The sequence below is a fragment of the Equus przewalskii genome, chromosome X (genome assembly GCF_037783145.1).
Source record: "Equus przewalskii isolate Varuska chromosome X, EquPr2, whole genome shotgun sequence".
Lineage (NCBI taxonomy): Eukaryota > Metazoa > Chordata > Mammalia > Perissodactyla > Equidae > Equus > Equus przewalskii.
The window spans coordinates 112,570,281-112,714,459 of record NC_091863.1 but is presented as its reverse complement, the minus strand read 5'-3'; positions in this window follow the sequence as shown (position 1 = coordinate 112,714,459).

Below are 144,179 nucleotides of genomic sequence, written 5' to 3'. Positions count from 1 at the left end.
AACACCACCTCAGCCAGAGGATCAAGGGCAACATCAACAGTGATGTCATGGTGGTAGCAGGCACCCTTGATATCATGTGATGAAAATGGCGCTTTTCCGCTGTGGTCTTCCCCCGAAAAACCCATAATCAGTCTAAATCATGAGAAAAACGTCAGAGAAATCCTAATTGAGGTACATTCTACCAAATCTCTGGCCAGCAATCCTCAAAACTGTCAAGGTCATCAAAAACAAGGAAAGTCTGAGAAATTGTCACAGCCAAGAGTAGCCTGAGGAGATGTGACTACTAAATGTAATGTACGTGTAATGTGGTACCCTGGATAGGATCCTGGAATAGTCAAAGGACGTCAGGGAAAACTAAGGAAGTCTGAATAAAGTATGGAGTTTATTTAGTACTAATATATCAATATTGGTTCATTCATGTAACAAATGTAGCATACTTACGTAAGATGTTAATAATAAGGGAAAACTGGATGTGGCAGTATATGGGAACTCTCTGTACTACCTTCCCAACTTTTCTGTAAATCGAAAACTGTTCTAAAAAGTAAAGTTTATTTAAAAAAAAAGAAAGGAAGTACTGATACATACTACAACATGGATGAACCTTGAAAACATTATGCTGAGTGAAAAAAGCCAGTCACAAAAGACTACATATTGTATGATTCCATTTATGTGAATGTCCAGAATAGAGAGAGAAGGTAGTTTAGTGGTTGCCTAGGGCTGCAGGAGTTGAGAGGAAGTGGGCAGTGACTGCTAATGGGCACAGGGTTTCTTTTTGGGGTGATGAAAGTGTTCTAAAATCAATTGTGATAATGGTTGTACAATTCTTTGAATATACTAAAAACTATTGAAATGTACATTTTCATGGATGAATTTTCTGATATCGAATTATATCTCAATAAAGCAGCTATTTAAAAAAACAAAAGCAAAACACCCTGGTGGATGGTGGTAGGAAAGGTGTTTGGGAGGCAACTCGTCCAGTACTAGGGGCGGCTGTGCACACCAGGCGCTTCCTCAAACCCGAATGCATTCTCCTAACCTAGACTGTTAGAGCAGGGAGAGTCCCCACAAATCAGCCAGTCTAGCACCCTCCTCTTACATAGAGGGAAACTGAGGCCCAGAGGAACATGAACATGCCAAGGTCGCACAGCTTGTTAACGCCAGAATCAATGAATTAGAACTTGAATATCCTGGCTCTGTTTAATGATTTTTGAGACTATCTCCCAAGCTGCCTTTAATAAGTTTTATTATGTTTCTGTCAATCTCCACCATGAACCTCTTCTCAGTTGGAGGGTAGATAGAAAAGGGCAAACCATTACCAAAAGGATAACAAAATAATCTTTTCATTTACTATAAACCTAGATTAAATCTCCAACAGGGTTCTTGTGGTAGCAACTCTGCTTGAAACACCTTTTAAAAGTGAGTACTTTGTATGTTAAAGGAAATCTTCACTGAGAAAAAAAGTTTCTGTTAAAAAAAGTAATTAAGATCTCATTTATTTTTAAAATGTTATTCTCTATGGAAATATCAATAAAATTTAATGGAAGTTTCAATTACCATTTACATTTTACTCTTAGATTTTATTAATATGCTTTTATATATGGATCTTGGAAATCCTTGATGAGCAAAAATAAAACATGTATAATACTTACTATACATTATTCAAAACATTTACCGAACTTTAATTTTTACTTAACTATGAAACCATAAAGGACTTTTGAAATATATTTGAAATGTTTTGCCAAAGCCCATGATTTATTTATTCCATAAATGTTTCTTAAGGCATTTTATGTGTCAGGAAGTGTGCAAGGATCTGGGGACAACAGGAAGTTGTGGGGCTCACAACGTAGGGTTGGAGAGAGAAGGTCAATGGGGACTCTGTCTTGAGACAGAATGAAATGGAAGGCATTCCTCTGTAGATCCAGGGTCTGTGAGAGGGCTGAAGAAGGGGCTTCCTGGAGAAGAGACCATTTAAGCTGAACCTTAGATAGTATGTAGCACTTTTATAGGAAGAGATGGAGTGGTGGACATTTCAGGCTGATAGAATAGCATGAAAAAGATGCAGTCATATATCTTGGAGTCAGGGAACTTCACGTGGTTAAATAACGTGGCTGTAAAGAAAGGGGGCACAGAGATGTGGTGGGAAATGAGGCCAGAGACGTAGAAAAGGTCCTGCTCGTGGGCCTCGAGTGCCATGCTAAGGTGTTGCACCTTTACTCAGCGGGAACTAAGAAAGGATTTTGGTCAGCGCTTTATAAAGATCAACCTGACTGCAGTGTGAAGGACAAATTAGAGAGAAGAGACTGGAGGCAGGGAGATTGGCCAAGACGCTGTTTCTTTTGATTCAGGCAAGACAGAAGGATCTGATGGGGTGTAGAGGCAGTGAGAATGAGAAATGGTAGCATCAAGAGATAGGAATCTCTGTTCCACCTTGGGTGGGGGTGACTAGAGAGAGAGGTGGCGTTAACACAGGTAGTGCAAGAAAAGGAGTCTAAGTTGTTAAACTTTTAAAGTGAAGGGAATGAATTTTTATATGTGACTTTAGCTTGGTACTATACAATTCTGTACAGTTCCCAAGCATTCATATACACATCACTTTTGTTCAAATGAACTATTGCTCCATCAAATTTAATGTGGTTTTTATGGTAATAAACGCCAATTCCATCTACTGATATTGCTCAATTGAAAATAATTCTATTTGTTGCTTTATTAACTGCTCAACTGAAATACCATTGATTATTTGCAAGCACATAGTTTGAAACATTCAAAATTAGCCTGTGCACTCTATTCTAAAAAGACCGCTAAGGTACTTTCTAACTTTAAGATTCTTCTACGAGTCTCTATGTGCAGAAATAGGATATCTGTGATGTCAAAAGCCCCAAGCAGTTCAGCGAAATTGGAATGGTAACAAGCTTCTGTGCTCACACCCTGGGTAGGATAGTGGTGTCAACACCTCCAGCAGAACTGATAGAGCTGTCTTTCAGTCTGTCTGCGGGCTCTGTTTACATTCTGCAGGTTAGCTAGAAACGCCCTCACCACCACCAAACCCTGAAAAAGATCTCTGAGTCAACCTGACATCTTCTAGACTCTCCATGTACCGTATTTCTTCCTGTAACAAGCTCTCCTGCCATGTTACTTTACATGATTTCTTTGCAAAGAATAAATCAGGCTGGGTGTGTAAACAACATATAAACTCTAGAAATGTTGCCAATAATTACAAGCAGTGGAAAACAAAGCAAATTTGCTTAGCATTCTTTCAACTGGAACTTATTCCATTTGGCGAGGGCTCAGGTAAACCTGAAAGGCGGAGAAATTCGCTAACGTTTGGAATCTTTAATAAGGTAAAACTGGGACCCCAATATGGCTGCAAAGTAAAGGAAAAGTATTTTAGAATGCTAGGTAACTGCTTGGGAGAAGATATACATAGATAAAACACACATTCACACACACACACACACACACACACACAAAGACCAACACTTTGATGATAAAGAACAGTCTCTTAACTGTTGAATATCTCCAGAGTTCTGGAACCTCGGTCTCTGTACTTCCTGAGCCACCTCGACGTCGATATTCCCAAAAGTCAGTCCATATGGTTTTGCTGAGCCTCAGACCTTTGGATCCAACTGCCTCTTGAATATATTTACTGGTGTGTCCCATGGGCCCTCAAACTTCGACTGGATCAAACCAATTCATCATTTTCCTTCCCTAAGCAACAGCTTCTACTCTACTTTCCATCTCAATTAAACAGCATCCATGTCTGCCTAGACATTTCTTTCCCTCTCACACTCCAACCCAACTGTCTACCATTTCCAGAATCCATCTGCTCTTCATTTCCATTGCCTTAGTTGGGGCTTGTATTACTTATCCATTGCTGTGTAGTCACCCCAAATGTTAGCAGTGTAAAACAACAGATACTTATTACCTCACCATTTCTGTGGGTTAGGGATCCAGGCATAGCTTAGCTGGCTCAAGGTCTCTCATAAGGCTGCGGCCAAGGTGTCGGCTGGAAGTTCAGTTCTCTGAAGGCTCCATGGGGATAGGATCTACTTCCAAGGTCACTGATGTGGCGGTTGGCCTACCTCAGAAGATCCACTTCCCAGCTCACTCAAGTGGCTGTGGACAGGCCTCTGGTTCCAGCTGGCTTTTGACCAGAGACATCAGTTATTTGCCATCTGGGCCTCTCCACAGGGCAACTCACGACATGGCAGCTGGCTTTGAAAGTCAGTCTTTCTGTAACCTAATATCGGAAGTGAAATCCCATCACCTTTGCCGTAGTCTGTTCTTAGAAGTGAGACAGTAGGTCCAGCCTGCACTCAAGGGGCGGGGATTACACAAAGGCATGAATATAAGGAGGTGAAGATCCTTGTCCACCAGAGGGCCCTTGTTCTTTTTCTGGAATACAATCCATGCACTAGCATCCTAACTGGCCTCTAAGTCTCCAGAGTCTCCCTACTCCAGATCACCGTCCACACTGAGACCTGAGTGATAGTCCTGCAAAAACAATCTGATCATGCAATTCCACTTCTAAAACATCCCTGTTGGCAACCTGTGCTGCCCACAAGACCAAGTCTAAATTCCTTAACAAGCCATTCAAGGCCCTCCACGATTCGTTCTTGGCTTCTTAGCTCTCCAGCCTCATTTCCTACTGCCACATGCCTCCCTACAGCAATACCAAACTTCTCATGGTTCCCAGGTTCCTGGAAACAAGCTGGGTTCTTTTTAGCCCTTCTACGGTTTCAGGTGATTCAGAGGAGTGTGTGCTCCTCTCACTGTCTGGTCTTGTTTTCTGCCCACCATCCTGCAGGGCACAGCTTCAGAGGCTCCTCCTCGGAGGTGCCTGCCCCGATTCTCCCTGCCCTTCTGGTCCCTGAGCTCTTTGCATGTAGTTCTATTTAAGGAACTTGCACAGCGCCAGGCACATACTATGAGACACCTGATGAAGGTTTCTCATTTTCTTAAATAAAAACAAATAATGCTAAAGATATTCGAAATTTTTAAAAGAGAAAAGAAGAAAGGACATAGATCACTGAAGTTCAAATAAGGAAGGGCCTGAGACAAAAAACGATAGGGCTTGTCCAAGGTCATACTGCTATTCCATGGCAGAGATGGAACGACTAACTAACTAATACCAACTCAAGGGCTCTTCCTACTACTAGCAAAGTACCTGCAATGCTTCCAGGTTTCCTGTTGCCCCCTAAAACCTATGATTCTCTGGAGGTGGGAGAAACAGAAGTCTAAAAATAACTCTGCAGGTGGTGCTTCTCCCTCCCTCTTGGGTCCACGTACGTCCTAGTGCTGTCTCCAGCTTGTGTGAACATGAACTTCCTTTGTGGTAAGGTCATGAGAATCACACTAATCTTGGGTCAAGAAATCTGAAGAAATTGCATCCACGCTTTGGTTTCTGTCGTAGGGCTAAATTTGTTTGCAGGAGTGTACAGTTCCCTACGGACCACTTCCCGTGGCCCCCCCCCCCCCCCCCCCGCCCCGGTAGCTGCCTCCCTCACTTTCTGTCGGTCCACCAAGCACTTTTCTTTCTGGGTATGTGGATTTCCATTTCCAGGGCTACAAACTCCAGGACATTCATGAGGAGAAAAGTATGGGCAGCAGAAGGTTCTCTTTTCCTTCTTCTTCCTTTTCTACTGAATAAATCCTTAACATACCAAAAAGAGCTGTCCAGAGATAACAAGAACTTGCAGCATGTGCTGCCTGAGGAGCTACAGCAGCAATGGCCATTCCAGTGACAGTCCAGTCCCTGAAATCAGCAAGAACGAGGAATCTGACAGGAGGTGCTGAGGAGGAATATGCTGCAACAGCTCAAGAGGTGCTGATGGGGGGAGGGCTGTGGCAGGGCGGCTGGTTGTGCTTTAAAATCCTAAAGATACGGCCAGGACCTTGCTAGATATTGTGTACTTCCAGGAGGCAGAGAAGAGGATTAGGGCTCAAAGTATAAAGCCAGCGAGTAAGTCTCTGAAAAGAGCTTGGGCATTGTAATCAGACACACTTCAAATCTCAGCTCCTCCCAAGGTCTATACAGTAGTTGGCTTTCCTTGAACATGTTTTGTTAACCTCTCTGAGACTCAAGTAGCTCTTCTGTAAAATGGGGATAAAAGTAGTATTTACGTTATAGCATTGCTCTATGTTTAAATAGGATGATGCGTGTAAAGGGCTTAGTGCTCAATACATGGAAAATATTACCTTTATTATTACAGACCTGGGAGAATCCAAAATGCCCACATTCCAGATGAACATAAGACCATGACTTCTAACACATCAATCCACAGAGCTTTCCAAGGCAGCTACTCAGTTTACTAGCTGTGTGACTTTGGGCAGGTTTCCTAGCCTCCCTGAGCTGCCAATTTTGTTATCTGCAAAGTGGGGATAATAATGGTATTGACTTTATAGAATTGTAATAAAGATTAAAGCAAAAGCTTAACACAGTGTCTGGTATATATTATTATTATTATTATTATTATTATTATTATTATTATTCTCTACACAGCCTTGCTACAGCTTCATGCAACCCTGTTTACTTTCCTGCTGCAGTGGAAAGAGCACAGGCTTTGCAATCAGACAGATCTCAGTCTGAGATGTTTAGAGTGTAGATTCCAGAGTCCCAGTGCTCGGGTTTCAACCCCAGCTCCATCACTTACTACCACGTGACCTTGGGTAAGAACTTTAGCTAGAAGTCAAAGATTTATCTTAGATCCTTTGCTTACATTTCAACAGCACACACTAGCCATAGAATATTCTTAGGTCTGAATTGAAATCTTAGCAGCATATTTATTTTCAGAAGTGATTTCTGTAATTTTACAACCCTCTTCGCAGCCCCTGTGCATTACTGTCACCTCTCTAGTCCTCAGTTTCCTCATCAGTAAAATGCTGACTATAACAGCACATACCTCAGAGTTGTGTGGTGGCCATCCATCCAAAGTTTGGCTCCAATGTTAAGACTGATGATGCCAAGTACATACCAAGAGGGTATGAAAAGGTTTATTGATTACATAATGGGGTTTTTATGGGGCAAGCAGGGCAGGCTTTCCAAGCTGGTCCAAAAATGGCTTGAGAGAACAACGCAAGGAGACTGGCCAGGGGTTTTTATTGTGGTTAGCGGGTGGGCAGAGGTGAAGGCTCCCACATGTGGGCAGGGGCTTGTGTGGTCTCAATTTCCTGCTGGCACTAAAGGAGGGGGCACCCAAGCTTTCTTATCAGCTTGCCAAGATGTGGGGAACGATGGGAAGGGAAAGGTGAGGCTTCAAAGCTGTCAGTAGTCAAACATCAAAAAATGGAGTCAGACCTTCCGTTATTATTCAGACCACAAATCTGGATAGAGTCATTGGCTTTCTCTGTTGCAAATCTATGATTTCCTTATATTGGGGGTTTCCCGGTGTAATGGAAAGCGTACTTAATGGGGCGTTGGGGAAGCTGAGGTCTGCCCCTCATTAGCCCTTGTGAACTTAGCTTAATCACTTCGGGGCCTCTGGTGTAAAATGAGGGGGTGGGACTGGACGTTCTCTAAGGCTCCCTGTGGGTGTAACAGTGTCTGAGAGGCATGGTGGTTCGCTCACTCTTTAAGTAGTACTGCCACAGAATGAAGAACCACTTGTTTTCTTTTTCAGCCCACTTTCTACCATGTTCCAGATGTTGTTACACCCCTTGCTATTCATGTCTTTAAGATAGATTTAAACCGGCAGAGTAAAAAAGTAAACCAAAATTAGAGACTAAAAAGACTAACTCCAGCTTAAGTATCAATAGATCAACTATTGTTCCACAATTTTCCTGCAGTCTGAAAAAATGCTACATATCACCCGTGTCTGAAAGAATCCTAATTTCACCATTCTTGCAAAGCACTATTTTTGTCTTTATCGTAAAGACGTGTCCACTGAAAAATATTCATTTGGGATGAAAAAGGATGAGAGAGATGGGGAAGAAAAGTCCTAGAGATATAGAACATGTTTAAAAGTCTTCCCCCAAAATTAGAAGATCATACGTCACCTGCATAAATGACTGTTTCCATCCAAAGACGGTTTCCACTGGTGAGCAAGCTAGTACCACCGTGTCTGGAGGGCACTCGGGTTTGCAGGACAAGACACAGAGCTACAGCGAGTCTTTGATGGACATTTCTCAGGGACAAATGAGATTGAAAGACGATTTCCCAGGGGATTGGAACTTGTTTACTCAGAACAATTCCTGATGTCTAAACTCTCAGATGTCCCTCAACTCAGCCACGCATAAGAACATTCTTGTTGACAGTGAGTTTCAATTTACTTTTGATCACTTTCTTCAAGCTTGTCAGCACTTCAATTGCAGTTCATTTGGGGAGGATGGAAGGGCCTAGACTATGAAAGAGCACAGTGGACTGGGAGGTAAGCCACCCCAAGAGGGCATTGCACAGGATTGTGCCTGCTAAAAAAATGATGACCATGTCTACCTTAGTCAGGACCACTCTACCTTCTTTGGATCTGGGAATGTCACAGGATGTCTCTGTGCCCTTTCTGGTAGAATACGGCACCACACAAGTTTTCCATCTTTTATACTGAATCTCACGTTTGAGATATATGCCTACACATCTATGTATCTATAGAACTATGTATGAATGCCCTAGAGGAGGTACTCTACTATTTCCACATGGTGAGGAGTGTCATTCACGTGCCGTGGATCTCAGGGTCACATCCATGTAACATTTGAGTCTCCTCTTCAGCGTCCCAGCCAAGTGGATGGCCAGCTTGAGTACCCCCAGGGACAAACAAATCACTACCATGTGGGGCAACTTGTTCCCTATTCAGAAAGCTCTTACTATTCTGCATTGCACCTCCCACCCACTCCTCCTAATTGGGACTCACAGAGTTGCCACCACATTTGTTCTGGGGAAGCCCTGTGCTCTATGCTTGTTAATCTCCAGGCCATCACTCTCACTTCTCTCAACTTTTTCTCATTTGAATGGTTCTAGATGCCCTTTAGCATATGTCTCTCTTCAGAAAAATTTGCAATGTACGCCTCCGTATATCAGCCCGTGTAGCATCCAGAACTGGAGACTCTTGTACCTCTCCAGGGGTGGGGTTGACTATTGCAGAGCAGTGCAAAACTCACTTCCCCACTCTACAGAGCAAGTTTCAACAACCCAGAAGTCCATGGACAGGCACACTGCACTGCTGACTCACCTTAAATTTCATATTATTGAATTTAGCTACTCAGTCCAGCTTTCATTGTTAGGTCCTGATTCTGTCATCCAACATAGCTTTCCCAGATGTTATTCTGTGGAGGTAGCTTGGCCCAACTTTTTAAATATATATATTTATAGATACACACACACACTATATATGGGATATATGTTTGTCATATATATGGGATGGATATGTGTGTGTGTGTGTGTATCACACTGAGATTGCCACTTAGAATTAAAGAATTAAAGAAAGCTAAGTCTGGTCACTGGGGAGGTACCTACTTATAATTTTATTTCCCACATTTGGACAATGGGAGTAAAGGAGACGCTGATTTCTAGTCAGGTTCACCTTCTTTTTTTTTTTTTTTAAAGATTTAATTTTTTTTTCCTTTTTCTCCCCAAAGCCCCCTGGTACATAGTTGTATATTCTTCGTTGTGGGTCCTTCTAGTTGTGGCATGTGGGACGCTGCCTCAGCGTGGTTTGATGAGCAGTGCCATGTCCGCGCCCAGGACTCGAACCAACGAAACACTGGACCGCCTGCAGTGGAGCGCGCGAACTTAACCACTTGGCCAGGGGGCCAGCCCCTCAGGTTCACCTTCTAATCCTGTGCATTTATATTTCTGTAAACTACCTCTGGCCTTATACTCATGTGATTCCTGGCATGTCATCAGGCCCCTAGTCTCATATCCACATGAAACGTTCCACCTACACTGAAGTCACCACCACACTGGACTCTTAGGCCCCTTGCCCCAGGACCCAGGGTTTCACTTGAATGCTAACCCAAAGGAATCATATCAGATGTAAAGAGAAGTAACTTGGACAGTAAGGGCCGCACGCTACTGGGGTAGGCTCCTGAGAGAGGCTGGGGTCTCTCTCCAAGAGGGTCTCTGGGGACACTCCTGGAAGGTTTTGTCAGGGAAGGAATCCAAAATGAAAGAGTCAAAAATCTTACATAGTTGGACCTAGATCCTAGAGAGCTGCTACAAAATATCCAGCAACAATAAGAACTCCATCAGTGGCATTGCCTCCAAGCCACAACCCCCACAGCCACTAGTTCAGAGTCACTTGCCATTCTAATAACTCAGGGCCAGACTGAAATCAAGACAGGCGTGGTTGCATGTCATAGATGACGATTTTAAAATGTAGAAAGCCCCAGAAATCTCAGAATCTGACCTCCATAGGGGCTGTTAAATTGAACAATCTACAATATTTTTGGTCCCAAATATTAGCAACACCCTCCAAGTGTCAGCAAATATGGAAACTACTTGCTAAAACTGTTGCTTCTAAACAGCGACATCCTTTGAATCTACCACTGGCTGCCGAATTCCAAGAGACTCTCCTCTTGTGATTCACTGACCATGTAATTGACCATGGAATTTATTCAGTCTTTTCTTTTACTTGTATCTAAACATATAGCAAAGAGAGTTTCTTGTTTCTTTAGTTGTGGAGAGATTAAATGTAACAGCTTGCGTTATACGCTCTGAGTGATAAAGCATTTTTATTTCCTGAAGCAGATAAATAAAAAGACACATGCACGCACGCACACACCCACACACATACATGCACACACATTCATAGAATTCTATAGAGGGGCCAAAGACGTCGTATTCCAAACCCCTCCTCTTACAGATGGGAAATTTAGGCCTAGCTAAGGAAAGGGATTTCATCAAGGTCACACCAGGAGTTGCTGCTGGAAGCTGGACTAGGACTTAGGGCTTTTGACTGCCAGCTCAGAGTCCTTGCCTCCGTACAGTGCTAAAAATCGATTTAAAAAATAATGCCAAAATGAATATATCACATATCCTCTTTGATGACTGAAGGGACCTCTGCTAGGGAATACTGATATTTCATCTAGCGTGAGAAGCACCACTTTCTTTTTCCTTCCTTTCCTTTGGAAAAAACTAAACATTCTTCAGAATTCGTTTGGCGATATATTCATTCACTCATGAAAATGAATATCTAGAACAATTTAAAAATGTATTTAAAAACTCAAATATGTATGCATCGTTGGCGCTCAAGAAACACTACTCTGCACACATGTAGAAATATAATATCATACGTGACTCCGGTCCTGAGTTCAAAGGCTCACTATGCTCATAAGTACATCTGCATTTGGCAGACGATGAATTCTAATCTTTGCTTCAAAACTATGATCACCAGTTACCTAACTTTATATTGCGATTAATGTAATCCATATAACAATAAATAACATGACAGTGTTACCCAGTGTAAATTAAAAGAATTGAAACACTGCCCAGATTTTAGTCTAAGCAGAACTGAGAGCAGGTGTTAAATTCTCCAGTTTTCTTTTCAACTGCTTTCTCAGCATGTTTTTTCTCAGTTAGGGATGTTTACTGACCCCAAGATACCCCTGGACATCTCATCCATATGTTGGCAGAAAGAAATGCAAGTGACCAGGGAAAGCTTAGCAGACGGCCCGATGTCCTTCTCATCAGAGACCTTAGGAAACGTTTGGCTAAGAGAGTACTTTCCCTCACAGGGCTTAGTTTCACACCAGCAGCTGCTGAGAATACTTTAACCGACTCTATAACTACCCATTTCCTAAGGGGATTTTTGTTGTATTATTACTGTTATTCTTTTACTGTTGAGTTTTGAGAGTTCTTTATATATTCTAGATAGTAGTCCTTTGTCACATATGTGGTTTGTAAATATTTTCTCCCAGTCTGTAGCTTGTTTTTTCATCTTTTTAACAGGGTCTTTCCCAGAGCAGAACCTTTTAGTTTTGATGAGGACCAATTTATCAGTTTTTCCTTTTACAGATTGTGCTTTGACTATCAAGTCTAAAACCTCTTCATCAAGCCCTAGACAAAGATTTTCTACCGTGCTCCTTTTCTAAAAGTTTTGTAGTTTTACATTTTACAACCAAGTTCATGATTCATTTGAGTTAATGTCTACATAAGTTGTGAGGTTTGGGTAGATGATATTTTTTGTCTATGGATGTCCAATTACTCCACCATCACTTGTTGAAAATGATACTGAACTGCTTTTTTTTACCTTTGTCAAAAATCACTTGGGCATCGGGGCCAGCCTGGTGGCGTAGGGGTTAAGTTTGTGCGCTCCTCTTCAGCGACCCAGTGTTCGTGGGTTCGGATCCCAGGTGCAGACCTACCACCACTCATTAACCCATGCTGTGGCAGTGTGCCACATACAAAATAGAGGAAGACTGGAATGCATGTCAGCTCAGTGACAATCCTCCTCAAGCAAAAAGAGGAAGATTGGCAACAGATGTTAGCTCAGGGTCAATCTTCCAGACCAAAAAAGAAAAAGATCACTTGGGCTTACTTGTATGAGTCCATCTCTGAATGCCTTATTCTGCTCCATTGATCAATGTGTCTATCTGCCAATACCCCACTGTTGTGATCACTGTGACTTTATAGTGAACCTTAGTATCAGGTACTGTGACTCTTCCTCTGTTATTCCTCCTTTTCCAGGACGTTTTAGCTATTCTAGGGCCTGTGCCTTTCCAGCTAAATTTGAGAATGTTTATCCATGTTTACAAATGAAAACAAGACCGGCTTTCACTCAGTTTCATTCTGGTATTAAAATTCTCTGTACATAAGTTTCCCTATTATTGTCCACACTTGGGGCGGACCGCTCTCACTGCCTTGCCCTTGGTAGGCCACTGCTCCACTCAAGATTAAAAAGAAAGTGCCCTTATTAGTGTTGGGTTTGTGACCTCGAAATACCATTATTTTAGTGTGTGGGGGTGCTGTCGGTGACTTTCTGTAGGGTGAGATTTTGGTCCTTCTGAAGGCCTTCAGTTGCTTACAGCATGGGGTGGGGTATAACATATACCACCATGACATAGGTGAGCTGGAGGTGATGTTATTGTCTGTCTTTTTGGGAGGCATGTCATTGTCACATTGCCAGCTCATACACATCACATCTCAACCTAGCTGCGTTCTCCCCACAACACACGCAGAAATACCACGTCCTTTTTCCCGTTTGTCCATGGGATGAAGTGTGGAGGAAATTTGGGTTCCACGCCCAGTCCTCACCTTGTCCTCATCTTCTGGCTAACATCTGGCTAACTGTGGACCTGCTGATCTGGACCCCTGCCCTGCAGGACCCCATATCCTTCCTTTCTCAAACACTGCCTCTTCCCATTCTTCCCTGCCTCCCCACATCAGAGAACTCACAGAGAGACACATACACATCTCTTTTTCACAACTTGTTGATTTTATTTTAATCATCACTATTGGTGTACCCTGTAGGGGTAAGATCTGTTCTCTACAAGGCTGACTATTTCTCCACAGCTCTTCTGGAGACTGGAGTAATAGATAGTTCTAGGTCTCTGGGCCTCACTATGCACAGGGAATTACTTGGATCAGTAGAGTTCTCCAGGATCTCTTGCTTCTGATTCTGTTTCTTATTCAACATGTGGCAACAGACAAATCTTGTTGGCCTTGTCTCTCTCTTACGCTTTCTTGAATGGGTGATAGGTTTTTCCGAGGATGTTTCAGCTACGCATGCTTGCAGCGGCATCTCTACTTGCTTGGCTGTCTTCTGCACCTGCAAGAGCAATATGGTGAGCACAGAAGGGCATTAATTTGTGGGAAGAGGATAGAGACTGGATGGGAATGGGGCTTCATAAGAAGCCGTGCAGGCTGAGGAGGGGGTTTGTGCCAGGCAAGGACAGGGTATGGGTCTTAGGTGGGGCATCGATGGGGAAGAAGAGGAGTATGGGTAGGATCATCTAACTTTGGCACTGTCTCTGCACTTGTATGAACAGGGGGTCATCCTCTCCTTCCTTTCCTGAGCACTCTGGATGGTTGGTCCATTTCTGTGCTGTTGAAGCCTCCCAGCAGTCTACTGCAGGCCTCCTACCCTCCCTATATATACCCTCTTGAGGGCAATAAGGAGCCACAATTTTCAGCTTTGTTTGGTCATCAAGGCACTGCTCTAGCCAATGGTAGCCTGGGGTAGCTTAGACACCACAAAGCCCCACTCTTGACACCTCTAGTAGAGTGGAGGGGTGGGGAGAGGAAGAGGAGGATTCTGGAGAGGCCAAGATGCTGTGGTTGGAGAAAGGAGATTTCTTTAACAACTCATAAAGAGCCTTCCCAGACTGACCTGCCACCCTCCTCCTCTTCCCGTGTTCCATTCTGTTGATGCACATGGCCGAAAGAACATGTTTCCTTCAGGTCGTTCCCTATGGTCACCCTATCAGTGGTTCCTTCTGTTCTCTCTCACCCTTCTCATCACCTAGTATTTTGGATGTCTTATGTAAAATTCTTCCAAGATCATGTGGCTATATTTACATCTCTGTGGAGATGTGAATCATCCCATTTGCCTTCAACAAATTTCTCTTATATGCTTATTTTTATATCGTCTTCAACCTATCCATGGTTTTTACATTTTTAAACGGTCGAAAAAACAAAAAGAAAAATATTTCATGACACAAGAAACTTATATGAAATTCAGATTTCAGTGTCCATAAATGCAGGCTGTGGTTTTTCTGTTTGTTTGTTTTGCTGAGGAAGATTCACCCTGAGCTAACGTCCATTGCCAATCTTCCTCTATTTTGTGGGTGAGCTGCCACCACAGCATGGCCACTGATAGAAGAATGGCATAGGTCCGTGCCTAGGAACCAAACCCAGGCCACCGAAACAGAGCATGCCAAACTTAACCACTGGGCCCCTGGCGCTGGTCCCATAAATAAAGTTTTATTGGAACATATACACACTTCATTCTTTTAAATATTGTCTATGGCTGCTTTTTCACTAAAACAACAGAGTTGAGTAGTTGGAATAGAATCTGTAAACCCTAAAATATTTACTATCTGGTCCTTTAAGAGGAAGCTTGCCAACTCCTTCTCTATCCTGTTCTATTGACATATTTGGCTATTCTGCTCAGTTTAAGCTTATTCTTTTTTTCCTAGCTTCTCAAGGTAGAAATTGAAGCCATTGATTTGAGATCTTTCTTCTTTTCTGATATAGGCATTAGTACTATAAATCCCCCATTCCCCATAACTACTTCTTTAGCATCTTCCCAGGAATTTTGATATGTTGTGTTTTCATTTGCATTCAATTAAAATTACTTTCTGATTTTACATTTGAGTCTTCTTTAACTCATGGTTCATTTGAAAATACGTTAGTGTCTAAATATTTAGGTATTTTCAGGATATCTTTCCATCATTGATTTTCAATTTAATTCCCTGTAGTCAGAGAACAGATTTTGTATGACTTGAATCCTTCTAAACATATTGAAACTTATTTTATGGTCCAGAGTATGGTCTATCCTGGTTTATGTTTCATGTGTACATGAAAAAATGTGTATTCTATTGTTTTTGGGAGGAGTGCGCTGAAAAGATCAATAAGTCAAGCTCACTAATAGAAATGTTCAAATGAAGTTTTTCTGTCTACTTATTCTATCGATTGAAATTCTACCAATTCTGAAATACGAGGCAAAAAGATCATACATTTGAGAACTGTCAAAACTAAAGTTCAAATCATGGTTCTACCACTCACTGTTTGTGTGCCCTTATATTAGTCACTTCACCTGTCTGGGCTTCAGTTTCCTCATCTACAAAATGGGCATACTCATCGTACTTACCCCACAAGTTCACTGCGGGAGGTGTGAAAATATATCAGACAGCTAGAGACTTCTCATGTGGAGTTTCAGGGAATAAGAATTACTCCGCACAAATTTTCTTATTATTTGAAAAGTTAGTAGGGTTGTAAAGGCCCCTTTCAGTTTTCAATTTACTCTGTCCATCTTTATTTAAGATTGTTATTTATCTGGCCATGTAGTCACCAGCAATTTAACCAAAAGGGGTGTAGATTGGGTGTTAAATGTCTGTAGAGCAATAGTTGAATATAATATAAATAGATTTCAAATAAAGAATAGTTGCTTGTTAATAGCCCTCCCCTTGTGTAGCCCCACCCAAAGGAAGATTCAGAAATAATGGGTTTAATAAAAAGAAATGCAGGCATCACAAAGAACTAGATGAATGTGGTATTTTGCTATTGTTTACTTTTCAGTCTGGCTATTACAGAGATATCCTGGCAACAAGTTATCCACTGCAACTTAGGTCAGAGTGCATTTGAATGAAAAAAACCAACAAACAATCAGAGATGTTCAAGTGGGCTTTCAAAAGCCAGACTAATGAGAAATTGCAGATAAAAGATAGTCACACTCTCTCTCTGCTGAAAAATAGCCTCTCAAATAGATCATCATTTTCTGGCACCCATGGAAGGTCTGTTCCTGGCAGCATAGTGGGAGTGCCTTGAGCATGAACTTTAAAATCAGAAAAAAATGGGGCTGAGTTTTCATACTTTGCAGTTCACCATCCATGTGACCTGACTTAGGCAGATCTCATATGCAAGAAATGGGGCTGGTGATACCCAGCTCCCTGTGTTCTGGTGGCGAGTGCACGAGATGATATTGTTTAGAGCCCAGCACTCTGCCTGACCTAGAGGGAGCCAATGCTGGTCTCATCTTTAGAAAGGAGTTCCTTTATCTTTCTAACCCTTCTCTTTATTAAAGTCTGTGACTAATGTGAAGGTCTCGCTTTGGTTTTTAGGTCTTGTGGTCCTATGCAATATACATCCTTTCAACTTTTTTGTTGTTTGTATAATTAGTCTCTTCCAGAGAAAAAAACTATGTGGACTCACGGATTGCAAAATCATTTGGGCACACAATCCTAGTCTGAAACTCTCTTATCTTTGGTCAACTCCCTATTCCATCCAACTGTTCAAAACCTCACCACTCAAATGCAAGCCCCTGAATTAACTGCCGTGTCCCACACTCTCAAGAGATGACCTTGCCTCCTCTCTTACAGGGAAAATCCCTTGGATTCCTCAGCAGCCCTTTGCTCACTTGTTTCCACACTCATCTTTTTCTTATCATTTTCCTCTCAGAAGAACTGGCTCTCCTTTCTCTAACCTGGGCTTTGGATCTCAAATGTCCTGACTCCTTAGGGGCTTCTTTCCGTCAGTTCCCTTCATCCCTTCTGTATTTTAATCTCATGTTCTCTATTGGAGCTTTCCAATAATCTTGGAATCATGATCAAATTTCTCTTATCACCATGTCACCAAAACCAGCTCCTTCTCTTATAGCTACTTCCCTAGCTGCCTCTCCTTTTACAGATGTCCTTCTTGAAAGAGACGTCTACACTTACTGTCTCTGCTTCCTCACTTCTTCCCCGTTCCTCAATCCACTATCATATAAGTTATTCTCTCACCAGTCCACTGAATCTGTTCTCATTCAAGAAACTAATGAGTTTGTTATTGCACACAGTATCAGTTAGGATGTAAATCCGTTTCTATAACAGAAATCTAAGATAAAAGTAGCTAAACAAGATGGAAGTTGATTTCTCTTTCATGTAACCGTCTGGAGGTAGGTAGCCCAGGGCTGGTATAGCAACAGTGCTCAATGAATTATCCAGGAACCTAGGTTCTTTCTACCATGATACTCTGCCATCCCTAGGATATTGCCCTACCTGTACCGTCAAAGATGCCTCACCATGATGTCTGGCCAGTGGGGAGGTGAAAAAAGGAAGGGTAAGGAATGGCTTTTCCATTTAAGGCAAGAACCCAGATACTACACATCACTTCTGCTCACATTCCAATGGCCAAACTTCAGTCTTATGGCCAAAACTGACTCTGCAATAGATGCTTGAAATACAGTCTTCATGCTGAGTGGCCATGTGCCTGGCTTAATATTCTGTTATTATGAATTAATTATATGAAGAAATATTGGGTAAAAACTAGCAGTCTCTGCCATACTAACCAGATCATCTTAAAAATCATGCTAGCACATGCGAAGTCAGAGGCTGGTTTCTAGAAGTGCCGTTCTGGTCTACTCACCCTCGAATCCACTGTACCAGGTATCAGAGCTGACTTACACTCCAAGACTTCTGCTATGGATGCTGGGTTCTTTCTTACGCTTGCATAGGGATACAGCAACACAGGGTAGGTAGCAGAGAACAGGGAAAGCTCCACAAAAACAGGGTTCTTGCCTAGCTTGCTCATTGCTATATCTCTAGAACCTAGTAAAATGTCTAACACATAGTAAATGCTCCATAAATATTTGGCAACGAATGGATGTGTACATATGCATTTAGTCAGGGGAAGATGGCAACAGGTTTTACCATCTTGAAGACCTTGAGAAGACCCAGGAAGAAGCTTGAGTTTGTAGCAGTAGAAGTGAGAGTGGTTTGATGAATCTGATGATGTCACTCCCCTCCTTAGGATCTGTTAGTTTCTCCATTACTCTGCAGCAGAACTCAATCTTATCCTAGCCTACTCTATAAAACATAGTTTTGCCTAGATGATCAGCTGGATAAATGGGTGAGTTGGTAGATAGGTGGGTGCAGGACTGAGGTGGTCTCATGCCTGTATGTTTCCCTGGTGAATGGACCCTTCTAGAAGAAACTTTCCTTGTATTACATAACGTGTTTCCAGTTTTCTTGAATGATCTCTAGGTCAGCAGTTTCCAAGTCTGACAACACATGAGAATAACCAGAGACACTTCTTTAAATTACAGATTCTTAGGCTCTTACCAGGAGAGTCTGTTGCTTGGGACCCCCTGCTCTAATAGTGACTGGGAGCCTACAGGCAGTCGTGAGATTGGATAATTCATGTAAAGAAGGAGTAACACTGGTTGATGTAAATAGGACTGGTCACTTAGGAAGTCCAAACTGATAGTTCCACCTGGATGGAGGTGGGTGTCTGGATGGGCTTGTCCTTTACAGAACTCCATAGGTTTTTAGGTAGTTAATTTCTCAGGGCAAAAACGGCCTCAACCAACTCCCTGTACTCTGAATTTTGATACAAGGGCAGCCTGAAGAATCTCTATATGTCCTTAACATGAAGGGGTGGGAGTTGGCGATTAAAGGAGTCTAGGACTTCAGATAGCTTGTCTGAGTCATCCACATTCTGGTTCGCCTGGCACTGGGTTTGCTCTTGGGAGCCCAGGCCAAGAATAAGTGGGTATATTTTATTAAGTTATTCAGAGAGGTCAAAAAACATTGTCAATTTCAGGCTGCAACCACATCTGAACAGTCATTGTTCAGGTTATCCCCTCATGGACCCAGCCAAGGATCTTTGCTCTGGAGAGATCCAGATTCATGAATACCTGGTCCCCTCTGAATTGACAAAAGAGGTAAAGGAAGGGTGGGGAGAAGTAGCTGTCTCCTACCATCTTGGTGCTGAGTGCCGAGACCAAGGGAATCTTGGCAGAGCCTGAACCCTCAGCTCTTCTTCCTTTTTTAAATAGATTTTGGATCCCATTTGTTTTCATATTTGTAATTCAGAAGAGTAGCACTTGCAGGTTGAATAAGGAATCCACTCTTCTTCCTGGGGTCTGGATGGAGACTGCGAGCCCAGTAGATCCTCCTTTGTTCATGGATAGTGGCATTTCCTGGCAGTAGGTTCTGTGTCTCCCACACAGGGCGTACATACAAGTGCCAAGTGAGACTGGCGAAAAGTCGAAGTGGAGCAGCAGGTGCAGTTCTATGAGTTCAACCAGTTCAAATCTGATCCTTCCTGAGTGGACTTCTTAGAACTGTGTCCTTACAGCAGGGGCTTTCTAACACCGCCCTAGGCCAACAGCTACAATTTGGAGGCTGATGGACAGATCTTTCTTTGGGTGAAAGCGGCAATATCCTGCTTTGACAAGGGTGTTACACATTCCATGCAACCAGGAATCCTGAATTATTCTTTTAGCAAACATTGTCAGGCCTGCCTGAAAAATTTACCAATGTTTCAGAGTTGCCAAAAAAAATCTCTTGGAAAGAATTATAGTCGTACCACAGGGGCAGAGGTGCCTGAAAGGTTAGTTCATGCCAATCCTCTGAGAAAAATCCTACTGTAAGCAGATCATTTTGGCTGGATACCAAAACACTCATTCCTAGTCATTGTGTGCGCTCATTATAGAAGCTAGAAAAACTAAATACTAATTCTTCCAGGCTTCCTTGAAGTTAGGGTGGCCATATAACAGAATTCTAGACAATAAGTTATAAGCTTCAATCTGCTGGGGGCTCCTGGGGAAATTTTTTGTTTTCCTGAGAACAGGCAATCTCTTTTCCCCTTTTAACTTTCTTGAACATGGATATGATGCCTGGAGCCATGCTGGCCATCTCGTGACTATGAGGCAATAAGCTTGAGGATGAAAGACAACACAGTCAGGATGATGATGAATATAAACATAGAGTCTGGGCTCCAAAAGTATTGTTGAGTTTCTAAACCAAAGCCAGCAACTGCCTGCCTTTAGATTTCTCATTATATTTAAGGAAAAATATCGTACTAGTGGATTTTCCGCTACTTACAGCCAATTTATTCTTATCCAATAATCCTCACATGGTGCCCTGTGCCCTCAGAATAAGGTCCACACTCCTTAACATGATAAATAAGACCTCACATGATCTAGCCCCTGCCCATGTCCCACACCTTATCTCTTCCACATTTGCCCTTGCATCAGAGGATCTGGTAATTCAGAGCTACCACTGGTGCCCTAAGTATGCCATGCTGCCTCATGCTCCTAGCTTTGTCTATGTTGACAGGATACAGGCAAGAACTGTCTTCCTTATCTGTGGATCCCTAAAATGCAGCATAGTGACATATGATAAAGAACAGCACCAAATGCTATTACCTGACTCTCTTCTGATAACAAAATAATTACTTAATGGCACTTGTACATTTTATGCATCATTTATTTAATATTTCAACGTCTCTTCACGTATGTAGGGAGTGTGCTAGGCTGATGTACTGACATCGAAGGATCTCTATGGCATAACGTCAAGTTAATAAAATGAACCTCAGAAAAATGCACCTAGTATGATACATCAATGTAAAAAGCAAAACCCAATAAAACCATGTTCATCCGTGTGTGTATTATATATACATATATAATATATATGTAATAGATACATACATTACAGATATATAGAGATAGTACAAGCAGAGAATGTGCCTTGGAAATATAGATACCAAAATGTTAACAGTGTTACTTCTCAGGAGGGGCAAGGTCAGGGGAATTATGTCTTCTACTCCATAAAAATCTTTATGGTTTGAATTTTTACAGCATGAATGCATTCACATGTAAGTTGTGAAGTTAAAAACACAAAACTTAAAAGGCAGGACGAGGCGGAAGAAAGGATACAGGAGATGGAATCTAATAGATTTAGACTCAAGTCCTTGCTCTGCCACCAACTAGCTGTGTGGCCTTGAGTCGTACACTTTACCTCTCCAAGCCTCAGTTTCTCATCTGTGAGATGGTGATTCATTCATTTGTTCTTTCATTCGCTCATCAAACATTTGCTGAGGATCTATTTAAGTGTCAAGCCTGTTCTAGGCACTAGGGATCCAAGAACGAGCATAAACTCCTGTTACAGTTGTTATGGTTTAGTGGGGCAGGTAGATAGCAATCAAATAGTCAGACAAATTGGAGTAAAATTACACGTATGAAAGTTCTAGAAAGGGGAAATCTGTGGGGTCATGAGAGCCTGTAACAGGAGAATTTGACCTAATCAAGGTCAGAGGAGACCGGGCTCTGAATGAGACAGACTGGCTTGAGACAGGTGAAGGACATTCCAGGAAGGGGAACAGCATGTACAAAGGCTTTATCGTGGCAAGAACATGATTTGTTTAGATTCTAAAATAAAGCTAGTGTGGCTGGTGTGTGTGTGTGTGTGTGTGTGTGCGCACGTGTTTGGCAGGGAGGCGACACTGATTTAAAATGGAGCTGGAGAAGGAGGTTGATGTCAGACTACATATAGGTCATGAGTTTCATCTTTACCCTACCAGTAAGAGCTGTGTGATGCCATGGTAAGCTTTAAGCAAGGTGACAGCATCATCAGATTCGAGTTTGGAAAAGGTAACTCTGGCTGTTGTGAGGAGAACAAATTAAATGGGGACCGGAGCGGATGCAGGGAAACCAGTTAGACGGCCATTGCACTGGTCCAGGTGAGAGATGGAGAGGGCTTGGATCACAGTGGTGATGATGGAGATGGGGAAAGCACATAGCCTCAAGAGAAGTAGTTAGGAGGTAGAATTGACAGAATTTGGTATCGGATTGGATACGGTGACAAGAGCATGGGGAAGGGAGAAAGAGTGTGGAGTCAGAGATGACGCCTATGTTTCTGGCTTGACTAACTCAATAGACAGATGGTGGGGTCATTTCTTGAGATTGAGATCACTGGTAAATATTGGGTTTTGAGGGGAAAATCATGGGTTGGGTTTAGATCTGCCAATTTGGAGGTGTTTCAGAGGCCTCCCTCACCTTCCTCACCTCCCTTATTCAAAGACTGCATCCTTGGTGAGGCCTTCTCTCTGCACCTTACCTAAAATTCAACACTCGTCCAACATTTCATATGCTCTTCTCTGATTTATTTTTTACCTTAGCTCTTCTTACTATGCAGATATTTTCCTATTTTTTCCTGCTTATTGCGTTTACTGCAGAATACAAACTCCATGGTAAGGGGATTTTTGTCTATTTTATGCATTGTTATAATCCTCAGCATCTACAACTGTGCGTGGTATATAGTATGTGCTCAATAAATATTTGCAAAATGAATGCACGAATAAATTCAGGTAAGAAGTCAAGTAGGCAATTGAAACACTGGTCTTGCATGCTCACAAAAGCCTGGGCTATGTCAAGATATTTGTCATCCATCGGAAGATAGGTGCTAAGAGTAGCTGTGGGTGTGGACGAGATCCTGTCAAGAGAGGGAATGAAGTGAGAAAAGGGAGCAAAACAGTACCTGCCTCAGAGGATTCTTGTGAGGATTAAATGAAATAACAGAAGTCAAGGATTTAGCGTAGTGCCTGGCACCCAGTAGGTGCTTAAGGCGTGTTTGCTCTTATTAGTGTTGTTATTACAGCCCCATGGGACCTGCAGAACGGCAGACTGAGTGTATGGCAGGCTGTGGCCTCTAAGACTCTCAGCAGAGAGCTCTCCACCATTATTAGGTGAGAGTCAAAGGAGCACTGACTGGACAGAATCCACCTTCTGCTACTCGCTCTGCTGTGTGACTCCATCAAGTTACCAAAGCTTCGTGAGCCTCAGATTCCACATGTGTAGATCAGGGTTGGCAACACTTTCCTCACAGGACTGAGAGAATGTGCTTGGCACCAAGCCAACTAGCAGTCCCCAGGGCCTGTCCCAGTGTCACTGGCACACAGTAAGGACTCAACAGTTCCTTCATTGATGGAGAGTGCACTGGGCTTGGAGTCAGAGATACGTACAAGCTCTTTGATTTTTCCTTAACCACATATTCTCCAAAGATCATCACATCTAAGTCACAGGATTGTTTTGAGCATCAAATGAGATTGTGTATTTTTTTTTTTTTGAGGAAGCTTAGCCCTGAGCTAACATCTGCTGCCAATCCTCCTCTTTTTCCTGAGGAAGACTGGCCCTGAGCTAGCATCCGTGCCCATCTTCCTCTACTTTATATGTGGGCCGCCTGCCACAGTATGGCTTGCCAAGTGGTACCATGTCCGCACTCGGGATCTGAACCAGCGAACCCCGGGCCACCAAAGGAGAATGTGTGCACTTAACTGCTGTGCCACTGGGCCGGCCCCGAGATTGTGTATTTTTTAAAAGATCGTTTATTGCAAAGCAAACACTGCTTATACCTTGCATCATTCCAAAAAAGATTTGTGGTGGCTCACAGAGATATATCAACTTCAACAGGAGAAAAAAATACTTGAGAAAGCCAAGGCAGAGATAAAACAAGGGTGAGGAAGTAAGAAGGAATCAGGGCTAAGAACAATATGTAGGGGCCGGGCCTATGGCCGAGTGGTTAAGTTTGTGCACTCTGCTTTGGCGGCCTGGAGTTCACCAGTTCAGATCCTGGGTGCAGACCTAGATACTGCTCATCAAGCCATGCTGTGGCGGCATCCCACGTAGAAGGACTAGAATGACTTACAACTAGGATATACAAATATGTACTGGGGCTTTCGTGAAAAAAAAAAAGAGGAAGATTGGCAACAGATGTTAGCTCAGGGCCAATCTTCCTCACCAAACACACAACAAAAAGAACAGTACGTAAAGGCTATTCCAGGGGAGTCCCAAGCCTAATACAATCATATGACTAGCCATGACGCATGGGAGTGGCTGTCCCTCTCCTGTTTGCCTGCCCCCACTCAATATAGGCCCACCAAGAGACTCAGGTGGTGCTGAATATAACCCCAGCACCAGCCCCCACCCCCTTCCTCGCCCAGATCCCCCAGGGTTCTCAGCAGAATGGTGGGGTTGCCTCTCCACGTCTGCCCTCTCCCTAGTGGTTCTTTGGGTTGTTCCCAGAAGATCTCAGTGGCTCATTTCCTTTCTCATCTCTTCTAGATGTCTGGAGTGTTCCTTTAACCTGCTCGTAGGCACCTCTCATGACTGATCTCAGGAATGACGGGGTTATGATGATCTCATACCCCAAGTATTCCACTAGTTCAACTAGTTTAAGACTAGTTTAATTCCAAGTATTCCACTAGTGGCCTGAAAAAAAACCCTTTTGAACATACACTCACCCCAGCTCAACCCTCAAGGGGAGCCCTCAACTCAGGGCGTTGTTTGGTAAGAGTAGGCATTGTGTATGGGTCTTACGCTTTTAGGGTTATGCTACATCTTATATCAGCAACTTGTACTTTGGAACACCCAGAACTGCGCCAGGATCTTCAGGGCAATGATTCAACGAGGTCTGATCAAACATTATTGAGAACCTACCGTGTGCTAGTCACTAAACCAAACAGGGGCAATGCAAAGATTAACAACAGTTCCTGTCCTCTAGGATCCCAATTCAGGGTGGGGATTACGGGACCACAGCACAAAAATAGCTATAATTTATTGAGTGCTTACTATGTGTCAGGCACTATGCTTTACATATATTATCTCATATCACCCTAAAAATTAGTAAGTACTTGTATAATTTGTAGTATACAGACGATGAAACTCAGGGTTCAAAGTGTTAGTAGACTTACCTAAGGTCACACAGGTGGTAAGTGTGTCTAAATCTGGTCTCCTGACTCTCAAGCTTGGGTTCTTAACCATTTGGCTACACAAGGAAGGTTGTGTCAAGTTGTTAACAGAGGTACTAAGTGTCCTGGGTGTAAAGGGGAAAGAGAGACGGATTCTAACCGGTGACATGGAGGTAGAGATGGTGGAAATGCCCCAGGGATCAGGTTTATTGGAAGAGGGATTTGACCTTAACTGGTTGATTGGACTATGCGAAAGGCAGCTGTGGGGAAGAGCACTCCGGGTGACAGCGTTACACCTGGAAAGGCACAGAGGCAGGAAAATACTGGGCATGTTTAGCGATGTGGGTAAAGAGTAGGACGGGGGCTAGAGGAGGGGCCAAATAACAGCAACGAGGTTGGAAAGAGAGACTGGGGCCAGATGTGGGGAGAGGGTGTCAGCAGGGCCTTGAATGCCCAAGTTGAGAAGATTAACCCTAACTGCCCCAGGCCTCAAAGGGGACACTCATTTGGCTCACTGCCTTGCATCTACTATACTCCTCCAGGCTTCTGGACATGCTCAGGGTGCCACAGCCCAGTTGTTTCAAGGCCACTTATTTCAAGGCCTTTGCCCTGGGCAAACTTCTTGGCCTCCTTCAGGGACCAGCTTGTGCCTCCAGTGGGAAGCAGAGCTACTCACACCCTGATAGGCACCGTCACTGCTCCTTTTGAGGTACCCCCTGACCACAGGGCACTCGAACTGCCTGGCACATGCCTGGTTTCACCACTTGACTGTTCCTCCTGGGCAGGGCATGGGGTGTGTCCATCTCTGCATCCCCAGAGCCCAGCACACTGCGGGGCTCAACATTCTGTTATGGAAGGAGGGAAAGGGGTGCAAGATTCTAACTCATCCTGATAACCTCTCTATCACGACTCAAAACAGTTAATACCACAAAAGGGGAAGATAGCAATCCTCCCGCCTCTGCACTCTCTATGTTGTGTGGTTAACAACATCCACAACAATAACGTCCACTTCAAACTAATGAGCAGTTCCAGGCTTCTACGGGGCTGGAGAGATGAAATTTGAGAGGACACAGCACTCATCCCAGTAGGCTCTGGGGGCCAGATACACACAGGGCTGTGCAAAATATTAGGACTCTTCATGGCTGTTCTCTGCCACCGCTGCCCAGCTGGCTCATGTTGGACATCTCGGCCTTGCCGTCTTCTTTATTCTCCACTCTCCTCCCGGCAGCCAAGTGCTTCTTGTTGCACAGTGGCTGTTCAAGTGGCAGTGGGCAGGCGGGGACGTGGCTTCCCTCCCACACTTGTTCCAGCAACACAAAGAGAATCAGTGATGACTCACTCCCTACCTTCCTTGACCCCCTTCCTCACTTTCCACTGCTTAGAAACAAGGCCCAGGAAAATGTGGCTGGAGTTAGAAGAGCCGCTATTCCCTCCTCCTCCTTTACTCTACATCCTGAGGGGTGGGGGGCAGGGGTTGTCCCACAAAGTAGGACGCAAGGTGAACGAGAACAACCCAGTCCTCCCTGGATATCAGCAGGCCATTGGCTCCTTGAGTCCTCACAGTGCATTTGCCAGGTCTAAAGTATTCTCCTACTTTAGAGGTGAGGAAACAGAGGTTCCCAAAGTGTAAGGCCTTGAGCTAGTAAGGAGGGAGTCGGGATCTGTGCTCAAGTTCCCAGGCTCCAGAACTGGGCTCCTAACCACTGTATACTCTATTTGCCATAGGCACACGCTCTCTTTCGATCCTCTCCACACCACTCTGAGGTACAGGACTGATCCTGACGAGGAAACTGAGGCTCAGTGCCCCTCACACCAACCTGTTCTAAGCAAGAAGAACGGGTTACAGAAGATAATGAATTTAGATCTGCTCCAATTCTGTTCTCACAGTTATTGCTTACCCTCTTTTCCTGCCCACCCTCCCCTGCCAGCCTACTCTTGGAGAGCCTATCCCCACCTGAGTAACAAAGGAGATGGGCAGCATGGTGTGGGGGAGGGGCGTGGTCTTATTTTCATTTTATTTTTTCTCAAAATTAAAATGGCTTTTTCCCTCTGATGATTCAAACAATGCACATTGTTGTAAAAACAAACAAAAAACTACAGAAGTATAAAGAAGAAAAACAACCATGCCTAAGCCCACCTCCCATGACCCCTGTCAACATTTTGGGCTACGCTTTTGCAAATATATCTCTAAACACAAACACATTTGCAAAAATGGGGTTATGCCATTCATAATATGTTGTAGCCTGACTTTAAAAAAAATTCACAATACGTGTATTATCTCGGTTATTCCTTACAACAACCCTGTGTTGTGGATCTAATTATCCTCTTATTAACTCTAAGGAAATTAAGGCCTAGAGAGATCGTGCAACTGCTGCCTGGTAGAGCTAGAATTTCAACTAAGATCTGTCTGCTCCTAAAACCCATTCTTTCCCTATCACATTTTCTCATCCAATAAAGAGTGCTGTAGCACCCACTATGACACTGAAATGATTAAAATATTTTGTGCCAGAATCAACAGACACACAGCCTTCTTCCACTCGTTTGTATTCTGTGGATGGTTATTGGGCACCTGCTGGATGCCAGGCCCTACTCCAAACACTGGAGATAGAGCAGTAAACAAGACAGTGCGCCTACTCCCATAGAGCCTGGAGCCGGGTGAGGAAGGCAGGTCATAAACACACCAGAAGAAATGCTATATCATATCAGGAAGTGCTGAGTGCTGTAAAGCAGTATAAACTTAAGGGGACAGAAGGCGAGAAAGGGGGCTATTTCATTCCTTCAAAGAAAGAAGGCCTCTTTGAGGAGGGACATCAGCATGCTGACCTGCATGATCTAAGGGAGCAAGCTATGCAGGTAACTCAGAGAAGCGTATTCCAGGGAGGTGGAACAGCCAACACAAAGACCCTGAGGCAGGATCATGGGCGGCTTGTTTGAGGAACAGCGAGGAGACCAGTTCTCTGGAGTGCAGCTTGCAAGGAGAGGAGCAGTAAGAAATAGATGATGGTGGAGATGCAGGCAGGGAATTAGGTCATGCAGGGCCCTGCAGGCTATGGTCAGCCTTTTGATTTTATTCCAAGTCTAAGCCAGTGCAGGGTTTTGAGCAGAGGAATGGCATGACCTGAATTACCCTATGGGAAGTCCACTCTAGCTGCAGACTGGAAGGGGTATGAGTAGAAACAGGGAGGTAAGTGATGGGGTAAGTGCAGTGTGGGGACGACGTGCTAACCAATTAGGGAAAATATGAGCCTAGATCTAACGAAAGACTGGATCTTATAAGGCTGGGTTATGGAGACAAATGCAATACTGCTGCTGCCCCTGCAGCGTTCACAGTGGAGTAGACGGGACTGAGAATTCCACGGAAGACAGCTGGGACAGATTTCTGTACCATGAGTTTTGGAAACTTGAGGAGAGAATGCTTCCTTTTGCCTGATGTCTGAGGTGAGGGAAGCTTCACAAATGAGGCCTGATCAGGGTCGAATCCTCAAGGCTCAACAGGAGGTGGGCGGAAAAGAAGAGAGAAGGTGGAATGGGAGTGGCTATCCCAGGCAGAGGGACTGCGTGTCAGCAAAGGCTCAGAGGGACACACTCTCAGGCTGCTTTCGAGAAACGCCCTTTCATTAGTTTATGCTAGAGTTGCTCAGAATTGACTATAAGTAAACAAATCAAGGCAGCAAATATAGCTGGCTTTATTTTAGATTCCTGCCCAGGAACTTTAAACATGTTAGAACATTTTAAATTGCAAACAACCATCTAGCGCAAGAGTTGGCAAACTTTTCTTGTAAAGGGCTAGATAATAAATATTTTAGGCTTTGTGGGCCATATGGTCTCTTTTGCAGCTACTCAACTCTGCCATTGTAGTGTGAAAGCAGTCATGGGAAATACGTAATGAATGGGCATGGCTGTGTTCCAAGAAAACTTCAATTACAAAACCAGGCAGTGGGCCAGATTTGGCCCGTGGGCTGTAGTTTGGCACCCCCTGAGCTAGTGCCTCAGCCCCCCAGTGCTGTGCTCAATGCTCCCAACCCTTACCCCACAGGTGCCTGTTGAAGGGGCTGGTGGCCTGACCTACAGTCATTCATTTTGGGTGGCAGACAGTTACCAATCCATTCTGGAGACTACTGGTGCCACTAAATCAGCTTTAAAGTAAAAGCTTAAAATGTGGGTATTTTTAACAGCAAAGAGGATGTTACTGCTTGTAAGAGGAGACCAGGCTGAAGTGCTGGTCCTAAGAAGCATGTCTGAAATAGAATAACGATTATTATCAGGTAGATAAATTAGAAGATAAAAGGCATATACTTCTGCTTTTATGTTTAATCTGGAATCCACACACAGCCCTGACAATGTCTTTCTGTCTCTCTGTCCCTATTTTAAAGTTTCAGTGTCATTTCAAATGAATTTCTTACACTGCGCCATTGAAATAGGATCACGCCAATAACAACTGTCTACCTATCTAACTATCTATCATTTATTTTCCAACTACTAAGGAACACAAAAGAAAGAAATATTCATAGTGCAATGGCAATGATTTCAGGGCACTAATCTCTGTAGTTCTCAATATGATTATAACAAAACCCAACTCTGACCACAAAAAGGCGGGCTCTGCAAAAGCCAGAGCCTGCTCTTGAAATGGACCGTTAGCTCCCATACTGGGCTATGTATTGATTAGTTGCCACAGTTTATTTGTCATTTTCCTTTTAATTTCATCCTAGAGCATCACCCTTGGCTAAATGTCTTGAATGGCATCACTTGATCAGACATGCTGTCAGTTCCAACATTTCCAGGGACTTGATGCCCAGACCAACGGATCTGCCTTTTCTCACATTGGGCATCTTGATGACCAATGGTTTTGCATTGGAGACATTTTCTCCACAGTCTTTCCACAATGCCTCTTTGAGGAAAGGAAGGCTATTTTTTAGGAAATCTGAAAGAATTCATTTGGAGCAGGGTGAGAACTTTCAACAAGGACAAATCTCCAAACTGACTTCATCATCTTCATCGTCACTCACACAGGGTGCTTACTCTGTGCCAGGCACTGCCCTATGCATCTTTACATCTTTTCATTCATTAAAGCCTCATAACAGCCCATAAGGCATTATTCTCATTTTGCCAAGGCACGAAGAGGTTATGTGATTTGCCCAAGCTCTCACAGCTAGAAAGTGGCCGATCCAGGATTTGAACCCAAGCAGTCAGATGTGAGTCCATGCACTTTGCTGCTAAACTTTGCCTTTTGGTTGAGTTTAGAGAGGATACAGTTTAGTTTTGAATTATTAGCTAAACTTCCATTAAAAGTAATATTATTAAATGTCTTGTTATGTCTTGAAGTTTTACATACAAAACTCAGTTTGTTAGGCAAAAAATAGCTTTCCTTTTGTCCCTGAGGATGAAGTATACCATCTCCATAAAATAAGCCCATTTCAAGACAAAGGAAACTTCCCCTAGCTTTCTAGGTCTCATTTCTTATAAAATACTACTAAGCATTTTCATGTAAGTTCTTTCAATTGATGTGGACAACATATAGATGAAGTAACTGAGGACAGAGTCATTAAATAACTTGACCACAATCAGAATTCAGTAAGTAACAAGTCCACACTTTCCCTTCTACCTGACTGTCTCCTTCCTGGGGCACAAGTTGATTTAGAATGGACCAGAAGCATCCTGTTCAAGTGATTGAACTTGATTGATTTTACATTTGTGAAAATTATGTTGCTAGTATCTCTGGAAAGGATTATAGTTTTAAAGGTGGAAAATTATTCCAAATTACTTTGGAATCCAATTATTATTCATGCTTTGGTGCACAAAGAGGATCATGCAGGTTGGAACTTGGTCACCTGTGAGACCCATTTTGCGTTTTCCAGTAACCATGAAAAGCCATGTAGCCCATGTGTTTTCTCCATTATTCTCTCTTTTAAATTTTTATTTATTTTTACTTTTAAGTTTTTAAAATTAAGATAATTGACATATAAGATTATATTAGTTTCAGTTGTGCAACATAATGATTCAATATTTGCATATATTGTGAAATGATCACTACAATAAGTCTAGTTAACATCTTTCACCACACACAGTTACAAATTTTTTTTTCTTGTGATAAGAACTTTTAAGATCTACTCTCAGAAACTTTCAAATATACAAGACAGCATTTTTAACTATAGTCACCATGCTGTACTTAACATCCCCAGGATTTATTTATTTTATAACTGGAAGTTTGTACCCTTTGACTACCTTCACCCATTTCGCCCACCCTCCATTCCCTGCCTCTGGCAACCACCAATCTGTTCTCTGTATCTATGAGTTTGTTCTTTTTTTTTTTAGATTCCTCATATAGGTGAGATCACAAGGTATTTGTCTTTCTATGTCTGACTTGTTACACTTAGCATAACGCTCTCAGGGTCCCTCCATGTTATCGTAAATGGCAAGATTTCCTTCATTTTTATGGCTGATATTATTCCATTATGTATACATATTTATACATGTATATATACATATATATACATATATATAATAATATTCCAAGATGTATATATGTATCTCTATATATCTATATATATAGATATCTTCTTTATCCATTCATCCATTGATAGACACTTAGGTTGTTTCCTTGTCTTGGCTATTATAAATAATGCTGCAATGAACATAGAGGTACATATATCATTTTGAGTTAGTGTTTTCATTTCTTTTCAATAAATACCCAGAAGTGGAAATGCTGGATGATATGGTAGTTCTATTTTTAATTTTTCAAAGAACCTCCATGCTGTTTTCCACAGTGGCTGCACCGATTTACATCCTCACCAACAGTGCACAAGGGTTCCCTTTTCTCCATATCCTCACCAATACACTTGTGATTTCTTGTCTTTTTGATAATAGCCATTATACCAGATGTGAGGTGATAGCTCATTGTGGCTTAGATTTGCATCTTCCTGAAGGTTAGTAATGTTGAGCATCTTTTCATGTACCTGTTGGCCATCTGTGTGTCTCCTTTGGGAAAACATCTATTCATACCCTCTGCCCATTTTTAAATCAGATTTTTTCTTGGCTATTGAATTCTATGAGTTCTTTATATATTCTGGAGAGAATACTATGGCCATGATCACCCTCACCCTCTATTAGCTTGTAGGGTAGAGGTTCCACACTGGGAGAGGTAAACTGAGGAAACCAGAGGCTCCCATCCCCATCCAATACTCAAAGCAATGGCTCAGGAGAAGAGTCAGTCCAAAAGAACAGAAAGCTCTGAAGAGCCCCCCAAGAAACTGACTTTATTTGAAAACGTATGTGGAAATTCAAGCCTAAGAGGGCTCTAGAAAACAATGGAGATTTTGATGGTAAGCAGGTAAGACAAGGCTGGTAGCTCTAAGAGAGCAACAATCTAAGCCATAGGCTATATTGTTTATCAGAGATAACCCAGCTAAGAAGAGCCCTCCTGGAGTTAAAGCCAACTTCAAAGACTTGCATCCTGAAGCTAACTCTGCCTGAATTGAATTGAATCAAACTATACGGCAATTTCTACCTCAAGAATTGTTGAAAACAATAGAGAAATCAGCGAGAAATTAGTGCGGTCTGACAGAAGGAAGCGGGCAGCTTAACAGAGATATGAGGGAAAGAGTCAAAGAAAGCCATGCTAAAACCACTGTTACCCAGGGTGACTGTGCTCCCGCCCAAAGCTGCGCCATCCTAGGAGTGACATCAGAGGATTTGGTTGTAGAGTATGTGATTTATATCTCAATAAAGCTATTATTAAAAAAGTGACACAAATAAGAGCAAAATCAACAGTTTTATTTTCCTCCCCTCAAGTCATTTTAGAAGAACATGGGCCTGCAATTCTTCTTCTGTGTTTGTGCTTATTCTTTTTATGTTTACCACAGAAGCCACAATATGTGTCAAAAGAAATGTAGATTTCTGTGACAATTTTGCCAATTTAATCTCCCTCCCAGTGTATTTTGTGGCACAGTTACTTAGTCACTTTCAGCACTGGAATAGCTGGAACCTCCAATAGGGAGACATGGGCCAGGTTGAGAGGGTCTGAGGAGGTTCATTTTTTCACTCTATACCTGGTAGAGTTCTAGATGCTTGCTTCCAGGCCTGTTTTGATGTCTCTTCTATGTCTATTTAAGACTACCACATTAGACACACCCCAAATTTAGATCAGAAAAGGAAAGCAAGTAGCAAGCATCATCTATTTTGTGAAATCTCTTCTTTGGAAGTCACCATTATGCCTGGAAGGTACAGAGAGACCTCAAATTTGATGTGCTTAAAATTGAGCTCATCATTCCCCTCCCACTTGCACCACCCTTGCTCCTCTTATATCCCCAACACTGGCAGGACACAAACCAGAAAACTGAGAATCATCATAGTGTCCTCCCTCTCTCTCAGCCACACATCCAATCAGACACTCATCTGTCTACCTCCCAAACAACTCCACATCTCTCTGCTCTCTTTTACTTCTCTTACTGGCCTAGCTTAGGCCCCCATCAACTCTGTCTTGGACCTTCACAGACCAGCACCCTCCTAGCTTGTACCCCTGCCTTTAGTCTTGTCCCCATCTGATTTGTTTTTACACAGAACCAAGTCCAAGTTTCCCAGTTCCTTGCATGGCACACAAGGGCCTTCATTATCTGACTCCTATTTATCATCCAAGCTTCAACCCTCAGCACTCCATGCTCAGGCCCATCTCCATACTCTTGATCATGCTGTTTTCTCTGTCTGGGCTGATCTTGCCCATATTTTTCAATCAGTTAAATCCTATTCATCCCTTCAGAATCAGCTCAGGCATTATCTCCTCTGGTAGCCTTCCTTGGCCTCCAGACTGTATTAATCACTCCTCCTCTGTTTTCCTACAGCTCTTTGGGCATGATCTCATCTCTGTATTGTACTGAAAGACTTAGTTTTCTTGGAGGTTTTCCCCATTAGACTGTGAGCTCCTTAAGGACATGGACTGTTTTTCTTATTTTTCCTTATATTTCCAGCTCCTAGCACAGGGCTTGACCCAGAGGGGATGCTTAATATACATGCTGCAAGAGCGACCCCCAAGTTGATGCTCAGTAAACGTTTGCTGAATTTAAACTTCCTGACTCTCGACACTTGGCGAGGCAATTGATAGCTGGTTAGATGTACCTCTTCTATGCTCCAAGAGCATTTCCCTATCATTGGGATTATCACTCTCTATTTTTATGGCATTTTCTTATATATTTGCTTGTCTGACTCCTCGCTAAATGGCATCAGCTCCTGGAGAGAAGGGCCCAGGTCTTGCTCACTGCTGAATCTTTGGTGCAGAGCTTACCCAGTATGCATGGCAGAAAGTACCCTCTGGGCAGGTAAGCAGATGTGAAAGGAAAGACTGCACTGAGCATGCCTGATTCTTTTGCCCCATTGCACCAACCAGATGGAGTGTGGAGAGACCCGTGGTGTCACCGTAGCAGAAGTCCCCTCAGTACAAACAGAAGCCCAGGGAAATGGAGGAACCCACCAACAATGATTGCCAGCTAAGCTAGATTAAAATTGTGGTACTCAACTTTTAGTATGGTCCAGTTGTTGCCACAGAAAGCTTTTGGAAAGGATTTTCTTCATTGGCAACTGTAGAAGAAACAGGAATAAAGACAGTATCTAAAAAGTGAAAGTAAACCTGTTGCAGAGGGGCTGGGCCTAGAATTCACTAGTCATTGCACAACGGGCATCAATGGTAACCAGCTTACCCTCAAACATAAAATCTTAAAGGAGTGTGTCTGTGATCAAGTAGAGATTAAACCACAGAGTTTGACAGACTGCCCGAATTTAGGTATTGGTAAAGTTTAAAATGCCTCCTTCCCCATGCTCTCTTTCATGCACCCCTCTCTCCTTCTCTGTTAAGCCCACAGCTTTCAGTACACGAGCACCAGCAGAATTACAACTGTCCCTCTAAAATCCAAGAAAAAAAGTTGACCACTTTTCAGTTCTGCTAGTGTGAAAACACAAAGACATACTGAATATTCGTCAATGCTGGTCTTATGTGGGTCAGCCCACACAAAAGCAAGCAAACTTTGTCATTCCTCCCATATGAGCTAGTGGCAAAGGGAAATGTTATTTTTTTTGAGCAGGACCATGTCACTGTCACTTTGAACGAATGCCTCAACATAGACAATTACCGAAGAAAGCTTTGCCAGAGAAGAAACTCCTCAGACTCTGGGATGTCTGAGTCTGTCATGCACCCACCCTATCTCATCCACCTCCTAGACATTCTAACTAAAATGTTAATTTCTAAAATAAGGGATGAATAAACCTATTTTTGTTTGGTAAATTTCTTGAGATTACCTATGATGATCACTGTATAATGGGGTTGAACCCCCAATCTTAGCTTTGCTCCCCTAGAAGAAGGGATAGTACGCTAACATTTGTTGAGTGTCCACTGTGAATCAGGAGCTAGGTGCTTTTTATGTGCTCTTTCCTTTAACCCTTGAAATAACCCAATGACGTTGGCATTCACATCCGCATTTTCCAAATAAGGGATCAAGGTTCAAGAAGAGTAAAAACTTACCAAAGGTCACAAGACCATCAATTGACAGAACTAGTTTGCAAACCCAGCTCTGGCTCACTCCAAAGTGCATGTCACTGGTCTCTTAGTTACTAGATGCTTGAGAGAACCACATCTGGCCAAATGTGATCTCCACCTTCTAGAAATCAATATTCTGGAAGATTACCAATTCAGGCAGCAATTGTTTTAGGATGGCTTTCACATTTGCAATGCATTTGCAACTGTGGATTTCCCACTAACCAGAAAAGAGTGGCATGTTGTACTACTTTAGTCATCACAATGCTTGAAATAAATACTACATAATTTCAACACCTTCCCTCGTATCTCAAAACAGAGAGACAGTGATGCACTAATGGAGTATATTACACTGAAGGCCCATTTAGGCTTTTATCAAATTTGTTGAATTATAAGTCAAACACTGAATGGAGGGACTTCATAGGTAAACACGGTTAAAATGCACAGCTTCCCTGAAAGGCTGCTGATGGTGGATGTTCATAAATACACGTGCAGGTGCTATTAATTTTTAATTCTCCATCTGTGGAGTTTGTACCTCCAAATAACATTTTGGGGGTCTCTAATTGGGAAGTGTTCCAGGATGGATATGGGGGGCAGGAGGAATATTCCAAACCCATACCTGTTCAGACAAATGGAGATATCATTAGCAAGAAGAAGTAAGTGATCATGGCTTCTCCCGTTTTTCATAAATTACACTAAATAACCATAATGCTGCAATTTAGTGGTCCAAAGTTCATTCTATTCAGCAAGCCATCCATAGTCAACAGTTTAAAGAAAAGGGACCTGCTGAGAAAATAGTGGTCTAATCAGATGCCATAAAATCGAGCTGATGAGATGAGTCCCATTTCTTTTTTTGTAAGGGGATTCTAATGAAGCAATGCTCGGAGGGGATTCATAACTTTGGGCCCCCTATTTCATTATTCAGGTCAGCTGCACCAAGTTCCAAAGGAAGCTAGGGAACCTAATCCCACAGGCTATTTGTAGACAAGCCGGGTTGTGCAGGCGACTTACTAAATCCCAAATTCCTAGCTGCCAAATTGTACACATTGTCTTGGTTCCTATAAGGATTATAAGAAAGCTTTGGGAAAAAAGGCAAACCAAAGGGAACAGTAATCAAATTAGAAGTACTGAAGAATGGTGCCTCAAAAACTAATTCATCAGGCGCCGAAAGTGGGAGACAAGAGGGCTCCGTTTGTGTACAGCACCATATCAGCTCTCACAACGAGGTAAACACCTCCGAGGCTCAGGTGGGCAAACACAGGCAGGTTCAAGAGAGAAGTTTCCACGACATATCTAGCACAGCTTCCTCTCCGGAAAGAGCCTGTGGAGGGAGGGCAAGGCAGAGTGACCATCTACCTAGCATCTGCCAGTCAGGCCCGTGGGCCTCAAGAAATCATCCACCTGTCAATATATCAGTATCTCCTCCCAGGGAGGCGAAAACAACTCAACTGGTAGTTCCTAAATTTATTCCATTAACACTTTCCCATCGGAATATAATTTCTCATGAAAATTATATGTAAAGTAATTCCAATATGGTAAGTCGAAAATGGATATATTTCTTTTTGGCAGCATTGAATCAATTGGGGATGTATTTTTAATGCTCTACCTTCCTCACTGAAAGCCAGACAACGGAATCAGTCAGTAGCTCCTGGGGAGCAGGGAGCCTTCCTGCTGCCACTCTTGGCTGCTGCCTCCTCAGATCCCCGCCCCCATAATAGGGTTGTGTCTCACTTTCTTGTAGGAGAAACTGAGGCCCTAGAGAGAAAGGAGTTCAAGCCATTGCTAAGATTAAATGAGGCAATGCATGCAAAGCTCTTACCAAGGCGCTTGGTATGTAGTAAGCACTCAATAAATGATAGCTGATGTTGTTATTACTACTGGTATTACTATTACTATCACCATCATTATCATAGGAGGAGGTATACCACTTTTTAATGTTCTTTTTAATATTAATTTATTGTGCAATGAATATTTAACATGAGATCTGCCTTTTAACAAATTTTAAGTGTGGAATACACTACTGTTGACTATAGGTACCATGTCATACAGCAGATCTCTAGAATTTGTTGAACTTAACTTGCCTGAAACTTTATGCCAGTTGACTAGCACTTCCCCTCTCCTCAACCCCTGGGAAACACCATTTCACTCTTTCATGCTATGAATTTGACTATTTTAGATACCTCGTATAAGTGCAATCATGCAGTATTTGTCTTTCTGTGACTGGCTCATTTCACTTAGTATAACGTCCTCAAGGTTCATTCATGTTGTCAAATAGTGCAGAATTTCTTTCTTTTTTTAAAGCTGAATAGTATTCCATTATATGTATGTACCACAGTCTCTTTAGCCATTCATCTGTCAATGGACATTTTGGTTGTTTCCACACCTTGGTTATTGTGAATAATGCTGCAATGAACATAGGAGTGCTTATATCTCTTCGAGCTACTGATTTCAATTCTTTTTTTTTCCTGCTTTTTTCCCCCCAAATCCCCCCAGTACATAGTTGTATATTCTAGCTGTAGGTCCTTCTGGTTCTGCTATGTGGGATGCCACCTCAGCATGGCCTGACGAGCGATGCTACCTCCGCGCCCAGGATCCCACCCGGCGAAACCCTGGCCTGCTGAAGCGGAGCACGCGAACTTAACCACTGGCCACGGGGTCGGCCCCTCTTTTTTTTTTTCTTTTTTAAAGATTGGCACCTGAGCTAACATCTGTTGCCAATCTTTGTTTTTTTCTTCTTCTTTGCCCCCAAACCTCCCACTACATAGTTGTATATTCCGGTTGTGAGTGCCTCTGGTTGTGCTACATGGGGTGCTGCCCCAGCATGGCCTGATGAGCAGTGCCATGTCTGCACCTGGGATCCGAACTGACCAAACCCCGGGCTGCTGAAGCAGAGTGCACAAACTTAACCACCCAGCCTGCCCCTGATTTCAATTCTTTTGGCTAAATACCCAGAAGCAGAATTGCTAGATCATATGGTAGTTCTAATTTTGATTTTTTGAGAAACCTCCATACTGTAGTGGCTACATCATTTTTGCATTCCTACCAACAGTGTACAATGGTTCCTATTTCTCCACATTCTTGCCAACACTTGTCATCTTTTATTTTTTTGTTAAGAGCCATCCTGACAGGTATGAAGTGATAATCTCATTATGGTTTTGATTTGTATGTTAGTGATGTTCAGCATTTTTTATATACCCATTGGCCATTTGTATGGTCTTCTTTAAAGAAATGTCTATTCAAGTCCTTAGCCCATTTTCTAATTGTTATTATTTTTTTGGTTTTTCTGTTTTTGTTTTTACTATCTATTTGTAGGGATTCCTTGTATATTTTGGAGATTAACCCTGTATCAAATATATGGTTCGGAAATATTTTTTCCCATTCCATAGGTTGCCTTTTCACTCTGATTATTGTTTCCCTTGCTGTGCAGAAGCTTTTTAGTTTCATGGAATCCCACTTGCTTATTTTTGATTTTGTTGCCTGTACTTTTGGTGTCATATTCATGAAATCATTGGCAGGACCAATGTAATGAAGCTTTCCCCCTCTGTTTTCTTCAAGGAGTTTTACAGTTTTGTGTCTTACATTCAAGTCTTTAATCCATTTTGAGCTGATTTTTGTATATGGTGTAAGATAAGGTCCAATTTAAATTCTTCTGAGCGTGGATATCTAGTTTCCCCAACACCATTTGTTGAAGAGACTATCCTTTCCCCATTGTGTATTGATAGCACATTTGCCAAAGATCAGTTGACCATATATGCATGGAATTATTTCTGGGCTTTCTATTCTTTTCCATTGGTTTATATGTCTGTCTTTATGCCAGTACCACACTATTTTGTTTACCGGGGCTTTGTAAGATATTTTGAAATCAGCAAGTGTGATACCTCCAGCTTTGTTCTTCTTTCTCAAGATTGATAGGCTATTCATGGTCTTTTCCAGTTCCATATGAATTTTAGATTTAGTTTTTCTATTCCTGTCAAAAGTGCTTTTGGGATTTTGATAGAGATTGCATTGAAAGGGTAGATCTCTTTGCATGGTATGGACATTTTAACAATATTAAATCTTCCAATAAATGAACACAGGATGTCTTTCCATTTGCTTGTGTCAATTTCTTTTATCAATGTTTTGTAGTTTTCACTATACAAGTCTTTCACCTCCTCGGTTAAGCTTATTCCTAAGTATTTTATTCTTTTTGGTGCTATTGTAAATGGAATTATTTTCCTAATTTCCTTTTCAGATAGTTCATTATTAGTGTATAGCAATGCAACCAATTTTTGTATGTTGATTTTGTATCCTGCAGATTTACAGAACTTTTTCACTTGTTCTAACAGCTTTTTTTAAAGAGTCTTTAGGGTTTTCTATATATGAGATCATGTCATCTGCAAACACAGACAATTTAACTTCTTTGTTTCATATTTGTATGCCCTTTATTTCTTTTTCTTGCCTAATTTCTCTGGCTAGTACTTCCAGTTCTATGCTGAATAGGAACGGCAAGAGTGGGCATCCTTGCCTTGTTCCTGACTTTCGAGGAAAAGCTTTCAATTTTTCACCACTGAGTATGATGTTAGCTGTGAGCTTGTCATATACAGTCTTTATTATGTTGAGATACATTCCTCCTATACCTAGTTTATCGAGAGTTTTTATCACAAAAAGGCATTGAATTTTGTCAAATGCTTTTCCTGCATCTATTGAGATGGTCATGTGATTTTTATCCATAATTCTGTTAATGTGGTGAATCACATTAAAATGAATTGATTTTCATGTATTAAACCATCCTTGCATCCCATGAGTAAACCTCACTTGGTCTTGGTGTATGATCCTTTTAATATGCTGTTTGATTTGGCTTGCTAGTATATGTTGAAGATTTTTGCATCTATATTTATCAGGGATATTGGTCTGTAGTTTTCTTTTTATTGTCACGTCATCACCTGGCTTTGATATCAGGGTAATGCTGGCCTCATAAACTGAGTTTGAAAGTGTCCCCTACTCTTTAATTTTTTGGAAGAGTTTGAGAAGGATTGGCATTAATTCTTCTTTAAATGTTTGGTACAATTCACCTGTGAAGCTATCTGGGTTTGTTTGTTGGGAGGTTTTTGATTATTGATTCAGTTTCCAAACTAGTTATAGGTTTGTTCAGACATTCTATTTCTTCATGATTTAATCTTGGAAGATTGTATGTATCTAGAAATTTACCCATTTCTCCTAGGTTGTTCAATTTGTTGGCATATAACTGTTCATAGTAGTCTCTTATGATCCTCTTTATTTCTGTGACATCAGTTGTAATGTCCCTTCTTTCATTTCTGATTTCATTTATTTGTATCCTTCTCTCTTTTTCTCTTAGCCAGTCTAACTAAGGGCTTATTAGTCTTTCAAAAAGCCGATTCTTGGTTTACTTATTTTTAAAATTATTTTTCTATTCTCTATTTCATTTATTTCTGCTCCAATCTTTTCTATTTCCTTACTTCTGATAATTTTGTGCTTTCTTCTTTTTCTAGGTCTTTGAGGTATAAAGTAAGGTTGTTTATTTGATATATTTCTTCTTTTTTAATATAGGTGTTTACCACTATGAATCTCCCTCTTAGTACTGTTTTTTCCACATCCCATAAGTTTTGGTATGTTGTGTTTTCATTTTCATTTGTCTTCAGGTATTGTCTAATTTCCTTTTTGATTTGTTCTTTGACCCAATGGTTGTTCAAGAGGTATCTCACTTTTAATGTGTTGAAAGTTACATGGAATTTTTGTTTTCTAAGGTCAAAGTGACACTTTATGTGGCCAGTATGGGCTCACCAAAGTGAGATCAACTTGTCTTGCTAGGTTAAATTCTTTCAGTACAGCTTGATTCACCTTGACTAAAGGCAAGTGACCAGTGACCCATAGTTCAAATAAAGCAGATTTATCTTCTGGGTATTATATGGCTTAGAAACCAGGAATGAGGGCTAGCCCATCTCAGGCCTCATTCATTAATTTGACAAACATTGGTTGTACACTCACAAGGTGCCAGGCCCACTAGTGGATGCTGGGAATAAAGTGATGAACAAAACAGACACAATCCCCACCTTCATATAGTTTACAGTCTGGTGGATAGGGAGGGGAGCTGAGGGGAGGGAAGAGGGCAGACACTGAACTTAACCCACTGGAAGGTTGTGTGCTTGAAACAATGTGCATGACCCCCAAATAATTATATCAAAATGAAATTTCCCAGAAGAAATAATAGGAAAGGTTTTCAATCTGTCATTTCCAGAGCATTGGAGCCTGAAGTCAATTATTTGCTTACCAGATATAGTCAAAAGAAATCACTGAAGCTGCCTCTGGGCCTGACTTCTTCACCAAGAGGAGGAGGTAAAAACACGGAAAGAAGCTCTATGACACCACTCCACCCTTACACTGCTCTATCTGAGTGTGAAGTTGAGCACAGGTTACATGTGACCCCAAGGATTATGGGAGTGAAAAAGAGGTATTCTATACTGCCTCCACTGGTCACTTGCTATGACCATTCAGCACATATTTATTGAGCCCCTACTATACTCCAGGGGATACACAGTGGTCCCTGCTCTCACAGAGCTTACATGCTAGTGATTGGCCCTACATCATTAGCCAATGATAGTGGTCTCATGCTTTGTGGACATGCTGTGCACAGTGGTGTATCTATGCTCTTAAAGGTAAGAGATAGCTGAATAAAGATGAGCCTAGACTGGAAATGTATGCCAGGCAGAGAGAACAGCAAATGCAAAGGCTTGAAGACAAGAATAAGCTTGGAGTGTGTGAGTGACAGAGGAAAGGCCAGTGGGATAGGAACCTAGTAAGCGAGGGTGGCCAAGAAGGCTGGAAAGAATACACAGTGGTGCGATTCGCTGGAAGAGAGACTATGGGAGGAGGAGGTCATTATAAACTGCCACAGCTCCCTCCTCACTGAACGATTTTGCCAGATGACCATCCTAGGCTTGAGGTCACTAAGTCCATTCCCAGCTTACTAATAGGTAAGCTTTCAAAGTCTATTTGTGAAACAACTTTTTAAGACTGAGAGTTTGTTGTCCCATAAAGTAATGTTATATGTAGCCAGCAGATGGGCTGTTGTATTGCAAATTTTATTTTCTTGGACCCAAGTGTGTAGCTGGAGCAAATCCAGACAAAGTGCCATCCGTGGAGGGGGGCTCAGTCAATGTCAAGGTCCTGGAGCAGCCACTGGCATCATCTGAATGTTGCCTGTAGCTCAATCATGGCTCACCAAATATTGATGTGCTCCCCACATTCCCAGCCCCCTTCTAGTTGGGCAGGGCTGTGTGATTAGTTTAGGCCAATGGACCACGAGCAGAAGTGATATGAGTCAATTCTAGGCCAGAATATTTAATGGCTGGCAAGCAACTCTCTTTCTAGATAGCAACCAAAGAGGCCACATGTTCCAGGTAGTGCAGCCACAAGATGGAAGAGGTTCTGTCAGTCTATGTCTCCGAGTAACTATGTGGTGCAAAGCTACACATGACCCATGCTACTCCCATGTAGCATGTGAGTAAAGCAGAAACAAGTGTTACATTAAGCCACTGAAATGGTGGGTAGTTACCACAATGTACGTTAGCCTACCTTGCCTGATACAGTGGTTGTCTGCCCCTTGGCCCTCTAAAAATGTTAGGTCCTCCCATGCACCATGCACCATGTCCCATTTGGAGGAGGGGTCAAATTGGCCATGAATAATACACCTGTTTCAGATATCTAGCTAGGCTTGTCCTCCTACTCACTTTCTCAACATGCTAATGTTTATTCTCATTTTCTCCAATCCCTGGCTGCACAGCCTGGCTTTCAATAACTGCTCTCCGCTGCCTACTCAGCTTCATGACATATTTGCATGCCCTTCTCTGGCTTATTGACTTTGAGTTCCCACTTGCTTCTCCTCTCTGCACACTCTTCTGATTTGCGCATCTTTGCAGCTATATCCAGGATACTCTCAAGAACAACCTTAGCACTGTGGAAGCCTCACTGAGCCCCATGCCCACAGGGTAAGGGAATTTAGACAATAGTAAGGCAACCAATGGTTTTTGCTGGAAATGCAATACTGAACATGAGGTATGTAGGGTAAACGTGAGTCTGGCAATGAGAAATGAGGCCAATAGCCAGGAGGACTGGGACCTAGTATAGAGTGTGAAATGGCTCAGGACCAAAGCACTGGATGGTGCCAGGTTGACTGAGAGGAACTGCCCAACCCACTCCTTACATGGTGCCAGCTGTGTGGTTCAGGGGCAGGCCCCATAGCTTAAAAAAAAACAGAAAAGGTAGACTCTGACCTCTGTAAAACTCAAGACTCTAAATAACACGATTTCTATGAGAAAATTTTCTCAGAGTTGTAGCTTAGCTTGACAAGAGTCCAGCTCTGCCCTGCTGCCCTGGCAGATGCGGTAGGGACATTCCCACCCCAGCAAGCAGAGGAAGCAGGAACCACTGGTGAGGACTTCTACGACTGGAGGCAGTTTCCAGTGCTGGGACCTAGATTGAAGCCTTGGCAGTTTTTTCCCACGAAGGGGATCTGTTTAAAGTCATATACTGGGAGCTGCCTATAGTCTGCTGTGTTTGTGTCTAAGCCAGTTTGGGGGCCGATCATACACACCAATGATATGGGCCCTTTCATGTACAATGTCTTGGTGACTTTTGCCTAAGGAGCTTTTTTTTGCCCCAGTTGAAGGCAGATACTAAGCAAGATACAATAAAAGGAAATGGATGGCCTTGGGGCCAGAAACAAAGGACACCAAGAGATACTAGCTCCAGATACCTTACTTCCACAGCTGACTGGAATGTTTAACATCTCTAGTTCTAAGCTGTCATCTCTCATTCCATAATACAACCACTTTCTCTGTCATAGATATATGACCTAACCATCTGCAGAAGTAGCAAAAGCCACTTTCTATTTTTGTTTCTTTCGCTCTATCTCACCATGGCACCTTGCACTTAGTAATTGCTCAATAATGTTTGTCGCCCTGAGATATTTCTCTCTGAAGAGCAACAATCCCAGTACCTTTCCTTTTACATTGTAATGAACTCAAAACCACCCCACTTTGTTTTACTTTCTTTCCGTCAACCCTAGAAACACCAGAACACCGTCTGTACAATAGAAGTACTACCAGTTCAGAATGAATATGTGCTTCTTCTCTTCTTCCTTGGAGACTCATCAGGATCATGGGGGAGAGTCAATCAACTGACAAGTATCTACTGAACACCTACAGTGTGTCAAGCAGGCAACAGCTGCAGGGTAGTTATAGCTCCTTGGAGAAAGCTCCAGACATGAGGTGATATTGTCATTAACAGTTTCCATGTCATTTGCTTCCCCCATGTATTAAAGTGTTGCTGGTTCTAATTACTCAGTATGTCATCCTTGTTTTTGGCTTTATGTTTCTCTGTGTCTTCATAGACAAGGCAGGTCAGGACATTATAGGAGGTAACAGGTCGAGAAAATTCAATTTATTTTGATTAGCTATCATTTGTTGAACAATTTCTGGTTTTTATAAAGTGTATTCACAGCATTTTCCAGTAGGGTCCTGTGCCAAGTACTTGACAAGGCATGATAAGGTGAAGTGTTTTAAGTTGGATTTGACATTCCTCAAGGAACAATTTTTCAGTGCAGGGTCCAGCAAACTATGGCCCGTGGGCCAAATCCCGCCCACTGGCCACCTGCTCTTGTAAATGAAGTTTTATTAGAATACAGCAACATTTATTTTTTTTACATATTGTCTATGGCTACTTTCATGCAATAACAGCTGTGGATGGGTGAAAACAACTAAAATAGTTTCCCTGTACCAAGTGCCTAACGTTTGCCATGGCTGTCACATTCATTATTTCACACAATCCACATGACCTCTCTAAGGTAATAATAGCTGCCATTTATGAGAGTTTTTTTTTTATTGAGTTAATGATAGGTTACAATCTTGTGAAATTTCAGTTGTACATTAATGTTTGTCAGTCATGTTGTAGGTGCACCACTTCACCCTTTGTGCCCACCCCCCACCCCACCTTTCCCCTGGTATCCACTAAACTGTTCTTAGTCCATAATTTTAAATTCCTCATATGAGTGGAGTCATACACAGATTATCCTTCTCTCGCTGGCTTATTTCACTTAACATAATTCCCTCAAGGTCCATCCATGTTATTGCAAATGGAATGATTTTGTTCTGTTTTACAGCTGAGTAGTATTCCATTGTATATATGTACCACATCTTCTTTATCCATTCGTCTGTTGCTGGGTACTTAGGTTGCTTCCATGTCTTGGCTATTGTAAATAATGCTGCAATGAACATTGGGGTGCATAGGACTTTTGGGATTGCTGACTTCAAGCTCTTTGGATAAATACCCAGTAGTGGGATGGCTGGATCGTATGGTAGTTCTATTTTTAACTTTTTGAGGAATCTCCATACTGTTTTCCATAGTGGCTGCACCAGTTTGCATTCCCACCAGCAGTGTATGAGGGTTCCTTTTTCTCCGCAACCTCTCCAACATTTGTTACTATTAGTTTTAGATATTTTTGTCATTCTAACGGGTGTAAGGTGATATCTTAGTGTAGTTTTGATTTGCATTTCCCTGATGATCAGCGATGATGAGCATCTTTTCATGTGCCTATTGGCCATCAGAATATCTTCTTTGGAGAAATGTCTGTTCATGTCTCCTGCCCATTTTTTGATTGGGTTGTTTGATGTTTTGTTGTTGAGTTGCGAGAGTTCTTTATATATTATGGATATTAAGCCTTTGTCAGATATATGACTTGCAATTATTTTTTCCCAGTTAGTGGGTTGTTTTTTTGTTTCAATCCTGTTTTCATTTGCCTTGAAGAAGCTCTTTAGTCTGATGAAGTCCCATGTGTTTATTCTTTCTATTGTTTCCCTTCTCTGAGAAGGCATGGTGTCCGAAAAGATCCTTTTAATACTGATGTCAAAGAGTGTACTGCCTACGTTTTCTTCCAGAAGCCTTATGGTTTCAGGTCTCACCTTTAGGTCTTTGATCCATTTTGAGTTTATTTTGGTGAATGGTGAAAAAGAATGGTCAGTTTTCATTCTTTTACATGTGGCTTTCCAGTTTTCCCAGCACCATTTGTTGAAAAGACTTTCTTTTCTCCATTGTATGCCCTCAGCTCCTTTGTCAAAGATAAGCTGTCCATAGATGTGTGGTTTTATTTCTGGGCTTTCAATTCTGTTCCGTTGATCTGTGCCCCTGTTTTTGTACCAGTACCATGCTGTTTTGATTACTGTAGCTTTGTAGTATGTTTTGAAGTCAGGGATTGTGATGCCTCCTGTTTTGTTCTTTTTTCCATTTATGAGAGTTTTGTTCTCAATGCGGTGTCCATAAATTTGGATGGGAAAAGATTACACCTTAATTTCCATTAACCTCTAACTGAAAGCAAGCTTCCCTTCAATTATGAATATAGGAAACAATCAGTCATATTAGCAACACCTGTGACTTTATTGCCACTAGAAAGATCACAGATGTGTTTACAGTACATTGGAGTCATCACAGTGCTCTCACAATGCCACTTAAGTTCCTTATTACTCTGAAATAGTGGTAGATGTTAGACAGACTGCTAAATCTTGTTATTTCTTTAATTCCCTGTTAAGGAAGCACACATACCACAAACTTGTTTTTAAAAATACTCTGATAACTTTATGTCATTATAATGAGTTTCCCCTTGGTAATCTGAAGTATTGGATTTACGCATTTAAAAGTATTATCCTGAGAAGGGGTCCAGAGGCTTTAGCAGACTGCCAAAGGAAGCCATGCACAAAAAGGTTCAGAAGCTCTATGCCGAATGCATGAATTCACTAAGGACTTACAACCACCCTGGGTGAGGGGTACGACAACCAGTCCCTGACCACCCCCTCTTTACACACGAGTACAACAGGGAGAAAAGAGATTGACTAAATTGCTCAAGGTCACACTGCTAGCAGTGGGGCTGAGATTTGAACCCAGATAGTCTGAGTCCAGAGCCCATGCACTTCCTAGTCAATATCCTATACTATACTACCTTTATCGTAAGTGTCATTATCCCCGTTTTATAAGTGAGGAAACCAACCCTTGTTATAAAGGAGCAAGGTGACGGCTATTGTGAGTAGTAAAAAGGAATGAGCGTTTCTTGAGCACCTACTGTGCCAGGCTCTTTTCATACATATCTCATTTCATCCTCTTAATCGCCCTCAGCATTTTGACTGATGGGTGAATTGAGACCTAGAGTGGATAAGCAAGTTGCCCATGTCTGCTAGCTTCCAGAGCGCCTCTCTTTCCCTCAACTACACTATGCTACCTAATTAGTATGTAAATTATCTCATGCAATCCAGAGGTCTTATTTCATTCATGGGTTTTTCAGTGAGGGAAAAATATTGCAAGGCCATATTCATGCCCTCTTTCCTACTAAAGCCAAGAAATTTTTCCTCAAAACAGATGGGATAAATCAGTGCAGATCTGCACGGTGCATTTTAAACAAAAATATTTCATGTGAGGTTTAAGAATTTCACAAAACCACGTGTAAAAACTAAATTAAAAAATAAAGTAGCAGATTGATATTCCCTACTATGATGAATGTTTCAAGTGAAAATATAATACTGGGAAAGGATACTTTCGAGCAAGAAAACTGACATCAACATAGAGAAATTTAAAAAAAAGAATTGCAATAAATTATGATGCAAACCTGTTTCAAGGATTCCATATAAAATGGTTTAAACAATAGTGACTTAACATCAAAAAATATATTCTTGCTCAATTACTTGGCCTGATTCCTTCAGTAAACTTCAAACCAAGGCGAAGTTTAAAGTATTCTGTATCAGTTACAATTTACATGTCAGGGAAAGCAGCTATGGATGGGAAACTCTTTTTCTGGGTAAGAATCGCTTTGCTTAGATGTGAACTGTTTATACTCACAAATCACAGCGTCGTTCAGACATGGCCTAAGCTTTTCCTTGGCAATAATGCTAAAGTCGGCCCTAAGAGAATGCAGAAACCCCGCCCCCCGAAAGCCGTTTCATTAGCAGCCTGCCTCTTCCTGCGAGGAGAGCTTCGTTTCCCAAGGCTCTCAGTGGTCACAAACCTCGTTTTTAATGCAACTAAAAGATTCCTCTCCACGGACACTTAATGATGCCGAGTGTGTCATTACGACAAAAACAAACAAAACCTTGTGTCTTCAGAAAGGAAATCTGGGGCCTCACAGTCCAGAAATGAACACAGAGGAGTGAAGTGAAACAGCCCATATTTAAAGAAGCCCTTCAGGATTCTATGGGGCGGAGGGGAAGAAGCCCTGGATTTGCATTTGGCAGATTTCAGTGCCGGCTGCGCAACACTTAGCCCCTCTGAACCTCAGCTATTTCGTTTTCTCATCGGCATTGGATTCCACCAGCAGCCGATCCAGCCATTTATTTATTCAATACCGTGTGCCAGGGCCTGTGTTAAGTATGGCGTGATTGTGGTAAACAATGCAAGTGACCTATGCATGTAAGAATAGTCGGTTACTGGTAATGTGTAAGATGTCATCAGCATTATTACATTGTCATCATTTCAGCATCTCTGAATCCTCTCTCTTCAATCTGTTCAGTCTGTTTTATTTCTATTTTGAACAATATTTGTTGATATTTTCTCTAATTATATAAATAATTTGTGACCATGGTCGATGATCTAGAAAACACAAGAAGGTACAAAGAGAAAAATAAAAGACCCATAATCACGTTCAAATGAGACGATGCTACATGGCCAAAAATACTCATTGGACAAGAACTAAGGGACAGAAACCCATCTGGTTCAACCACGCATCTATGCATGCGTTCTTCCCACCGTCCCCCCAATTTGTCCCTCCCTCCACCCAGTAAACAGTGTCAGACACTGTGTAGGTGCTGGGTCTGTGAGAAGCACCGCACGGTGTACGACCACGGTCATCTGTGCATCCCCTGACCCCCAGAATGCGGGGGGCTGGAGAGGGCCCTAGAGAAGTGCAGCCGCCCTCCCGCATCTTTTCCAAAAGAGGAAGAGAGAACACTTTGTCGTGGCTGACCCCGCAGCATGCCCGCTCCCCACAGACATGGGGGAGACATTCCTACCCTGGCCCCTTGGGTTCCAGGGCACGCTCCATCTGGAGGGCCCTCCAGGCCAGGAGATTCCTTCATTTCTAAGAAAGGCGCCTAATCTGCGGCAGGCGGCCCCTGCAGACCACCGTGTACCCCCCCCAACCCTTGGTCCCCTCCCCTTGGCAGCCTCTCGCTCGCTCGCTCGCTGGCTCGGGATTGGATCAATGCAGCAGAGTGCTCTTTGCTAGGCCTTCATGCCCTGTGATCGCCCAGCCCAGGGCTTTAGGGGATGAGCGTATCAATTCAGGCCCACTGAACTGTATTTCCCCGGTCCCGGGCCCGCCCCCGGCCTTTGTGCCGCTCCCGGCCCGCCCCCTTTGCTCACTCTCCCTTCATGCTTTGTTTGGCAAACACAAAACGCCCGGCCCAGCGGCGGGCCCTTTTCAAGCTTCGCAGCCAGCACTTGAAAACGCCGCGAGGCTCGGGTACCTGGGAACACCTCCAGGGGCCAGGCTGTGGCCCCGAGCGGCCCGTGCCCCCGCCGGGCGCCCCCGCCCAGACGCCCCGGGCCGGAGGCGGCCGCACGGCGCGGGCTTCCCCACCCCGCCACCCCAGATGCCCCGGGCATCACTTCTTCCAGGCGCCGGCGTTCCCTTTGAAAATCCGGGGCACTTCGGGGGCCCCCTCGCCTGGCCTTTGTGTTTTAAATGGCCCAGAAGTTCACTTGACACAGAATTTAGAAGCCTGAGAACGGGTTTATTTGACGTAGGCTCTAACCTCAGCAGCCTGCACTGGCCACCAAGGGCTGCAAAGGCTCTGGTTCAGGAAAAAGAAGAAAAGCAGCAACACAGGTAGTAACAGTAGCTACCATTTATTCAGCGCTTACTATGTGCCGGGCGCCATGCTAAGCACTTTACAAGCATGATGACACTTAAACTTAATTTACAACAACCTAGTAGTGTGGAGATTAGGGCCTCTGGTACTGACAAGGAAGCTAAGGATCAGAGGGGCTAGAAGCTTGCTCCTAAACCCCTACCATATACTTCCTCAGTTTAATGTCCTTGTTACTTAAATAGTGAGATCTGTTGACATCTTTTGGCTGCTAACAAGAAATGACTTCTTTTCATTCCCGAATATGCCATGCTCCATTGTCCTTTTGCCAATTGTCTTCATAGCCTGGGCTGAAGACACTTTTTAGGTGTCATGTAATAATTATGATTAGAGTAGCCACACTTTGTTGAAGATTTATGATGTGCCAGGTACTTAGCTACGTGATTGAATACATCCTGTCATTGCATCCTCACAACCATCCTCTGGGGTGGCTTCCGCTGTTGTCTCCATTTTACAGTGGAGGAAACGAAGCAAGCTCAAGTAACGTGTCCAAGGTCACACAGCCAATGAGGACTTGGCAGAGCCAAGCCGGGTCTGAAGCCAATGCTTGTTCTCTAAAGCATTAGATGATACTGCCTTCTATTATTATTAATTATGTTTTAATTTCTACAATTCTGCAAAGGATGGCCTTTTGTTTTCCAAAAATTGCTTTTCAAGTAAGTTAATTGGCAGTCACTTGCTTCATGTTATTTTAAGTCCATTTGGAAATATTTTTTCCTTGAAAAGACTAAAATAACTTCAGACGGCAATAGCACCGAAGGGAACAAGGAGAATGGCGCTCCTTACTTGGGTAAGTGTGTCCATCAACAGGTGTCTGTTAGAGGCACAGAAAGTCACCAAGGCCAAACTAAAATGTTTTAGAACTTTTTATCCCATTTTTACACCTGGAGCACACAGCATCAAGGAGAAAATGGTAGAGCTAGCTGCCTGACTCTCAGTTTGAGAATTATCTAGCGCTGGAAGAGACTTTAGAGAGCAGTTAGTCTAATTCTTTCATTGTGCAGATGGGGAAACTGAGGCTTACAGAGCAGTGGGATTGCTCAAGCTTAAACAAAGGGTGAGAGAGCCCCCACTGGAACTCAGGTCTACTGACTCTATGATATATTAAGTCCTGCATAGACTCACCAGATACTAATCGAGTGCTTACGATGTGTCAGGAACTGAGCTGGGGCAAAGAGTGGTCAACAAGATAAGATTCCTGCCTTCATGGAACTTCTATTCCAGTGGGAGAGACAGACAATGAATTAATACAATAAATTAGTAGCAAATCACAGCTGTGGGGAGGCCTATGAAGGCAAGAGCCAAAGGTTCTGTAAGAAGCTATCATGGAAGGATTAACTTAGGGAGGTCAATGCAGGCTTCCCTGAGGAAGCAACCATTGGTCAGGATCTCAAGGATGAGTAGGAGATGACTTGGTAAAGAGGGGAAGGAAAGTGCATCCATGTCAAAAGGAGTAGCACATGCCAAGGCCCAGTGGTTGGAGGGGGTATGGCAAGTTTCAGGGAGTGGAAACTCAGCATGGCTAGTACATAAAGAACAAGGGGGAACATGGTATGAGATGGGGCTGGAGAGCTATGCATGTGGGGCCGGCAGTGATGGGCCTAGTAAAGCCCTGCTGATTTGAGTCCTTAAGATCACTGGGAAGCCACTGAAGAGTTTATTAAGCAAAGAGGTGACACGGCATTCCTAAAAGATCACTCTAGCTTCAGTCTGGAGAACTTACTGGGAAGCATAGCAAATCCTAGGAAACAACTAGTAAGCTATTGTAGTTGTCCAAGCAAGAGATAATGGTGGCTTGGACTAGGATGATGACAGTGGTTTTCTACCAACTGGTTGTTTGACCAGGGCTCACTCATGTAGCTTCTCGGATCCTGAGTCTCCTCATCTGCATATGTCCCCAACACCATCAGTCTACTTCACAGAGGTGTCATGAAGGTTAATCAAGAAAGTATTATACAAATGCAAGCCATTAATTAGCATTAACAATAATCCAGGCCCAATAATTTTCAATCCTAATTAAATAATATCCAGTACTTTCCATCATCATGTAATGACTAGGCAGAGCTGTGCCTTTTTTCTGATTAAGTTTTAAATATACAAGAAACACCTGAATGCATTCTCCTTGTAGGCTTAAACCATTGTCGATAAGGCTAAAGTCTGCCTTGACTTCCGCCCCAGATTCTGGTCCCTTCTGTCTCTCCTTAGAGCAATGTTTAAAGGGCCCAAATTTGGACCTCAGAAATACAGAATGATGATGAGCAGCCAATGTACCTGAATGCATCTAGAAGCATAATATTGGGGTCACCTGGAAACAACTAAAAGAGGGCCTGTCTCTGTTGGGGCACCAACTTTGTAATGGACATCAGTGTTCATGGCTCCCTATATCCCATTGTGGTCTAGGTCAGTTGGATCTCTGCAGGTTCAAATGTCTCCCTCTTGTACTTTAAAACAAGTGATTTTTTTTTCTGTATTATATATCGCTAAAAAGGGGGTGGTTATTTTAAAGTACAACTGTTTGGTGTCTTGAACTTGATCTTATAACACGAGTGTGCCAGTGAAACTAGTACCTAGGTCAAGTTGAAGACATGGAACATTACCAGCAGCCCAGAAACCCTTCTGGGTCCCCTCTCTGTCACTACTTCTCCCTCAAGGAAACCACTGTCCTGACTTCTAACAGCATAGATTAGTGTTGCCTGTTTCTGAACTTTATATCAATGGAATAATACAGGATGTATCCTTTTGTGTCTTGTTTCTTTTCCTCAACATTAAGTTTGGGAGATTCATCCATGTTCTTTGCACATAGCAGTAATTCATTCATTATCAATGCTGCATAGTGTTCCACTGGGCAAATACGCCACACAATTTATTTATCTGTTCTATTGTTGACTGCCATTTGGGTTGTTTCCAATTCAGGGCTACTTGGTTCTTCTATATTTTTTTATGACACCTAAACAGGGTTTTTCAGCTTTAAACTTATACTGACATGAGAATGACATACTCACAAACAAAGCTGATCATTTCACCCTCTCCAGCTTAAAGTCTTCTGTTTGCTCCCCACTTCCTTCCCTCAGAATAAAACCTGAATTCCTTAGCATGTCATTCAAGGCCTCATCCAATGTCTCCCACAGTAAATCTTGAGCCTCACCTCCTACCACCAAACTCCAGCTACTCACTTCTCATTGCTCCCCAGACATCCCCTTCTGTGACTCCGTGCCTGTGCACATGCTTTTCCTGTGACTTGGATGCTTTCTTCTATACTTGGAAAACTTCCATTGTTTCTTCAAGATTACCCTCCAATGTCACCTCCTTTGTGAAGCCTTCCTTAACACTTGTAGGTAGACTCAAGTGACACCATTCTCTGGGTTCCCCCCTACAGTTGGTTCACCTCATCTATTGTGTTCTAATTTAACAAACATATTTTGTATTCAGTGCATGCCAGCCACTGTTCTAAGCACTTTAAAAATATTAACTCATTTATTTCTCAAAATAATCCCTATGAGATAGGTACCACAAAAATAGTACCCTTGCCATATGAGGAAACTGAGGCAGAGAGGGTTAAAAATGACTTTTCTCCCTTATGGCTGTAGCTGTAGAAGGTGGCAGAGCCTAGATCCAAACCCAGACAGTCCAGCCGCAGAGCCCATGCTCTCCCCTACTCTGTCACACTGCTGCACTCACTGAGGTGGCACTGCCCACCCTGAGCTGGGACCGATCAGCTGGTGGACACACCAGTCACCCCCACTAGACTGTGTCCATCATGTGCAAGTTACTGTCTCATTCCTCTTTGTGTCCTGAGAGCCTGAGTGCTCAATAAATACACAATATGGTTGGTTTCACGAAAGGGGGTGATTCAGAAGAAGCTGGCGATTGCTAGGTGTGAAATACAAACAGGTCTACTAAGCAATTAACTCAAGAACATGTTAACCCAGGTATAAGGGTTATAAGGCTTAAATAAGATAATGGGTGTAAAGTGATTAGCATAGTGCCTGGCACATGGCAACTGCACGTAAATGTGATTTTGCACTACGCTAATAATAACAACAGCAGCTCACATTTAACAAGCAATTACCATGTGCCAAGCGCTGCTCTAAGTGGTTTATTTAACTAATTTAATCCTCATGATAACACTATAAATTAAGTACTATTGTCCTCATTGCATCAGTCAGGGTCCAAGCAGTAAAACAGAAACCACTTCAAGTGTGAACAACAGTGAGAATGTAATGGAAGGAACTGGTGACACAGGTGAGCGGAGAGCTGAGAAACCAGAAAGGATGGAGAAGCACCTGGACATTAGCAGTAGCAGGAAGCTGAAGGGACAGAGGGAGAGGAGAGTGCTGCAGAGCCCTGGGGCAGGGGTCACCCAGTGGAAGCTGGACCCACAGTGGCCATCTCTGGGACAGGGGAGGGAGGGGCCTTCCGGCAGGAGCTAGAGCCACAGAAGGGATCCAATCCCTAGAAGAGAAACTGCCTGAAGCAGAGATAAGGTGACCAACCCTCCCGGGTTTCCCAAAACTGCAGTTTCCTGAGACATAGGACTTTCAGTGCTGAAACCAGGAGAGTCCTGGACAAACTGGGACAAGTCGGTCACCCTGGGACACAGAGAAGAAGGAGGAAGAAATTCCCTGGCTTCTCCATCCATTTTCCTCTCTGTCTCCAGCCAGTACCTCCCACTGGCTAGACGTAGCGGGAAGCCATTCTGGGAAACATCCTTCAGGGGTCAGACCCCCTGCCACACAGAGCAAAGCAGGCAAAAAGCTAGAAATGAACTTGAGGGTCAACAGGCCCAGGACTGGCACAGCCATGTTACAGGGGAAGAAACTTCAGTGAACTTAGGCAATGAACCAGTTGCAAACTGGCTCTTCGGGTAGCCCTGATCTACAGGGTTGGGCTTGGGTAGCCAATAAATACTTTGAGCTGCATAGGGCCATTTTCACTCCTGAAGGGCTGTGATTATTCCATGACCATGTTACCTGTGACTCTAGCCTCTGCCGCAACCCATTCCCCTTACACAGGAGGTAAGGCACAGTTCTGCTATAGGCCCAGCCTCATGCTGGACAGCCATCAGCACCAGGGCTGCCAAGCACAGCAATGGCATGGAGTTAGAGAGTTTGTGCCAATGTAAATTGACTATGTCACTAAGCACACTGTTCAGTTCAGCTGATATTTTATTTTCATAACAAGACTATTTTGATGAAGCAGGCAGTGCATTGATTTCCATTCTGGCACAAGCTCCTTATCTTGTAATGAACCAGTAACAAACAGTTCTAGGACAGCCACCAGTCCATGGGCCACACTTTTGTTGGTGTTATCTTTGAAGAAGCAATGTAGTGTAAAAGCAGAGAGGAAAAAGCACCAGGTCAGGGCATGATACCTACTTCTGTCACTAATTGTTTGGGCAAATCACTTAACCCCTCTCTTAGGTCAGTTTTCTCCTCTGAAATGTACCAACCCAAGCTGCCCTTTTGACCACACCAAGTCATTGTGAAGCACTTGGGCAGGCAAAACATCTCACACATCTGAAGGTCATTTCCTTTATGTAGGGCTGAATCCATGATTCGTTGGAAAAGAGGATATTATATCCTAAATTGGCCACAATACTTGGAGTGGGGAGGCACAGAACTATAGGGACATAGCCATGCTCAGTGACAGAGAGCACTGAAGAATAGAAATAGATCCCAGAAAGAATGGCACAAAATAACCCAGCTGCACTGGTCTTGTGACAAACTGGGTGTGTGAGTGTGAGTGTGTGTGTATGTGTGTGTCCGTGTGTATGTTGGGAGACAGGGTGGGAGGGCGGGGAGCAGAAAATGGAGAGAAGAAGAACGGGGAGAGTGAGGAGTGGGTTGGTGCGCCTAAGAGAGCTGCCCAAGGGAAGCAAGCAGATGAAATGAGTCTAAGAGGAAGGGTTCAAAGATACTTGAGGAGAATTCTTATGTGGGTGGGCATACCAACAGGTGGATGCCATGTGTAAGCTGCACTGGATCATGCAGAGGGTTCAATGGAAGTGGTAAGAGTCTGTGCCTGTTGGGGCTCATATCACAGCAGTGACACAAGGCTGGGAGCCAAATCGGCATGCCCTCCAAAAACATGATCAGGGCCACCTTGGCCTGGCCTACAGCCCTCACCTCAGCCAGGAGTGTGAGTGAGGGTCAGAGCCACCTATGCACACCTGTGTGATCACTCACATCAGCTGGGCCACCCCTTTAAGGGCAGCCTTGTATTCCTCTGGTCAGAGGCCAGTTCTCCAGCTGCTATCCTTGGAAGGGACTTAGGCCATTAGTAAGGACAGAAGGAGACAAGGAGACCCTCTTGTGTCTCTAGATCCTACAGCTCCCCAGCTGTTCCAACGCAGGCTCTGCCAACCTTGTCTGATAGCCAAGAAGGGCAGTGGGCCAGGTCAGGGAACTGGGACTCCAGCCAGCACTGTCTGCTCTGGCCTATTGCCCAGTAGGGGTCCTTTCTGCCAGAATCTACACCAGGGGAATGTCCAGTTGCAGATCTAAGGATCCTAAGCTCTCTAGGCCTATGATGTCTTCACAGGAAAAACTCTCAGCCTGTTCTAAGAGGGCCCTGTTATCTCATACTAAGGCCAGATGTTAGAAGCTGGCATTTGGAGGCTGCAGCTAGAGCAGAGTGTGCTTGGGGAGCCCACAACCCATCTGGTGGTGAGGAACATGCTTGAAGGCTTGGGGAGTTCCGGGGACGGACCCAGGTTGTCCTGTTGCTCTGACAGATCTGCTGCATTTGGTGAGATCACATGAAGCCCCCACAGGAGAACTTCAAGTACCTGGGGTTCAGAACTTAAGCAGAACTTGCAAGCCCTCTCTCCACCTCCCTTCATCCCTTCTGGTTTCATATTGGCCCCCTCACTTAATCTCTCTTCTCTTCTGTCTCCTCTAGCCCCTCCTATTTGATGCCTAGTGCTCAGCAATTCTGGAGGCTCACTCCCACCTACTCTAGTTCCCTAAACGTGTCTTCTCCCTGCTGGCACTGTACTTGTTTCAGAATTCTGTCCCAGAAAATCCCCTCATTGGCTTGTATCTGGCACTAGGCAGTTCTGGGGTGGGGGAGGAGGGCTTTTTCTGGGCAGCATGGTGAGACTGACATGGCTCCAGCTTCTCATGCTTCCTGCCTTTGCAGAGGCACCTAAAGTACTTAGGACAGTGGCTGACATTACTACTAAAACTTGAGTCTAATGTAGAAAGTGCTCTTGTAAGGAGGCAGGAGCCCAGGTATTATCACAGGCTGGGCAGGAATAGATTTTCCAGAAGAGAACATGCAAGCCAATCCCGGAGCCCTGGCCTGGGGCTACTTAGAGGTCAGGCTTGGCCTTGGAGAGGGAAGGAAGATTTTAAGCAGAGAAGTTACCAGATCACATTTATGGGGGGAGAACAAAGGTTTTGGAGCTAGGTCAACTTGGGTTTGAATCCCTAGCCCTAGCACCTAGTAAATATGTGACATTGGCCAAGTTGTTTAACTTCTTTGGGCATCTGTAAAATGGCGATAATGATGCCTACTGTTATGGGTTGGATTGTGTCACTCCGAAATTCATATGTTAAAGTCCTAAGACCCAATACCTATGAATGTCACCTTACTTGGAAATAGAGTCTTTGCAGATGATCAAGTTAAGATGAGGTCATTAGGCTGGGCCCTAATCAATATGATTGGTGTCCTTATAATAAGGAGAAATTAGGAGAAAGAGATGCACAAACAGGGAGGACACCATGTAAAGATGAAGGCAGAGACTGGGATAATGCATCCGCAAGCCAAGGAATATCAAAGATTGTCAGCAAAGCACAGGAAGCCAGGAGAGAGGCCTGGAACAGATTTAGCCTCACAGCCCTTGGAAGGAACCAACCCTGCTGACACCTTGATCCTAGACTTCTAGCCTCCAGAACAGTGAGACAATAAATTTCTATTGTTTAAGCTACCCAGTTATGGTATTTTGTCACAGTAGTCCTAGAAAATGAATAATTTACCTTAACAGAGGATCAGAGATAATCTAGGCACTCAATAAATGGTGGCTATCATTATTATTGTTGTTCTTTCTTTCAGCTGCTTACCCAGGTGTGACTGGGCAGCTCCCAAGAAGGCCAGTGAGGTGTGAGGATCACAGGCTCTGCGGTGCCACAGAAGCCTGCATCTGCCACTTACTAGTTTTGTTACCTTGGGCAGGTCTCTCAAACTATTTTACCCTCAGGAGCTTCAGCTGTAATATGGAAATAAGAATACTACCCTTCATGGGATTGTTATGAGAAATGCATGAGAAGAAGCAGGTAAATGCTTACTTAGCACAGTGCCTGGCATATTAAAAGCACTCAGTAAGTGATAGCTATTATTACTATTAATGCTATTATTCATGGTTATAATTATATACAGGATAGCTCTTCAGGCTTAAGTTTTGCCTTCTGCTTGGAGCAGATTTTTAATGCTCTAACTGAATGATTTTTCTTTCCTCTTAACTCCTACAGCCGAATCCCTGACAATTACATCTTATCTTCTGAGTTGTTTCAGGTGTGCGTCCCCTTTTTCCAAGGGGACTGAAAGCTCTCTGAAAGCATGGATTATGTCTTATTATTTTTCTGTAACTCACACAGCACCTAAACACAATGCTAGGTCTTTCATAGGTGCTCAGTTATTGCTTATTAGTTGATTAACTGATGGATCAGCAGGGATTTGGGTCTGGTGGGAAGGGCTCATCTGAAAGCATGCCCAGCCTTTAAGATACCTCAACTTAAGGGATAGCTTTTCTTTTTTGGGGGGAAGATTAGCCCTGAGCTAATATCTGTCACCAATCCTCCTCTGTTTGCTGAGGAAGATCGGCCCTGAGCTAATATCCGTGCCCATCTTCCCCTACTGTATATGTGGGACACCTGCCACAGCATGGCTTGACAAGCAGTGCGTAGGTCCGCACCCGGGATCCGAACCGGCAAACCCCAGGCTGCCAAAGCGGAGCACAGGAATTTAACCACTGTGCCACCAGGCTGGCCCCAAGGGATAGCTTTTTAAAGAGCTATCTATATGCTTGGTTTGGTGTCACCTTTCACAAGCAATGATGTTTCATTGAGTACTGTTAAAATTATTTAAGTACCATCCCACGTATACATGTTGCAGTAAATAAATTTCTATCTCAAAAGGGTTAGATTTCGATAATATTTGTGTTACATTCTGATTCTGTAGATTAAACAGAGTTGTTGAGTAGAAGAAATGGACCCAAAAGGTGGATTTAAGACCAGATTGTGAAGGGCACTGTGGTCAGTTCATGCTAAGAAGTTGGGAATATGTCTCATAGGCCTGGGGACCTACAATGGGAGCCAGAGGATTCTGTTCCCTCTGCAGCCTCTCCAGTGAGCTCACTTTCCCAGCCTCTTTAGCAGAAGGCCTGAAGGCAGGATCCTTTTTTTTCTCTGCTGAGGAATATTCGCCCTGAGATAATATCTATGCCAATCTTCCTCTATTTTTTAGTATGTGGGCCACCAACACAGCATGGCCACTAACAGAGTGATGTAGGCCCAGGAAGCAAACCTGGACGGCCTACACGGACAGTGCTGAACTTAACCACTAGGCAACCGGGGCTGACCCAGGAGGTTTATTCTAGCCATTAATTGTTGTTTCCAGATCATTACTCTCTAGTCTGCCATTTTATACTCATCAATCAACCTCTTGGTCACTCCCCAACATTCATTGAAGATTGTGGGCCCTGACTCTATGGCTTCCCTTCCCCTGCACACTTTGTCCTTATGATGGGGGATTTCAATCCACCCAAGCCATGCACTCATGGCCACAGTCATGGGCTTTGTTTGTTCTTCTTTTTCTAGTTTTTGAGGTGTAAAATTAGGTTGTCTGAGATCTTTCTTTTTCCTTAACGTAGGCATTTATTGCTATAAACTTCCCTTTTATAACTGCATTTGCTGTATCTCATAAGTTTTGGTATGTTGTGATTCCATTTTTGGCTGTCCCGGGATATTTTTTATTTCTCTTTCAATTTCTTCTTTGATCCATTGGTTGTTCAGGAGTATGTTGTTTAATTTCCACAGATTTGTGAATTTTCCAATTTTTCTCCTGTTATTGATTTCTAGTTTCATATCATTGTGGTCAGAAAAGATACTTGATATACTTTCTATCTTCTTGAAATTGTTGAAACTTGTTTTGTGGCCCAACATAGGATCTATCCTGGAGAATGTTCCATTACACTTGAGAAGAATGTGTAGATTCTGCTGTTGCTGGATGGAATATCCTGTATATGTCTGTTAGGTCCATTCAGTGTAAAGTAGATTTCAAATCCAATATTTCCTTATTGATTCTCTGTCTGGATGATCTGTCCATTGTTGAAAGTGAGGTATTGATCCCCTATTATTATTGTATTTTTGTCTATTCTTTCAAATCTGTATTTCCTTACTATATTTAGGTGCTCTAATTTGGGTCCATATATATTTATAATTGTTATATCCTCTTGATGAATTGACACCTTTATCATTATGTAATGAACTTTGTTGTCTTTTGTTAAAATTTTTGACTTAAAGTCTATTTTGTCTGACATAAGTATAGCTACTGCTGTTCTCTATTGGTTTCCATTTGCATGGAATATCTTTTTCTAGCCCTTCACTATCAGTCTGTGTGTCCTTAAGGCTGAAGTGAGTCTGTTGTAGGCAGCATATGGTTAGGTCTTATTTTTTGTTTTTTTTCCATTTAGCCACTCTATGCCTTTTGATTGAAGAATTTAATTCATTTATATTTAAAGTAATTATCAATAGATAAAGATTTATCAGTGCCATCTTATTAATTGTTTAATGGCTTTTTTGTATTTCCTATGTTTCTTTGTGCCTTTCTTGCTATCTCCCATTGAGAATTGATGATTTTCCATAGTGGTATGCTTTGATTCTCTTCTCTTTATCTTTTGTGTGTATACTGTAGGTTTTTGCTTTGTAGTTACCAACAGGCTTAACATAAAATATCTCATACCAGTCTATTTTAAGCAAATGATAACATAACTTCAATCACATAAAAAACTACATTTTTACTTCCCCCACATACATTTTATGCTATTGCTGTCACAATTTATACCTTTTTATATTGTGCATCCATTGACAAATTATTGTAGCTATAGGTATTTTTAAGTTTTGTATTTTAACTTTTATACTAGAGTGAAAAGTGATTTATGTACCACCATTACAGTATTAAAATATTCTGCATTTAACTATATACTTACCTTTACCAGTGAGTTTAATATTTCCATATGTTTTCATGTTGTTACTTAGCAACCTTTCATTTCAAATAGAACTCCCTTAGCATTTCTTGCATGCCAGGTCTAGTGGTGTACAATTCCCACAGCTTTTGTTTGTCAGGGAATGTCTTTCTCTCTCCTTCATTTCTGAAGAACAGCTTTGCTGGGTATAGCATTCTTGCTTGGCAGTCTTTTTCTTTCAGCACTTTGAATATATCATCCCACTCCCTCCTGGCTTGCAAGATTTCTGATGATAAATCCACTGATGGCCTTATGACGGTTACCTTATATGTGATGAGTTGCTTTTCTCTTCCTATTTTCAAAATTCTCTCTTTTTCTTTGACTTTTGATAATTTGATTATAATGAGTCTTGGGGTAATCTTGCTTGGAGTTGGTCTTTCTTAGAGTCCTTTGAGCTTCATGTATCTGGACGTTACAGGCATAACTTGTTTTATTGTGCTTTACTTTACTATGCTTCACAGATATTGTGTCTTTTACAAGACCCTCTACTAGCAAAAAGATTGCGACTCATTGAAGGCCCAGATGATGGTTAGTAATTTTTAGCAATAAAGTATTTTTTAATTGAGGTGTGTTCATTTTTTAAGACACAATGCTATTGTACACTTAATAGACTAAAGTACAGTGTAAACATAACTTTTATATGCACTGGGAAACCAAAAGATTCATGTGACTCACTTTATTATGATATTTACTTTATTGCAGTAGTCTGAAACCAAACCCACAATATCTCTGAGATATGCCTGTGTATCCCTCCCAAGACTTGGTGTGTTTTCAGCTATTACTTCTTTAAATAATCTTTTTGTCCCTTTCTCTCTCTCTCTTCTCTTTCTGGGACTCCCATTATGCATATATTCATTTAATTGATAGTATCTCATATGCTTTCTTCACTCTTTTCATTCTTTTTTTTTGTTGATCCTCTAACTGTTTAATTTCAAATGACCTGTCTTCAAGTTCACTGATTCTTTTTTCTGAATGTTCTGCTGTTGAGTCTCTATATCAAATTTTTTAGTTTTGTCATTGTATTCTTCAGCTCCAAGATTTCTGTTTGGTTCTTTTTAATGGTTTCAATTTCTTTATCAAATTTCTCATTTTGTTCATGCTTTTTTCCTGATTTCATCTAGTTGTCTATTTGTGTTCTCTTGCATCTCATTGAGCTTCTGTAAGATGACTATTTTAAATTCTTTGTCACCAATTCATAGATCTCCATTTCCTCGGGGTCAATTAATGGAACTTTGTTTCCTTTTGGGGTTTCATGTTTGCCTGATTCTTCCTGATCCATATAGCCTTGTGTTGGTGTCTGTGAATCTGAAGGAGCAAACCACCTTCCAGTCTTTACAGAATGGTTTTCACAGCTAAAGACCTTTTCCTGTTGGGTCCCTGGGCTAATGGTATTGCCCCTCGGATAACAGTCATGTGAGGTTGGAGCCAGATCACATGGCTGCTGCAGGGTCTGCTATGGGGCCCTTGGTTTGTGGGTTTGCTACCAGGGGCTTGGGTAGGTGTGGATTCTGATCCCTGGTAGGATGGGGCTACTTCCAGGACCTTGGTCAGTAGGGCTGGCACTGGAACAAGGATCTGCTTCAGGGTCCACAATTGAGTCCGCAGACTGTGTGCCTGTTATCGGGTGCACAAACTGGTGTGCTTCCTTCCAGGCTCTGGGGAGGGCTCCATACAGGTCACTGGGTGGGTTCACTGAGTGGGGCCCCGGACTGCAGCTGAAAGGGGCTGGAACTGAGCCACAGCACTGCTTCAGGGTCCACTGCTGGGACTAAGGTCTACAGGAACATGGATGGGTGTGACTCCTGCTGGGTTTCTTGGCAGGCAGGACTGCTTCTGGACTTTGGCAGAGCATGGCTAGAGCCAGGTCACAGGGCTGCTCTAGGATCTGCAGTCTGACCGAGGCACACATCTCCTGCTAGGCTCCTTAGGGGCAAGACTGCTCCCCGACTGCAGCTAAAAGGGGCCAGAGCCAAGTCACAGGGTCACTTCAGGCTCCACAATCAGGTCAGCAGGACCTCCTCCGGTGGAACTGACAAACATGTCTCCTTGCAGGTCCCTGGGCAGGCAAGACCACTTGTAGACCATGGCTATGAGGGGCTGGAGCCAGGTGCAGGGTCGCTTCAAGATCTGCAGTTGAACCAAAATTGGCAGGCCTGCTTTGGGGACACAGATGTGTGTGTCTCCTGCTGAAACCCTGGGCAGACAGGACTGCACCTGGGCCACAGCTGGAAGTGGGTAGAGCTGAATTACAGGATCTTTTTAGGATCTTTAGTGGGACAGAAGTTGGCAGGCCTACCTCCAAGGGCTCAGACAGACATGACTCCTGGTGGGTTCCTGGGAGGGCAAGACTGCTCGCAGCCTGTGGCTAGATCCCTCAAAGCACCCATAAAGGCACTTTTGTCTGTGTATGCTGCCAAATTATTGTCACTGAGCAGGAAGATGAGCAGAGAACCTTCTATTTTGCCATCTTGCTGACTTCCTCTCAGCATTTTCTTTAGGACTACTAGCCTATTACCTCTACCCTCATTCTCCTTTATCGTCAGACTTTTTAACTTAGAAAGAAAATTGGAGCAATCAGGTATAACTCTCTCAACTCTGTTCCTCTCTTCCCCGTCACCCAGTATTTATGTTCAACCACACCATTCCTTTCTATCTCATGGAAAAAGTATGTCCTATTACTCCTGAAGGCTAATTTCTTCCTTTGTATCCTGAATTCCTTCTCTGCTCCATGACATTATTTCCTCTCTTTCCTGTTATCTTTAACCTCTCCCTGAATAACATGTAAATATGTTTAAATATTTACCATATTTTTGAAACATGTTTTTATTTCACAAAGATTCTTTTTTTTGAGGAAGATTAGCCCTGAGCTAAGATCCACCTCCAATCGTCCTCTTTTTGCTGAGGAAGATTGGCCCTGAGCTAGCATCCATGCCCATCTTCTTCTATTTTATATGTGGGATGCCTGCCACAGCATGGCTTGACAAGCAGTGCAAAGGTCCACACTGGGGATCTGAACCAGTGAACCCCAGGCTGCCAAAGCAGAACATGCAAACTTAACCGCTATGCCATCAGGCTGGCCCAAATAATTACCATATTAAAAAAACAATTCCATATCCCTTTCAAGAACACCGATTTCTCTCTCTCCTTCACTCTCTTCTTTCCTGATAACAGTTTTCGTTGACTTTAGTGAGGTTTTATATCTATCTATCCTGCCTAAGGAAATACATGTATCATATACGTATATGCACACACATACATACATACACACACGCCAGGTTTTATAAACATATTATGCAGAATATATACACACACACACACAAACACACACATCCCTGTATGTATATATGTTTTCCTTGCCTAGTAACAAAGAATATCCTGGGGACATGACTGTCTAGTTCCTTTACCGTATTGAGTTCCAGGGTGACACAGTAGCAGTCCTCAGAGGTTGCTGCTATATTCTAATTGCCAGCTAACCTGCTTTGTTAGAATTAAGTCCTTCTACTCAAGGAAAATTCTACTCTACTCAAGAGAAAATTTCCTCAGCTGTTTTCTTGTTAGTCAAATAGTATTCCTGGCAGAATCTTGCCATCAATAGTTCAAACAAACATTTACTGAATGCCTATTATATGTCAGGCATTATGCATAGGTTCTCTCTTGCTTTTGTGTCAGTTTTGTGATCTATATTAGGAAAACATTTTTCATGGTCTCCATCTGGCCAGTCTGTAGTCCATACCCACAAGGATAATAATAACTTTAACAGATGCTCCTAATGCCCTGCCCCACATCTATTTGGCTAACTTGGAAATGTGGAGGAGTTAGTGCCCCAGGAGGTTGGGACAGGGTAGATAAATGCCCCATCATCCCTGTGCTCTGATGGGACACTTCAGAGGAATGTCACATTAGCCTTCTCAAAGGGGGTCCCCCAGTAGAAATGAGCCCCACTTTTCCATAGCAGTAACCTGCTCATTAATGCACACGTTATTGGCTTTTATCCCTTCCTGCCTCATTTTTCCCAATTCATCACTTACCTTACCTTCCAAATAAACCACCTGCAACCTAGTAGTCCTTGTTACAGGGTCTGTTTTAGGTGGAGCCCAAACTAACAGAGTGGCTAACACTAAATGAGCACTTACTATGGGCCAGGCATTGTGATATTCCCTTCATGTGCCTCAGCATAGTGGTTAGGAGTGAGATTAAATTAGTTACAACATATAAAATGCTTATATCTGGACCTAGCACATAGTAGGTACTCAATAAATAACAGCTAGATAGTATATCAGTCGCGGTCCAGTCAGAGACAGAAACCACACCAGTCCTATGAACAGAGAGAATTTAGTAGAAAGAATTGATAACCAGGCATAATGAAATTGTTTTCTAGGTAATTGAAAAGGTAAAAAGAGAACTCTAAAGTATCACAGAGATAGCAACTGCAGGAAGCAGCGATCATCCCTAGGGGAACAAAGAGAAGAGGTTGGAATTATTAAAACTTGGAAGCTTGGGTCAGGGACCTCGTGGAACTGAATCTCAGACCTCTGAGATGAGGGCACTGCTCAGACGGTACTGCCGACTTTGAGCTTGGAGGAGTGGCCCCATGAAGCCTTGACCCAGACCTCCGAGGAGGCTAGAGCTGGTATCTCTGAGAGGAGTGTGAGAAGGCTGGTTCTACAATTGCTGGAAAAATGAAAAACTGGATACAGCCACTGCTTCTGGTAGGAACAACCACTGCTGGAATGAAGAAGTGTTCTTGGGGTGATACAAATAGGAAAATGAAACCTATAGAAAGCACACAGGTAGGAGCAAGTCCCTTCTTCCTCCTCCAGCCTTGCAGTCTTCCTCTAGTGCCTCTACTGACAAAGCCTAACAGGAAGCCAGCTAGCAGAAAAGAAATGTGGTTTGTGGGGTCCCTGTCGCAGCATCACAAAGCAGAGTATAGATGGATGGGTTTCAGGCTGAGAGACAATAACCTAATAACTGACACACATGGTCTCCACCACAATCCTTTGAAGCAGGTACTACACAGTTATCCTTGGGTTTATCTTTTAATAGATTTTATCTTTTAGAGCAGTTTTAGGTTCACACCTAAATTGAGTGGAAAGTAGAGAGAGTTATATCCCTGGGTTTTGATGAGGAAACTTAGACTGCAAGGTAATAGTCCAAGATCACACAGCTGGTCAGTGACAGTGCCAGGATTACAGTCCAGGATCTCAGGTTCTAGAGCCTACGCTCTGATGCACTCCCCACCTAAACAATATATGTTTCTTTCTCCTTTCATCCAAGCTCACAGGCTCTTCAGTGTCATTCAAGTATTCTACAATTCAGACTTTTCATGCATTTGGGTAGGACAACCCTCTTTTTCCTCCTTTTTTTTTTCACAAGTTAGTGACTGTTTTCTACACTTTGGGGTCAGAGCAAATGAGGTATTTATCAGGATAGTGCTCAGAACCTCAACTGGTTTTGGTGACCTTAGTGTTCTGTTGGCCCATTGACAAGCATGACAAACTGGTGATGCTGTTAAAAATTTGTTGGTACTAACTGGCATTTGTCCTAGGTAGTAAGTAGAAGATGGAATTAGCGATCAGGAGCTGTTGCTTACAACATTTGGTAAGAAGGAGAAATCCAGCTATAGTCTAATTTTCACTCCTGGGAGACCAGATGATTTTCCTTCTTGGGCCAACATCCCTCATGACAATCAGCTTGTTCTCTGTTGACACTACCTTCACCTAGATTCAGTCTCTCTTTCTCATCATTTCTAGTCATTATGCTAGGTCAGAAGCACTGGGCTTGCGTTTGAAGGGTAGGTGTGGGGTCACCAGAAGGTCACTAATACCTCTCAGCAAGTTGGGGAGTTTTGAGACAAGTGATTGTCCAATTGTAAAGCCAACACCTGATAGCCTTCATGCGAGAGGGTGGAGATCTCTACAAGGAAAACTGCAGCTGGAATCCTTCTCAGGGGCTGCCCTTCAACAGGAAGTCTGGTTTCACTCAGCACAGTAATGTTGACTCTCGGTCTGGACAACTCACGTGTGACCACATTTTAGAGACGGCAGCTATCATCATTGTCTAAAGTTGTGATATTTCATGGTGCAGGAGCTCTTCCTTCCTTCCTAATAGGTTGAAGCCTTCAACTTGCCCAAGTCCCCAAAGAGGGAATTTCCAGTGTGACAATTTGGACAGTCTTGAGCTTGGTGTAAGTCAGCCTTTGTTCGGGGGATCTGCATTGTAGGGGGAAAGCCTGGATGTCATAATTAAGGCTATGCAGAGATACTCAGTGATATTTGACTGACATTCTGAGCTTCCTCAATATGATAAGGACTTGATGAAATTTATAAGTAGGACAACGTTTTCCCATCATGGTAATCAGCCACCTGGGACACCCAGACCTTCTCGAGCAGTGGCCGTTAGTCAACTACAGGCATTTCATGGCAATGACTCCCATCTTTAGCAGCCTACTATTAACTCAATGTAGCTATGAAGACTGAGGCTTTAAGAGCAAGAGAAGTGAACAATCCCTATTGTCTACCACTCTGAGGAGAATAGGTCCTAGACTCTTCTATGCCTTCTCAATATTTTCCCAAACCCTCTCTAATTCACTTGATCAGGATTTAATCTTTCAGATCCTAGCCTATAGCAAAACCCACCAGATGGAAATTTTTCTGGAGCACCATGAGATTTATGATATATTAACGGGACCCAGAAATATTGCAGGACCTAGAACAGGTGGACTGGTGCCACGGTTTGGATCCCAGGGCCCAAACCTGAGGAAGAACACCCTGTTCATGAAAGCCAGGAAGAGAAAAAAAAGAAGAAGATACTGCAAACCTTAGCCATTAGAGAGCATCATGAACCAGGAGCTAGGAGGAAGTTGAACAGAACAGAGGCTTAAGTGGGGAATAAAGTAAGGAGAATTGGGTGATGGTACAAAACAGATCTGCCTGCATTTATGTGGTGTTGTCTGGACATGACATGGATAGGGTGGGCTAGCTTAAAGGTATAGAGTCAGAGCAGGTAGCAATGACAATGTCGGACTGAGGAGTTTGCATCAATATGGCCCATGAGGTTCTTCTGGGTAATCCCCAGGCTGCTCATTTGTAGGTTGGGATTTGAAAATATGACACAGACTAGCCTCTAGTTTGTGTCATGAATGAATTTACTGACGCCATTGATGCCTCCTCTGAAATAGAGACATTCTTTTCATAAATTTTAGTAAACTTTTAAAGATGGCAGCAGGTGGAACAGATGTTCCATAGTAGGTTTGATTCCACCAGAGTCTTCTGCGTATTGCAGAGATCACGTGGGGAAACTCAGGGTAACTTTTCATCTGCATTGCCAATCTCTTCAACCAACTCTAACCACATCAATCTTAAAAGGTTCAACATCCTTCCAAAATTTTAATATGTTTGCTCTAGTTTTTTCTGGTGACTTTAGTATTCCTAAAAAGCAATATATCATTGTTTCATTTGCCCAATAGAGTCCTTCAGAAGCTAACTCTTGTAATAGCATACTTCCTAGCTGAAGCCCTTACCACAGAAATGGTGGAAACTAATATTCAATTGTTGCTTAATTGCCACTGAAGATTTGTAAGGATATGTTACTCTTGGAAAGAAAATAGATGTTCTCATATGAAAATGATGATATAGCAATAGGTGAAAATTTAAAGACTGGGTGTTTGATGTCCATGAGAGAGAGAGAAAATATCTTCTCAACATCACCTGTTTGACCATAGTTGACTGAAGTAGTATAAGGTATTTGCCAAAGTTCTGGCATTACTGAGGAGTATCAAATCACTAATACAGACACAATGACCAGTTTCTAGGCAGGAGGTCTGGCAATTACAGCTTCTTCTTTCATCCATAGGTATTTGATTCGAAGTGCCACAGTTGTAGGGGTATCCTAGCTATAACACACATCCTGATCCAAGCCACTTTTTAGAGACTTTGACTTAGCAGCCATGAAATATTTCTTGTAAGGAAAAATAAATCTCAAAAATTTAGAAGCTATTGAGTAAGAAAGAAAGTTTACCCTCAGTTGGTTTCTACAGTTTGGCTAATTGCTTTTAAAAACTTTTACAAATTTAGCACTTTAAAAGTATTAGGTGAAATAACATGACATTACTATCATACTTGAAATATTACAGGATCTTCACTCCAGAATCTGAAGATGCCTGACTAGCAAGTACACAATTGCTTAGGCAAATTTTCAAGCACATTGTGGAGATTAATAATAATAAGTAACATTTATTGAGTGCCTAGGTATGAGTATTATTGTCCCATTTTACAGATGAGGGAATGAACCTATAGAGAGGCTAAATAACCAATCCGGGTCACACATCTAATAAATGGAAAGCTGAGCTTCAAACCCAAGGCTTAGACAAAGCCCACGACCTTAACCATGCTATAGAACTGTAATTTGCATTTTGATCTAGACTAAAGTCATCTCACACTTTGGAATTATTATTGGTCTGGAAATCTTTTAAATAATTTAGATGTCACCACTTTGTATAGGTAGTTTATGAAACAAGTATAAAGTGTCTCCAGTCAACCAATATTTACTGAATACTTCTCTTAGTCTTCTATGTCCCGAAGTCAAGAGATCACCATAGAGTCAGGGACATAAGATCTAACAAGAAAAATAAGAAAGAACACTCCTAGGTAATGAATCTGATTGGAGTGACAACTTGGATATCCAAAACTTCCCTGCCTCTATGTAATTTCATAATTTTCAGCAATTGGGATTCAGTAAATCTATAACTGAATAACATTTAATTCTATGTCATTGTCAAGCTTTGTATATAATTAAATCCATAAGTTAAAGAACAGTCTTTGTCAGATAAGGAGCCCCGATTTCTAGTTCCAAAAACATGGGTGCTGTGGCAGGTGCTAAGTTGGATTTATTGCCCATGCTAAGTGTTAGAAGAGCTCGGTGAACGGAGAGATAACAGAGAGGATTGAATATGTAGTTTGGGGCTGCTTCACGGGAGAAGAGGACTTTGAACTGGACATTGAAGACTGAGTATAGTTTAAATACAGAGAGAAAAGAGGGACGCACAAGAAGAAAAAGACCTACAGAGAGCCTCCAGGGGACATTTATGTGTAGGAAGAGGAAGCGAATCCACAAGAGACCAAAAAGGAATGACTAGAGAGTGAGAAGGAGAACTAGAAGCAGGTCATGAACAGGCTAAGTCTTGAACCTTCTGGATGGTGGTCCGTAGAATGGAACAGGCAGAAGCTTACCGTGGATGCTCAGGCAGAGGAGACGGCTGATACATACAGCATGTGTGGAGCTTGGCGGTGAAGGGACAAAGTGAGATGAGAAGGGAAAACCAAGTCATCCAAGAGTCCATCTTCTTTTTAAGATAAGAGGTTCAAGATTGTTTCTGAGGATGAAGGGGAAAAAGCCTGTGGCCCAGGAGAAAACAAAATACCATGGAGTAAGGACCTAATTGGAGAAGTAAGGGCCCAAAGAAGAAGGAAGAATGTGGTCCAAACACAGATGTACATTACCTTCAGAGTAGCAAGCGGTTCCTTCATTCAACAAATATTTGCAAGGCGCTGTGTTAGTCATGGGAGACACAGAAGAGAAAGACGAAAAATAAAAGTAGATATGATCCCTACCCTCGTGGAACTTTATACTTTAGTGGGAGAGAAAGATTTCTAAACAACCACTAAAATAAGAATAGAATTACAAAGGGTGATTACTGCTATGAAGGAATTAAACAGTATCATAAAACTGAGAACCATGCGGGAGCCTGCGAAGAGGAAGTCTCCCTGAAGAAGTAAGAGTTACACCAAGACCTGAAGGAGGAGAAGGAGCCAGTCAGGCAAAGATCTCAAGTTTGGGGGATGGAAATTTCCAGACAAAGGGAACAGCAAGTACAAAGGCTCTAAGGTGAAAAAAAAAAGTTTGGTATGTTCCAGAAACTAGTAGAGAGCCAAGCAAATAGGAATAATAACTCAGTGAGTCTCCTGGCTCTTCTGGTGAAAAAGGTCAGACCCAGTGCTGCTTTCTCTCTCATGCCAAGTGAGAGAGAGGTGGAACCCCCTTCCCCTCCCTAATTCAGTGCTAGAGGGGAGCAGGGGTCGTCCTAGGAGGGGAAACACAGCAGAAACTAAGGGAGAAGTTTTGAGCAGGTAGGCAGGCAGGTCAGGGCAGGCCTGGGCCAGCTGAGGAGCAGATGGCTGCAGGAGCGGCAGCTGGGGCTCATCTGGAGGCATGTCCCTGGCCTGCTCCTGAGCCCAAGAGAAAACTTCTAAGGGGCACAGAACGAGAAGCTGTGTGTGGCCTGATTGATTGATTGATTTACAAATTGATTGATTTCTTTTGCAAACACTTAAAACAACATGTAGCAAATAAGGTGAATGGTCATGCTAGCAATACCATTAAAATAATTTTCATTGAGGTATAATTTATGTATATATACATATATTTATGTACACATATATCTACATATGTATGTAGATATATTCACACATATACATACACACGGTGTACAGTTTGATAAGACCTGACATATGTATATAGCGTTGTCATCACTACTACCCTAGTTAAGATATAGAACATTTCCATCATTCCAGAAAGTTCCCTCATGCTCTCTCTCAGTAAATATTGCCCTCCTCCAAAGGCAACTACTATTCTGATTTCTCTCACCATGGAATAGTTTTGCCTCTTTTGAGGGTCATACAAAGGGAATCATACTGTTTGTAGTCTTTCGTATGCTGCTTTTTTCATTCATCATAATGCTTTTGAGATTTATCTATTTAATTGCATGTATCAGTAGTTCATTTCTTTTTGTTTCTCTGGTATTACATTGCATAAACATATCACAATTTGTTTATCTATTTTCCTGTTGATGGACATTTGTTTTCATTTTTTATCTATTGTGTATATACTTGCTATAAAAATTCATACACAAGTCTTTTTGTGGGCATATGTTTTTATTTCCCTTGGGTAAACATCTAGGAATATAATACCTGAGTCATAAGAGAAGTATATGTTTAACTTTATAAGAAGATGCCAAATGGGTTTCCAAAATGGTTGTAATATGAGAGTTCGAGTTGATCTACATCATCTTCAACATTTCGTGTTATCAATCTTTTCCATTTTAGTCATTCTGGTGGATATGAAGTATTATCTCTTTGTGGTTTAATTTGCATTTCCTCGATGGTTAATGATATTGAGTACCTTTTCATGTGCTTATTGGCCATTCCTACATCTTTTATAAATCCTCTCTTCAAGTCTTTTGCCGTTTGGGGGTTGTTAATCCATTTGTTATTGATCTTAGGGAGCTCTTTATGTATTCTGTATACAAGTCTTTTGGTAGATATATATAAATTATATTATATCATATTATATTATGCAAATATGTTCTCCCTGTGTGTGGCTTGTCTATTGAGTGTCTTAGCTGTGTCTTTTGATAAGCACATGTATTTAATTTTATGAACTCAACTTTATCAGTTTTGTTACGGCTGATGCTTTTTGTGTCCTAAGAAATGTTGTCTACCCCAAGGTAATGAAGATACTGCAAAACATCTTTTAGAAGTTTTATGATGTTAGCTTCTAAGTTTAAGTCTTTAATCAATTTCAAATTAATTTCTGTATGGTAGAAATTAGAGATTAAGGTGTACTTTTCCGCACAGATATCCAGTTTTTCCCCCATGGTTTGTTGAAATCAGATAGTGTGAATCATCCAAATCTTTCTTCTAGATCAAGTTTGTTTTAGCTATTCTAAAACTTATATGGAAATGCACACACTGATCTTTTTCAAGTTTGTTTTGGCTATTCCAGATCCTTTGAATTTCCACATACATTTTAAAAATAGCTTTTCTGTGACTGCAAAATCCTGCTCTGATTTTGAGTGGTATAGTGTTGAATTCATAGATCAATTTGAGGCAAACCAATATCTTAACAACATTAGGTTTTCCAATTCAAGAACATAGAATACATCTCTCCATTTATTTAGGTCTTTTTAAATTTCTCTCAATAATGTTTTATAGTTTTCCCAGTAGAGGTCTTACACACTTTTTGTTAATTTTATTCCTAAGTATTTTATATTTTTGATGCTGCTATGAATGGCATTTTAAAAATTTCATTTTCTAATTGTTTGTTGCTAGTATTTTAGAAATACAACTGACTTTGTTTATTGACCTTGTGTAGTGAACTGATCCTTAAGAGGGTCCCCATGATCCCTCCCTCCTGGCGTTCATGCCATTGTGTGCCCTCCTCACCTTGAATAGGAGTGTTACTGATGACTTGCTTATAACCAATAGAATACGACAAAGGTGACAGGATGTACACGGTTATGTGTACGTGATTATATTATATAAGATTGTGGCACTGATCTTGCTATAGCCTCTACCTTGCTGGTCTGAGGAAGCAGGCAGCCATGCTGGGGAGCCCCAAGTGGCAAGGAACTGTGGGTGGCTTCTAGTAGCTGAGGGCAGCCTCCTGATCAACAGCCAACAAAAAACTGAAGCTCTCATTCCTTCAGCCAAAAGTAACTGAATGCTCCCAACAATCATGAGTACAGGGAAGTGGGTCCTTCCTCAGTGGAGACTTCCAGACAGATACCCAGCCCTGGCCAATTCCCAGATTACGCTCCTGTGAGGTCTTAAGCAGAGGACCCAGATAAGTTGTGCCCAGACTTGTGACTCACAGAAATTGTGAGATAATAAATTTGTTGTATTTTAGCTGCTAAGTTTGTGCTGATTGTTATGTAGTAATAGAAAACTAATACACCTTGTATCCAATGTCCTCCCTAAATTCACTTATTACTTCTAAAAATTTTTTGTTTTGATTCCTTTGGATGTTCTATGTACATAATATTTTCTGAGAGTTAGGACTGTTTCACTTCCTCCTTTCCAAATGTTTGGTTTTATTAGTTTTCTATACTGTTTGTCTGCTTTCTTCTACATTAGTTTTCATTCTTATCTTTATTATTTTTCTTCTACTTACTGTTGGAGTAATTTTCTCTTTTTTAGCTTCTTAAGGTCGAAATTAGATATTCCTTTTAGATCTTTATTCTTTCTAACATAGGCATTTAAAGCTATAAATCTCCCTCTAACCCCTTCTTTAGCCACATTCCATAAATTTTGAAATACTGTAATTACCATTCAGTTCAAAATATTTTCCAATTTCCTTTGTGGTTTCTTTCCCTGACTTTTAAGTTATTTAAAGTTTATTGTTAATATCCAACTACTTGGGGATTTTTTAAAAGTTAGTATCATTTTTGTTATTGATTTCTAATTTAATTCTGTTATGGAATGAAATTAGCCTCTTCCATGCCTGGGTAGGAGGAACGAGGAGTAATCTGGCAGATGCTGTTGGCTGAGCCGCATTCCCTACTGACACAATATTGAAATTTGTGCTCCCAGTCTAAGATAGCTTCTGCTGGTGGATGAGAACCTTGTGGTCGTTACAGACTAAGTAGCAGAGGTGGTAGCAGAGCCAAAAGCAAAAGGAGTGGATGGTGTCACCTGGTTTGATGGGGCACTAATGACTACAGCATTAATAAAGTTGTTGGTACCCAGCTCAAAAGCCCCTGTAATCACTATAGATCGTGTGGAAGCAGTATTGCTCAAGTTTAATTTGGGTGCATTTATTCCTAAGAAAAATCTAGCTCCTCCTGGGGTAGGAGTTGGTGCAATGGATGCTCTAAAGATGAATCCTGTAGTCTGAGCAGCTGGAGTTGGGTTACTGAGTGAGAATAGGGCGGTGAAAGACGTACTTGCAGTTGGTTGAGGGGAAGTCCCGAAATTAAGCCTTCCTGTACCATGTGTAGAGAAAGTAAAACCTGTAATAGAAATAGTGGCTGTTGTCTTTGCAGAGCCAAAAGTGAATGCACCTGCAGGGGTACCAGTTCATGATTTTTTTTTAAAGATTTTATTTTTTTTCCTTTTTCTCCCCAAAGCCCCCCAGTACATAGTTGTATATTCTTCATTGTGGGTCCTTCTGGTTGTGGCATGTGGGACGCTGCCTTAGAGTGGCTTGATGAGCAATGCCATGTCCGCGCCCAGGATTCGAACCCATGAAACCCTGGGCCGCCTGCAGAGGAGCGCGCGAACCTAACCACTCGGCCACCGGGCCAGCCCCACCAGTTCATGATTTTAAACGCTCGGTGGCAGCTGCTGCTGTCACCACCAGCACTGCTCACTCTCTAGGCCCCAAAGTAAATTGGTAGTAAGTAAGTAAGACTGCATGGGCACCAAAGAGGTGGGCCAGGACCTACATGAGCTGCAAAGAAACAGCTTTGTCATTGGGCAGCTTCCAGGTCACGTGTCTGCGATTTTTTACTCCAGTCTGACCCCTTCTTTATAGAGGAGCAACTTAATGCTCAGAGCAAGAAAGTGACTTGCCCAAGATCGCATAGCTGGTAAAGCAGCAGAACTGAGGCATGAAGCCAGATCTTCCAGTTCTAAATCCAGTTTCACAAATGATAATGGTTTGTGCATGGATTTTATAATCCAGCTCAGAAGGCAATTCACAGGGAGTTATCACAATGGATAGCATGGCTGAGAAAAGTATACAACCATCTAGGATGACCTCTTAGAATGCGAGCACTTACAAGATTCAGAAAACCTTATGTTCGTCTAAAAGTCAACTTTGCTACTTTATATGCATATTTTATACTCTGCTACCTGAATTGGCCTGTAGGTTTGTATCTCTAGACATCCCTCCCGAGTCCTCCTTTTCCCCATTATCCTGGGGATGGGTGAGATGCATCAACAGCAGGAGTAGACATGCCTCCCACTTCAGGGTGGCTTTCATCACTAACACTTCCCATCTGTGATTATCATGCTAATCATTGCAATTGCTTGTTCTTTAAAGGTTATGAACCACTTTTAAACATACATTTTCTCATTACATACCCAGAACATTAGAACCCAGTGTGGGGTCAAGGCAGAGTTTTTAGGTTTATCCCCAGTTAGCAGATGAAGAAAAGGAGAAGTGAGAGAACTCTCTCAAGGTCCACAAGCAGTCAGTGGCTAAGCCAAGATTGGAAGCCGGGTCCCCCATTTCCAAATCCTGGCCTCTGCCATCAGCCTAGGGAGAAAGTGCTGCAAACCCCTTGTCTTCTTGCATGGAGAGGTGCACACATGCAACAATTTTGTCTAGTCCGTGGGGGTCCACAATACCACGACAGGTCTTTTCTGGGTTGCAGAATATATATATGCTTCTGACCTATATATATATATATATATATTAATATATATATATGACCTTCGTTGGCCCTTTCCTCCATAAAAAACATTCAAACTTATATTTTACTACTGCATTGCTGTAAAGATGAATATAGTACATTAAAGTATTCTTTGATGTAATAGTTCAATTTTTTTCTTCTGATTTTAGAAGAAATTAAGACATTATCATTAAGACCCTAAAAGTTCTGTTTTTTAAGCTGTTTTTTAGGCTGTTTTTAGGTTCTTTTGAGTTAGGCTTGGTTTCTCCTGTGCCCAATGGAGAAGAGCTCCCTGGATATGTTTCTGGGGAGTGACAGGCAGTAAATTAAGGAGGGCTCACTAGATAAGGAGTTCTTAATCTGAGGTTCATGGACTCCCATAACTGAATCCAATTAAGTGGCATGGGAAATTCTGGACATACGTAGAGGGGTGCACTTTTCTGAGGAGAGGATGCATACTTTACATTAGATTCTCAAAGGGATCCATGATCCAAAACCAGATTAAGAAGAAGACCATCTGTTGTAATGAAGGTGCGCCGAGGAATCCAGTTCAAGGCTGTCTTGAGATAACTCAGCCTCCATATTTCTGTGGATTATAGAGTCAGTTGCATAGGTTTTGATGCTCCTTGACAAAAGCATAGGTACCGCTCCCTGCCCCTGACACACAAACATGGTCAAATCTGGAACTCTGTGCTAAAATATCCCTGAAGGAGTGGTCAGGTGAAGAGAACTTTAGCATTTGGAGTTGGTCTCCGGGACCCCAGGATTGCCTCAAGTCTATTCCCTCCTCCACCAACTTCTGAAGACAGTGCTTTGGGTAAGAAGAGAATTTACCCTGAAGCAGGAAACATTCAAAGGCCGGGAGCTTTGGCTGGGGGATAGTGGCTGATTGCTGGCAGAGTAAGACATCAGATGGTGTCGCTGAAATGCCCTCAAGCCACCCCTTGGCAACTTGTCCCAAATTCCTCAACAGAAGGCTCTATCAACTAAAGGAGCCACAACACCCCTTAGGAAGCTAATAAAGAGCTGCAAACATTGGCAGGGAGAGAATTCTCCCACACATTGGCAAAAGCAACAGCAATGGTGAGAAAAACCCCACAAAGGCTAAAGAGCAGGGGTACAGAAGTGGCAGCTGCTAGTGAGGGCCAGCAAGAGGCTGACAACAGAGTGACTTTGGTGCTAGCTGCAGGATAATGCAATAATGCCCTCCATTACAAGAAAAGCCTACACACTGGAGAGCCTGGAGCTCCGTAACTCTCCCAGTATGTGAGGGCTCAGAGCCCCACCCCACCTCCCAACTCAATAGAATACCAAAGTCGGGGAGGCAGCAGTGGGAGCAGGCAACCCTGTCGGAAGGAGTATTTTATCACTGACATTGTTTAGAATGGCTAGCACATGATGAACATGAAAAGCAGACTGACTTTTAGTTGGTTTTATTATTGTTTTTGAATTCTCCACAGGCAATGTACCCCTCCACCCCTTATGGCCTGCACCTGGGGTGGACCTCGCCCACCACTCTTCTGTGCTTGGTACACCATTGCCCCAGTCATTGGGGCCTGAGCAATAAGCAGATGAAATTAGCCTCTTAGTCTTGACAAACTGCAAAATAACTCTGACTCTCCTGGAGGGAAGGCCCATCCATCTGTAGTTCCTGGCATGTAGGTCCCAGGAGGCAAGTGGGCAAAGGAAGAACATGCTAGGTCAAGCCCTGGCTGGAGTGATGGCAGCCAGCATCCCACAGACAGGGAGACCTCCTTCCTGCTCCACTCTCCATCACTTCAAATTCAAAGGGCATTGATCCATGTGGGCTGCAGAAAACACATATGGGTACAATATAGGCGCTTGGTTCTTCAAGTGCTTTAAGTAAATGGAAAAATACAGAGCAGACCTATCATAATGTACCATTCCAGTTATCTCACCATTCTTTTTTTGATCCAAATTTCAGCCTTCTTTTCACCCTAATAAAGATCTCAAGTAGAAGTTTCTTCTAACCTATGGGAGAAATACCTGCCTATCTTCTTTGCATTTTTCTTCTATTAAAGCTTATTCCCTCCTGTTTTTACTGCTTCTCTCCACTAGTCTCACCTTGGAAATACAGGTTTCCATTGGGAAGTCTATTTAAATGGATGCTGTGTCTCTTTAACTCATACACCAGAAACTTAGAAATCTGATTTTTTCATTCCAGAAGGATATTTTGGGGGGAGGAAGAAGCTCATTAGCTTGTCAATCAAATGTGTATTTGCAAACACTTCGTTTGCATCAAACAATACAGACTTGGATGGGAAACAAATTTATGGTGCTCATCCAATTATTTTTTCTTTACAAAAAGAAATGCCAGAGAAAACAAATGCATTCACGTGTGTTAAACTACTTGTATTTTTATGATATGACTTATTCTTTTCTTTTAAAAAAAACCCTTTTCTTCAAACTTATAAAAATAATAAATTATTTCTTTCCATGTCCAAGTCGATTCCCTAGTGTTTGATTACTGGTACACCAAAAAGAGAATAAATACAATGTGTGTCATTAAAGTAATTCAGCGCAAATTGGGCATAACACAAAATTACATTATTAACAGCTGTTAAATGACTATAAAATGTAATTAGACACACTCAATTCACTACTCATGAACTGGACCTGATTTCTAAAATATCAATTCAGAACTTTGATTATTCATGACAAAAGAGAACATATTTAGATTCTAGGTTTAAATTCCTGGTAATGGACGTGTCCCCCTAAGTGCTTTACTGGGATACCAAATAGGAGGAGGGGAGGAAACAGTTGTTCAAGTGCAGAAGGAGGGGGATTGTGAGTTATCATGGGGGTGCCGGCTGGGCTCCCACTGGATCCCCGCCAGCTGCAGTGGGGCATGAGTTCCTTGGTTAAATTTTAACTCTCTGCTTACAAGGAAGCAACAAAGCCCATCACAGATACTTCTATTACAGATGTTTATGACTGTGGCTCTTCTTGACGACCTCACTTTCTTGGCTGCCTTTCCAATACATTCTGTTAATCTGCTTAATAAAAACATGAAATAAAATAAAGTAAAAATAAAATAAAGCCAGCAAAAATATATGGAGATATCTATATCCACTCTTTGCTCCTTGAAGGCAGAATGTAAACAGGATGGCATGATGTCCAATAAGTGCTTTGGGATCTGCAAGGGAAACATAATTGGTCCTCATTCAAAATTCCTTACTCTAGTTGTCCTGGCCCTTCGTCTGCCCCTGAGCTACCTTCTCGGTCTGATTTCCTGCTTCTCCTCTCCCTGGCCATGGCTGCCTGCTACTTACCCAAACGTTCCTTGGCTAGATTACTTTCCCCTTTTCACAGTTCATGCTTTCCTTCAAGGTACAGATCCGCATGCACCCTCCCTCCCTGGAGCTTTGAATAAATCTGCAATGGGAGGTCCCTTTTTCCTCCTCCAATTCCCTGTAGCCCTCAATCTGAGCCTCTTCTATGACAGTCATGACACTGTATTTTCTGACGAGAGGTTGGTGTGCCTCAGTGGTTAAGCACATGGACTCTGGAGCTACACAAGGCTGGGTTTCAATCTTGGGGTTTCCAGTTCCAGGTGGTGTGATTACGGGCAAGTTGCACCACTTCTCTGAGCCTCCATCTCAGCGTTAATAAAATGGACACAAGCACAGCATCGTTTCCTTATCCCCAAATCCTGAGGCCATGAGACTTTTGGAATTCAGAAATTTGGGGATTTTAAAAATTATAGTGCAATTTTGTGTCCTGAAAAACACCCCCAGGGAATCTGGGATGGGGCTTGAAAGCAAACACCTCAGTAGTTCTACAGTGAAACAAATGAATAATTACAGAGAGTGGGATAAAATGAAAAAGCTCAGGTCAGCTTTCGCGGCCAAATTAGTTATGAAAAAACCATATGAATCAACTATAGGTTTTTAAAGCTTTGCATTTTAGAATTGTGGATAAAGGACTGCAGACCCATGAGGGTTAAACGAAATATGTATAACACTGAACCTGGTGGTGGCACACACTAAATGCTTAAAGAAAGTGAGCCATCGTAATCATGGTCGGTTATGTCCTTGGCTTCAACCCTTTCCTGGCAGTGAGGTCTTGAAGAGGCAAAGATTGTGTCTTAAATGCCCAACCCCTCACACTGAAATGTACTTTGTATGTGCTCAATAAATAATATTTGACTCAATGAAAGACGTCACCTCATTGCTTAAATAAATTTCCAGTCACAGAAATGTATAACCTTATAAATGGCAAAATAACCTAAAGACTAGACCTGAATTCCTCCAAATAAAGTTTACAGTCTAGGCCACCAAGAGGCAAATGGATCAAAACGAAATCACATGGATTTTCTACAGGGAAGGCTAGATTGCTTCATTTGTCATGACAATCACACAAACATGACGAGCTTTCAGACGGAGTGGGAAGAGAATGCACTTGGCATGAAGAACACTATCCACAACCTGGCAGAAGCGAAAGCAAGGCTGAGAGAGGCGTTTGACCCAGGGGTCATGTGAAGCCGGAGCGGGAACTGAGGGAAAGCTGCTGACTCCTGGGCGGGATGAGCACTTCGGTGGCACGAGTTGGTGGTCTGAGGGCAGTTGCCCTCCAAATGCAGCCGGCACAATCAAGACTAATTGGTCTTTGTCGGCAGCCTCAATGCAGGCCCCGATCTGAATAGGTCTCCTTCTCCCAGGCTGAGCCCCCTAAGAGGATCCAGCGCTTGTGAGTAATTTGGCTAAGCCTAAGTTGAAGCCATAAAACCTTCAGAGCCCTTCCAAGATCTTCTTTTGACAAGGAAGAAACATCTTGCAGGCAGGTTAGAGGAACTTGTCTTCCCTGAGCGGGGTAAAGGCCTCGATGGATCACATTTGGCATATTCATACAGACGAAGGGAGAAGAGACCCCTAAGGAGAAAAATGAGCTGTCTTCTAAATTGGCTGAGATATGGTTCATTGAATGGCGGGTCACTTCTCTTGGATGATCAGTCATTTGTCATATGTGACTAGAGGCCTCTAGGAATCAGAAACTGGGAATGTGACAGGAATAAATGGGAGTTCTGGCCCAAGGGAAACATTTTCCAGCATGAATTTATTCATTAACTCCTCTAAAGTCTGCTTTTGTCTTTTAACCTCAAGGCCACTCCTGAGTTCAAGATGGTCCCAAAGTATGAACTAGTCCTATTAACAAGCCACAGGCCCTACCAAGTGCTCGCCAGCGTAGGGCCTTTGCTCCTACAACACTCCCCACAAAGGTAGTTGTATTTAAAGAGGCTATGTAAGTGCACAAGGCAAGTTGGACGCATTCTGAAATGTTGGTCTTGTATCTAAAGATAAGCCCAGAAAATCACGAGCCTGGGTGCTGCTGTCGTAGTTTCAGCAATTGCGTGTGATCCTAGCAGCCCATGGGAGTCTGGCCGATTATCTCAGGGGTGCTGCCACTGTCAAAAACATTTTTGAAACCTCTTCTGGGGGACTACCTCCAGAGTTTGCACCATATTCTTAAGAATCTCTGCAATGGTGACAAAATTGTGTGTTTAGAGGGTGAATTTCATGTTTAGAAAGAAGCCATAAGTTACTCAAAGACAAAAATTAGGTAGGTAGCCCAGGAAATGCCATTTAAAAATAGAGTAATGAAGTAATGCTTTTGTTTAGTGGCGAACCCTGAAGGGGAAAGAATGAACTTTTATTGTGCTCCTATCATATGCTAGATATCTTTATGTGACCCTAATCTCATTTCATCTTTAAAATAACCACCTTGAGGGAGGTATTATTACTCTTATGTAGAAAACAGGGATCAGGGAAGTCAAGTAATTTCTGCAAGGTCACACAGCTTGTCAGTGGAAGAGCTGAGATTGACAGCCATTTCTTCCATTTGTTTGCAAAGCCAGTGAGCACTCTTTCCATTATAGTACACTGCCTTCTTTGAAAGTCATTAAAATGGGGAAAAAAGGAGTGGCCCTTCAAACCTTCATACACTCACAAAACTTCTTTAGCATTTTCACACCAAATAAAGGAACAAATAAATTATTTGTCTTGAGATAGAAGAGTTCCAGGAACGTTAGGAATGAATCAGAGTTTGATAAATAAAATAATTTTAGATGCTGAAGAAGACCTTGTTATTTAAAGAAAAACTTGGAATTATTTGAAAGATGTGATCATTCTGATATAAATGACTTATTTTTCCTAAATTAATTTGTATTTTAACCTCCAAATACAACTTACAGTGCCAGTGGTCCCCAGGGAGTTTATATTCTAATTGGGAAAACAGACTGTCCACTAACATCAAATAAACAGATTAAAAAAGCAAGTAAATAGATCATTGTAAGTTGTTAGGAGGCCTGTTAAGAAAACAGGTAAGAGGCTGGGATAGACAATGAGAAGGACACCTACTTTAGGCTTCTCTAAGGCAGTGACAAGATGACAGGACAGACACATGAATTGTGAGGGCAAAGAACATTCCAAACAAAAGAAATAGCATGTGCAAAGGCCCTAAGGCTGGAAAGAGTCTGGTATGTTCAAGGGACAGAAAGAAGGCCAATGTTTCAGGAATATGGTAAATAAAGGGAAGTAGTGGCACCAGATGAAGTGGAAGAGAAAGGTTAGAAGCAGATCATGCAGAGTTTTCTAAACTGTAGTAAAGACTTTGAGTTCTATTCTAGATGAAACAGGGAGCCATTGGAGGGTTTTAGGCCGAGGGATGACATGATCTGATATTCACTGGTTACAGCTGTAGAGTCTGAATCGGAGGGCAGCAAGGACAGAAGAGGGAAGACCTTCATTGAAGGTGTAAAGGAAAGCGATGATTGTAACTCGGACTAGGGTGATCATAGTAGATATGGAGAAAGGAGGATGGACTTTGGGATATATTTAGAAATAGATGCAGTGGACTTCCTAATGAAATGGATGTGGGCCCTAAGGGAAAGAGAGGCTCACATGATTTGGTGAATGGTGGTGTCATTCATTGAGCCAAGGAAGACTGGAAAATTAACAGTATGTTGGGAGAAAACCAACAGTTCAGTCTTGGACTTGCTGTGTTTGAAAAGCCTATTAAATATCCACATGGAGATGCCAGTTAGGCAGCTGGAGATGTGAATCTGATCTAAAAATATAAATTTGGGAGTCGTCAGCATGTGTTGTTATCTATAGGCACGGGAGTTGATGAAATTACCGAGGGAGAGTGTGTACATAGTAAAAAGAAAATGGAAACAGACCAAACCTCAGCTCTCCAACATTAAAAGGCTGAGCAGAGGAGAGGGAGTCAGCAAAGGAGACTGAGAATCACGTAGAAGGAAGAGGAGAGAGTGTTGATTTCTGACCCCCTAAACTGCATGACTCCCAGGGCTCTAGATATGAGGATTGAGACTATCATCCAACATTACTGCACTAGACCTCCATGGTTCTTGTAAAGCCGCAGTGCCTGGTTTCTGTGCCTGATAATCAGTACTGGGCCGTGGCCTCAGATTACTGGTCCTCGGGGTGAGCTCCTCTGCCAAATAAACTGAGGAGCTCTCCGGACTGTTAGTATAATTTCCTGGCACCCTGAGCATTGGTGAGCCAGGACAGGAAGCTGCCTTTGCTGCCCATAGGCAACACTGAAGACTATAGTCAAAGCCATAGGCTTGGGACTTACAGCCAAGGAAGATCAAGCACCCACAGAGAGTGGGTATTCAAAAGACCCACAAGAACTTGCCCTCTAACTTCCTGGAGGAATTCATCACATAATCAAATAAATTGTGTAATGTTCGCTTAATGTCTGCGTCATGTACTAAACATGTTCCCCTTGAAGCAGAAACATGTTCTGACTTGTTCCCCACATTATCCCCAGTGCCTAGCCTAGTGCCTGCTCATGCTGATTCACTGACTTATGAGCCATCTCAGCTGTGGGGGCTTGGAGTGGCTTGATAGCTGGGCTTATTGGAGCAAAGAGCAAGTCTATAAAGTTCCTGGCTGCCCAGAGACCGCTATTATTAGGGATCTCTAGGTGGGCATCAGCCCCAGAAGCTCTACAGGCAGCCAGAACACATTTATTCACAATGTTTAGCAAAAGGGAGGTGAAGCTATAGTGCTGAGATTGGGGTTGTCCTGGCCCCATCAGGCCTGAGTGGTTGCCAGTGGGTCTCAGCCTGTATATCCACATGGCATGAGGTCAGGTTTGCCAACGTTAGAGCAGAGGCTACCATTCATATTCACACTTGGCCGTGGACAGCAGAATGGGCTTCTCCTAGTTGCTTGTGTTCCTTCCTTACTTCAAAATCAGCCCAGCTTGCGTGGGGGCAGGACCTGCCAGTCACCAGGCCTAGCAAGTAGTCAGCCAGCTTTGGATGTGTATACAGCAGGCCACAAGCTGCCTTGGTGGCCTCTCCATTAAATGAGAGCAGCTCCTTAAAGAGTAGGGACTACATGGGGGTCCATCTCAAAGTTGGGTGCTCCAACAACAAGGGTCCGCAAAATATCCTCATTCCAGGGCAAGGCCTCCGCTTGACAGCTGGGAGTCAGGGATATGGCACCTGGCCAGCCCCTCCCTGGCAGAGGTGGTAAGCAGCTCCTGGGGGGCACTTACACACCATGAGAGATGTCAAGATTCCTGTTTGGCTTTCCTGCAGGCACTGCCTAGCAGCCTATGTGGACTCACCTGTCTCCACTGCCATAGTCATTTAGGAAGCGTAAAGTACCATTTGATCCACCTAACTCAAGAGTTACCAGTTGCTGGGGGTTACGGAAGGTCTCAGTACCTGAAGAAGTTAGGTAGCAGCACCTAGTGGTTAAGAGCACAGGCTTTGGAGCCAGACAGAACTGGGCTCAAATTCCACTTCTACTATTAGCCAGGCTATGTGGCCTCGGGCTACTTACTTAACCTCTCTAGCTTCAATGACTTCGTATGCAATGAGGGGCAATAGTGGCACGTACCTCCCAGCATTGTTGGGAGGCTGAATGACATAGTGCATACACCGTGCTCAACATGGTACCCACCACATACTAAATGCTCTAAAAATTGTAGCTATTATCATTATAAAAGCAGCAATAGGGATAGTGGTCAGAAGCCAGTCTGGCGCCAGTCTGCCTAGGCTGGAATCCTGGCTCTGCTTCTTATTCACAGAGTGACCTTGGGTAAGTCATTTAACTTTTCTGAGCCTCAGTTTTCCTATCTATAAAATAAGGGTAATAAATGCTCCTACCTCAAAGGGTTAAATAAGTATGTTCCACATAGACGTAAATAGGTGTGGATAGGTTGGAGGAAAACAAAAGAAAAAAACCCCAGAAACATCCAATGGAGAATAACTTTGGGAATCTTGCATACTATCTATGCTTTTTAGAGAGTCATGATGCCCCTAGGCATGTGACCAAAGGCTCTGACAAGTCCTGCCATAAAGCAACCCTTTTAATGTTACATAATTCCATGTTTCTCCAAATTATATGATCTAGAACCCTTTTTCATGTCACCTATATTAACACCTGGTAGACTAGTACCAAGAGGCTACTTAGAACAATGCCCGACACAAAGTCTCATGTTTCAATAAATGTTAGCAACCAATATTTATTATGTATTAATTCACTAGGAGGATAGTGCCATAAATGTGCCAAGTGGCAGGGTTTTTGATTTTCTCTGCTTGGGTTTTCTCTAGTAGGTAGGTATCTCCAGGCTGCACGGGTAAACGGGGCTCTCTTAATTGCTCATCCCTGTAGTCACTGAAATGAGTGCATTGTGGACAACCACATAAGTCAGGTATAAATCAGAGGCCTCAGATGCTTATGCTCTTTTCCTTAACTCTCTATTATCCAGGCTTTGAAGCACCAGTAATTTGTACCTAAGGTCAATGGAAAAGACACCAGGGCTAGCAACACACCCTCCTCCCATTCCCACTGCAGTGCTCAGGCGTTACTCCCTTCACGCCACTCCACCGCACCTATACAACACATTGCATGGTCACCTCGTATCCTCACCCCAGCAGGAAAGGTAGCGAAGATAGGGAGAGGGTGCCTGTTTAGAGGAAAAGCACTGGCCTGGTCAGCAGACCCGGCTTTTACTCTGACACAAAGCTAATTGGCCCTATAACCTTAGAGAAAACCCAAGCAGAGCCCAGCTCTCTGGGCTCCTTCTCCAGACCTGGTAAGTCGAGAGATTGACCTAGAGGATTTCAAAACTTCTTTCTAGCTCTAGCAAATGATCGTTCACACTCCTTCGAATAGGAAACGGGTCTAGAGAGATGAGGTGACTTTCTCAATTTCACACTACTAGTCAATGGTGGATCTAAAAGTGGACAACGTCTTTTGGCTTCCTGTCTTTCCACCAGAGAGCCGCAGTGCTCCCCTGAGATCCACTTGTATTCTAGGAACTCCTCATACACACCAAGTGTGTGAATAGCTCATTGAAAAAACAAATTGAAAGAAAAAAATCAGCACATGCACTCTCTCAGTCTTAAGGCATCCTCTACAATGGCCAGACAGGGTCATTTTCTGTCTGCACTTGCCCACCCATGTTTGTTCATCTTTTCTACGTTGAGTCTCTTCTCATTCCTTCCTTTTTCTTAACAGGCTCTGTATGTTTGCTCGTTTATTACCGAATGCCCTCTTCTTTCCAAGGCCCCAAATTGAAAAATTAAAAAAAGACCTTCATGCTGTTATAAGGTGTGTCTTTTGCCTGGATTTCACAACTGAAACTGAACAGCTTTTCTCTCTTGTTCTTTGGCTGGGAGCCTCATTTTCTCTAAGGTAGTGGTTCTCCAACTTGAGTGTGAATTCAGAATCGCCTGGAAGCCTTGGTGAAAAACATATTGCTGGGCCTGACCCCGTCAGTTTCTGATTCAGTAAGCCTGGGGTGAGGCCCAAGATTTTGCACTTTTCACCAGCTCCCAGGTGATGATACTGCTGGTCCAGGGACTACACTTTAAGAACCACTGCTCTAATGAAAGAGTTCAAAACTGCCACCATCTTGTTCCTACCATCAGAGTTTAGTGCTAATGGAAACTCAGCCACAAATAGCCCTGGCTCTAAAGAAGCCTTTTGCTTTGAATTAGAAACAAAAAAACATGCCATTTATTTGGGGAAAACCTCATCCAAAAGTGATTTGCTTTGATTGTGCTGATTGACAAGCATCATTTTCATGGCATATTACTAATTCCAAAGCTAATGAGTATACTGGAGCTCCAATAAGGAGCCAGTGATGGTCGCGAATAACCACAGCCTTGTTATGAGAAATGACATCTAGGGAAGTTTCCTGTGGCATTTTTCTAGTCTCTGATCAAGAGTATCCTTGTTGTTTGGTTTGTGGTTTGCATTCAAACCACTTAGGAATGAAGTGATCTGAGAGCGAGTCTGCATGGTGTATGTGGTGTGAAGAAGTCTTGGGATCAGGGCAGCCAAATTTTAGTCCCGGCTCTGCCAATGTCTAGCTGCATGACTTTGGCCAATCTTTCCTTCTCTCTGGGCCCTACACTTATAGCTGTAAAATGAACTCACTGGAAGCATATGTTGTTCCATGTTGATTTTAAGAGGTGTAGCTAGTGTGGGAGGGAAAAAAATAACAATAACAAAACAATTCAGTGGTAAAATATTTTTGGGAATCACTTCATTCTCTCTGCCCTTCTTAGAATGTCACAATGTACCTTAGTATATTAAAGGCTCTGAGAAGTCCTGAAATAACATAACACTTTAATGTTGTTTAACTCAACATTTCCTCTAAATATATGACTGTGGCACAACTTTTCACGCTATTAACATCTGTAGGCCAGTACTCAAAAGACACCAATAACCCTGGGAGATCTGTGAGGGCCCTTGCAACTTGAGAAGGCATTGGATCTAGGAGCTGACTCTCAAGAATTGCAGCTGACATCACTGAGATTGGGGAATGCCTGTTGCATGGGGACAGCAGGGGCTCCTAACACCAGATCAAGGTTCTCTCAGTGTCTGGAACTTAGGCAAAGCCTCCTGTAGGCATGAGCCCTCCCTCACTGTGAGCACTATGCCCATGTAGGGCTGGATTCCACGTGTCAAGATGCTGCACTAGCTTTCTGGGGCCTTTAGGAAGGGCCTCAGACTCCCGTTTTCATGGGAGCTGAAGAGAGGTTGAGGTACTCCTGTTGGTAGGCTGCTCTTTCTCTGTGACCTCACCTAAAGCACCTGGGGCTTTGTCACTCATTCTTTACCTTTGCTGTGGTTTCTGCCCATTTCCACAGACCCCTCAACCCTGTGCAGCTTCGATTTCCACTACCCCTCCACATGAGTGACTTTGATATTTCATCCAGCTGATCTCTTAAAAGCACCATCATATCCACCAATCACAGCTGTAAGTTGAGATTCCAGAGGCAGGGAGCGGGGAAGGAGGGGACCTCACACGTGTACAGTGTCCTATAACTTCACATCACTTGTCAATATAGTGTCTAATATTCTTTCAAATCTGTAAAGGATTGCTATGAAGGTGTTTGACACCTAAGGAAACTGGTTCCCAGAGTGAACTAGTGATTTGCCCAGAATTATATAGTCAGTGAGTAGCAGAGCTAGAACCTGATCCCAAACCTCCTTACTCCCAAGCCCATGTGTTCTTCTTTGAGGATGTCTGTAGAAAGCGTTTTGAATGCCCTGGAGCTCTGTCCTTCTGCTTCTCCACTTCTTCATCTCCACTTACTCCTCAGGTGAATTCATCCGGTCACATGGCTGTAAATACCAAATCGAAGCAGATGACTTCCATGTTTTAGTCCAGGCCTGACCTCTTCCCTGACCTCCATACTCCTGTGTCCAACTACCTGACTGATTGAACTGGTCCCAAACTGTACCTCTCCTTATCAACACTTCAACTTGATTTTCTACTGTTTTCTCCATTTTCAGCAATGAGAACTCCTTCATCTAGTTGTCTAAGCCAACAAAGCCTTGGAGTCCCCCCGCACCTTGACTCCTTACTTTCTAACACATGCCCATTCATTCCATCAGCAAAATCCTCTTGGTTCTATCTTCAAAAGATACCCAGAATATGAGTACTTCCTACCACTTCCACTGCTACCAACCCAATCAACCTCCACTGCTACCAACTTTTTGATGTATAGTATCCATTATCTTTTATCTAGATTGTAGTGATAGCTTCTTTTTTTTTTTTTACTTTCATTTTTCTTTTTTTTTTTATTTATTTTTTTTTATTAATGTTATGATAGATTACAAGCTTGTGAGATTTCAGTTGTACATTTTTGTTAGTCATGTTATGGGTACACCACTTCCCCCTCCGTACCCTCCCCCCACCCCCCCTTTTCCCTGGTAACCACCGATCAGATCTCCTTCTCAATATACTAATTTCCACCTATGAGTGGAGTCATATAGAGATCGTCTTTCTCTGACTGACTTATTTCGCTTAACATAATGCCCTCGAGGTCCATCCACGTTGTTGTGAATGGGCCAATTTCATCTTTTTTTATGGCTGAGTAGTATTCCATTGTGTATATATACCACATCTTCTTTATCCAATCATCAGTTTCTGGGCATGTAGGCTGGTTCCACGTCTTGGCTATTGTAAATAATGCTGCGATGAACATAGGGGTGCAACGGACTCTTGAGATGTCTGTTATCAGGTTCTTAGGATAGATACCCAGTAATGGGATGGCTGGGTCATAGGGTATTTCTATTTTTAACTTTTTGAGAAATCTCCATACTGTTTTCCATAGTGGCTGTACCAGTTTGCATTCCCACCAACAGTGTATGAGGGTTCCTCTTTCTCCACAACCTCTCCAACATTTGTCGTTCTTGGTTTTGGATGTTTTTGCCAATCTAACGGGGGTAAGGTGATATCTTAGTGTAGTTTTGATTTGCATTTCCCTGATGATTAGCGATGATGAACATCTTTTCATGTGTCTATTGGCCATATTCATATCTTCTTTTGAGAAATGTCTGTTCATGTCCTCTGCCCATTTTTTGATCGGGTTGTTTGTTTTTTTGTTGTTAAGCAGTGTGAGTTCTTTGTATATTATGGAGATTAACCCTTTGTCGGATAAGTGGCTTGTAAATATTTTTTCCCAATTAGTGAGCTGTTTTTTTGTTTCAATTCTGTTTTCCCTTGCCTTGAAGAAGCTCTTTAGTCTGATGAAGTCCCATTTGTTTATTCTTTCTATTGTTTCCCTCAACTGAGGAGTTACAGTGTCCAAAAAGATTCTTTTGAAACTGATGTCAAAGAGTGTACTGCCTATATTCTCTTCCAAAAGACTTATTGTCTCAGGCCTAATCTTTAGGTCTTTGATCCATTTTGAGTTTATTTTGGTGTGTGGTGAAAAAGAATGGTCAATTTTCAATCTTTTGCATGTGGCTGTCCAGTTTTCCCAGCACCATTTGTTGAAGAGACTTTCTTTTCTCCATTGTAGGCCCTCTGCTCCTTTGTCGAAGATTAGCTGTCCATAGATGTGTGGTTTTATCTCTGGGCTTTCAATTCTGTTCCATTGATCTGTGGACCTGTTTTTGTACCAGTACCATGCTGTTTTGATCACTGTAGCTTTGTAGTATGTTTTGAAATCGGGGATTGTGATTCCGCCGGCTTTGTTTTTCTTGCTCTGGATTGCTTTAGCAATTTGCGGTCTTTTGTTCCCCCATATGAATTTTAGGATTGTTTGTTCAATTTCTGTGAAGAATGTTCTTGGGATTCTGATTGGGATAGCATTGAATCTGTATATTGCTTTAGGTAGTATGGACATTTTAACTATGTTTATTCTTCCAATCCATGTACAAGGAATGTTTTTCCATCTCTTTATGTCATCGCCTATTTCTTTCAAGAAAGTCTTGTAGTTTTCATTGTATAGATCCTTCACTTCCTTGGTTAAGTTTATCCTAAGGTATTTTATTCTTTTCGTTGCGATTGTGAATGGGATAGAGTTCTTGAGTTCTTTTTCTGTTAGTTTATTGTTAGTGTATAGAAATGCTACTGATTTATGCACGTTAATTTTATACCCTGCTACTTTGCTGTAGTTGTTGATTATTTCTAATAGTTTTTCTGTGGATTCTTTGGGGTTTTCTATGTATAAGATCATGTCGTCTGTAGTGATAGCTTCTTAACTGGTCTCTCAACTTCTAATCTAGCCACCACCTCAATCTATTGTCTAACCAACAGCCAGAGTGATCCTACCAAAACATAAGCCAGATTATGTTACTGCACTGCTCAAACCCCTCCAATGACTTCTCATTCAGAGTAAAAGCCAAAGCCCTCCAGGGCCTTAAGGATTTGGCTTCTTGTTACCTCTCTGACCTCTCATACCAATCTCTATCGAACTCACTCTGCTCCAGCCACATTGCCCTCCTTGCTGTTTTTCCAAAACACTAGACACACTCCTACCTCAGGACCTTGTATTTGTTTCTCCTACCTGGAACACTTTTCTCCCAAATAGCATGTGGTTTGTTCCATAACCTCTTTACAGGTCTCTGCTCAAATGCCACTTGCTCAGTGAGCTTTTCCCTTATCATCCAAAACATCTCCATTCCCTGTTTTATTTTTCTTCATAGCATGTATCAACATCTTACATACTATATATTTGACTTATCTGTTTGTTGTCTGCCTCCCTCCACTGGAATGCAAGATCCAAAAGGGCAAGAATATTTATGTTCAATACCATATCTCCCAATGCCTGAAACACTGCCTGACACATAGTGGCCCTCAATAAATAATTATAAATTGAATGAATTCCAGGCAGATATCCTGAAGCCCTCTGCAATCTCTCATTGAACAGCATCTCTGACTCTGAGACTTGGCATTATGGGGCCATTTGCAAACCTACCCTTGTTAAATTCTAGTCAATTCACAGAGCATTTAGAAGGTTCCAGGCACTGTACAATAACCCCAAGAAGCTCCAGTCTTAATATTCAGCTGTATGTAGTATTTGCACTTCATCACGTCACACTTCTGAACCCTCACAGAGCTTCCTGTTAAGGGCGTCTTCTCCTGTTCCACTAGGTACTTCTTTTGGATTTTGCATATCTGGAAGGAAGGCCAGTGTTCACGTCCTGTTGTCATTAATGCAGTTCATAATTTTATCATTGCACTGAATATGTGATTTGTGCCAAGCTCAGGCTTACAGCAGCAAGTCTGCAGGGAGTCACTACCACTTTGTTGACTGTATGGCAGCAGCAGCACGCTCACTTTGGTGGTAATGTATTGTGGCCATTTCCATGCAAAATTTAGTCAAAACGAAAAAATTGTGATTACTCTTCTGGTTCTACTTCTAGGAAAAAAATGTTATCTGTTCTTTAGAATTGAAGCAGTTTCTCATTTTCATGTTCCTGATGCAGCGATGTTCAAAGGCAGCACTCCTGGGGAAATGTTGGTGGGTGGAAGTTCCACACAGTTTTGCCAGGAAAACACGTGAGGTGTATGAGCAAAGAGGCTCTGTCCAGAGAGGATCATCAGAGGAGAGCACGTACACTCAAAGGCAGTGCTGCAGACAGAGGGTCCCCTGGCCCAGCCTGGCCCCAAGAGAAGAACATGTTGGGTTGCTCCTTACTCAAGGTCTCTGGGTAAGCATCCCTTATCACGTAACCATCCTGCTTTTGGTGGGGAGAAATCTACCTGCTCCATGCCGCTTGTAAGTAGTGCCTAGCCCAGCACCAGGCAATAGTAGGCAATCAGAAAGCTTCTGTTCAATTCATTCATTTGTATGCTCATCCATTCACTCACTAAACATATATTTGTTGAATGCCTACCTTGTGCCAGCACTGCATTCTGTACTCGGATGTAACAATGACCAATTGAGACAGTCTCTGCCCTCCTCACAGATCTTCCATTTTAATTGGAGGAGGGAGACAATAAATAAATAAATACATAACAAAGTGATGTGCTATATAGAAAATACAAAATGGGAGAGAGTGATAGGGAGTGTCAACAAAGGGGAAGTAATTTTAATCTAAGTAGTCAGGCAAGATCTCACTGAGAAGGGGACATTGGAGCAGAGAGACCTGAAGGGAGAAAGGAAGTGAGTCATGGGGTTACTTGGGGAAAGAAAATTCTAGACAGAAGAAAGGGAAGATTCAAAGGCTCTGAGACATGAGTGTGACTGACATATTTCGAAAGCAATATGGAGGCCAGAGTGGCTGGACTGAAGCAATCAAGGGGGAGAGAAGTAGAACATTAAGTCAGAGATGTGGAAGGGTATAAATCATGCGGGTTTCAAAGGCCATTTAAATAACTTTGGCTTTATGCTCTGAATAGAATGGCAGTGATTACAGGGTTTGGGTCAGAGAGATGACTTGATCTGATCTAAGTTTTAAAAGGATCCTTTTGGCAACTGTGTTGAAAATAGATTATAGTAGTCCCACCTTACCCAAGGTGGATATGTTCCAACTCACCCAGTGGATGCCTGAAACTGTGGATAGTATTGAACCTTATATATACTATGTTTTTTCCTATACATATATACCTATGATAAAGTTTAATTTATAAATTAGGCACAGTAAGACATTAACAACAATAACTTATAATAAAATAGAGCAATTATAATCATATACTATAATAAAAGTTACCATAGATCTTAGCAACCTCAGCATGTGATTTTTTTCTTTCCTTAAGCTGAGAACTCTCACCTTTTCACTTAAAGGAAGTACTTTACTGCTTCTCTTTGGCATATCCAAATTGCCAGCATCACTACTCTCATGCTTTAGGGCTTTAGAGACATTATTAAGTAAAATAAAAGTGCCTTGAACACAAGCACTGCCATACTGAGACAGTCAATCTGATAACCAAGATGGCTACTAAGTGACTAACAAGCAGGTAGTGTATACATCTTGGATCCGCTGGACAAAGGGATGATTCACGTTCCAGGCAGGTGAGAATGGGATGGTGCAAGATTTCATCACACTACTCAGAACAGCACATGATTTAAAACTTATAAATTGTTTATTTCTGGAATTTTTCCATTCAATATTTTCAGACCACAGTTGACCGCAGGTAACTGAAACCATGGTAAGTGAAACCATGGAAAGTGAAACCACGGATAAGCAGACACTACTGTATATGGAAGCAAGGGTAGAAGCTGGAGATCAGTTAGACTATTGTGGTAATCCAGATAAGAGATTATGGGAGTTGGAACCTGTCTATGATGTTCTGGATGAAACCCAACTACAGGCTAGCAAAGACTAGACTGCCTTAAGCTATAAGAGCCCTGTCACCTGTGTAACCTGGGGCTGGCCACAAGGCCCACACTGGCTGCCTGCCATACTCTCTCCATGAGACAGAGAATACCACCATCATGAGGAATAAATGGCTGGATGGATATTAGAACAATCAAGCTGTCTGATAACCAATAATGCTGAGCACCAGTTTTTTGTGTGCTTATTGTCCCTTTGTAGATCTCCTTTTTTGAAGTCACTGTTCAAGCCTTTCTCTATTTTTCTTTAAGAAGATTAGCCCTGAGCTAATATCTGCCGCTAATCCTCCTCTTTTTGCTGAGGAAGACTGGCCCTGAGCTAACATCCATGCCCATCTTCCTCTACTTTATATGTAGGATGCCTGCCACAGCACAGCTTGACAAGCAGTGCATAGGTCTGCACCCGGGATCTGAACCAGTGAACCACTGGCCACCGAAGCAGAATGTGTGAAGTTAACCACTGTGCCACTGGGCTGGTCCCTCTCTATTTTCATAGACATAGTATTGGAAAAGATACTGCTAAGACTGATTTCAAAGAGTGTATAGCCTATGTTTTCTTCTAGAAATTTTATGGTTTCAGGTCTTCAATTCAATTCTTTAATTCATTTTGCGTTAATTTTTGTGTATGGCGTAAGATAATGGTCTACTTTCATTCTTTTGCATGTGGCTGTCCAGTTTCCCCAACACAATTTATTGAAGACATTTTCCTTTCTCCATTGTATGTTCTTGGCTCCTTTGTCGAAGATTAGCTGGCCATAGATGTTTAGTTTTATTTCTGGGCTCTCAATTCTGTTCCATTGATCTGTGTGTCTGTTTTTGTACCAGTACCATGCTGTTTGATTACTGTAGCTTTGTAGTATGTTTTGAAGTCAGGGATTGTGATGCCTCCAGCTTTGTTCTTTTTTCTCAGGATTGCTTTAGCTATTCAGGGTCTTTTGTTGCCCCATATGAATTTTAGGATTCTTTATTCTATTTCTGTGAAGAACGTCATTGGGATTCTGATTGGGATTGCATTGAATCTGTAGATTGCCCTAGGTAGTATGGACATTTTAACTTTGTTTCTTATTCTAACCCATGAGCGTGGAATACCTTACCATTTCTTGGTGTCTTCTTCAATTTCTTTCCACAATACAAAAAATCAGAGTAAATCTTGAAATTGGGTAGCATTAATCTCCCAACAGAGTTCTTCCTTTCTAAAGGTTGTTCTTGGCTATTCTAGGTCCTTTTGCATTTAGAACAAATTTTAGAATCAGCTTATCAATTTCTAGAAAGAAAAACCTGTAGTGATTTTAGATAGGATTGCACTGAATCTGTAGATCAGTTTGTAGATAAATGATGTCTTATCAATATTGAGAGTTCTAATTCACAAATATGTTATGTCTGTTTATTTAGATTTTTTGAAATTTCTCCCAGTGATATTATTTAGTTTTCATTTGTATATTCTTTGTAAATTTATTCTTAAGTATTTTATGGCTTTGGTGCTATGGTGAATGATATCACATTTTTTAAAAATTAATTTTCAAAATTTTGTTGCTAGTATATAGAAATACAGTAGATTTTTGTATATTTACCTTGCTTCCTGCAATCTTATTAAGTTTATTTATTCATTTTACAGCTATTTTGTAGGTTTTTTAGGATTTTCTACACTTACAATCGTGCCATCTCAAATAAAGACAGTTTTACTTCTTCATTTCCAATTTGTAAGCCTTTTGTTTCTTTTTCTTGCCTTATTACACTACTTGTAACTTCAAGGACAATGTCAACTGGAAGTGATAATAATAGATATCCTTGCCTTTTTTTTCGTTGTTAAGGAGATAATAGCCAATATTTCACCAGTAAAAATTATATTCACTGTAAATTTTTAGGTTGAATCCCTTTATCAAATTTAGGAAGTTCTCTTCCATTCTTAATTTGCTGACATATTTAATCACGAATGGTGAATGGTGAATCGTCTTGTATTAGTTTTCTACTGCTGTGCAACAAATTGCTATAACTTAGTGGCTTAAAACAATATACGTTTATTAGTTTACAGAACTGTAGGTTAGAAGTCTGGCATGAAGTGGCTGGGTTCTCTGGTCAGAGTCTCACAAGACTGCAATCAAAGTGTTGGCAGTTGAAGTCTCAACTGGAACTTGGGGTCTTGTTCAAAGTTTTGGGGATGTTAGCAGAATTTAGTTCCTTGTGGTTGTAGGGCTGAGGCCATTCACAATAGGCAGTTTACATCACAGCAGATTGCCCTACTTTTAATTTTCACTATCTTTTGCCAGGACTATTGAAATAGTGACCTATTGGGTCTTTTCATGTTAGTCTAACCCTAGGGTCTCTCTTGCTCATGCTAAAATTTACATCTGATTATGTCACCCCTTTAAAAAAATCTCTGATTGGTGATGTCAGAAACATGGTGGAGTGGCAAGTTTTCTTTGTCTCTCCCACTTCTAACTACAACTAAATGGACATTGATTGATCAATGGAGGATACTCACACAGTACCTCAGGATGCCTGAGAGACCCTCACTGCTATACATTGGAAGGTGGATGGACTGCCCCTGGGGAGGAGGTGGAGATAGGTGAAAACTCTCTGACCACCAGACAGCCTAGTACCTGCGAGCGACTCTCTCCTGGCTGGCATGTTCATAGCACTGCCACGGCCCCTAGGGTGGGTGTGTGCATTGGCACAACTGTGGAAACAGGTGATTACATCCCTAAGCTCCCTGTGACTGCCCTGTGGACCAGTGCGAAAATCCACCATCCCACAGCAGTCACAGGGAGAGTCTCTGGTCAGCCCTAGTGGAGAGACCCCCCCACCAAACACAAAGGCTAGGAAACTTTGGGGCAGGAGTGGCTTGGCTGGGTGAGCTACCCGCTAGCTGCATTAAACACCCACAGCTCTGCTGTGGCCCCAAGGGGGCAAGTGAGATTCAGTGGGACCATGCGGGTGGGCGCTGAAAATCTGGAGCCCTAGCATGACTGCTCCTTGGTCCAGGAGGAAAATCCATGGTCCCACAGCCGACCCAGGGAGAGTCTCTGGTCGGCCCTAGTGGAGAGGCCCCACCCACCAAGCACAAAGGCTGGGTGACATAAGAGCAGAAGTGGCATGGCCAGGCTAGCTAACCACTGGCTGCATTAGATGCCTATAGCTCTGCTGCAGCCCAGAGTGGGGAAGTGAGATCTGGCAGGACCAGATGGTGGCAGAGCTGCAAGTCTGGGCGAACCAGCTCCCAGCTGCCGCAAAAACCCATAACACTGTTGCAGTCCCTAAGGAGGGAACATGTCTGGGCGGGTCTGTGGGAGCAGGCACCAGCAACCCGAAGCCCCAGTGTGATTGCTCCCACAGTTGATGGGAAACCCCACAGGGCCACTGCAATCCCAAGGAGGGGCCCAGGCTCAGTCAGGAACAGCTGACAGGGATCCTGGTCTGTGCAGATTACACAGCTGCTGTCCCCTCTCCTCCAGTGGCAGCAAGTGGAAGCAGTAACCAAACTCTATCTCTATGCAGAGGCACAAATACATGCCATAAGGCAGTACGAAAAAATATATTAAATCTCCAGAACAGAAGGAAAATGACAAATATGCAAAAAACAATCCCAAAGACACAGAAATCTATAAGCTAAATGACAAAGAATTCAAAATAGCTATTGTTTAAAAACTCAATGAGTTAAAAGAGAATACAGATAGACAATTCAATGAGTTCAGCAGCTACGTCACAAAAGAGCTTGCTACTATAAAGAAGAACTAATGAGAAATGTTGGAGATGGAAAACACAATGGAGGAGATTAAGAAAAATCTGGACTTCCTGAAAAGTAGGGCTGATAATATGGAGGACAGAATTAGCAGTCTGGAGGATAGGAATATATAAAGGCTTCAGATAGAGGAGGAGAGAGAACTAAGACTGAAAAGAAATGAAAAAACTCTCTGAGAAATATCCGATTCAGTTAGGAAATACAACATAAGGATTATAAGTATATCAGAGGGAAAAGAGAAGCAGAATGGAGCAGAAAGCTTATTCAAAGAAAGAATAGCTGGGAACTTCCCAAACCTGGGAAGAGAGCTGGAAATCCATGTGACAGAAGCTAATAGATCTCCAAACTTTATCAATGTAAAAAGACCAACCCCAAGGCATATAGTAGAGAAGCTTGCAAAAGTCAATGACAAAGAGAAAATATTAAGGGCAGCAAGGCAGAAGAAAATAACCTACAAAGGATCCCCCATCAGGCTGTCAGAAGATTTTTGAGCAGACACCTTATAGGCTAGGAGAGAGTGGAATGATATATTCAAAACTCTGAAAGATAAAAACTTGCAGCCAAGAATTCTCTATCCAGCAAAAATATCCCTCAAATATGATGGAGAAATAAAAGCTTTTCCAGATAAACAAAAGTTAAGGGAGTTCATTACCACAAGACCCATCCCCCCAGAAGAAATGCTTGGGAAGGCCATCACACCTGAAAAAAAAAGGAAAAGGTTTACAAAACCCTGAGCTAAGGAGATAAGTAGAAAGACAAAGTCAGAAAATTGCAGCTCTCCATCAGAACAGGTTAGCAAATGCTTAAGTATAATATTAAAGATAAAGAAAAGGGAAACACCAAGAATAAACATAATCTTGTCATTTTAAACACAAACTCACAACACAAGAAGAAAAAAAGATGTGACAGTAACAATCTAGAAGGGGAAGAGGAAAAGGATGGAATCAGCTTAGTCTAAGGAAATAAGAGGTTATCATAAAATGGACTATCTCATCTGTGAGATGTTTTATACAAACCACATGGTAACCACTAAACAAATACTTAGAATTGAGAAACAAATTACAAATAAGAAGAAAATCAACATAGAAAACTACCTAACTGAATTGGTAGTCCAAAATTCATGGGACAAGAAACAAAGGAAATGCAGGAGAATCAGAAAATGAGTGCCAAAATAGCAGCATTAGGCCCCCACATTTCAATAGTCACTCTAAATGTAAATGGATTGAATTTTCCAATCAAAAGACACAGAGTGGCAGGATGGATTAAAGAACAAGACCCAACAATATGCTGCCTCCAAGAAACACACCTCAGCCCCCAAAACAAACACAGACTCAGAGTGAAGGGATGAAAGACGATATTCCAAGCTAATAGTGAATATAAGAAAGTAGGTGTCACCATACTTATATCAGACAAAGTAGATTTCAAGGCAAAACATGTAAAGAGAGACAAAGAGGGGCAGTTTATAATGATAAAAGGGACACTCCACCAAGAAGACATAACACTTGTAAATATATATGCACCCAACACAGGAGCACCAAAGTACATAAAGCAACTATTAACAAACCTAAAAGGAGATATCAACAACAATACGATAATAGTAGGGGACCTCAACACCCCACTAACACCAATGGATAGATCATCCAGACAGAAAGTCAACAAGGAAATTGTAGAACTAAATGAAAAACTAGACCAGATGAACTTAATAGATATATATAGAACACTCCATCCAAAAACAGCAGGTTACACATTCCTCTCAAGTGCGCATGGAACATTCTCAAGGATAGACCATATGTTGTGAAACAAAGCAAGCATCAACAAATTTAAGTGAACTGAAATAATATCAAGCATCTTTTCTGACCATAATGCTATGAAACTAGAAATTAATTAGAAGAATAAAGCTGGGAAAGGGGCAAAGATGTGGAGATTAACCAACATACTTCTGAATGACCAATTGATCATTGAAGAAATCAAAGGAGAAATCAAATATTACCTGGAGACAAATGAAAATTAAAACACACCATACCAACTCATTTGTGAGGCAGCAAAAGCAGTCCTAAGAGGGAAATTCATTGCAATACAGGCTCAACTCAATAAACAAGAAAAATCTCAAATAAGTAATCTCAAACTACACCTAAAAGAATTAGAAAAAGAAGAACAAATAAAGCCCAAAGTAAGCAAAGGAGGGAAATAATAAAAATTAGAGCAGAAATAAATGAAATCAAAACAAAAAAGACAGTAGAAAGGATCAATGAAACAAAACACTGGTTCTTCGAGAAAATAAACAAAATTGATAAATCCTTACCCAGGCTCGCTAAGAAAAAAAGAGAGAAGACTCAAATAAACAAAATCAGAAATGAAAGAGGAGAAATCACAATGGACACCACAGAGATACAAAAGACTATAAGAGCATACCATGAAAAACCATATACCAAGAAATTGGACAACCTAGAAGAAATAGATAAATTCTTAGATTCTTACAACCTTCCAAAACTGAATCAGGAAGAAATAGAGAATCTGAATAGACCAATCACATGTAAAGAGATTGAAACAGTAATCAAAATCCTCCCCAAAAATAAAAGTTCAGGACCAGATGGCTTCTCTGGAGAATTCTACCAAACATTCAAAGAAGACTTAATACTTATTCTTATCAAACTATTCCAGAAAATTGAGGAAGATGGAGCACTTCCTAACACATTCTACAAGGCCAACATCATGCTTATCTCAAAGCCTGACAAGGACAACACAAAGAAGTAAAACTACAGGCCAATATCACTGATGAACAGATGCAAAAATCCTCAACAAAATATTGGCAAACCGAACACAGCAATACATTAAAAAGATTGTACACCATGATCAAGTGGGATTTATACCAGGGACACAGGGATGGTTCAACATCCAAAAGTCAGTCAACGTGATACACCACATTAACAAAATGAGGAAGAAAAACCACATGATCATCTCAATAGATGCAGAGAAAGCATTTGACAAGATCCAACATCCATTTATGATAAAAATTTTCAATAAAACGGATATAGAAGGAAATTACCTCAACATAATAAAGGCCATATATGACAAACCCACAGCCAACATCATACTCAATGGGCAAAAATTGAGAGCCATCCCTCTGAGAACAGGAACAAGACAAGGGTGCCCACTCTCACCAATCGTATTCAATATAGTACTGGAGGTTTTGATCAGAGCAATTAGGCAGGAAAAAGAAATAAAAGGAATCCAAATAGGCCATGAAGAAGTGAAACTGTCACTGTTTGCAGATGACATGATCTTATTTATAGAAGACCCTAAAAAATCCATCAGAAAGCTACTAGATGCAATCAACAATTACAGGAAAGTTTCAGGGTACAAAATCAACTTGTATAAACCAGTAGCATTTCTATACTCTAATAACGAACTAACAGAAAGAGAACTCAAGAACACAATCCCATTCATAATCGCATCAAAAAGAATAAAATATCTTGGAATAGGGGTCAGCCCGGTGGCACAGCAGTTAAGTTCACACATTCTGCTTTTACAGCCTGGGGTTTGCTGGTTCTAATCCTGGGTGTAGACCTATGTGCCACTTGTCAAGCCATATTGTGACAGGCGTTCCACATATAAAGTAGAGGAAGATGGGCATGGATGTTAGCTCAGGTCCAGTCTTCCTCAGCAAAAAAAGAGGAGGATTGGCAGCAGATGCTAGCTCAGGGCTAATCTTCCAAAAAAAAAAAAATCTTGGAATAAATTTAACCAAGGAAGTAAAAGACCTATACAATGAAAACTACAAGACTTTCCTGAAAGAAATTGATGACCACATAAAGAGATGGAAAGACATTCCATGCACATGGATTGGAAAAATAAACATAGTTAAAATGTCCATATTACCTAAAGCAATCTACAGATTCAGTGCAATCCCAATCAGAATTCCAATGACGTTCTTCACAGAAATAGAACAAAGAATCCTAAAATTCATATGGGGCAACAAAAGACCCTGAATTGCTAAAGCAATCCTGAGAAAAAAGAACAAACATGGAGGCATTACAATCCCTGACTTCAAAACATACTACAAAGCTATAGTAATCAAAACAGCATGGTACTGGTACAAAAACAGGCATACAGATCAGTGAAACAGAATTGAAAGTCCAGAAATAAAACCACACATCTATGGACAGCGAATCTTCAACAAAGGAGATGAGAACATACAATGGAGAAAAGAAAGAGTCTTCAATAAATTGTGTTGGGAAAACTGGACAGCCACATGTAAAAGAATGAAAATAGACCATTCTTTTACACCATTCACAAAAATAAACTCAAAATGGATTAAAAAAAACTTAAAGGTAAGACCTGAAATCTTAAAACTTCTAGAAGAAAATATAGTCAGTACACTCTTTGACATCAGTCTTAAAAGGCTCTTTTCAGATACCATGTCTTCTCAGACAAGGGAAAGAATAGAAAGAATAAACAAATGGGACTTCATCAGACTAAAGAGCTTCTTCAAGGCAAGGGAAAACAGGATTGAAACAAAAACACAACCCACCAACTGGGAAAAAATATTTGCAAATCATATATCTGACAAAGGCTTAATCTCCATAATATACAAAGAACTCACACAACTCAGCAAGAAAAAAATCAAACAACCTGATCAAAAATTGGGCAGGGCATGTGAACAGACATTTCTCCAAGGAAGATATACAGATGGCCAATAGGCACATGAAAAGATGCTCATCATCACTGATCATCAGGGAAATAAAAATCAAAACTACACTAAGATATCACCTTACACCTGTTACAATGGCTAAAATAACCAAAGCAAAAAATAATAAATATTGGAGAGGTTGTGGAGAAAAAGGAATCCTCATAGATGCAATAGAATCTATTGCAATAGAAATATGAGCCAGTCATCCCACTACTGGGTATCTATCTAAAGAACTTGAAATCAGCAATTCAAAGATACCCATGCACCCCCATGTTCATTGCAGCATTGTTCACAATAGCCAAGAGATAGAAACAACCTAAGTGCCCATCGACTGATGACTGGATAAAGAAGATATGGTATATATACACAATGGAATAGTACTCAGCCATATAAAAGGATAAAATAGTCCATTCGCAACAACATGGATGGACCTTCAGGGTATTATGTTACCAAAATAAGCCAGATAGAGGAAGACAATCTCTGTATGACTCCACTCATACGTGGAAGATAAACAAACATCTGGACAAACAGAACAGATTAGTGGTTACCAGGGGAAAGGGGGGGCTGGGGGGTGGGCACAAAGGGTATAGTGGTGCACCTATAATATGACTGACAAATAATAAAATACAACTGAAATTTCACAAGGTTGTAAACTATTATAACCTCAATTTTTAAAAAAAGGAAATCTAAGCAGAGTTGCATGACTAAAAGAAAAATCTCTGATGACTTCCCACTGCCCACAGAAAGAGGTCTAAGCTTCACATGGTACTAAAAGCTTTTTATGGTGTGGCCCTGATCTCCCTCTCCAATTGCCAGCCACAACCAGCATATTTTTGGAGTCCTGGGGTATGCCATGCACTTTGACATGTTTGTCCCAGCTCAGGTTATTTCCTGTACCTGGAATATTGGAAGTCATCTCCCCACTCCCTAGCACTGCACTTAGCTTTTCCATCTGGAGAATTCTCACTCATATGTTCAGGCCAGGCTCGGATGTCACCTGCTCTGTAATGCTTCTTCCTTGATTGCCACAGGCAGAATCAATCATTTTCTTCTCCACAGCTCACATACCTAAGTGCGTAATTTGGGGCACATGCTTTTGTAGTTAATTGGATATATGTCCCCTCCTAGTAATCTGTAGGGATCCAGAGGCTGGGACCATATTATATTCATTTTCTGAGGAAAACTACTCTGGACTAGGTTCTGTGGAGGGGCTGTAGGTACAGACACGAGGGAGACAGTCAAGAGCGAAATTCTGAGCAATAAAGAGGCAGTCAGAATACAGTGTAACAGGGACTGGGCTAGAGGGATGTGCAAAGTGCTGCTGGATATAGAGAAGGGAGAACTGAATTGTTCTGGGGTGAGGGCAGAGGCGGAAGGAGCTAGGGAAGGCTCCACAGAGGGTGTTCCATTTGTATCAGAGGCATCTGTACTGGAAGCAGGGAGGAGAACTGGTGATAACATTCCAGGAGAAGCAAAGGCCCAGAGGTCTGTAAGTGTATAGTGTGTAGCTGGAGAGGAGCTCAGCCCAAGCACAGGTGGAATTAAAAAGCTAAATAACAAACTTTTAAAGTTTATGATACGTGCTAATTCCACTAGTGGTGGTTTCCTGTAGTGCTGTGCTAGGAAGGATTTTTTTTTAAGATTTTATTTATTTTCCTTTTTCTCCCCAAAGCCCCCCGGTACATAGTTGTATATTCTTCGTTGTGGGTCCTTCTAGTTGTGGCATGTGGGATGCTGCCTCAGCATGGTTTGATGAGCAGTGCCATGTCCGTGCCCAGGATTCGAACCAATGAAACAGTGGGCCACTTGCAGCGGAGCGCGCGAACTTAACCACTCGGCCACGGGGCCGGCCCCCAAGGAAGCATTTTTTTAATTGAGATATAATTCACACACCATAAAATTCACACTTTTAAAGTGTGCAATTGAACGGCTTTAGTATATTCATAGAGTCATGCGTCTAGCACGGCAATCAAATTTCAGGACATTTTCATCACCCACCAAAAGAATCCCCTTACCCATGAAGCAGTCACTCCTCATTCTCCTTTCCTCCCGGCCCCTGGCAAGCACCAATGCCTTTTGTGTCTCTACAGATTTGTCTGTTTTGGACATTTCACATAGATGGAATCACACATGTAGTCTTTCCTGTCTGGCTTCCTTCACTTAGCATAGTTGTCAAGGTCCATGCGTGTTGTAGCATGTATCGGCACTTCATTCCTTTTTCTGGCTGAATAATATTCTATTGTGTGGGTATTCCACGTTTTATTTACTCACTCATCAGTTCTGAGAAGGATTTTAAGGCCAACTCTGAGAGCAGCAGGGAAGAGAGCTGTGCCTTTGGATGTCTGCCAAGGTGCTGGCCAAGAGAGCACTGCAGTGCCTCCCATGTGCCACAAATTTTCCATCCCGCTAATAGAAGAGCGATTTATTTGCAACTACTGCCCAATACCCAGTGTGATTCTGCAAGGCTAACAAACTGATAAAATTGTATACTTGAAGAAATATGGTACCTAATGGATAGAATATCATCTAAGAGATATCTATATATGTCCAGATATTATCTGATCTCCCCTCTTTAATGTTATAAGCCAATATGACCTCAATAAAATAATTTTTTTAAAAAGTAATCAACTCCACCAATAGCTTTTCTAAAATTACATCATTTCTTTGTACACAATAGCCGAGAGACTTCTGAACACTGGGAGACATTTTAAACAGACCAGGTGAGAATGCCTTGAAAGCCCCACTGCAAGTACAGATTGAAAGAGATGTGCTGGGAGACGCAGAGGCAAGAGAACAGAGAGAAAAAGAAGGGTTGCCTTGCTTCCTGGTGGCTTTCCACTCCCCGCCCCAGAGTTCCGTGAGACTCCTAGAATCCTTATAACGCTAGCTCAAGTGAGCTGCTGTTATTTGCAGCAAGATGCCAGAAACTCATGGGAAAGTTTCTCTAGTCCAAATTGTTCAGGCTGAGGAAAGCCCTCCCTCCCTAGACTTCAAGTAGGTGTTTATCCAAATGACCCCCCACGGACAGGGATTCAGATGCATATTCAGAGATGCTTGTTTATCAGTGGTATGTAGAGAATGTTGTTCCCCACTTATAAGATCCAGAGATCCTGCTTAAATATCCATATAAGCATCACTGAACGTCCTTAACCTTCCCTTGCAGAGATTCTGATAAATAGAAATTTTAAATATTTGGAGGGAGGAATGTGAATACAATGTAAATTTGTTGTTTGAAGAGCTGAACTACAAGTTAGCCCAAAGGTGAAAATGATATACCGATTTGGAAATGCAAAACATTAAACAATTGGGAATATCTTAAGAAAAATAATCTCCATGCAAAAAGCCCCAGTCCGATTGGCCTCAAAGCAAAACCCTACAAAGTGATCCTGGTTGTGTGCCTCTGTTCAAAATAAGAGGTAAATAAAGACATATAAACAGGCGCAGCTCTCTTAAAAACCAGACTGAAAATGGTGAAAAGAGACAAAACCACATTAAAAAGAAATAATCTTTATTTTAGTACTAATAAACTCGATTTTATTTTGCCCTCAGTATTATCAAACGAGAGTGGGAGTAGGGCAAACCCTAGGCAAACTTTCTCAAAAACAAAACATGCATAGGCCTTCTTCCCTTCTTTGAAAAAAGAATCAGTGCTGACTCTATGCAGACACCTGCTACCTGGCACTCAGCCAACTTGCTAACCAGCCCTGTGTTTCAGCCCAATTAGCTAAGCACGCGTCATCCAGAACGCGTTAATTATTCCTGGTGATTTCCCAACGTTTCCGACAGGATTACACAAGGAAAGGTGGACACAACCTTCTTTCACGAGGATCTGTACTAAGGAAACCCAGGGACATGTCAAAAAATACATAATGTCAGAGCTGGAAGGAAACTTCGAGTCTCATTATGCAAGCATTTCATCAAAGAGAGAAACCAGGGTGCTCCACAAAGCCTCCACTAAGCTATGAGCAGAGAGAAGATAAATATAAACATGAAAAACAGTTCAATGAAGTTGCTATTTCAGACACACTGCGGGGACAGAAAATACTTGTCATTGAATTATTGCAAATTAAGTGATAAGAATTCACTTCTCATCTTGGTTCGCTGGGTACAAAAAGGCAGAATTAGAGGAGAAAGGAACTGATCATTTCAAATCCTTGCCTGTCATTTCTTCTCAAGTGCATTCTTGTGCCTCAGTGTCTCCATCTACAAACTGGGAGAGGGGGTTTTGTAAGTTAGGTACAAGACGTCATGCTTGCAAGCACAGGCAGCTTTGAATCTGCCTTTGCCCTGGATACGAAGGTGCATTTGGTGGTAGGACACGGCTGTTTTTTCCCATGTCAAGCCCCAAAGATTAGTAATATGCTTCAAAATAGTCTAATTTTCCCTCCTAACATAAAGGGATGTAATATTAGATAATGACAGCCAAATAACTAGATAAGACATGCACTTAATATTTTATTCTGATTTTCTTCTCCAAATGTTAATACTAGCTGTTATTTCTTGAGAACCTATTAAGTGGAAGACATTGGGTGAAGCACATTTCCTGCCTTATTTCATTGAATCCTCCCAACCACCCTATGGGGTAAATTCTAGAATTATTTCCATCTTACAGAGGAGACAAGTGTAGCAGAGACAGGTGAAGTGACTTGCCCAAGGCCACACATCTTCTGAATGGCAGATTTGACTGAACTTTGTTCAAAATTTACAATTTGTTTTTCTGGATTCCATGTAAGACTTTGAGATCTCTAAAATATGACATTTTAATAATGCATTAACACTGAATATTTGTTCAGCAATCTTCAAAATATCTAGAATGTTAGAGTTACTTCCCAAACTAGACTGAAGGTTGATTGAGGTTCAGCGCTTATGCTTGATGAGGAAGGAAAAATAAGTCTCAAATTTTTCATCCCTCGTGTACTAGACTATAGGCATGCCCCCAGTAGATTTGTGAGGCTCTTATGTTCATTATCTGACTTACCTACCAGCAGAACCATATAAGATGTCATCATTCACATGCTACAGATGAAGAAACAGGATCAAAGAGTTCACGTAACCTGCCAGAGGTCAAGTAAGAGTCAAAGTGATTTGAACTCAGATTTCTGACTCCAAGTTCATGTTCTTTCCACTATATCATGTTGCCTTTCATACACTTAAATGAATTCCACGTAACGTACCATATGCCCCACAGCACTGCCTACACATGCTAGGTACTTGAATTCAGTGGCTGCTGGAACAGAGAAGGAATAATTACTGTGATATAGTGTTTGAAGTGGTTTACAGATCTCAAACCACTTTTAGTCTCACAATCCTGTGAGGTTGGTTCTATTATCTTAATTTTACAAATGAAGTAAGGAAGATGTACAGAAGTTGAGTAACTTCCCCAAGATCATCCTACCAGGAAGTGGTTTATCTTCTGCCAAGTTCTGACTATTAACTTTTGGTATTCTATGCAAGTGGTGATAAGGATCTCCCTCTGGCATCCTCCTGCAGGACAGAAGGAAGACAAGAAGGAGGAGGAGCCAGTAAAAACAAAAGGTGTAGCTCTGCTCTGAATAGAATGGGGGCGGGGGTGAACAGAGGCAGAAGCAGAGGGATGACAGTGCCTAGAAGTTAAGTCAGCCAAATCGTGCTTCAGTGACAGAACAGAGACTCTTCATGCAATCTTTCGTCAGCAACAGATGGTAGTCTGTCCAACCGTAATCCTTTTTGTGGTCCTCATTGCTAACTTTAGCAAAGAGAAGTTGGACAAGCAGAGGGTCTGTTTGGATTGGGACACCATGGTCAACACGGATTGCATCAAAAGGTGCAAAGGAAGTCCCTCCCCAAGCAGCAGATTGGTTACAGAGAGTGCCTGCAATTCAGAAACTCACTCATTTGAGGTTATTCCCCTTTGCATTCTCATGACTCCCTTCAGTTCCATTCTTGTCGTTCCATGATTTCCATGGAAAATTCTGTTGGTGAGAAAGTAAGATAGGGGCAAACTTCTGGCCTTACTCATGAACATTGGCTAGTGAGTCAGCACAGCTGGAGAAGAAAGCTGGTTTACAGATCTCAAAGGCAACAGACAACACTGTCCTCATCAAATTGACCAAAGTGTTGGATTTAATTATATGAATATAACTACTCAGTGGCCTTTCATAGTACTCCCCTAAGGATTGTTGGGTCAAAAAGCCAATTCGTTCTGTTACTTATTGCTTAAGACTATTATAAACTATTCCCTTGGGAAGAGCAGGAAATCAGATCTTTTGTCTCTCATCCAAGGTACAGGAAAGTCACTATTCTAGTGAATGAACCACAGATTTCCCCCTGATTTCACTCTCAATTCTTCAATTAGGTGACTATTATCGTGGAAGCTGCCCTCAGAAGAGGCTGAAAGACCATGGAGGCTCGTAAATGATGGCACTGCCCCCGTAACATCTGGATGGGCAGTCAGCTTCTAATTCTTATCATGACCCAGCTTCCCTTGGCTCTCTGGCCAGGAACCAACATGAGAGTGTGCCTTCTGGAAAGCAGAGATTCATTGGGCTCTAATAACTCTCTCCCAATGGCTGGTCATGGACACTTCTGTTCTATCTACAAAGACAACAAGCATCCCTTGCATAACTAACCACTCCCATTGTGTGCCCAATTCACAGCTCTGCAGATATGATCTGCTTTTGGTCACTGTTTACATGGAGCTAAATGCACCACGTAAATAAGAAATCCTCCTTTGCCCATAGAGACTAGGAGTGGGGTCTGAGACCTGCATACCCCGTGGGGTGGTTTAAGTTGCATGGGAAGAGCGATTCTTCTCTCTGTTTAATGTGTCTCATATGCCTCCCATGGGAGAGCAGAAGGCTCGTTTCTTTTCTAGTTTTTAACTTTCAATTAATTTATTTTTTGTGTGCACTTCAATTATTTTAATACATTGACAGAGTCATACAACCATCACCACAGTTCAATTTTAGGACCTTTCTATCACCCCTAAAACATCTCTTATGCCGATGTGCTATCATTCCCCAATCCCACCTCTAGGCAACCACTAATCCGCTTTTCATTCTCTATTGATTTGCTGTCTCTAAATATTTCATATAAATGGAATCATACAACATGTGGTCTTTTCTGACTGGTTTTCTTCATTTAATATAGCATTTTAAGGTTGAAGCGTATATATCAGTAGTCCATTTCTTTTAATTGCTGAATAGTCTTTGAAAGCTATTTCTTAGTTCCTTAGCCCCCAACTCTCCCAAATGAAAGAATACCAGATGTGAGGCCCTGCACAATCCAGCTGCTGCTCACTTCTCCAGACTCATCTCTTACAACTCCCGACACCCTCTCACTGCCCATGCTGCAAGCATATTGGCCTTGTTTCAGATCCTCAAATGTGTCATGATCCGGTCTACCGCAGTGCTATTGAAAATGCTGTCTCCTTTCCCTAAACACTACCCCCTCCAACGTGCACACACGTATTTCACTTGGTTAATTCCTACTAATCCTTCAGATCTCCGTATAAAACGTATTCCCTCAGAAAAGCCTTTCCCGACCCTTTGGACTGCGTCTGACTTTTCTCACACATGCTCTCTTAGTATCTCCATCAGAGCTCTTATTCTATGTGTAATTAGTTCATGACATATGTAATTACTTCTTTAATGCCTGTCCCACCCCTTCCCCCACCCCTTCTCCACTTCCACCTCACGCCCCCTCCCAGAGCCATAAAGGCCACAAGGGCTGGCACCAGGTCTCTTTTGGTTACCACGAGCCCAGGACCAGGCACATAGTGGGTGCACAGCAAATATTCGCTCTTGCCTACCTGCTTGCCTGCCTGAGCCCTTGCCTTTGGTGCTGTAGATACTAGATCTCTCTCTCCGTGGTGTCCAATTCTCTCAGCACAGCAGGGGGAATCTGCATTTTATATGCCATGGAGTTTCCTAAATGTGTCAGTCTATAAAGATGTGCTGTTTTCAACTGATACCATCAACGGGCTGGAGATAAACTCAACCTGACAGCTAGAATGTAGTCAGTACAAAGTGTCCGGGAGGCCAGTTACATGGCGTGGAATGGAGGGAATGCGGCTATGTGATGAGAACTCCCGTACACTTCTCAACTTTTCAAGTAGCTCCTGGGGAAGACCAGGGGGCAACCTTGTTCACCGAGGTGCTCACTAACACTTTCATGTAATGCCAATTCCAGCGCGCTGAGCGGCACTTTGACTGGCTGTTTGTTTGACTCTGCTTTCAACACCTCTCTAGAAATTATGACATATGTCAGAATGAATCCAAGCAGCCCTCCAGCCAGCTTTCACAGCCACACAAAGCTCTCCACCCATTGGGCACACTGAAAGACACTTGATGCTGTTTGAGAACACTCCTCTTAATCTGCTGATAACCTTTTCTGTCTGGCTGGCAAGACCTAAGAAACGTTTCTTTTCATTTGGGCCCATTTAAAATAAAACAACCAAAAACCATCAACTGTTAAAAATGTATCTCTTTGTACTCGTGCGTCTTTACTTTTGAGTCTTGGCAGGAGATTCTTAAGGGGCAAATGGACTAAATGAATGAATGCCAATCACAACAACAGAAGTGGAGAGTAATAATTCAATTCAAGAAGCAGTTATTGAGTGCTTACGATGTGCGGGGCCCTGCGCACAGTCCATGGGGGATAGAGATGAATAAACTGCAGTTTCTTCCCTCCAGGAGCTCATGATCTGGGAGAGGAGACAGACATGCACATAAATAATGCTAATAAGGACGACCCTGGGAAACACTGGAATAAAAGCACAAGCGATGGGCTATGGGAGTACAGGGAGGGGAAAATTAATTTCAACCGAGAACATCAGGAAACCTTTCCTGGCAGAGGAAGGGATAAATATGACACACTGTTTTATTCTAACAACTTTAGAAGAAAAGAATGTTATCAAGACTTTTGACTAGTCTACCGCTATCTAAATGGGCCTGCTGGATTGTCTTGGAAGCCCAAGTTCCACTTCAATATAGTTAATTGGTCCCAGGTGAGGAAGGAAGCAGGCAACTCCTTGGGGCCCAACAAACCCCAGAATGAGCAGTTCTGCTTTACCCATCACGATACGGATCTCGCTCTGACTCCCTGATGCCCAACCACCAGCCAAATAGTCACGCAATCTGTAAGATGCAGCACTGATCCCCTATTGCTAAATTGAAATCACCTCCTCCTTTTAAACTGCCTTAGACTCACCTGGTGGGGAAGATGTCCACAAATGGAGAAGCATGCTCACCTGGCTGGGGCCAGCCTGCTTCCCAGGTTCTTGTGGTCCCAGGTACAAATATGTCTTCAGGCCCATACATACCTGACCTTGGGAAAGGTCAGAAACTCATCCACCCTAGGGTTGCAAAGATCTGACAGGATCAGTGTTAGGGGCATCTGCAGCACCAGGGGTATTTGCATTTTAATAGGAATCCCAATCCTTTACCATCGGGAGAATGGGGGCCTGATAGGGCCCAGGGCTGGGCTTTACCTAAACCTGGGATGACTGCTTATTTGGCCTGAGGGTAAAAAATAGTTTGCAGCTTGGTGTGAAATGGTAGTTGCCCCATTTAGAAAAAAAACCTTTCAAGGTTTAAGGATGAAAGCAGTTGACAAGCTGGGAACAACGGCTAATCAACATTTCAAAGCGGTGGGTAACAGGTAATAAATACTGTGAATCCCAGAGCCTTAGGATGTGACCTCTGATTAACACTCTCGGTCCTGCACCTCTCTACCTTCCTCTCTGCTCCACCTCGTTAGGGCAGCATACTGACGCAGAAGCACGTGGGCTTTGGAGTCTAGGGGGCTCCAGGCTGGATCACTGGCTATACCACTTGCTATCTAGATACATGAAACTAGCTAAGTGACTTAAACTCTGAGCCTCACGTTCCTCATCTGTAGACTGGGTCCAATGGTTTCTGCCTCACAGAACTGTTGGGAGGATTAATTATTGAGCTAATTCATGTACAGGGCCTAGCATAGTGCTTGGTATACAATAAGAATGTGATGTGATTCTCCCACCTTTTGTGTGTGGAAGGTGTTACTTCTATCCTGTTGCCTCTTTCCCCTCTTTCCTCTCTAAACCTAGCCATTATAAGATAGTGAAGCATAATTTTAATATTTTCTGTGGTTATTCATCGAAGTTCCCTCAATTTAAAAAGCAGATTTGTTGAACAGTTTATCTTCTCTAAGGTGCTTTTTTGTGACGTGGCCTGCAAAGGTTTCCCTCTAGAGGTCATGAGTTCTCAACAACCAGAAAAGTTCCCCACTTCCAGCTTGACTAAAGGAATGATTGAGTGATTCTGCCAGCAGCTAAGGGAGCTACTGTGGGGTGGGCAGAATAGATTTTCTCAGAACCCCAGAATTCATCCCTTAGAAGTGGCTGGTTGTTTTGCCTATATTCAATACCTGTTCTCCATGCCTACCACACCCTCTTTGTTTTTTGTCATATGAAGGTCAAAGGAGTAGAAACACTCTGTCCTCTAGGCCAGAGGTCTCCAAGCAGAGAACATTAAAAATGTGCATGGGGTATGTCCAAATGAGGGGTTACCCCAGTGGTCCAGGCACATGGGAAGCAGATGCCGCGGAGGGAGGGGAAGGGGGAGAGGGATAGCGGTGGTAAGAAAAGCCTAACTAGCAGCCCTGTTCACTTGTTTCTCCAGTCTTCTACTTTAAACACTATCTATAGGCTAAGAACTTTTAAATTTACATCTCTAGCCAAGACCACTCCCCTACATTCCACATTCATGTACATACCTCCAACTCAGCATCTCCACTTGAACATCATACCTTAAACTCAGTATGTCGAAAACTCAATCTTGAGCTCCACTCTCTAAGACATGATCCTCCCTCAATTGTTCCCATCTCAACAAAGGGAAACACCACTCACATACTTGCCTAGAATAAGTATCTTGGAGTCATCCTTGACTTTTCTTTTTTCTAATGTCTTTTATCTACCCCATCAGAAATCTCATTGACTCTGTTTTTGACGTATATCCTGAATGCAATCCTGCCTCCCCAGCCTCATCACTGACACTTCATTCTAAGCCACTGACATCTCTTACCTGTGTTACTGGAGTAAGCTCCTAAATGGTCCCCTTTGCTTGCATTCTTGTCCCCATATTGTCTATTCAATACAGCAGCCAAAGTGATCCTGATAAGTCATAAGTCAGGTCATGCCACTCCTCTGCTCAAAACCTCTCAAAAATGATCCATCTCAGAAAAAAATTCAAAGTTCTTTGATGGCCTAGGAGGCCCTATAAGATCTGGTTCTCATCCATGTTTTTGAGCCCATTTCCTACCATTTTCCCCACACTCTGAACTAGCTCCGCTCACCACCTTGCTGTTCCTTAAAGATGCCAAGCATATCCCCACATCAGAGCATTCGTATTTTCTGAACTCTTTGCCTGGAATGCCCAGATATTTGCAGAGCTTACCCTCCCACTTCATTCAGGTCTCTTCGCAATTGTCTTCTTGGCACCATAGCAGAAAGAGCACACACATATACCCCCTCCTGTTGGTTACTCTCTGCCCCCTTTCTCTGCTTCAGTCTTCTTATCAATTATTACCATCTGACATATCTCTCTGGTTACATCTGTTTCCCACTCATACTAGAAAATAAGCTTCTTTTCACTTAAAAAATAATGTTTAAAAATCTGAGTTTCTCTGAGACTTCCCTATACAAATCCTCTGGCTTCCTTAAGAAACTTCCCACATTTTCCTCTATCCAAATCATTTGTAGTTGCAGTCAGAGTGGCATTTCAGAGAGCTTCCCAACTCTCTTGAATTGTCTACGCTTGTAGAGTCTCTCATTACGGACTTGGACATCAGACTTTCCTCAGCCATGCCCCTTCCAGAGGTCAAAGACTTTATGGTCCTTTGCTCACTCTTTTTAGGTTTTTATTACTTCCACTTCCCAAATGATTCCCCCTGTTGGTAGCATTAGGTCTAGAGCCACAGTCCCTCTAGTTGTTTTCTCTAGGCTCAGGAAAGTGTCAGCTCAATTTTAATAATTTTTCTGCTGCTCTCTGGTCAGGTGACTTATAACATCTCACATAGAATATCCATAATATCTACTCTCAGATTCAAAGATTTCTGAGCCCGTGCCTTCTTAAAAAGTAAAACACACACATGGTATAAAATCAAGTAGTAGAAATACAAATTGACTAAAAACTGAGTCTCCCTCCATCTTTACTAGTTCTCTAGTTACTCTCCAGAGGCAACCACTTTTCCCAATTCCTTATGGACCCTTTCAAAGAGAACTCCACTATTTTGGGGAAATGATCCACACCCATTGTTTTGAAAGAAAATCAAACAATTCAGAAACAAACAATTAAAAAAAAACTAAAATAAAATGATACCATCGAGGGTGTCATAACCACATTAATATGTTAATATATCCCTTTAGACTCTAGACCTCTCTCCCTTTCTCCTTTCTCTCTTCCAGAACATATAAATGGAACCACACTGTACATGTTGTTCCATTTCCTGCCTTTTTCACTTAACAAAATGTCACAGACTTCTTTCAATGTCAAAACCTATAGATGTAAGTGGATGTGAATTTAATATACAGTACAACTTCACCTCTTCTCCTAGCAGATATACTCCTTTTCAGAGGGCAGCCCCTTCTTCCTCCAGGTTTTAGGCTTGTCCCACTAAATTCCACTGAGTACTGTAATCCCACATGTATTTTCCTGCATTAGACCTTCAGGTTAGCTTTGCATGTCACATGGATAAAGTCACAGAAATTCCAAGATCTTAGTTTTATTCCCAGTCACTTTCCAATCATTATTCTCATAGCAGTATTATTTGTTGTTAGGGCCTTCAGAGTCATCTGGAGGGTGGCAAAATTATATGTAGGTCTTATGGAACAATGTTCTAAGAGAAGTGCCTATGCATCATTAATTTTTAACACATATTTATTGAGCATCTACTATATGACAAGCACTGTTGTAGCAATAAACAAAAACAAAGATCCTTGTCCCTATGCAACTTATTTTCTAGTGGGACAAGACAGCCAGTAACCAAAGAAGTACGTCAATGGTGATAATTTCTAAGAAGGAAAATAAAGTAGGGTAAGAGGCAGACAGTGATCATAGGGGTGGGTATATGTGTGTGCTGTTTCGGCTATGGTACCAGGGATGGCTTCTCTGATGAGGAGACAATTGGGAAGAGACCTATATGAACTGAGGGCAAGTCCCTCAAAAATCTGGGTGAAGAGCATTCCAGGCTGAGAATTCAGGAGATTCAAAGGCCCTGGTTTGGGGATATGCTTAGCATCTTTAAGGAACAGCATGGGGCTTCATTAGTTATATTCTGAGCAAGAACAAAGTCAGGGGAGAGGTATGCTGCTTGGGACTGAAGGAGTAATGTTGATGGAAGACAGAAACAGCAGAACTCCAAATTTGTTGTCTTCTCTGAAAAAAATAATGAGCTTCAGACTGAAAAGGTTAGAAAACAACTTTAGCGAGAGGCAGAAGCCCAAAATTGAGACGAGAGTGTAAAAGAAGACATAGGTGCTATATAAATGAATTTGAAACTCCTTACCCAGGTGACTGTCCCTAACGGACACAGCTTAGAAAAAAGAACACACACACACACAGAAAGAGAGAGAATGCTATCATGACAGGTTTGAAGAATCAGAGCAAATAGCAGAGGATCTGTAATCAAGGAAATAGATACTTGTTTTGACTTTCAAAAATGGCAAAAAGGTAGATTATGGACATTAGAAATTTGTGAGCTTAATGTTGATATTGAATAAGGCTATCGAATGGAACATTAAAGGGATCATTTAGGTGCACCTAATAGAATCTGTAGTGGTTGCCAGGGCCAGCAATGATCACTGGGATTCAAACTGGGTTCACTAGGAACAAGGCATAACTGACTAACCTTAACTCCTTCTTTTTTGAAGAAGAAGAAGATTAGCCCTGAGCTAACATCTGCTGCCAATCCTCCTCTTTTTGCTGAGGAAGACTGGCCCTGAGCTAACATTCGTGCCCATCTTCCTCTATTTTATGTGGGACGCCTGCCACAGCATGGCTTGCCAAGTGGTGCCACATCTGTACCTGGTATCCAAACCGGCAAACCCCAGGCCACCAAAGAGGAACGTGTGAACTTTTAACTGATGCGCCACTAGGCCAGCCCCTTAACTCCTTCTTTGACAGGGTTTCCAGATTGGTAAATATAGAAACATGGTAGACAGAAAATCTGCACAGTATCCACAAAGGCAAATGTGGGTATTGTCACGTGGGTGTTGAGCTGGAAGCAATCTGTTGGTGGTATGCCACAGGGGTCTGTGTTGGTCAATGATTTTTTCTTTTGAGGAAGATTAGCCCTTAGCTAACATCTGTGGCCAATCCTCCTCTTTTTGCTGAGGAAGACCAGCTCTGAGCTAACATCCATGCCCGTCTTCCTCTACTTTATATGTGGGACGCCTACCACAGCATGGCTTGCCAAGTGGTGCCATATCCACATCTGGGATCTGAACCAGCGAACCCTGGGCTGCCAAAGTGGAGCATGTGCATTTAACAACTGTGCCACCAGGCCAGCCCCTTGGTCAATGATTTTATTGATGACTTGCATATATAAAAGCCCCACTTATTAGATTTGGATATGACACAAAGCTGGGAAGGCTAGTAAATACCTTGGCTGACTGAACTGGAATCCCAAAATAACTTGACTTAACAGAATGATGGACAGAATTTAACACAATGAAATTTAACAGACTAAATCCATGATTTTGCCTTTAAACACAAAAAGCATTCATGATAAGAAGCTTCAAGTTTTAACTACAAATTTGACTATATATTTGACTATAAATTCTGCAATGTGATGTGTATGATATGGCCACAAAAAGAGCAAACATGACCTTAAGACTTCATCATACTACAAGGACATCTATAAGATACTAGACAGTGAGTTCTCCAGAGGCAGGGACCATGTCGAGCTTGTTCACTGTCATATATCCATGATCTAGCATGGTGCCTGCTGCATGGTATATACTCATTGACTGAATAATGTGGTTGTTCTGCTTTATTCTGCCTTGGTCAGCTCATAGCTAGATTTCTATTGTCAGTTCTGGCCACTGTACTTTGAGAGGGATTTGACAAAGTCAAGAGAGTGACCAGGATGGTGAAAGGAATAAAAACCATATCCTACTGAGTCAATCAACAAATGTTTACTGAACACTTACTATGTGCTAGACAAAACATGCACAGTCCCTGTCCTCATGGTGCTTACATTTAGCTAGAGAGATAGATCAACTGATAAACAGACACATAATCACCATTCATTGAGTGATGTGCCCTATGAAGAAAAGTATATCAGGATAAAAGGATAGTGATGGAGATGGGGCGGAGGTTCTCTTTGATATGATGGTCTGGGACAGCCTCTCTGAGTAGTTGATATTTGATCAAAATGAAGTGAGGAAACGAATCCCACCACTATTGGAGGGAGGAGCATTTCTGGTAGTGGGAAGAGAAAGTAAAAAGGCCCTGAGACAGGAATATGCTGTGCATGTTTGAGGAACAGAAGGAGGACATGTGGCACAGGCAGGGAGGACGAGATTAGGTTAGAGAAGAAGTCTGGGAGGGGGTCCTTATGAGAAAAGTCACAGAAGCTGGGAACATTTAGACTGAATGGTGGGGGAGGGGGAGGGATGCTCCTACAGAAAGAGGAGGAAGGGACTATCTTCAAATATTTACAGGTCTGTGATGTGTTAGAGAGATTAGACCTCTTCTAGAAGGCACCTCTGAACTCCCATTGAATCAAAAGTTTCAATCTCCTGGGAGAAAAATTTCAGGTCAATAAAAAGAACTTTCTATCAGAGCTATTCCAGATGGATTGGCTGTCTCATATAACAGGGATCTCCATGTCGCTGGAGAGACTTGAGCTGAGGTGAGGTACCACCCCACTCGGAGAGAGCTAAGGGGCAAGGGGAGACCTGGAAGGGATATTCAAGGCTCAGGGGGATTAGATTAGATGACCTTTAAGGCCGAGATTCTAGGAATCTAAACTTGTTTCCTGACATAACACTCCCTTGGTACTAATTATGGTTAAAGTAAATACTTGCTCACTGCTGGATCCAAGATTACACACAATGCTCAAGTGGAACTTAACAGTCAAGACACTGAATCAAAATGTCAGAAAGCATCTGCAGGTCTTTTCACACAATATATGAGTGAAAAGGGTCTAGGAGGCATCACATTTTCTGAAGTTAATACTTACTGTGTTTGGCTACAGAAACGTCTCTATGCCTATATTACTAGTGATAACTAAGGATAGGATAGTCTCCCCACTCCAGGCCTTTTTTCCTTAAACAACTGAAGTATCATTTAGGAGAAGTGGAACTAAACTAAATTGTCACTAAGCCAGATTTTTAATCAGCTTGGGCTAGCCTCTCTGCTGCCCAATACTCAGTACGCAACTCATGTAAAGGAAAAATGGAAACAAGGACAGTTAGGAAAGGCTGGTCATTGCCACTCTGGACTCTGCAATGGCCATCACAGGAGTACTTCTGGCCATTCTAGCTCAGACTCCCTTGATGGCAGCATTGTAAGTAATCTGCACTATTTGCTTCTGTTTCAAAACATGTCCTCCTCACCGTTCAAAAACTCATTGTTTTTTAATACTGAGCCTACAGGGGCAACTCAATCATGAGGTCATTCTGAAAGAATTCTAAAAGAAAAAAAACGTGTCTTCCTCTGCCTGAACGGTCAAAATTAGCTGATGGAATGGGCCTGAATATATCAAATAACTGTGCGGCCCTCCACTTCCTTCCTGATTGACCTCAAAGATGGCTATTTTTAAAGAAACTATAGAACTATTGAGTTAAATTTTAAAAGTTTAGACTTGAGTGACTTAGACAAATGTGTTAGAGGTCCATGGTGAACTTGAAGTTTTCAAATAGCATCTTTCAATTGTGGAGGCCCAGGGAAGGAAAGGAGGATCATTTTAATATATTAAGTTGAGAAAAGCAGAATTTAGCAAAATATTTGTTTTCTGGCCCCCTTTCCCGAAAATAGACTCATAACAAAATACATATATTTAAATTTTCCCTTCTTTTTGGATTGAGTAATCATTTTCATCTGCTAGTATGATTGATAAAGAATGGATCACAAGGTTACTTAGAGAATATAAAACATTTATCTCTTTTTAAATACAGAGAAGTAGAAATAAAAAAGAAAAGAACTCACAGAAAAGGACTTGAGCAAGCAATTTACAGATGAGGAAATGCAAATGGCCTATATACATATGAAGAGATGCTCAACCTCAAAAGTGATCAGTGAAATCCAAATTATAACCCTGATGAGATGCCATACTGTCTAATAGGTCAGAACATTTTTAAAGATTGATAATATCCAGAGTGAATGAAGCTCTGTGGAAAACGGCATTCTTATATATTGATAAACTAATGCAACTTCTTTGGAGGGGGAATTGGAAATATCTGCCAATATTATCAATGCATACATCCTTTGACTCAGCAATTTCACTTCTAGGAATCTGTCCCACAAAAATACGCATATAAGCGTGTAAAAATATATGTATAGGGTCAGAATCATTGCAGCATCATCTGAGAATAAGCTAAATATTCATTAGTAAGGAGATGGTTAAATAAAGTATAGTACATACTCCGGAACACTAATGCTGTCATTACAAAAAATTAGTAGATCTTCATGACTGACATACAAGGATGTCCACAATATATTGATATACTGCGTAGTGAATACAGCAAGTGGCTTAACAGTATTCATTGTATGATCCCACTTCTGTTTTAAATATATATGTGTGTGTATACATGTACATACATGTGTATATACTGGTGTACATATATTTATATGTCTGTATGTATGTACATACATATGTGCATGTGTGTATAGTCATACAACCAGAAACAATGACTGGTGTGTGTGTCTGTGTGTGTGTGTATGTGTATGTTTGCATAAAAAAAGGACTGGATAGATCCCCATCAAGCTGTTAATTGTGATTATTCCTGAGGAGTGGAAATGTAGAAAATGAGTAAAAGATAAACTTTCACTTTGTAACCGTATATATGTCAATAACAACATTAACAACTAACATTTATTGAGCACTTAGTATATACTAGAATGGTTGATAAGTATTAACTCATTTACTCTCCATAACGACCCTAGGAGGTCAATATTACTATTATCCGTATTCTATAGATGAGGTAACAGAGGCACAGAGAGGCTAGGGAACTTACTCAAGGTCAATGCAGCTAGTCTGCAGTCTGGCTCCAGAGCCTGTATTATTGTGTATTATTATTTTTTTTAACAATTCACATGCACTTCTTCTGTACATTTTAATCTCCTGCAACCCCTACACCCAGAAGGAACCATAACAACATATTGGAATCTTTTCTTCCAGTTATTTTCTATACAATTTTAATGAGATCGCACAGTATATACAATTTTGTGTTCTTATTTTCTCAATTCATATTATTTCACAAACTCATCCCATGATATTTTCAGGATATCCAAATAAAAATTCCCAATCTTTACAAATATATATATATATATTTTTTTTTAAAAAAGTATGCTTTTTGGTGAGGAAGATTGGCCCTGAACTAACATTTATTGCCTATCTTCCTTTTTTTTTGTCTCCCCAAAGCCCCAGTACATAGTTGTATATCCTAGTTGTAGGTCATTCTACTACTTCTATGTGGGATGGCACCACAGCATGGCCTGATGAGTGGTGCACAGGTCCGCACTCAGGATCTGAACCAGCAAACCCCAGGCCGCTGAAGTGGAGTGTACAAACTTAACCACTCAGCCACGGGGCTGGCCCCTATAAATATATTTTTAAGGATGCATAATGTTGCATCATTCAGATGTATTGTATATTTATTTAAATATTTCCCTGCTGTTCTTTCTAACATTTATTATAAAAGATAACATGATAAACAATTCTGTGCATAAGTTTTAGTCTACTTCCCTTCAGATAGATTCTCTCAGAATCGGGGTTACTGGGTCAAAGGGAATGCACATTCTTAAGGCTTTTGTTACATATTGCCAAATTTATGTTCTTTTTCTAAAAAGATGCCCTTTCTGGAACCTCAGTACTCCCTTCTTCCTGTAGTTCCCTAGTGTGCTTGCTTGCTGTATCAGTCTTTCCACATACATATTTTATTTTTGATATACGTATATATCATGAAATGATTACCACAATAAGGTTAGTTAACACATCCATCACCTCACATAGTTACCATTCCAGGTACATATTTTTTAATAGTTCAAGAGGGGCAATTCTGAACCTGAAGGACTAAATCTCTAATGGCAGCATTTTATGGTGCAATGGCAGCCAGAGAGAGACGGCTTGGGACTGTGGGACCTTCCTGGCACCTCTCCTCACACCACTAAGCTTTAGGCTGTTGGGTTGGTTATATTAACAATATAACCAACTATATCACTGATATAAATCTCTCACAGCTGTTGAAGGTTCTAGAATTTCTACTAAAAAGGAGCATCAAAAAGCCTTTAACTGGGGCCGGCCCGGTGACGCAGTGGTTAAGTGAGCACATTCCACTCTGGCAGCCTGGGGTTCGCTGGTTGGGATCCCGGGTGTGGACATGGCACCGCGTGGCAAGCCATGCTGTGGTAGGCGTCCCACATATAAAGTAGAGGAAGATGGGCATAGATGTTAGCTCAGAGACAGTCTTCCTCAGGAAAAAGAGGAGAATTGGCAGCAGATGTTAGCTCAGGGCTAATCTTCCTCAAAAAACAAAAAGCCTTTAACTACAAGACCACCTCCACTTCACCACAGCCACTCACTTCCAAGGTCAAACCCCAGATCTAGTCATTATCACTAAATACAGGCACCCTCATTGCACAGCGGTGGGGGTTGTTAAAAATGACTGCCAGCTGAAACAGTGCAAAGCAATCTTAATCAATGGGGAAAATTACAATTGTTCTGTAACATCTAAAATTTATTGTCAAAATGTTGAAATCTCCCTTGCTATCCATTTCGTTATAGGTGTATAGGAGAATGAAAAAAATTGTAAAACTAAGATTTATTTGGTACACTGTAATTTAAAACATTAGAAACATTTTATTTCTTTGTAAAAAACTTATCAAGGATAGTTTGAACAGTACTTGCCTTCTTCCCATACCTTACAATACTAGGAGAACATCTTTTCACACCTTGGTGAATTGTCATACTCCTTTTGAAATTTTGACCAGCTTCCAATATTTTATCCTTTGAACTTTCAATATTATGAAATGTCTCTAAGATTTCCTTCATTGTGAACTTTTTGCTGGTGTCACTTCCTCTGGGATATCTATTCTTTTTGTCACAATTTTCCTCATTCATGTTAGAAAGTTCACCCTCACTAAGTTCCTCTGGCTGCATATCTAGGGTTTCTCAAATGGTGGCAGTGTCAACATTGCCATGGTCTCATGGCCAGCTATTTCTTTTATAAATCTACATACCTTCGATTTGAATTTCACTCTCAGCATTATAATTTTTCATTTCTTTGCTGCACTTTCATATTTATTGGCCAATTCCCCCTTTTATGAGTACCCATTTTTGTAAAATGTCATGTGGGTTTATCACTGCAAATCAAGGAGGTGAAACAAGCACATGCTTTGCTGTCTGTGCATAAACTGAATAACATGAATCACCAACAGACTTTGAAAGAGGTGATGTGATTGGTCAATGATCATGATGCACATCTGTTATTTATGTAGTGATTTGTGGACTGAAAAGAGGGATCAGCACAATCTGTACTCATGCAATTACTCAGTTAATATGCAATGATAACTGAAATTTGAAGTGTGCTGTTTGGGGATGCTGTTATTTAACTAAACTGTTAAACAAATTCATGGATATTGGAACTGTGCACCCCACTTACTGTCAGTTTATTCTGAACACAGCAGCCAGAGCAATCTTTTAAAAGCAGAAATCAGACCTGACACCCCTGTGCTCAAAACACACCAATGACTCCCATTGTCCTGAGAGCAAAAGCCGAAGCTCCCCTCGTGATCTACAAGACCTTCACGACCTGCCCCTTCCCTTCTACTGTTCCTGATCTCCCTCCCTCCTCTCCAATCACACTGGCCTCCTTGCTGGTCTTCAAACACACCAGCATTCTCCTGTCTCAAGGCCTTTCCAGTGGCTTCCCTCTTGGCCTAGGACCGTCTCCCCCGAGATGTCCGCCTGGCTAATTTCATCATTTCTTTTAAGTCTTTGAACAAAACTTCCTCATAGAGGCCTATGCTAACCATCTTACTTAATCCTGCAACCCACTTCCTGCTCCCACCCAGCATGCCTGATCCATCTTGCCTGACTCTGCCTTTTCTTTTTCCAATAGCATTATTGTCATCTAACATACTATACAATTTACTTATTTTTAAATATCTATTGTTTATCATCTCTCTCCTCTCACAATAATATAAGTTCCATGAAGGCAGGGAACTTTGTATGTTTGTTTCATTGCTGTTTTCCAAGTAGTTAAAATAGTGCTTAGCATATAGTAGGTGCAAAGTGAATAGTTATTGAATGAATAAATGTAATAACCCATAAGCACTATTCGCAAGTGTGTTTTTCTCAGACCATGTTAAAAATCTTTTTCAGATAAGCCAGATAGAGAAAGACAATCTCTGTATGACTCCACTCATATGTGGAAGTTAAACATGTAGACAAACAGAACAGATTAGTGGCTACCAGGGGAAAGTGGGGGTGGGGGGGTGGGCACAAAGGGTGAAGTAGTGCAAGTACAACATGACTGACAAACAATAATGTACAACAGAAATTTCACAAGGTTGTAAACTATCATAAACTCAATAAATTTTTTTAAAAAAAATCTTTTTCAGGGCTGGCTGGGTGGCGCAGCAGTTAAGTTCACACATTCTGCTTCAGTGGTCGGGGATCCAGGGTATGGACCTACACACCACTTGTCAAGCCATGCTGTGGCAGGCGTCCCACATATAAAGTAGAGGAAGACGGGCATGGATGTTAGCTCAGGGCCAGTCTTCCTCAGCAAAAAGAGGAAGATTGGCAGTAGTTAGCTCAGGGCTAATCTTCCTCAAAAAGAAAAATCTTTTTCAGAAAACAAGGTCACCCTAGGTAAATGGCATAAGAGTTGACTTTGGGGGGGGGGACCCAAACAGACATAATGTCAAATTGTATGTCTTACAGAACAGCCTGAGATAAGGTTAATCCCAGATAATTCATTTACTTGAGTAAGAACTTGAAACTTGCCACACTTGCTTTTAAGAGTAGACAAAAGAGCAGAACTCATCATTCTCTTTCTTCCAAGAGGTCCAGCCATTCCCTAAATGAACACACCTGAAATTTAAATCTTATATCAGTTAAAATCGATTTGGGGAGGCGACGTGAATCTTTTCTTAAGCTGTGTCTACTGATTCAAATCCCCAAAGACATCCATAGTTCCTTTCCAGTTTACCTCAGCCCTCGGGAGGGCCATAGACACTACCACTCTGCTTAAATTGAATGCTGCAAGATGCTTTGATTCTCACCCTGCTTCCACACATAAACAGATGGTTACTTTTTTACCTTTAGGCAAAGGAACTCCTAATCCTTTTCCATTGCTCAATGTCGTCATTGCCAGAGAATATTTCCTCATTCATAATCTATCTGTAAGAGAAGGTCGTTGATTTTCTCTTCCTCCTACAGAGATTAACTGATCTTCATCTCGATTCATATATTCAATTCTAAGTCATTTTTTTCATCCTTAAACTGAATAACAACAATTCATTTCACTTTTTTGATATAGGTCTTATTTTCCAGCGCTTTAAAATGTCTTTAATAAAAAACAGTTCTTCATACACTGGGTAGGATGACCTTTTTGAGGCAAGCCAGGCCACCTGGTCCACCCACTAAGCTGGTTTCTGAAGTGCAGATTATCCCCACTCCCTGGGCAACAGTCTGGTCATTCGGGAATGCCTGTTTTTGTCTTGGATCAAACTCTCTCTTTCTCTGTGTTAGAAGACTCTTAGTTTTGCACCTAAAGCATTCCTGGAAACATATACTGAAGTCCAGTGTGTGCCCCACTTGAAATTCCAGAAATGATCCTGGGAGAATATGACGTCTCTATGAGAATAGATATTGTAATTTCGTGTTCTTATTTTGATGCTTATCTTAAAAAGACCTTTATGTAGGTATGCTATGAATCATCTGGGTGGCCTCTTAAGAGAATCGACATATGATTGTTGACCTTGACTCTGCTTTTGATTTAAGATCAAGGAGGTTCCAAGCGGTGATGCTTGGATTGTGTTGGATTAATAAGTAAAGAGGAGAAGTACAGGCCAGATGTGTGTTGTAAAAGCAAAGGTTTCATAGTAGTTTGAATGGGAAAAAGAAACCAGTGAAGGCTGTGTCACCACTCAAGAGTATAAGCATCCCATTTTTTATTTAAGCTAATTTAAATAGAATTCCTGCCACTTACAACCAAAAGAGTCTAAACTAATGCAACCTCTAAATAAAATGTGCAAAAGTTTAAAAATAGAACAACAAATAGGAAAGACTGGAAACAATTCCAGGGTCTATCAAACAGAACATGGAAATAAATAGCGGCATGTACATTTCCACTATAGGACGCTTGGCAGCTGTAACAGAGAAAGAGGACACTCTCACCACATGGATGTAGAAAGATCTCCAGGATATACTGTTAAGTAAAAAGCGCATGGGGCAAAAAAGTCTATAGACATGTTGCCATTTGTGTGAGAAGGGGGTAAAAATGTAGATATTTGCTTCCATTTTCATAAAGAATCACTATCTATAGGAGTTGGGGGCAGGGTAAATGGTGCTATAGGTGAGACTGAGAATTTTCTGTGGATTCCTTGTTGTATCACTTTGACTTTTGAACCACGTAAATGTGCTACCTATTCAAACCCATAATGATAGCAAGTATATCAACAGATTATTAGGGGGAGGGAGCTGTTTCCAATTAGCTAGGAAATGTAGTCCCTCATTAAATTTTTCCCTTAGACACTCATTTCTGTGATGTATTTCTAGCATTTGGTATTTTTTTCCTTTATAATTGAATACTGTTATCTACCTGAGAATGCCAAGAGCAGCTGGTAGCCTCAACAAGCTTGTCTCTTCTGAGAACTATTTGAATAAATCCAACAAGAAATTAAATTATGTATTTTTTCAACCTTCAGTTGGAATTAGAGTGCATTAGAGTATTTAGATAAAATTTGAATCCCATTAGGCCAGTTATTAAAAGAATAGTAATATTATATCTTTGTTGATCACATTCGAATAGGAAAGGACTACCAAAATATTTTTCTCCACTGAATTCATCTCTCCAAAGCAAGGTAGATAATGGTTAAGTCTAAGACAGCTGACATCATTTCAACATTACTCTTCTGGCTTTATGTTGATTACTCACATTTGAGTTTCATGGATAAATCTTACCTTGTTAACAATATCTTAGAACCAAATTTTGGAGTATTCTTATTCATTTGCAGCTTTGACTTTATCTACAGTAAGGCTTCTTAACCTAGGAGCCACAGGTAGAATTCAGAGGATCTATTAACTTGGGTAGGAAAAAAATTACATCTTTATTTCTACTAACCCCTGACTGGCATGTAGCAATTGCTTTTGTTATTATGTAAGCAACAGACTCAAAGTAACATCAGCAGCACCTATGACTTGGTCACCGATAGAAATCACAGATATTTTCATAGCACATTACAGTTGTAGATATCTCAAAATATCATCATGCTCATCACCACTTCAAAACTATAATAGTCATTAAACCCACCAATAGATCTTGTGATTTACTACGTTCATAAACATATATCTACATTGTATCTATCTATGTAAAACTATATTACAAATTTTCAAATAGTTGGATAACTGTTTCCACATGGTTGTCTCCTTGGTAATCCTATGTATTTTATTTTGAAGTGCTAAAACTATAAAACTCTTAGAAGAAAAGATAGGTGTAAATCTTCATGACCTTGGATTAGACAATGGTTTCTAAGATATGACACCAAAAGTGTAGACAACTATAGAAAAAATAGACAAATTGGACTTTGTCAAAATTAAAAACTTTTGTGATTCAAATGATAGCATTAAGAAAGTGAAAAGACAACTCACAATATGGCAGAAAATATTAGCAAATCATATACGTGACAAAGGACCTGTACCCACAACATATAAAGAACTCTTACCAATAATAAAAAGACAAGCAACCCAATTAAAAAATGGATTAAGCATTTGAATATACATTTCTCCAAGAATATACGAATGGCCAATGAGCACATGAAAAAGTGTTCAACATCATTAGTCATTAGGAAAATGCAAGTAAAATCACTGTAAGATACTACTTTGGACCCACTAGGATGGCTATAATTTTTAAAAAGTAGCAAGTGTTGGGAAAGCTGACAGAAACTAGAAGCCTCCTACCTTGCTGGTGGGAATGTAAAATGATATAGCTACTTTGGAGAACAGTTTAGCAGCTCCTCAAAAGGTTAAACATAGTTACCATGTGACCCGGCAATTCCACTCCTACCTATATGCCCAAGAGGAATGAAAATACATGTCCACACAAAAACTTGTATATGATGTTCATAGCAGCACTATTCTTAATAGCCAAACGGGGAAACAACCCAAATGTCCATCAACTGGTGAATAGGTAAACAAAATGTGGTATATCCATACATTAAAATAAGATTCAGCCAAATAAGCCAGACACAAAAAGACAAATATTATATGACTGCACTTACATGAGGTAACTACAACAGTCAAATTCATAGAGACAGAAAGTGGAATAGTGGTTACCAGGGACTGAGGGGATAGGGGAATGGGCATTATTGTTCAATGGCTATAAAGGATTAAAAATTCTGGAGGTGGATAGTGGTGATGGTTGCACAAAGATATGAATGTACTTAATGCCACTGAATCGTACAATTAAAGATGTTTAAATTGGTCAATTTTAAGTTATACATATTTTACCACAATAAAAAAAGGAATGAAATATTGATTCATGCTACAGCATGGACCAACCTTGAAAATATTGTGCTAAGAGAAAGAAGCCAGACACAAAAGCTACATATCATACCATCCCATTACCATTCATATGCTATATCCAAAATAGGTACATCTACAGTGATAGAAAGTAGATTAGTGATAGCCCAAGGCTGAGGGAGAGGGGGAGGATGGAGATTTACTGCTAATGAGTATAAGATTTCTTTGGGGGATCCTGATAATATTTTATAATTCAATATTGTCAATCCTTGCACAACTCTGTAAATATACCAAAAACCATTGATTGTATAGTATAAATAGGAAAAAAATTATGGTACATAAAATACATCTGAATAAAGCTGTTTAAAAAAACTGGAAAGGAAGATGCAAAATTATCATTATTTGTAGATGCTTTGATTGTATACCAGACAAGTCCAACAAAATCAATGAAAAAAACCAGTATAAACAATAAGATGCAGTAGAGTGAATGGCTTCCAAAATAATAGATAAAAATAAATAACACTTCTATATGTAAACAACAACCACTTAGAGAGCATAAAGGGAAGATAGACTCCATTTACAGAGAAAAAAATGATATACGACCTATGAATAAAGTTATCAAGCAAAATACAATTTGTAGATGAAAAACTGTAAATTCTACTATGGTACATAAAGGAATATTTACAACGGAAAGACATACTTTACTCCTGGCTAGAAAGACTCAATATGATAAAGATACCAATTCTCCCTTAATTAATCAGTATTTTTAATATGGTCCCAATAAAAATACAAACAGGATTTGAGGGCAAGAACAAATCAAGTTCAACGGTTCTTCTGAAAAATACACATGCACTAATAGCCAGAAGAATTCTGAAGGACAAGAGTAATGAGAGAGGACAGACCTACTTCATATAAAGTATATTGTAAAGCATCAGTAATTAAAGCAGTTTGGAACAGGCACACGATTATGCAGACAAATCAATGGAAAACAAACAGATCCAAATACACATGAGAATTTAGTATGTGATAAACTTGGTATTTTAAATTAGTAAGGAAACATCCCATCTTAAACGGTAGTGAGATGACTTTAAAAGGCTTTTAAAAGCCTGACGTACACCCCAAAGCCATAAAAAGAAAAGATTTATAAATCTGACTGCATAAAAGTAAAAATTTCTGCATAGAAAAAAATAATAAAAGACAAACACTAACCCCATACAGAATCCTGCCTTAGGGTCTTTGCACTTGCTGTTCCCTGACACTGGAATACTCTTTTCCCAGATGGATAAAGGCAAGTGCTATGTTTACCTCATTGAGTGCTCCTTCTTAGTCTCCCTTGCTGCCTCCTCCTCATCTCCCGACCCATGGCCGTCTTTAGACGTTCTCTCTTCAGGATCTGCATTCACTACTCCCTTGGTGATCTCATCAGTCTAACTCATCCAGCTTCCTACTCAACATTAGTTGTCCAATAAACTGCTCATCTGCAAAACTGAATTCTTGATCCTCCCGTTCTTCCAAAACTTCTCTATCACAAATTTTCCCATCTAGGTAGATGGCAACTCCATCATCCCAGCATTAGGGCCAAAACTCTTTGAGTCATTTTTGACTCCTCTCCTCTCATACCCTACATTCCATATTTCAAGAAAACCTCTTATCACGACCTTCAAAATATAACCAGAATCCAATCACTTTCACCCTTACCACTACCAACACCCTGGTACAAGTCACCATCATCTCTTGCCTAGGTGACTACAATAGCCTTTTAATGATTCTCTTCACTTCTATCTTCCCGTCTTAAAGTCTGCTCTCAACACAGAAGTCAGATTGATCCTTCAGAAATGAAAGTTATGTCACATCACCCCCTGCAGAAAACCCTGCAATGGCTCCCATCCATTTCAGAGTAAAAAGCCAAAATCCATACAGATGGCCCACAGGCCCTTCATGACCCAGCCCTCAATTACCTCCATGGAGTCATCTATTTGAAATCACAAACTCTGGATCTGGCACTCCTGATCCCTCCTAGCCTATTCTGCTTTTTCTTTCGCCCATAGCATCTATCGCCTACTAACATAGGATGCAGTGAGTTTATTAGTACATTTATTGTTTGTTTCTGTCTTCCCCGACTTGCCCCCAGGGGCAAGATTTTTTTGTCTGTCTTATTTGCTGCTGTAACCCACAAGTTTAGAATTGTGCCTGGCACAAAGTAGGTGCTTAATAAATATTTTTTGGAAGGAAGGAAGGAATGTCCACATGGCTTACCTTCTCATTTCCTTCAGGTTCTGCTCAAATGTCCCGCTATTAGAAAAGCCTTCCCTGGCCACCATGCATAAAATAGCAAGCCCCCGACATCAGGCATTCCCTATTTCTTTTACACTGCTTTATTATTTTATCCTATTTATCATCACCTGGCATAATTTTTTTATTGCTTATCTCTCTCCACTAAAATGTAAGATCTAGGAGGGCAGGGGCTTTGTTTTGTTGACTGCTGTTCCCCCAAACCAAGCACAGTACTTGACACTTAGCAGGCTCTCAGTAAATATCTAATGAAAGAGTGAACAAACAAATAGACATGGGATGTTTTTCTTAATATAAACAATCCCTCCAAATCAATAAAATGCCAACAACCCAATAGAAAAATTAGCAAAAGACAGAAAAGAAAAATCACATTTAAACATATGAAATCCTAAAATATATTTAAACTGTAAAACAAAAGAGAAATGCAAATTAGAACTCCCAAGAGATACCAGTTTTTTTTAATTTTTCTTTTTCCTTTTTCTCCCCAAAGCTCCCCAGTACATAGTTGTATATTCTTCGTTGTGGGTCCTTCTAGTTGTGGCATGTGGGATGCTGCCTCAGCGTGGTTCGATGAGCAGTGCCATGTCCGCGCCCAGGATTTGAACCAATGAAACACTGGGCCGCCTGCAGCAGAGCGCACGAACTTAACCACTCGGCCATGAGACCAGCCCTGAGATACCAGTTTTCTACCATGCTGTACATTACAAACCAGGATTTATTTATAACTGGAAGTTTGTGCCTTTTAACCACCTTCATCCATCCCCGACCCCACTCCCATCCCTGCCTCCAGCAACCACTAATTTCTTCTCTGTATCTATGTTTGTTTGTTTTTTTTTTTTTGATTCTGCATATAAGTGAGATCATAGATTATTTGTCTTTCTCTGACTTATTTCACTTAACATAATGCCCTCAAGGTCCATCCATGTTGTCACAAACACTAAGATTTACTTCTTTTTTATGGCCAAATAATATTCCATTGTATGTATATACCACATCTTCTTTATCTATGCATCTGTCAATGGACACATAGGTTGTTTCCCTATCCTAGCGTTTGTGAATAATGCTGCAATGAACATGGGAGTGCAGATATCTCTATGAGATACTGATTTCAATTCCTTTGGATAGATACTCAAAGTGGTAAAATGTTGATAACAGTAGATTGTAATAAGTCACAAAAGTATATCATGATATACAGAGTGACCACTAAGGAAACTCTAAAAATAGGCTCTAAAACACTGTAAATGAATCAAGAAAGAATCTTCAGAAGTGTTCAAGCATCTCACAGGAAGTCAAGAAAGAGAAAAAGAGGAATGAGGACCAGAGGAAACAAACAGAAAGTGACAGACATAGTGCTAACATATCAATAATTACCTTAAGCGTAAATGGTCCAAATATACCAATTAAAAGACAAAGATTGGTCCAGATTCCAGTCTGGCATGTAAAAAGCTTGGAAGTTGCCACTTTGTCCTAACAACAAGTAAAAAGTTGAACAAACTGAAAAGTCAAAACTTCTTTTTAGATCTGTAAGATAAGTGAGGTCACAGGGCAAACCACTGTCCCTCAAATTGAAGAAACCGACAGGGAAATGCAGAGATCCACAATTTACTGGAGCAGAAACCTCCATGGAAACCAGTGCGGAGTAAGGAAACCTAAACTGTAATTTGATGAATTGCTGAAGGCTCAGTGTGGGCAACTCTGAGAGTTAAAAACTCCAGGGGACTCAGTCATGGAGGTCCCCACAGTTTGGGAAGTTCTACCTCCTGGAGCCCTACAAGATTTTCACAGTGAATATTGGAGAAAATTCCCTCGTGCTTCCTAGGACTCACCCCTGGACCAGCATAGCTTATTTTTCAGCTAATGTTTGGTCAAAGGTTGGGCTTAATCCTTTAGTAACACTGAGGCTTTTACTCCAGGTCAACAGGTCTGTGTGCAGCTTGGGGAATGTTTTCAAGTCTGCCACATTCCCTGCTCTGATTACTCCTGAATGGGTGCACCCTAGTGCATGTGTGCACTGCCTTTGGCCCGCAGGGATGAGTGTGATCATAGGAGGGCCTTGTTGTCTCTTTCCCTGTTTCTATGTTTAGGTTCTAGCTGGTTGGCCATTTCCCTTGTTGCTACTAGTCTCATGAAGCTACCAGCCCTCTTTTAAGAGCTTGCCACCAAGATTTCCATTGTTTTTAACAATGCCTTCAGTCAGAGCTCTTCAACCTTAGTCTGTCTATCTCGCTGGAGCTGGAAGGTCTGTTTCATCACGAGTGACACCCCTGCTCTACAAGCAGGCACTGTGGAGGAGGTAATAGCCCCTGATCTCTTTTGCTTGCTTGCCCTCCGAGCATGGAACCTATAACATATGAGTAAGCTGGAACAGGGGCCATTGGAGCCCCAGTATTCTCATCCCGCCATGACTAGGGCAGAGCCCTTGCCCCACAAGTGGGAGCTGAGTAGGGGGAGGGAACACCAGTCCTCTTGGCTGCACCTCTCTGAATAGTGGTTCTGTAACATGAGGTCGGGGGGAATGAGAGATGCTACCAGCCTGCCTTTCCAACTGTGAAATAGTAGTCCTAGACTAGGGCTGGAGTGGAGAGAGCCCTCATCTTCTTAGCTAGACCTAAGAATAGCGTTTCCATCACTGACCTGGGGTAGGGTAGGGGATGGGAGCAGGCTTGGATTAAAAGCCACAGGCTCTCATTGTTCTTACCAAGATTTAGTAAGTTTTCTTGAATAAATGTTTCTCCATTTTCTTTATGCCTTAAGACAATTTCCAGAGACTTTAAATGTCTGTGTATGTGTTTTTAAAAAATAATTTTCACCAACTGAATAGTTGTTTTTCTGGGGAGAATATCTGCCAAGTTCTTCACATTGCCATTCCAGAAGTATCTCTTCCATTTTTTTTTTTTTTTTTTGATGAGGAATATTGGCCCTGAGCTAACATCTGTGCCAATCTTCCTGTATTTTTTGTATGTAGGACGCCTGCCACAGCATGGCTTGATGAGCCATATGTAGGTCAGCACTTGGGATCCGAACCCATGAACCCCAGGCCACTGAAGCAAAGCATGAGAACTTAATCACCACGCCACTGGGCCAGCCCCTCTTCCAATTTTTGTTTTTACTTGTTTTTTTTTTTTAACTTTTTATTAAGATTATGATAGTTTACAACCTTGTGAAATTTCAGTTGTACATTATTTTTAGTCATGTTGTAGGTGCACCAATTCACCCTTTGTGCCCTCTCCCCATCCCCCCCTTTTCCCCTGGTAACCACCAATCAATTCTCTTTGTCTCTATGTTTAACTTCCACCTATGAGTGGAGTCATACAGACTTCGTCTTTCTCTATCTTGCTTATTTCACTTAACATAATACCTTCAAGGTCCATCCATGTTGTTGTGAATGGGACGATTTTGTCTTTTTTTATGGCTGAGTAGTATTCCATTGTATATATATATATATATATATATATATATATATATATATATACCATATCTTCTTTATCCAATCATCAGTTGATGGGCATTTAGGTTGCTTCCACGTCTTGGCTATTGTAAATAATGTGGCAATGAATATAGGGGTGCATGGGACTTTTGGAATTGCTGATTTCAAGTTCTTTGGATAGATCCCCAGTAGTGGGATGGCTGGGTCATAGGGTATTTCTATTTTTAATTTTTTGAGAAATCTCCATACTGTTTTCCATAGTGGCTGCACCAGTTTGCATTCCCACCAACAGTGTATGAGGGTTCCTTTTTCTCCACAACCTCTCCAACATTTGTCACTTTTTGTTTTGGTTATTTTTGCCATTCTAACAGGTGTAAGGTGATATCTTAGTGTAGTTTTGATTTGCATTTCCCTGATGATTACTGATGATGAGCATCTTTTCATGTGCCTATTGGCCATCCTCCGTATATCTTCTTTGAAGAAATGTCTGTTCATGTCCCCTGCCCATTTTTTGATCAAGTTGTTTGATTTTTTGTTGTTGAGCTCTGTGAGTTCATTATATATTATGGAGATTAACCCTTTGTCAGATAAATAACCTGTGAATATTTTTTCCCAATTAGTCGGTTGTTTTTTTGTTCTTCCAATTTTTTTTAATCTCTTATTTTTCTCTTATCCAATTACATCAGCCAGTATGTCCAGAATAATGTTAAATAGGGATAGGAATAGTGGACATTCGGGCCTCATTCCATACTCCAAAGAGAATAGAAGGTTTAATTTTAATGACTGTATGTCATTAAAGCCTAATTGCACCAAAAAGTCCTGAGGGACAGAATTTTGAGCCCCCTGCCTTGGAGAGTCATACTTGGAGTTCAGAGTCTCTAAGTCACGTCACGTACCTTGCACACTGAGAAGTAGCTCCTTATTTGGGGTAATTTGTTCACAAGGCTAGGCGAACAGCTCCAATAGGCTTGCTTGCTTCTGGTTTGACCTCAGGTGACTTATACTGTCTTAAACATGTCCTCCACCCAGCACATCTTTAAAGTGACCACAGCCTGGGGCTGCCTGTGCATAGCTTATGAGAGCTTGCTTTACAAATATGACCTCTCTCTTCTGCCTTATCAGTCTATTCCTCTCCAGTGGTATTATTCCCTTGGCATACAACACAATCAGGTTCTAAGTAGCCTGAAATAACCTTCCCTTATAGCTGCTACTCTTTTGAGTTACTGTCACCTCTATCCCTCTTGTTTCATGGTCCACGTTGAAAGAGTTGCCTTTTTCTTACTGTCTCTGCTGCGCCACGTTCGCTTGCTACTGAGCCTCTTATTTTATTCATCCCCAATTCTCTGCTGTCTCTAAAAGTGGCCTCATCTCTGTTTTCATTTTCCAGATCTCTTTACTGCATTTGACCCCACGGACCACAACTTCTACTTTCAAATTATTTTGCCTCCCTTGGCTTCACTGACAGTATGTTCTCTACCCGCCTCTGTCCATTCCTTCAGTTTCCTTTGCTAGATTCCTCCCCAAATTCTCAGTAAGTGTGGTTTTTGCTATATTCTGTCCTAGTGACTTCATCCTCCCAGAAACCCTGGGAAAGTAGTATCAGTGTTTTTTCAGTTACATCCTAAAAGTACAGCTTGTGATCTAACATCTCTCCTGAACTCTCCCTTGTTCCTAACTGCCTCTTAAACATTTCTATCTCCATCCTTCCTCAAAAGAAGAGAAACGAGCACTTGCCACTTGCTAGATATTGTGCTAGGTACTTTATATACATTCCCCATTTAATTCTCTCACTAACACTATAAGGCAGATATCATTGCCCCAGATCTATAGAAATGGAAACTGAGAGTCAAAGGAAAAATTGCCTACCATAAACCACACAGTGTAAAGAAGTCAGGATCTAAACCCAAGTGTTTCTCATTTCTATCGCCACACTCTTTTTGAACATGCGACACTACAAGTTATGGTCAATATGTCTAAAACCAAATTCATGAATCCCCTCCACCCCAGAACCAGTTCTTCCTTCAGCTTTTTATATTACTGTTAATGATTCCATCATTGCCCCATTCAGCTACACTGGCGATTTCAGAGCATCCTCAACTTCTTTCTCTTCTTCTCTGCCCACATCTAACTGGTGGTCCTGTCTGGCACCACCTTTTCATTCTCTCTCATCTGCCATTCTCCTTTGTAGATCAATTTCTACCACCTTAATCTAGGCACCTTGATTTGCTGCTGAACTGATTTTGTGGTCTCTAGTCTCACCTACCTTCCATTTGTACAGTCCAAGCCATTTATCCATCCTCCTCTAAGGCAAGTCCCATCCATCTCCAGCCTCTGTTTCCCTATCTGTAAATGAGAGGATTGGTTGGATTACAATAGAGGCTGCCAACTTTTTCACCACCCAAGACCACTTTGGTTTGTTTTTAACCTGTGGAGTCCATGATTAGAAAAATTTTTCTAATGTTAAAATTTTCATTTGTTAAGAAAAAATTGTTTTCCCATTTTAAAAAAATTCATCAGACTTTCATAACTGCCAATCAATGCTTCCAATCACTGTCCCAGTTTGATTAATTCCAGCCCCAAACAAATAATATTGACTTTATAGTGGATCTGTACAGCTTTATTATGGAGAAATATATGGTTCCCTTTAGTCTTTCTGAAATCTTGACAATTGTGCCAGAATCCCCAGTGTGGTTGTCAGTGCCCCCTGGCTGGCAACCATCGGGTGAGTAATCTGTAAGGAATGTTCCAGCCCTGCCAGTCTGTGATTCCTAAAGTACAGCACTGATCATGTATCTTTCCTGTTGATTATTCTTTAAGGGCTCCCCATTGCCTCCTAAATTAACTATAAACCACTTATCCCGGAATTCAAAGCCTGCCACGCTTCAGCCCTAACATAACGTTTTTTCAAATTGTGAGCTGACAGCCGTGCTTGCATGAGCAACAAACTATTAAGCACAAGCATACATGCAGAGTTTACTGTTTTAATCACAAACAAAACTGACAACAAAGTTAATCTGACACATATTTAATGATATACCTAATGATTATTGTGTTGGGTGGTAATTAGTCATAAATAGTAAGCAGTTCGCATAAATGATTGTAATTAGTATTACTTTTCCACACTCAGACCAATTTTTCCAGTTTCCTTCCATACTATTAGTTCTTCAGCCTCCCTAATCAGCATCCGTGCTGACAATTTTCGCTGATACCATGTACCATTTAATCATCATCATCACATACATGCACACACACTTCCATACATTATGAGACAAAAGGTCCTGGCTCTTCCTCTCCAGCAGCTGAGGTTTTGCTGTGCCCCCACCCCCACTGCCTCCTGCTGCCTGGGACTGAAGCTCCCCGCGATAGGGTCACATGCTTTGTCTCCTTCCCCCTGCCCAGCCCCCAATCCCCAGCCCAAGGCCTCTTCTACTCATCCCTATACTTAGGGTGCTCTGAGTGGCCCATCTCTATTTCAATACCAGAAGGCTTGAGGCTGCAGAAATTCTGTCCATTACAACTATATTGCTTCAGAGAGAGGAGGAGTATGCTCCCTGCATTGTGGCGGGGGGGTCAATAAGAGAAGGGTCTTATAGGCTCGTCAGTACTAGATAGGAGGTGGCAGACACTAGGGTCTCAGAGAGGAGAGGTGTACTTACATCGGAATACGGTCATGGCTAAAACTTTATAATTCCAAACGCAGGTACTAAAATGAAAGCAAATGAGATGCCAATTATGCAATTATCTGAAAATACTCAGGTGATTTTTTTAAGTCACTACTCATATTTGCTGTATTATAGGTAAAGCTTCCTGAACCAGAAGTCAGGAGAGCAGTACTGAGCATATTTCCCTTACTGGCTCACTGTGACAGTGGGAAGCCAATGGCCTCTCCAGTTTTGCATGTGTAAAATGGGTTTTGATTCCAATGTTGTTGCTGTTTGCCTAGGTGTCCAGCCTCAAAACCTTGGAGACCTCAATGCGTGTAATGCACTCCTCATCTTGTGGGCCACCAAGTCTTATACACATTGCTTCCAAAATAACTTGAATTAATTTGCCTTTCTCCATCCCTTGGCCAGAACTTTAATTAAGGCCACCATCGCCTCTCATCTGGACCACTACAATAGCCTTCTAACTAGTCTTATTTCCATTCATGCTATTTTCAAATCCATTCTCCTCATGGCACCTAGAGTGATCACTTTTCAAATTTACATAAAATTTGCATAACATAAAATTAAACATTTTAAATGTACAATTCAAAAGTATTTAGTACACTCCCAATGTTGTACAACCATCACCCCTATCTAATTCCAAAATATTTTCATCACCTCAAAAGGAAATCCCATAGCCATTAAGCAGTCACTACCCATTCTCCCTCACCCCAGCCCCTGGAAACGACTAATCTGCTTTCTGCCTCTATAGATTTGCTGATCCCAGATATTCATATACAAAGAATCGTACAATATGTGACCTTTTCTGTTTGGTTTATTTCACTTAGCATAATATTCTTGAAGTTCATCCATGTTGTAACATATATCAGTACATCATTGCTTTTTATGGACAAACAATATTCTTTTGTATAAAAATACCACATTTTGTTTACCTATTCATCAGTTGATAGAATTTGTTGGGGTTTTTTCCACCTTGAGGCTAATGTGAGTAGTGCCAATATGAACATTTGTATGCATATATTTGTTTAAACATCTGTTTTCAATTTGGGGGGATATATAGCTAGGAGTGGAATTGCTGGTTCATATGGTGGTTCTATGTTTAACATTTTGGGGAATCAGCCAAAGTGTTTCCCAAAGATAGTGCACCATTTTACATTCCCATCACCTGCTTGTTGGCCATTTATTTATATTCCTTGAATAAATGTCTATTTAAGTCCTTTGACTACTCTTTAATCAGTTTGTCTTTTTGTTGTTGAGTTGTAAGAGTTCTTTATATATTATGGATATAAGACCCTTAATAGATATATGATTTGCAAATATTTTCTCCTGTTCTGTAGGCTGTCTTTTCACTATCTTGATAGTGCCCTCCTAAGCACAAAAATGTGGAATTTTGATGAATTCCACTTTATTTTTTCATTGTTTGTGTTTTGATGTCACATCTAAGAATCCATTTCCAAATCCAATGTCATGAAGATTTACCCCTACGTTTTCTTCTAAAAGTTTTATACCATTAGTTCTTACATTTAGGTCTTTGACACATTTTGAGTTAATTTTTGTATATAATGTGAAATACAACTTCAGTCTTTTGCATCTGGCTATTCAATTGTCCAGGTACCATTTGTTGAAAAGACTATTCTTTCCTAATTGAATGGTTTTAGCACCCTTGTCAAAAATCAACTGACAATAGGTCTATGAATTTATTTCTGGACTCTTAATTCTATTCCACTGATGTATATGTCTATCAATTTGCCAGTACCACAGTGCTTTGATTACTGTAGTTTTGTAGTAAGTTTTCAAATTGGGAAGTTTGAGTCATCCAATGCTATTTCTGTTTTTCAAGACTGTTTTGGATATTTAGGGTCCCTTGCAGTTCTACATGACTTTTACGATCTGCTTTTCCATTTCTGCCAAAAAAAAAAAAGGTCATTGGGATTTTGATAGAGATTGCATTGAATCCGTAGATCGCTTTGGACAGTATTGCCATTGTAACAATATTAAGTATATCAATCCATGAACATAAGGTATCTTTCCATTTATTTAGGTCTTCATAATTTCTTTCAAAATTGTGTTGTAGTTTTCAGAGTATAAGATTTACATTTCTGTTGTTAAATTTATTCCTAAATATTTTCTTCTTTTTGATGCTATTGTAAATGGAATTGTCTTCATAATTTCATTTTGAGATTGCTAATTGCTAGGATATAGAAATTCAACAGGGTTTTGGGTGTTGATTTTGAATTCTACAACTTTGTTGAATTCATTCATTAGCTCTATTTAATTTATAGATTCTTTAGGATTTTTTATATATAAGAGCATATCATCTGAAAATTCAGTTTCATTTCTTCTTTTCCAATGTGCACATCTTTTGTTTTTTCTTTTCTTGCCTAATTGCCCTAGCTAAAACTTCCACTACAATGTTAAACAGAAGTGGTGATAGTGGGCATCCTTCTCTTGTTCCTGACCTTAGGGGGAAAGCTTTCAATCTTTCGCCATTGAATATTATGTTAGCTGTGGGTTTTTCATATATGGCCTTTATCATGTTGAGGAACTCCCTTCTATTTCTAGTTTATGAGCATTTTTATCATGAAAGGATATTGGGTTTTATCAAATGCCTTTTCTGTGTTAATTAAGACATGATTTTTTCCTTTGTCGATTACTGCGGTGTATTACATTGAATGACTTTCATATGTTGAGCCACCCGAACAGCTGGTGATGTTGAACAACTTTTCACATGTTTTCCTGCTGTCTGTATATCCTCCTCTGTGAAGTGTCTCTTCAGATCTCTTGCCACTGTCTAATTGAATTGTTTGTGTTTTTAGTGTTGAGTTTTAAGAATTCTTTATACATTCTAGATTCAAGTACTTGACCAGATATGTGGTTTACAAATATTTTCTCCCTGTTTGTAACTTGTCTTTTCTTTCTCTTAACAGGATCTTTCACAAAGCAAATTTTTAAAAATTTTGATGAAGCCCAATTTATCATTTTCCTTTTATGTATTGTGCTTTTGACATTAATTCCCTATTCTGCACCAAGTCTTATTCTCCAAGATTTTCTCCTATTTTTCTTCTAAAAATGTTATAGTTTTACATTTAAATTTATGATCCATTTTGAGTTAATTTTTGTATAATGTGTGAGGTTTAGGTCAAAGTTTGTTTGTTTGTTTATTTATTTATTTACTGCCTAGAGATATCCAATTGTTCCAGCACCACTTATTGGAAAGACAATCCTTCCTCTATTGAATCTGGCATATTTGTGTGGGTCTCTTTCTGGGTCCTCTATTCTGGTCCATTAATCTATATGTCTACCATTCTTCCAATCAAGAAACTGTCATGACTGTGCCAGCTATGTAGTGAGACTTAATATCAATTACAGCATTTCCTCCCACTTTATTCTTCTTTTTCAAAATTGTTTTTTAGCTATTCCAGAGCCTGAACCTTTCCATATAATTTTAGAATGTGCATGTATATATCTATAATCCAATCTTGCTTCGATTTTGATAGAAATTTCATTAAACCTATAGATCTGAATTTGGGAAAATTAACCTCTTTACTATGCTGATATTTCCAATCCACATGCATAGTATGTCTTTCCATTTATTTAGGTGTTCTTTGATATCTTTCATCAACACATCTTAATGTTCAGCATATAGATCCTGTACATGTTTTGTTAAGTGTTTATATATATATTTCATTTTCTTTGGAATGATTGTAAATGATATTGTGTTTTTAATTTAACTTTCCACATATTCATTGTTAGCATTTAAAAATGTGATTCAGGGGCCAGCCTGCAAGCATAGTGGTTAAGTTCACACGTTCTGCTTCGGCAGCCCAGGGGTTCACAGGTTTGGATACTGGGTGCAGACTTATACACCACTTACCAAGCCATGCTGTGGCAGCGTCCCACATACAAAATAGAGGAAGACTAGCACGGACAACCTTCCTCAAGCAAAAAAAAAAAAAAAGGGAGATAGAGAGAGAGAGAGGAAGATTGGCAACAGATGTTATCTCAGGGCCAATCTTCCTCACCAAAAAAAAAAGTGATTCATTTTTGTGTGTCTGGATTTTGTATCTTGCAACATTGCTGAACTCATTTATTAGTTGTAAGGTTTTCTCTGTGTGTGTGTAGATTCTTTGCAATTTTCTATTATACAATCATGTTATCTGCAAATATTTCTTCCTTTCCAATTTGTATTTCTAACATCTTTTTTGTGGATTTCATCGTATTTTGTACTAAGACAAGTTCTCTATGAATAATGACACTTTTAGTTTTTCCTTTCCAATGTGGATACTTTTTAGTCTGTTTTCTTGCCTTATCGTACTGGCTAGAACCTGTAATATAATGTCGCATACAAGTGTCAAGAGCATAAATCTTTGTCTCATTTCCAAGCTTAGAAGGAAAGTATTCAGTCTTTCATCATTAAGTATGATGTTAGCCATAGGTCTGCCATAGATGTTCATTATCTAGTGGAGGAAGTGCTCCTCTCTTTCTACTTTTTGACAGTTTTTATCATGAATATGTGTTAGATTTAGTTAAATTTCTTCCCGCATCGATTGATATAATTATGTGAGAGTAGAGAGAGCAGACATTCTTGCATTTTTTGCAGTCTAAGGGGGAAATCACTCAGTCTTTCACCGTGAAGTGTGATGAAAGGTACAGGTTTTCATAGATGCTCTTTATCCAGTTGAGTAAGTTCCTTTTATCCCTTGTTTGTTGAGTGTTTTTGTTGGGAAGGTGTGCTGAATATTGTCAAATGTGTTTTTGTGTTTAGTAAGATGATCATTTTTTTCCTTTATTTTATTCATATGGTGTATTACATTGATTGGTTTTCATACGTTCAAACAAATTTGTGTTCCTGGGATGTCATGGTGTGCAATTCTTTTCATATATCGCTGATTTTAATTTGCTAATATTTTGTGGACTATTTTTGCATGGAAAGACATCCCATGTTCATGAATTGGAAGCCTAAATATTATTAAGATGGCAAAGTTGAGCTATAGATTCAATACAATCCCTATCAAAATCTTAGGTGGCTTCTTTGCAGAAATTTATATGCTGATCCTAAAATTCATATGGAAATGAAAGAGACCCAGAATAGCCAAAATAATCTCAAAAAGAAACAAAGTCAGAGGGCTCACACTTCCTGATTTCAAAACTTACTGTAAAGCGACAGTAATCAAAAGAGTGTGGCATTCACATAAAGAAAGACATGTAGATGAATAGAATTGAATTGGAAGTCCAGAAATAAACCCATGCATCTATGGCCAATTGATTTTCTATGAGAATACCAAGACAATTCAGTGAGAAAGAATAGTCTTTTCAACAAATGGAGCTCAGACAACTGGATATCTACATGTAAAAGAATAAAGTTGGACCCTCTTCTCACACTATATACCAAAATTAACTCAGGAGGGGCGGCCCTGAGG